This window comes from Chenopodium album, chromosome 24 (genome assembly GCF_948465745.1).
Source record: "Chenopodium album chromosome 24, dcCheAlbu1.1, whole genome shotgun sequence".
Classification (NCBI taxonomy): Eukaryota; Viridiplantae; Streptophyta; class Magnoliopsida; order Caryophyllales; family Amaranthaceae; genus Chenopodium; species Chenopodium album.
Window position 1 is genome coordinate 7,605,885 of NC_137857.1, and position 126,104 is coordinate 7,731,988.

A 126,104-nucleotide genomic window follows, 5' to 3' on the forward strand; every position below is an offset into this window, starting at 1 on the left:
GATGCTTCACCCCTACACTATGACATGGTATTTTGGACATTTGGTGATGTTACTTATATTAATGTGGATTTGTATCATTTCATTAGGGCGTAATTACTAAAAGCAAGGATGAGGATTTTGACATCAAAGGTTTTGTGCAATAGGTGGTAGCCCAATACTTTGTGGAGGCTGGAACCAGGTACTTAGAAGGACCCGTGAGAAGCCAGTATAATAAATAGGTTTGTAACCCTGATACTTTACTTGCTTATCAAGAATAATTGGTTGCGAATGGGAAAAAGGAAGGGGGGGGGGGGGGGGGGGAGAAAGAGGATGCCCTGCCCTTTATACTCTTTTTTTTTTTTTTTTTTTTTTTTTTTTTCCAATGGACTTCATACAGATTAAGATCCAGTTCCAAAATGAAAACAATTGCATTATAATTGCAGCAATGTATGAGCTCTGAGGGAGTTTTATTCTCGTGATTGTATAGCAACTTAGAGTTCATAATTTGTAAATGTGCTGCATTATATTTTAATAATTTAGCAAGCCAAATTATAAAATTATAGGTGGTGGTAAGTAACTCAAGCCACTGAGAAGATTTTGTCAGTTGCTATCTTTGTTATTATAGGTGGTGGTAAGTAATTTGGCTTTTCACACTTTGTGTAAGAGGGCGGGGTTGGTTGACCTCTGCTCCTCTTTTTTTCTTATGAACATTTTTCTGTTAGAATTCGACTCTTTGTAAACTATGTTAAAAATTCTATGATTTTCAACTAAAATGAAGTGTCCATGTGTCATACCCATGTCCGAGGGTCGAGGGTCCGACACGGGTACTTGAGGTAAAATGAAGAGTCCGAGTAACATAGTTTGTAAATACATCCAACAGCTAATAATAACGAGTAAAAATGAAGATGTGCCTTTTCCTATCTTAAATTATGACTTTAGATGGTCAAAACTGTAGGAGTTTTCCAGGTTGAACTTAACCTTTAGAACCTCAAATATAACCACAATGGTGGTAAAATACTTAAAGTTAAAGCGGGGGAGGCGGTGTGGCAGCAGGAGGGGATGGGGGTGGTAGCGGTAGCACTGCGGAAAGGGGTAGTGGTGCCGTGGTGGGCCTGGTGGCGGCAACGCCATGGGATTGAGTGTAAATGTGATGTAGCACGGGTGAGTGAAGGAATAGATGTTTAAAAACTATCAAAAGGAGTTGCTTTTCATTCTCCTTTGAGTCCTTTCCTTGTCTTAAAACAATTTTCTTATCCCGTTGAGATGTTTCTTTCTTTTCTCCTTGTATGATTGTATCCCTTTCTCTCTCTCTTGAAAACCAAACAGCCTCTAATTGTACTTTTTACGTTGCTTTAATAAAAAGTACAAAATCCAACGTCCAAGAATAACAATACTATATTAGAATAACCCTGCACTTCAATAGGATGAGAAATACATTGCAATCTAAATTAACATAAAATATTTACATAGAAAATGAAAATCCTAGACCAAGAAAGCAGGATCAGGAACTTCTTCTTCATCTTGTGGCTCCGGCGGGGATGGGATGATAGGCAAACCAATAGCTAGAAACACGGAGAGAGCAGTGTAAAGGCGGAGGTAAAGATGGATGAGAAAGCTGAGAGAGAAGGAGGGCCAAAGAGAAAGGAGGAGGATCCATGGGTAGAGGTACAAGAAAACAGGGGTTGGACAGAGGAGAGAAAAAGCAAATGCAATAGTAATGAGCAAGGACCATCCATCTAGGAATCGAATTTGTAAGAGGGTGAGGAGGTGCCTGTTATCATCTTCGGTAAAACAAATCTTCAAGGAAGTGGAGAGGCAGGCAAGCGATGCTCCAGAAATCAGCAGGAAAGCTTTGAGCAGTTTTTGTGGGCAAGCATCGATGTGATCAAAGAAAAAGTATGCTAGATAAGGTCTCAGAAACCAGTTAATAAGAAGTAAAAGAACCCATCGTAGATCATAGTAGTATAAGGATTCCAAAGTAAGTTCAAGCTGGGGTGTTTGGTGTTGCCTGTTGTTGTTTTGGTGGCAGCAAAAAACCCGACATATCAAGGTTTTCAATGAGGGCCACATACAGAGGAGTGGGATGAAAGGACGGAAGTAGTAAAATAAAGGAGCTGGACAGACGAGGGAGAAAACAAGAGCTGTAATGAGGGGGATAGAACACCTTTGCCCATGCTGCACTACCAATTCGATCCATAGGATAACGAGATAGCAACTATCAAGCTTATATAAGTATGTCCTGAAGGATACTGCAAGGAAAAGGATCAACACCGCGATAAGCAAGGTAACTTTGAAGAAGCTTTGTATTGATGGATGATAGGAAAAGAAGAGGAAAACTTCTGGCCTCAACATATTGATGACAAACAAGAGGATCCATTTGACTTCGAAGTAGTAAACTTCTTGATTCTGATCATTTTCAGCCATATGTTCAAGAGGTACTCGTTTTTGTTTCCTTAATATAGAAGAATTTCAGGAATTATTTTTTTATAGATGAGGTTCTTTGAACTGATTGATATGTTTTTATCATCCATATATATACTAGTGCTGTTGCTGTTGGTCGGCTAACTCAGCATGGATTTAACAATTGTATGTCATATTTGTAAAAGTGAATATATATGTTTTTTTTTTTAAAACATGTGATGTCACTTATGCGGTCTACTCTAAAGCTTTTCGGTTTTCCCCTTAGAATAAAGTACAAGTATATTGTAGTATATACACTGTATATGCATGATATGGTTTCTTTGAAAAGCCACATTACCGTATACATGCCTAGTTAAAGTTTTTTTAGTGCTACACTTTCATGTGATTCTAAATGGTTCTAAATGTTTTTTTAGTGCTACACTTTCTAAATGGTTCTAACTGTTTTTTTAGTGCTACACTTTCATGTGGGTTCTAAATGCTACACTCCACTATTTTGTATATTTTATAATTTCAATAAATTAAATTGATGTAGTTGTTTAGGAATGGATGGAGTTGTTTTTCATTTTTAGTAATTAATCCAAAAATAAAACCCACCTTTCGCTTCTAAGCTGCTGAAGAAGCAATTTGCGAGTGACTACGTAGAATCTATATTCATTCTTAAATAAAGAGTGTCAAAGTAGAACGCGTAAATAATGCAAAAATCAAACCGTTGCATCCAAATAAAAACGAATGAAGTAGTTCGTATAATTTTGAAAAGACCGACACATAGATTCAGAACCCTTGTACAAAGAGCTGAAACTCCCCATCAGAAAACATTAGTGGTCTATAGGCGGCTGCATTGCTAATCTGGCAAAACCTACTAATTCTAGCGAGAAAGTAATCCTTATCCACATTTTTGAGCGTAATTAAAATTTAAAAGTTATAATTAAAACACTAATTATACATCAAATAAAGTCAGAATGAGGATCTTATGTCGATTTCCCACTTTGTAATATGTATCTTTACGTCCAACTATTAGGTTATTGGTGTTGAATATTTGGTCACTTAGGCCGCCATTTCTGTCTACGGTCTACCATCCATCCTAGCATGAAGAAAACTTTTTTTATAAATATTTTTATTCTTGTTATGCAGGCCTTACTAGATTTATTAATGTATATCCTGAAAAGAAACTGGTTTTATCATACGAATTCTATTTTTAAAAGTTGATTATTCATATACAAATTACAGAAAGTGTTGATATATATGATAGAAGATTAAGGAAAAACGTGAATAAAGAGGAAGGGTGAGTGAGTAAAAAGTAAAGGATGTTACCGTGTGAATGTGCGATGAACCCTAACGAATTTTTTTATCCAAATTTTGCAAGCTAGATACTTGGGAGTAAGGGGTAAGGTGAGAGAATCCTTACCTCCAAGGCTCAAAATACGCTGACTTGATAAAATTTGAATCTTAGACCTCTAAGATGTAAGGTATATATCTTACCAACCGATCTAACACTTTATTGGTATAAGAGTCGTGTGGATCATGTAGAAATAGATATACGGAGTAATTAAGGACAGTTTAAATATGGATTATATGGAGCTTAATAAATAAAAACTCAAAATAGGAGAGAAGAAAAGGTAAAAGTTCTTAAAGTTGTCCCTGTAAATAAATTCTTCCTTGGTTTTTTAAATATTGCATCACTTCATCACTTGTCTTTTAAATAAGTTTAACAAATATTGCACCAAAATCAATTAGGGAAAAAAATTATGTTCACCCTGCAAATAACTAATACTCCATTTGTTTATTTGAGTGGCACATTGGAGTTTGTTACACATGCTGATGTAGAACTTTAATCAATAATATCTTTAATCATAAATAAGTAAAAATTACGATAATTGAATGTTAATAATTTATTCACTGAGATGATTCAATAAGTATCCATAAGATTATATCTTTACTAAAGGTCTAAAGTTAAAGTGAGTCAAGTAAATAGTGCAAAATGTCCCAATATGACACTAAATGGAGGGGATACACCCTTACCTTTCAATACTTGTTTTTTTTTTTTAGTTTATATATACAATTACATGAGAAATTTTGTATTCTTATCATTCTCTCTTGTTTTTTTCCCACTATAAAAAATCTTGTGCTCAATTCTTATGGTGTAACAATAAAATATAGGAGGAAGTAATTAAAAATTGTTAAATTGTGACTCGAAATCTAGTAGGGCTGACTTTGAACGCTTATATCTCTCAAACTACAACTGATTTTGAGGTGATTCAAGTTGGAGGTGATAGCTTGGTTCAAGAGCTTTCTAACTATATGTCATATGCCCAATTCCGATAAAAAACGAGAAAGTTATGACCGTTTTACGAAAACCTGACGAAGCTGGAAATTTGCAACGAGGCTGCGAGCTATAGCTCTATGCGAGTGAGCTATAGCTCAGCCCTATGACGACTTGCTGCAGGCGTGAGCTAGCTGCCGAACTATAGCTCGGTAGTTAGGTTATTCTAGGATAATTGATGGAATATTTCCTAAAATTATATCTTTTCTATGACGGCTATTTGAGTATACTTGGGGAACAATCTTAGGGTTTTATTAGGGTTTCCTTGTGTTATAAAAGGACCATTTAGTTGATCAATTAGATTATACCTTTTGAGCCATTAGATTTAGGACTCCTTGTGTTATTCTCTTGTTTCTTTCTCCATTATAGTGAAGAAGCTCTCGAATCCCCCACCCGTGGATGTAGGTCTATTTTGACCGAACCACGTAAATCCTTGTGTTCTTTGTTTGTCTTCTTTATTGTTTTTCCTCTTCCTTAATTTCATTGACTTGTTCCGCATTGATCAAACACAATTACACCTATATTTCCTAACAAAAATAAATAAAGTGGGGATGTAATTTATGTCTGCGTTAACAGCCACAAAGTTTTTCCTTTGGTTGTGGCCCTTTGTGGGCTGGCAACAAGAAGGGACTAAAATCTTTACGACATTGAGTCATTGTCTCATTGATGCTTTATTGTCAATATGTCATCTTTCTTTGCATCATGTCGTTAGTAAATTACTACTTGTACAATAGATTACTAGGCAACGACATGTTGACATGTGGACTGTAGAGTTATATACTACCTCCGTTTCTTTTTAGTTGACATGTATTCCTTTTTAGGAAGTTTCTTTTTAGTTGACACGTTTCCTTTTTGGGTAAATTTTTTACCTTGCATTTAAAAGCTACCCCACTTGCTTTTTCATTCTCTATCACTCTTTCTCCTCTCCTTAATATATGTGCCTAAATCAAACGCGTCAATTAAATAGAAACGGAGGAAGTAATATACTTTGGGAAATGATTTTGGCACACCCCTAATTGATTTTGGCACACCCCTATGTGAGAGCACGGTTTTCTATGCTCTTCTCACATAGGGGTATGCCAAAATCAATTAAGGGTGTGCCAAAATCAATTTCCTATACTTTCTCTGTCCCTATTTTATTTGTTTCATCATTTGACTTTTCACGCTTTTTAAGACGTGATGTTCCAAGCAAAATTTTTGATTCTAATTAAGCCTATAGGAATATGTAACACCATTTATATATAAACTCATAACTAAGCTAAAATCGGATAAGTTTAAACCCTTTTTGATTAAGCTCATTAACTGTAACACCCCTGATTTACTAATCAATAATAAACAACTTTAAATAAAATTGCGGAAGCATACACCTAAATCGGAGGTAATACTGTCCATTCGACAACCTGTCAAGTGTTAAAGCTTACGAAATTTCAGCTATACAACTCAATAAACTAAGTGAGCTATTTATACAACTTTACAAACTCGTTATAACACTTGAGCTCCTTTAGCTACGATCACTTGATCAACCTGCTAAAACAATCTTGTCTGCTCACCATTAAGGACAAATTCTAAAGTAGATCGTTGCAGGGCCACCATAAGGAAAAGATATGGTCACAAACATAAGTAGCACAACAAAACAACACACGTCAGCAAAAAGCTGAGTTTTCACCACATATCAGAATATAGAGTATAACAGAATTATTGAAGAAAGAAAACGCAGGTGAAAGTTGGGATCGTTGCTAAATAATCAAAAGTTGAGATTATTAAAGTAAATTGGGCAAAGTTGGGATTAATAAAGTGTATTTTTCCTATTTTAAAAGGAAGAAATCTTTTGCCTGGCTGATTGAAGATAGCCTAGATAGATATAGGTACATTTATGAGAGTTGTTATTTAGTTTCTCAAATGATCTATGTGTGAGACTTTTTTGCTTTCATAATAATCTCGAATTGTGTGGGACTACAAATGATGTTTGATTGTTTGGATCCATATTGTTCTGGGCGAGCTCCGGTACAGATAATCTTCGTGGGTTGGTAAAGGTTTACCGTCCAATTACGCACCTGCACAGTCAACACAGATAAGCTAACCCGGGGGTTATCCGGGAATAACTTCTCTGATGCTAAAGTTAGCAATCCGATAAGAAGAAAGAGTGAAGAGAAAAAAAAGTGTTTTAGATATGTAGAGAGAGAGAGAGAGAGAGAAGATTGTACCTTTAGGTGAACATTTGCTTTGGTATATATAGGGAAATAACCAAGCTGGTGCCACCTATAACGATAGGTGGCAAACCGACCTCGTAGGCAGCAGGTGCCTACGTGGCTTCAAGCAGCTCTCCACGTGGCCGTTAGGAAGGCCGTTATGGATATTTGAGCTTTCTTACTAATCAACAGTTGTTTAGCGATATTAGAAGATATTACCGGCTATTTAGCTTTTACTACCGGTATCATCCCGTACACATATGATGAAGTTATCAAAAACATTTAATCCTTCTTAAAATTATGAAGTGACGATCAATTAGTCATATACGAGGTTATGATTTGGACATCGCTTGAACCAATAACTAGCCTTGTATATAACATTATAACAAGGCTGGTGAGGGTCTAGCCCAAATATTTGTCTCGGGTCATTCAAGTTCTAGTCTAAGTTGAGGTTCAAGTTTGACGTATTCTTACCGGCAAAACCCCGCCATTGTTGATTTCTCTAGTTACCGTCGTTTCTCTCTCACATTGTTGGAATCTCTCCTGCAATTTTAGGTTTGCAACTTTCCCTTTTTCTCTCTCCTCCATGATCGAAATTTGTTGTTTTCGAACGACGAAGAGCTCATTTTATAGCTCAAATTATCGTTCAATTAATTCTAAAACTGTTGATTGTTATCTAAAATCTATCTTTGATTCCCTAATTCAAGTTTTTGTTTCAATGCATTTTGAATTTTGATGGTTAATTCTTTGTATCTTAGTTATTGCTGGATTAATTGTTTGTATAATCTGCTTTTATTGCTTTAATTTTGGTAATTAGCGTTGTAATGTTTGATTTTTTGGTTATTGATAAATGCGTTTAGGTCACTTTTAATCTGCAACCCTTTTAGCAGTTTGTATCGAAATTTTGTATGGTGTAATGGTCTTGTTGATTCTGTTTGATGTGGATTCTAACCCCTTGACTTGATAAAGACCTAGAAATCTCAGAAGTAGAATAAACAACTCGTATTTGATAAGAAACTCGAACCAAAAATGTAAAGTAACCGGATATGACTTTGAATGCGACCACCTCCTAATGGAACGAATTCAACTACGTAGACTACCTCCTAGAACGAAGTATTTAGAAGATCAAATCTTAGACTATCTCCTAGAACTAAGAATTGAACGTTCTAATTAGAATTGAACTAAGAATTGAACGTTCTAATTAGAACCAATTATTTTGAAGATCAAATCACTGTTGTATATTTTGATAGTTACAATTACCTCAAAAAACTGTGGAGCTCTCAATTACCTCAAAATAGTTACAATTTTCTGGTTGAACTGATTTTTTTACTACCCTACAACCTTCTCTATGCATATCTTTTTACCCTGAAAAAATGTAGACAATCAAATCATTATCACTTATATTGCTAATTTGTTATCTATGATGTTCATCAAATTATTGCAGTATTAAAATATAAAGGTGACATCTAATTCATGGTATTATGGGTGTCAGAGAAGCATTCTAGTAACGAAATCATGGTGGATTGATGGATTCAGATTCGAATACTTATCTAAAGTATTTGCCCTTGTAAATTAAACATAGCTGCAGAATTAGACTAATTGAAGAATGAGATTTTATTTTTCTCGTGTTAAGGTTTCCTTCTAGTCTATTCTTTATTTATAATGTTTCTCTTTCTTCTTTCGAATGCAGGGTTCAGACTGATGTCATTCAATCATTGTGCTTGCACAATCCTTCAGCCTGAATTCATCCTTCAATCGCCCTGATATGCATTATGAAGGTGAATTCCCTATTTTTTTTTTTATTATTTAGTTTCTCATTCATTTGCTTGTTTTATCATTTGTCTATCAGCAAAAGGAACAAATATGAATTAATATTATTTCATTCATAGAATAGACAGTGGAAAGATGATAAAACAGGGAAATAAATTTGTGATAAGACCTCACCTTGAGGGGAGAATATAAGAAGTTACTTTGTATGTCATATGTTAGAAAATTTAAAATGCAACCGGTGGTGGGGTTACAATGGTTGTATGTATTTAGATGTCAGGAGAGACCATAACCTCTTTGTTGGTCCTTAGATGAAATACTTTCAACGCTTTCTTCAGTCATACTTTTTGTAATTATGATTTTTAAAGCATGTAGATTGATTCAGCCTTAATTTTGAAGTTATATGCGCAGTATCATGCATTCAAATTCTTACTGGATTATGTCCAAAATTGTCACTTGTTGTGGTACTACTTCTTGCTTTGGGATCGTGTATATCATTATCATGTTTCTTTGTCTATTGATATGAAACTTCTTCGAGTATTTAGGAGATTTTTGTTCATTTGAATTTATGCACCATGTCAACATTACAGTGCTATCATTAATTGCTTGTTAAGCTTCTGGTGGATATAGTACTTGGAGAAATGTTGTACTCCGTAATTACCGAGAAGAGAGTAATAAATCATTGTTCTCTTCTAGTTGATGACTATGCTTACTGAAAAATATGTTTATGCGATGGTTCAAGAATCAAGAGTCCAAGTTAATGCAGTAATGTATACGAAGTATGTGCTTATAACAGAAATCTTCTTACTTTTTTTTTTTTTTTTTTTTTTTTGTCCTTGTTCCTCCTACATTCTGTGTTTTCTCCCTTGTATTTTTTCATTTAGTATTATCCGGATATTCTGGTTGCAGCATCTGCCTATTATTTTTATGAGATACTCCCTCCATCCCTTTTTGCTCGTCCCATATTCCAGATTTGGGATGCCCCTTAATATTTTGATTGATATCCTCATATGGCCGATTTTCTCTCTCTACATATTTATTTTCAAATGTTCAAGTCCACACACAGTCACTATCCTTTTCTCTACCTTACACTTCGTTCTTTTCACCTTATTTTTGCTAAAGTGAAATATTTATTTTAATGAATTTGAATTATTTTTGTTGTATATAAATTAATTTTACTGATATGAAAATTATTTTTACTAATTAAACTTAATGTACTTGGAACATATCATAAATTAAGAAGGGTTTTGGTATGGTATCATGAGTTGTGATCTGCCAGTATTATGGATAACTCACATGTGAAATGGAGTGTTGAGCCCATGAACAAGCTCACATGTGATGAAAGTGTTGTCCCTACTCCCATATTAACTAGAAGTGTTGTCCAACATTAATCGAGTGTAAAAATAAGAGTAGGTATTGGGAAAAATATCCCACATTGAAGAAAAGAGAAAATTTTATCTACTTTAAAAGGTCTAAGGGGCTACTCCCCTCAATGTCATACTTCATATGATTTTGAGGTGCAACCTCCTTAGACTTATAAGTGGACATTTGTGGAAGGTGTGGCCTAGACCCGTTAATCATAGGTGGTGATAGTTTGGTTCCCATTCCTCTTCCTATGTCTATACAAAAGAATTATTTTCTCCTTGTATCCTTTTCTTTTTTTTTTTTTTTTGTTTTTTTTGTAATTCCTTTTGAAAACCAAACTACGTCTAAATACTTTTCTTTGGTGCTCCAATACTTTAATACTAAATTTGGCCTCCAAAGATATAGGGAACTTTCTAAATCAGAACTACCCTGAGATAAAGGATACTGTCTTAATCAGAACTAGTGAACTACCCTGCACTTTTAATAGGCTGAGAAAGGCATATACTAGATAGCCTTGTACAATACGAGTAATATACAAGCGAAATGAAAATTAAAAATAACAAAAATATATATCCATATTTTTTTTTTTCTATCCTAGACTAATAAAGCAGGGTCTTCTTCATCTTGATGTAGTTCCAGTGGGAATGGGATGATAGGCAGACCAAAGGAGAGAAAGGCGGAGAGAGCAGCATAAAGGCGGAAGAAAAGATGACTGAGAAAGCTGAGTGAAAAAGAGGGCCAAAGAGAGAGTAATAGGATCCATGGGTGGAAATACAGGAAGATAGGGGTTGGACATAAGACAGAGAAGACAAATGCAATAGTAACAAGTAAGGACCATCCATCTCGAAAACCAATTCGTAAGAGGGTGAGGAAGTGCCCATTGTCATCTTCAGTAAAACAAATCTTCAAGGAAGTGCAGAGATAGGCAAGTGACGTTCCAAAAATCAGAAAGGAAGCTTTGACGAGAATTTGTGGGCAAAGATTGATGTGATCAAAGAAAAGGTATGCTAAATGAGGTCTCAAAAATTGGTTGACAATAAGTAAAAGAACCCATCTTAATTCATAGTAGATAGGGATTCCAAAGGAAGCTCAAGTTGTGGAGCTTGGTTTTGCCGGTTGGTTCCCTGGCAGTGAAAAACCCGGAATATGAAGGTTTTGAACGAGGGCCAAATACAGAGGAGTAGGATGGAAGGACTGAAGTAGTGAAAAATAGGAGCTGGACATATGAAAGAGAAGACAGTGGCTATAATGCGGGGGAAGGACCACTTCCTTTCCTCATGCTGTATCAATTCAATACATAAGATAAAAAGGTAGGAATCATCAAGCTTATATAGGTACGTTCCGAAGGATACTACAAGGAAAAGGATCAACACCGCGACAAGCAAGGTAAGTTTGAAGATGCTTAGTAATGATGGCTGATACGAAAAGAAGAGGAAAACTTCTGGCCTCAACATATTGATGATAATTAAGAGGATCCATTTAAGTTGAAAGTAATAATAATTAACTTCTTGATTTCGAATATCAGGCATATTTTAGTAGAGTTTTTTTTTTTAAATCTTAAAAGAGAGTAAAAATGTTGGAATGATTTTTAAGCTATGTTTCCAAAATTGTTTGATGCGGGTTTCTTGTTCCTCATCTGCTTTTATATATGAAGAGAAAGTCGAATGTGGGGTCCTCTATTTGGGAAAATTTTCTCACTTAATTTTGCATGAAAGCAACATCCATTATACTACGTAATTCATAAAGGACGTGCGCTTACAATTTATGATCGTATACTTCGTACACCCTTCCTTGTTTTTTTTATTGTGTTTTTTAACGAGCTAAGAGCAAAACGACAAGTTATAAAATTAAAAACTTAAAATTTGGCGAGGAACCTTTCTAACCCTACAAACTGTAAGTCTTAAAAGAGGAAGACCAAGCTCCATTAAATATTAACCTTTCTAACCCAACAAGCACCAGCACCAGTGAATAGACAATCTTACGAAACACCCATCTCGCACCAGCACAGTTATCCGAAGAAGACCAAGCTCCATTAAATATTAACCAAATGTCCACCGAATCAGAAGAATTCCCCCACAACAGCTGACAGGGTTAAGAGAAGAAGAATTATTAAAAGAAACCAGAGAACAAGTTTGTGGTCTTAATTCAAAGGCCAGAGTGACATTCATTCTCCGGCAATCTTTTTATTGTTATTCATCTAATCCGTAATAAGAAACGGAAAAAGTATTACGGAATTTCTAAGTTTCAAATCGGTGTGGTTGGGGGTGGGGTCGTGGACTCGTACCATTAGAATCTTTTTTTTCTTTTTTCCTCTACTCCCAAATCCCAAGTGTTTAGACTTTAGAGTTGAAGGATTTAAAGTTGAAATATTTCTACATCAACCTCTTGGGTGTCATCCTCTCTTGCGTGTCATCCTTTTTAAAAGTTGATTAAAAATGAATCAACAAAAAATCAAGGCCATTTTTTTACATGCTTCGTTCAATTTTAGTATTCCAACTTGGAGCTGTTTGAAACTCCTGTTTGTTGGCTACAAATTTGTTAACACGTGCTCTACATACATCATCGCCTCGGTTGGCCTTTAGTTGTTTACGGGTAGTTCCTACTGAAGTGAGCTCTCTAACTTTCATTCTAGCACCAAGCAACATCCATTTTTCAAAGAATTTTACAAAATTTCCCTTTTACAAATATTAATCGTTTAATTTTTTTTTTTCTTTTTTGTTTTTCATAGCTATCTATTATTCATTCTAGCGCAAAGCAACATCATCCATTCTTTTTATTAGACATGTTTCTTTTATCACGCTTATCGATACACAATTTTAATTCTCTATAAGTAAAAATTATAAAGTATTTTAATATGTATATTATGTATATATGTAATATATATTTTCCCTTTAATTAGTAAGGAGCACTTTTTTGTTTATTTTGTCTATTTCATCTAGAATCTTCATATTAAGGGTCTGTTCACTTCATCTTAATTTCAGTTCATTTCAGTTCAATTCAGCTTCAATCAGTTCAGTTTAGCTCAGTTCAGCTCCTAATTTCCTTCCCTCATAAAATATTCATTTCAGCTCTATTCAGTTAAGTTAAGTTCAGTTCAATTCAGCTCCAATCAGTTCAGTTCAGCTCATTTCAGTAAATGTGCAGAGGTATGGAGATTTTTCGATAACTATATCAAAAAATTTATTTTTTTCTTACATTTACTTAAATTTACAAACATTATTGTAACATTTACCTTTGTTTAAATCGATGGAACCTTCAATTTACAGGTAAAAAGATTGTTTAATATTATTCCCTGGTTCACAAAGGTGAAACCCAAAGAGTAAATAAATAAAGGTTTTTTTTTTAAAAAAAAAAAAAAGAAAAAAGTCAAGCTGCAAAAAGTCGTTTGTATTTATTTTAATACTCCCTCCATCTCTTAATACAATGTCTCTTTCTCTTTATTATGTGAGGAATAAATACTCAAAACAGACATTATATTAAGGGACGGAGGGAGTACAGAGGAAAGGATAAAAGGGTTGATTACGTAATAATCGTGCGAAGTATTGCCAAAAAGTCTACTTTGGGCATCATGAGTCACGACCTGTAAGTGTTATATGTAGTCTTTTTGACCCCGTCATTTTACTTCTTTCCAGCTTTCTTTGGCTCAATTCCCAACCTCACCAAGACACCAACAAAATAATATACAGGACGTATGTATAACTTAGGATTTTATTAATATATTTTCGTCCACGAAGGTCTATGTGGATTATTTAATCACCAATGGTATGCTAATATTGACCGCCTACGCCCTTTAAAATAGAATAATGTCCATCTTTTTTAAGAAAACAAAGCAAAGAATAATAGAGGAAGTTGTAGAGGTAATATTATTTTCAATTAGGTAATGCCAACTACATATAAGTGGATGGTAATTGCTTAAGGTTATTGAAAAGTCACAAAAAAGCTCCATAATGAGGATAACACAGATGATTACAAATTAAAAGAAATAAAAAGACACCATTGTAGTGCCAAGAGAACATAGATAAATAATTAAATACTAAGCTACCTCCGATTTTTATTATTTGCAACTTTGGAGGTAGTATATACTTTGTATTATACTTTGGAAAATTTGATTCTAATAATCCAACCTTTGAGCGATTTATTTTTATTAATCCAACATTTGAGTTATTCCTGAATAATCCAAGCTTTAGGGATATTCTTTTTTATTAAGCCAAACAGGTCACTCAACCTAAAATAGCAATTCATCTATCACGTGTCGCGTGTTCATTTGTCAATAATTTTTTTTTAAAAAAAAATAGTCAAATTTATTTTAAAAAAAAAAATCTTTTTTTCCCCTTTCTTCTTCCTCCTTCCCCTCTCCATGAATTCAGCCCCCTATTTTCGGCCAGTGTAACAGTGCACTAATATGCACTGGAATCTTAAGCTAACTTCACTAAGAATCAAGTGAAATCAATGGAGAAACGCCATTGATGAGCTAAGAAGAATACAGAGGTTTTATCAGGAAGAAGAGAGAGAAAGCTCTGGTATTTTATTTCAGCCAAAAAACAATGAATGAGTTTATTACAATTGTTACAGGCATTTTATGCTCTGTAATTAGCCTAGAAGAATCTAAAAATATCTTCTAACTAACTATCCCACTAATTACAAGTACTAACCAACTTGCTGAGTCAGCAAAGCACTAACTAACCACACTAGCTAAGTCCTCCTATTACAATGCTCCCCCGTTGAAAACAAACTTGTCCTCAAGTTTGGATTACAAAACCAGGAAACTTCTCTTCAAAAACTTCAGTAAACTCCCATGTAGCTTCAATAGCAGGACAATGTTTCCATTGAACCAAGTATTGGACAGCAGCTCTATTTTGGTGTCTAACAATTCTTCTCTCCAAAATAGACTCAGGTTCCCATTCTTCCTCCTCATCTCTTCCATGTAACCAAGAAGGAATATGAGTAACTGCTGGAAGTACTCCTTTGAACTTCTTCAGCTGTGAGACATGAAAGACAAGGTGTATTTGAGCATCTTGAGGTAGTTTCAGCTTGTAGGCCACCTTTCCAATAACCTCAGCTGTAATCCCCCGTATTTTTAAATATATTAGTAATGAAATTATATTTTATTCATAATATTTATTTGTATTTTTTTTCGGATTTAATTTCAAAAGTTTCAAATTATTTTTGGGTTTGATGAACGATTTTATTACAAAGAACTTTTTATGAACCTTTCTTCACTAATTTATATCCAGCAAACAAACCAAACCCACTTTCTTTTCTTAATTGGCCCATTAATTTTATGAGGCCCAATCTTAAAACTAACCCTACACCACTCTCTCTCCTATAAATACCCCATACATCCCCAAAATTTCCCACACAAAAAGGTTAGTCTTATTTTCATCCTCCTTTGTTTCATTATTTTGCTTAATGTTATTTTAATTGTTTTGGGTTTTGATTTTAGTATAAAGATTATATTTTTAGTATTAAATTATATTTTAATGGTATAAAGATTATAAATTTCAGATTATATTTATGTTATAAATTTCATATTTTATGAATTATAAACCTAGGGTTTCAATTTATTGAAAATCATGATTTTAGGGTTTTTATGAACAATTGATTTAGGGCTTTTATAGTAATGATGTTTTGAAATTTTGGTGATTATATTACTAATTAGTTTTCAGATTATTTTGAACACGTAGATTCGTGTTTTAATTTTTAGATTTTCGTTCGTTAATATTAATCCCGTTTTAATCCCGACCAGGTTCTAAACTCATCCGATTTTGACAAAAAAGTAGTGTTTTCCATGTGGAAACCACGTTTTAAGAAAGACTCACTACCTTTGGTAGTGAGCGCCACCCTCTCGAGGCCAAATTCAGCCTCTAAATATGATATTCGGGCAGTTTTTCATTTTTAACGAAGTTTTTTATGCTTAAAATTTTATCCTTGATTTTGATTAATAAAATTAATTATGTTTAAAGTTAATTAAGCATATAAATATGTTTTATTTATTTTAATAAGTTTTTCATCATATTATATTGTTGGAAATTACTTGGGATAGTAATATTAATTGTTGGTTGTTTTCTAGGAAGTGATTATTCCCTAGGAGAATTTTAAGTGATTAAAAGTGGCTCAAAAGGATTGTTTGTATGAGGTACGTACATGTCTACTTCGTTATAAGTAGTATCATGTTTAGGTACCAAAAGGAAAGAACTTAGTTTCATGATTAGGGAACACTTGGATGGAAATTGTTTGGTTACACATTGATTTAATTCATGTGCTTATGCTTATGAAACATGTTTTGGTGAATTGATTATGTTTGTATGGAATTATGGATGCAAACATGTTGAATTATATTGGATAAAATGTTTGTATGGAATGTTGATACAAGCATAATTTTATTGGATTGGTTTGTTAACCACATTTGGTTTATTAAAGGATTGGAATTGAATGGTTTAAGTGGAATGAATTTATTAATTATTCCACAAGGTTATTATTATTTATTTATTACTCAATCATAACTTGTTAGTATGTTGAGTAAAGGTGGATTAAGCCGAAATGGCTAGGTGAGTTGACTATGTTCAACAATTTTGAATAATTTGGAAGTTTAATTGGAATTAAAGGCCAACTTGTGATGTAATCACATGAACCTATTTGGGAGATGTTTGTATTATAGCATATGTAATCACACGTATCTATTTTAGAGTCGTTTATATTATTATTGAATGATTAATTGTTCATATGCTTTAATTTATATGTATGATTAATGTATATAATTTCATGATTTGATCAAATTTAATGTCTTGTTATTATTGTTGTACGTATATGATGAATCGTATAAATATGTTAGGGTTTTTAATGTTGTTGTTATATGGAGTATTGTTTTATCGAGGTTTAGGTTTATAAATGCAGAGTGTTATTTTGGGTTGAGAATTAATTAATTTTGGGTACTAGTATTAGCCCTGTAAGAGTTGAGATATTTATGAATCGAATTGTCATGTAATTTGGGAATCTGTGCCATTGTTGAGATATACATTATTAGTTGTGAATGATTATTTGATCAAGTATGAGATCAAAAGGTTGAGAAATTATTATTTTGTTATTGGTTTGAGGCTCGGCGTTATAGACCTTAGTCCTTGGCATGTTTGGTAATGAGATAATGATCATAAGTTAAGAATGAGGTACAATCTTTATTAATTATTTTTCTATGGTCCCCTACAGTGGGAATTGACCCGTATGTGGTCTGGTTCAAGGTGTTTTCTAGTTATTGGGAGTATTCAAGTTTTTATACTTGTTGGTTTTATTCGAATTACCCATGTCCAAGGCTAGGTATAGAACAATGAGCATGGCACACTTACGGGATAAAGAGTTGAGTAAAGGTTTGTATTATTATTCGAGGTTGAGTTGATAAAGGTTATTTTCAGAGTACAATGTGTTATGTAGTTTTGAACTACATTATTTAATTGAGCTAGTAATGTTGATTATCCTAGACTAACTTTGTGAGAATGGAGTCGCGCCCATTCTTGCATCGCGCTAAACTTTTATTTCAAATGGTCATTTGAGACCTGGATTGGACAACCTGGTCTATTGCTTACTCCAAACTAAATTAAATTTATTAAATTGAATATGATGAGTCAAGTGTTTGGAATTGGTTAGTAAGTATGTTGAGTCAATTGAATTGTCTAAGTGTGGAGACTTGATTAATGAATTCGTGTTGTATATTTAATTACTTTAATTAATTGAGCATGCTAGGTTTGGTACGTTGTAGCTTGTATGTACTCAGCTTTGCTGATTGCGTGCTTTTGTGTGTGTTTTCTTTTGGTCATGGCCTTCGCCTTTCAATGACCCTGTGATGATCCAATTATTACACTTGTATTATTGGGGAGCAGTATGCACAGGTTAGCTTGATGATGTGAAGTTAAGGGATTTGACAAACGCATTGTCAAGGGATTGGTGTGATTGAGAGTATTCGATTCTTGTGTTGAACTTATTTATGCTTTGCTATTTCGTTTATGTTTTGGATTTTTAATATTGGTTTGGTTTTAAATAAGGGCCTTATATGGTTCCAATTTGTAAGCTTTGACTTATTCGTTTTCTAAATTGTGTTATTTTAAATACTTAAGTTTGATTTTTCCGCTGCGATACTTTGATAAAGCCTTAACGTTTTAACACGTGGCGGTAACATGTCAATGGTTCTCCACTATTTTATTTAAAGTAAGTGGTTTGAAAAAGGGAGAATTATTGGGGTGTTACATCAGCAACCTGAAAGGGACCATAGAATTTTGATGACAATTTATCATGTGACCCTTGCCTTATAGTTTTCTGTTTGTAAGCCTGCAACTTCAACCAAACCCAGCTTCCTACAACAAACTCTTTGTCACCTCTCTTTCTATCAGCTTGCATTTTCATTCTGTCTTGAGCTCTTCTCAAGTGGAATTTCACCTTCTGCAACATTTCTTCCCTTTTTTGTAAAGATCTGTCAACTGCAGCAACCTTAGACTCTCCAGGCAGGTAACACTAGTAGAATAAACTTAATGGCAAGCGGTTCAAACCCCCTAATGGCAAGCGGTTTTGAACCGTTCGCTGTTGGGGGGCTTGCCATTGTCCATTTAAATGGCAAGCGGTTCAGAACCGCTTGCCATTTGAAGAGAATGGGCAGCGGTTTTGGCGCCAAATCGCTGCCCATTAGGGCTATAAAAAATAATTTTTTTTTTTTATAACTGAAATTGATATACAAACAAAAAATATATTAAAACAATAATATTTTTATTAATTAATTGATGTAAGTATTACATTTTCATCAAAAAAAAAAATTACAAAAATTTAAAATTTATACAAGTAATAAAATTAATACAAGTTATCTAAAAAAAAATAAAAATACGAAGAGCTCTTGTTCCACCACCGTCCACGTGCACCATCACCGTCCACGCACCACCACCGTCCACGCGCACCACCACCACCACCACCACCACCAACACCAGACCGCGCACCAGTACCAGACCGCGCACCTCACCCTTGCAGTAGACCACGCACCGCAGCACCACCACCATCCACCAGATCCCAGCCCACTTCGTCCACCACGACCCCCACCAAAACCAAATCGGCCTGTAACAAACCAATTCATCCACACATCACCATAAAATAAAAAAAAACTTTAAAAAACATATAAAAAAAATAAATAAAATGGAACATACTGTAAATTCCACCAAAACCTCGAAATTGGCTTGAAATTTGAGTTTTATGGGTCAAATTCGACCATGAAAACTCTAGATCTAGAGTTTTTATGGTCGAATTTGACCTAAAAAACTCAAAAACCCACACGCACCACCACCGTCGCTCGTCTCGATGCTTCAAGGGTACTCGTCGCCGTCGTGCTTCAAGGGTACGCATGCACCACCACCGCACCTTGATCGAGTTCGTGAAGGAGGACGAAAGAGAAGGAGATCAGAGATGAAAGAGAAGGAGATGAGAGAAGAAAGAGAATGAGATGAAGAAAGGAAAGAGGACGAGAAAAATGAGGGGAAAAGGGAGGAGAGAGAACGTGAGATAGAGGGGAGGAGAGAGAACGTGAGTATTGAGGGGTAAGGGGAGGAGAGAGAATAGATGGGACTTTTAATTATCTTTTAGGGTTTTAAACAAATGGCAAGCGGTTCACGGTTCAAACCGCTTGCCATTTACAATTTGGCAAGCGGTTTACCCAAAACCGCTTGCCATTTACAATTTGGCAAGCGGTTCACCCCAAACCGCTTGCCATTTACAATTTGGCAAGCGGAATTCCAAAACCGCTTGCCATTTGGGGCTTCCCATTTACTATTTTCTACTAGCGGAATTCCAAATGCAGAGGAGGGGGTTGACTGTACACTATATCATATGGAGTCATTTGAGAAGAAGTGTGAAAATTGGTATTATACCACCATTCAGCTAGTGTCAACCACTTACTCCAACTCTTAGGACATTCACTAGTCATGCATCTCAAATAGGTTTCTAAACACCTATTCACCCTTTCAGTTTGACCATCTATCTGTGGACGATAAGCTGAAGATAACAATAAGTCTGTGCCCTGTAATTCAAACAAAGCTCTCTAGAAATTGCTCAGGAAAACAACATCCCTGTCACTGACAATTGACCTAGGCCATCCATGGAGCTTGAAAACACAATCCAAGTAAGATTGAGCCACTTCTAAGGCTGTGTAAGGATGAGATAAGGCCATGAAATGTGCATACTTGCTGAATCTGTCTACCACAACAAAAATGACAGTTTTCCCAAAAGAAACAGGCAATCCACCAATAAAATCCATTGAAATATCCACCCAAACTTCTTGAGGAATTGGAAGAGGTTGTAAAAGACCAGGGCTAGCAGCATTCTCAGGTTTATTTGCTTGACAAGCCAAACAATTCCTCACAAAATGAGTAACAAAAGTAGTCATCCCTTTCCAATAAAACAGTCCTTTAACTTTCATCAAGGTAGCATCCCTACCAGAGTGACCACCTTGCCCAGAGCTGTGTAACCATTGAAGAATAGCTTCTTTCAATTCATCATCTGGCCCCACAACCAACTTGCCTTTCCTTCTCAACAACCCATCTTGGATAGCATAATTGTGAACAGCAGTACCTTGAGAAAGAGTATGAAAGAGAGCAGTAGTATTCAAGTCCAGAGCATAACTATCTTTTAATTTTTGTGCTAAATTAGAATCAAGGACAGTCAAAGCCATGCACAAAATTTCAGCACCAGAGACCCTTGATAAGGCATCTGCTACCAAATTATCACACCCTTTCTTATAAACAATCTCATAACTGAATCCCATAAGCTTAGATAACCAAAGCTGTTGGAAAGGAGTAGAGATTTTCTGCTGCAAAAGCCATTTAAGGCTCTTCTGATCAGTTCTGATGACAAAATGCTGTCCCATCAAATACTGCTCCTATTTTTGCACAGTTGTAACTACAGCAAGGAGTTCTTTCTCATAGACAGAAAATTTTTGCCATCTAGGGCCCAATGCCTTGCTCAAAAATGCCAATGGATGCCCAGCTTGCATCAAAACTGCACCAATGACTTTATTAGAAGCATCTGTTTCAACTTCAAAAGGCTTAGAAAAATTAGGTAGAGCCAATACAGGAGCTGAACTCAGAGCTGATTTTAACTCTTCAAAAGCTTGTTGCTGCACATCAGTCCATTTAAACTCCCCTTTCTTTAGCAATTGAGTTAAAGGTTTACAGATATAACCATAACCCTTAACAAATTTTCTGTAATAGCCAGCCAACCCTAAAAAACTCCTTAACTCCTTAACATTCCTTGGAATAGGCCAATTTTTAACAGCTTCAATCTTCCTGTGGTCAGTTTCCACTGCCATTCCAGAAATGAAATGACCTAAGTACTCCACCTTATCAATAGCAAAACTGCATTTACTCATCTTAGCATACAAAGTATGAGCCCTCATCAACTCAAAAACAGCTTTAAGATGAATCAAATGTTCTTCCAATGAACCACTATATATCAATATATCATCAAAGAAAACTAAAACACACTTCCTGAGCAAAGGTCTAAAGATATGATTCATCCAACTCTGAAAAGATGGAGGAGCATTTGTAAGCCCAAAAGGCATTACCAAAAACTCATAGTGACCATTATGAGTTTTAAATGCTGTTTTGAACACATCACTATCATGAACCCTCAACTGATGATAACCAGCCCTTAGATCAATCTTACTAAACACCCATGACCCAGCCAATTCATCAATGAGTTCATCAACCACAGGAATAGGAAATTTGTCTTTCACTGTCTTTTTGTTAAGCTCCCTGTAATCTACACATAATCTCCATGTCCCATCTTTTTTCCCTACCAAAACCACAGGAGATGCAAAAGGACTGCAGCTATCCTGTATAATGCCCTAATCCAGCATCTCTTGAACCAGTTTTTCAATGATATCCCTTTGAGCTAAAGGATATCTGTAAGGCCTGATGCTCACTGGATTTGACCCAAATTCCAAAGGAATTCTATGATCAAAAACAGCTCTGCTAGGTGGCAAACACTTTGGTTCAGCAAAAATATCAGAATACTCCTGTAAAAGTTCAGTCACAGCTGTAGGAATGGTAGAAACTTCAGTCTGGCAACAATGCACCCCAGAACAGTCTTGAGTTGAGCTTGACTGTAAAAAGTATAACTGAGCAGGCTGACTAAATAACTTTTCAGCATTCTGACTTACTGAAACAAGGTAATCAAACTCCATAATCAACTTCTTAAAATTCCAAGTTACAGTCCCTAAGGTACTTAACCATTGAACTCCAAGCACCATATCACAACTTCCTAATGGTATAAGTAGCATATCAGATTTAAATTCTGTATGCTGAAGGGACCACTTAAAATCCTTACAGACATGCTAACATGCCAAATGGTTACCATCTGTAACAGTGACAGCTTGAGGTGAGATACTCTCAGTCTGAAATCCCAACCTTTTTGCTACATCCAAATCAAGGAAATTGTGTGTACTTCCTGAATCTACCAGAATGTGTATAGGCTTCTTGCCCACAAACCCAGTAACTCTCATAGTCTGGAAATTCTGGCTGCCACTCAAAGCATGCATAGAAATATGAGGATCCATATTATTCAATTCCTCTTCTAAGGAAAGATCCACCTCTGCAGATTCTTCTCCATCACTGTCATCCTCCCTTGGTATCTCAACTAAGAACAACTGATTTTGTTTAAGACGACACTTGTGATTCCTCTCATATGGCTGATCACATAAATAACATAACCCCTTAAGCTGCTTTTCTCTTCTCTCAGCTGCAGTCAAGGTAGTATGGGTTCTTTGAGGAGTTTTGCTGGGTTGAAAAGGGACTATAGCACCAGAATTAACAGTACTAGGCTTTGCAGTAGAAGTAGAAGGGAAAGAAGGTTTAGAATTATAAGAGCTGTAAGAATTAGGAACAATCTTAGAAGCTTCTAAACTCTCCTCCTGCAGTCTAGCAAACTCAACTGCTGCTGCTAGAGTTTGTGGCTTGAAAGCCTTTACAAAGGGCTTAACAACAGGTTTAAGACCCCCAATAAAACTAGCAAGGAAATAAGAATCAGGCAACCCATGATTCTGCTGCAACATCAAAGATTTTAACTCCTCAAAATCATCAACATAAGATTCTATCGAACCCAATTGTTGCAACTTATTGAAATTTTCTACCGCATTGTCAGATTTAGAATCTTTAAATCTAGCAGTTAAATCAACAACAAATTCAGTCCAATCAACACTACTTTTTCCAGCCAAATAACTAGCTACCCACACTTCAGCCTTATCAATCATATTCAAGCTAGCAAGGTCTACTTTCTGTTCATCACAAATCTTACACAACTTAAAGTATTTGTTGCACTTCTTTATCCACATTCTACAATTCGTATCATCAAACCTAGGAAATTCGAGTTTAGGAACATACCCAAGAGTCCTGGTTGGATTGGACCCTCCATCACAAGATTTCGGAGTAGAAATCGGAGTAGATACTGGAGATTTGGTCCCAACTTCATCCAATTTCGCGCTCAAATCCTCCATCATCTTCAGCACACGTTCTTGAAAAATTGAACTGATCTTCTGCTGCTCACCCAATCGCAATTCAAGATCCTTAACTTGCTGCTCAACAGACACCATCCTCTTTACTGAAATTGGTGCCAGGATTACACCAAAGAATATCCAAGAAACAGGAATTGCAGCGAAAAATTGAAGAAAATCGAAAGAAATCAATCTGGGTATTTTCGATTGAACTGGGTATTTTCAAGAATTCGAAATTCTTGAAATGGGTTTGCTCTGATACCAATGTAATAGTGCACTAATATGCACTGGAATCTTAAGCTAACTTCACTAAGAATCAAGTGAAATCAATGGAGAAACGCCATTGATGAGCTAAGAAGAATACAGAGGTTTTATCATGAAGAAGAGAGAGAAAGCTCTAGTATTTTATTTCAGCCAAAAAACAATGAATGAGTTTATTACAATTGTTACAGGCATTTTATGCTCTGTAATTAGCCTAGAAGAATCTAAAAATATCTTCTAACTAACTATCCCACTAATTACAAGTACTAACTAACCAACTTGCTGAGTCAGCAAAGCACTAACTAACCGCACTAGCTAAGTCCTCCTATTACAGCCAGCTCACCTCCCCGCTCATACTTCCCTTTCCGGCCGCTCTTCCCTTATTCCTTTCTAATTTTCGGCCACCCCCAAAAACCATTTCGATTTCCCGACAACCCACCCAAAAATATTAGCATTTTCCAGGCTGCACATCCACGCAAATCACACCCTTGAAATTAATCTCGAAAACCAGAACCCCAACCACGCAAAACTGGGTTTGGATTTTGGGTGTTTGGGTTCTGGGTTTCATGGATAGATGCATGGCCTAGGTTTTGGGGTAGATGCAGGGGAGGGGGTTGAGACGGTTGGGAGAGTGAAGGGCGGCAGAGGAGTGGGCCAGTGGGGTGGTCGGAATCGGAAAAAGGAGGGGGACGTTTCACGGGGTGGGGGAAGGGAGGGGAGAGTATTCGACAGTGGGGATGGGTTTTCCGGTGAACTCCGGTAGCGAGGGAAGGTAGGGTAGGTGTTCCGGGGGCAGGTGGTTATTTCTCGGCGGGTTGGGGAGGGGATGGGGGTGTTTTCCGGGGAAGGGGACTAGTGATTACTTTGTTTATTGTTTAAAAAAGATTTTTCTTTTTCTTTTTTTTTCGTTGTTAAAGAATTGTAAAAGAAATTTTTTTAAAAAAAGTTACCTGAAGAGAAGGTAACCGGTCATCTTGGCCTGATAAAAAAGAACACCCCCTAAAGCTTGGATAATCCAAAGGTTGGATTAATAGATTTGAACGAGCAAAAGGTTGGATTATTTAAATCAAATTTTCCTAATTATTTTGTTTTTTTTAGAGTGATTTCTATAATATTGTTAAAAAAGTTATAATTTCTAACAATATGCTAGTTTTTGTTAATATTCCTTACATACCATATTGTCCATGTCATTATAAAAAATCGAATTTTATTAATTAGCGGTATAACTAAAAGTAAAACCGCTTTTATTACTTAAAATTCATATACACATATAAAATTATAGAAAGCACTAAGTTTGGCAGCATTTTTTGTTTTCAATTTGTCCAAAACAAGAAATAAGAAAAAGGTGTTTCCACTTTTCTGTTGTCAGTTTTCAAAATTGTTATGAATTTAATAAGTTTTACCAATTTTTAATTCATTATATGACATGTGTTATATAATTTTAAAAGACAAAAAACAGAAAACCGCATTAACACAAATGGACATTAATATTGTGAACTAGTTAAAAAAAATACTAAAAAATTAATATTCACTACATATAGTCCAAATCCTTAAGGGGACATTAAGAATACAAAAATGATCATATCTTTAAGGGACTTCCTTCCACCATTGATGGAGATATGGTGAGCCTACCTCTTTTATTTTATTTATTTTATTTTTTTTATTTTTTTTCCCTAGCTAGTGGGTGTTCTAAACAATACCTCGGGGTCATAAATTCTTATCTATCATGGAAAACTTTTGATGCAAGAACATGATGATTGCTTGATATATAAAATAAAAAAATCTGATGTACAAAATATTGTATATTCAATTTGCTTTAAAATTACCTTAGAATAATTAACAGTTACCCTATAATGAATGAAAGTTACTTAGTATATATAAGTTATCCTGATATAAATAAAAGTTATTTAAGCTCTATGGATAGAAAGTTACTCTAAATTCAACAAAAGTCCAACATTCATGATAAGGAATCGTGCAGAAGAAAAAAGAGGTAAAACTAGAATGATCATTAATTATAAACAGCTAAATGACAATACTGCCTTTGATGGCTATTCCATTCTTAATAAAACTGTGTTATTTAATAGAATACAAGGAGCCACATAGTTTTCTAAGATGGAATGTAAGAGTGGCTACCGGCAAATTAAAATGGAAGTAGAAAGCATTCATTAACAGCATTTAGTGCCCCTCAAGGGCATTATGAATGGTTAGTAATGCCTTTTGAATTAAAATAAATGCTCCACAGATATTTCAAAGAAAAATGGATAATATTTTTAGAGAACTTAATCATTATAGTTTAGTTTACATAGATGATATTTTAATATTCTCAAAAGATTTTGAACAACGTGTGAATGATCTTAAGGCGGTAACCCAAAAATGTGCTGAGCATGATATAATCCTTGGAAAGGATAAATGCTTGAGTACGTTTCTAGGATTAGAGATTAAAGCTGGACAAATAGTATTGCAAAAACATATTCTGGAAAAGATTGAAAAATTCCCAGATAAAATTGAAGATAGAAAACAACTAGAAAGATTTCTAGAATGTTTAACTTATACTTCTGATTTCATAGAAAATCTTGCTCTGCTAAGAAAACCATTACAACGAAAACTTAAGAAAGAAATAACTTGGAACTGGAAGGAAAGTGACTCCAAAATTGTTCAAGATTTAAAAAGCTATGTGTAAAAACCATCCTGTACTAACACTACCTACCATTGAAGATAATTTAATCCTTGAAACAAATGCTAGTAATGAGCACTGGAGTGCTGTGTTAAAAATCAAAGAAGGAGAAAGACTATGTAGATATTGCAGTTGAAGTTTTAGTAAAGCTGAGTTAAATTATCCTACCATGCAAAAGGAAATCCTCACAGTTATTTGAGGGATCAAGAAGTTCTTAATCTTCTTAGCCCCTAAAGAGTTCTTAATAAGAATAGGTTGCAAAGGCATACTTAGCTTGGTTTTGTTAAAAAGAATTTGTCTAATATGCAAGCGCAAGGGAAACTCCTGCGTTGGCAATTATGGCTTAACCAATTCTCTTTTACTATTGAACATATACAGGGATCGAAGAATTCTTTGGCATATAGTCTGACTAGAGAATTAGCCAATGGAGAAGAAGCACAAGACCTCAGAAAAACCTCCTGCCCATCAACTAGAAAAGATGGAAGCAGAGAGAAAAACTCTTATTGAAGAAACAGATAAAGCAATGGAGCAGGTTTCACCCTCCACTTGGGCCTTGACGGAGGCCATGATTGTTTCATCAAAAAAGAGATCTCGAGATGGTTTGATTAAGAGTTATCATGTAGCAGTGCGAAGGTTCCTAATGTACGAAGTAATGGTCATCATCCAACGACTCATTCCAGATATACATAATACAATACTAAATAAAATAAAAGATAACGATTTTAGATTCTGGTACGATTTAGTTGTATCAAGGTCATACAAGTTGTATGATGTCTATGATATATGGGGAAGTAGAATAATGTTCAACACCAAATCCAGAGTGGGTACTGTATCAATTCATCCACATTTTCTGGAATAGAGGGCACCATATGTGGTGGAGCACTACAAAGCTTGGGATTATGGAATGGTTCATAGCATTATACCATTTCCTGATCATAATACTACTTTCATTGAGAAGCTCACAAAATTTCAAGAGTTATATATTTAGGAGAATTTATGATGCAACAAGATACAAAGGAAGAGTTGAACAAGTCCAAGTGCAAAGTGCAATTGAAGGAAAAGTACAAATGTTATCTTGTTCATACCCATGGAACTAACTGAATAGAGCTAAAATAAATATTTTATGAGAAATGGAAATTAGGAGCTAAACTGAACTGAACTGATTGGAGCTGAAATGAAATTAAAGTGAAGTGAAGAGGCCCTGAGTGGAATAAGAAGGTGAAATCAATAGATGGGATAAGGATAAAAATAGTGTATTCCATTGTTTAGTATGAGTTGGGATAAAATTGGAAAAACTAATAAAAATACAAAAATACCCTTACTTTCCTTTCTTCACTCTCTTATTTTTTGTCTTTCATTAAGGATAGTAATGTTTTTTACCCATTAAATTTAATCTTCATCCCTTATACCACCTAGAGCTATCAAAAGCTGACCTGACTCGAAATACCAACCCGAACCTGATTATTAACCGACCCATTTGAACCCGAAAAAATGGTGACCCGAACCCGACCTTAGACCCGAGTATTTGAGACTCGAACCCAAACATGAACCGACCTGGAGATTACCCGACCCGAATGCAACCCGTAAATTCTTAACCTGAACTGAACCCGACCTGAACCGAAATTGGCCCAAACCCGTTTTAACCCGTCAAAACCCGACTTTAACCTGACTGAATTTTATCCAACTTGCTCCTAACCCAACTCGAATTAAACCCAACCTATTACTAACCCAACTCAAAATTTAACCCGACCTGTTACAAACCCTACTCGAAATCAACACGACTTGGTATTACCACCCTTAGTTATTAATTTGGAGGGATAACTTCCTTTTTTATCTCCCTCCTAATCCCCCCATCCCTTTAAAGAAACAAAAGACTTCTTAAATTCCCCCATCTTTTATCCCTCTAAACATTCTTCCCGGCAAAACTCCGCCATTGTTGATCTCTCTCCTTCACATTCTTCGTCACTCTTCTGCAATTTCAGGTTTGTAAATCTTTCTCTCTCCTCCATGATCTAAATTTGTTGTAATTGTCTCTTTTGCAACGACGAAGACCTCATTTTATTGCTTAATTACTTCTAAAATTGCCGATTTTATTCGAGAATCGGTTTTTCAATTCCCTTATTCTAGTTTCTTTAGGGTTTTGATTTCATTTTATGAATTTTTGATGGTTAAATTTTGTGCTTAGTTATTTCTGGATTAATTTTCCGTATAATATGCTTGTATTGTTTTAAATTGGAGTTATAATGTTTGTTTTGTATCCATTGATACCTCTAACTGCGTCTAGGTAACTTTTAATCTACTGGCATTTTAGCAGTTTGTGTCGAAATTTCGGAACTTATTGCATTTTCTGTGTCAGTTTACATTGTAATGGCCTTGTTAATTCTCTTATATTATATGTATCTATTTTAATGTTCACATAATCTGTGGCAAAAATGTTGTTGCTAATATGACATTGTTGCTTTCTTGATACAATTTCTTCTGGTTTTTACGTCTAGTTAGTGACACAAATGCTGTTTTATCTCCATGCTGTTCCTTTCTTGTCGGATTCATGCTATTCGTGTCTTCTAAAGTTGAATTGTCATCTGTAGTGCATAATTTCTTATAGGAATTGGTATCAAGTGATTTACTTTGTAGTATTTTTTATTGCCGGATTGTAATTCTAGATTTCTAGGACTTGAATTGACCGTTTCCATTATCGTTGCCAGCCTTGATGGTAAGGTCCGTAAGGGCATTGAATTCCTTTCTTTTTAGTTGCAACAAAGGGCATTATTTGTGAGACATAAATAACTCCTTTTGTTGCAACTAAAAAGTAACGGAGGCATTTTGTCTCTTTTGTTTTGATTGTTTTTTAACACATTTACCGGGCTCTAGTGTAACATACACATGAAAATTATCTTATTATAGGAAAATCAAGTAAAGGCCTTGAAGGAGAAGATCATTGGAGCTGAGTTTCTCTCCTCAACTCAGATATCTGTGGTCAAAGAGAGGGTTTGTTTGTGTTTGAGTATCTGTTATTTCATGTTAGACTCTTCTTGCTAGATATTTTCAGTTTCATTGTTTATGGGGCGGTGGCTGCCCAAATGGTAATAAGGTGTGCAATGGTTTATAGGGGAAGACTCATTTGTCGATGAGGGTTGAAAGTCAGTCGTATACCATGTGACTGTCCACTTTGCAAAAATCCTAGCCACTTCAGAGGCTTATTTTCATATGGATCACTAAATTCAATGTATAGTGAACACAAAATAAGTTTTAGATGATGGTGGTAGTGGCTTGTATATGCTATGAAATGGTGTCTCTTTGTCAGATATAAATATCATTGTGTCAATTTGACAACTAGATCAAAATATCATTTTCCGTCAAGATATTATCATCAGTTGACTTGTGGGATCATTCAATCTCCATTATGCACTATTTGGGTTCCAAACTGAAGTACTATTCATATGTTTGTGCTTTATTTTGTCTGCCTTTGCTTTGTTGAGCCAGTATATGATGAATTTTACCATTTCTGTCTATCTGCTATGTTGTTATCTAGATCTATATGAAAAATGTCAGTCTATCATTGATATGTCTCTTTTTCCCTGCTTCCCATTTGCATTGACCTTGCTGTCTTTCCTCTAGATTTATGATGACCTGAGTTCTGAAAAACCTTCCCTGAAGTTTCTGTATGTGACTCCTGAGCTGATAGCAACATCAGGTTTCAGCGCAAAGTTGAGAAAAAATCACGGCAGGGAGCTGTTGCATACTACTTGCATTTGATTGCCATAGATGAGGTGTGCTGTAAATCTGTAATATCTGTGTTAATGTATGGCATTCAAGACTGATTACCTTGAAGAATTAATTGTGTATTTTTGCCATAATATGGGTTCACCTCAAGCAAATGACTATCATTATTTATCACATTATTGCATGCTGTAATATCTGTGTTAATGACTGGAATTAATTGCATGAAATGACTATCATGTATTGCATGAAATTCCAGTCATTTGCATATCGACATTATTGCATGCTTTTTTGTGGGAGCTATAGTTTATCTGTTTAATTTCTTCATGATTGTGAGTATCAAGTATGTGATAGAGCACTTTGCTAGATAATCAATCAAGTCAGCCCTGACTATATAAGAAAATAAAAGTTACCTGTTTTGTTGAAACTTGCTGATTGCTAATGACATGGGGTTGAAGGGAGTATACTGTTTTAACATCATTTAACATGATAACAATTATGCGTAAACTAATATGGTCAAAGTTGATATTGAATAGTGCAGAAAGAGATGGTGTATAATTGTATATTGATTATTGACATTCTCTTAGTGGAAGAATTATTAAGGATTTTGTCAAGACAGCCTGATCAGATATGTATGTTGGTGTCTGATCTGTGGAAATGTTGTTAATGAGAAGTAGTATCATGCTACTTTGACACTACAACTATTTTGCCATATTCTTGTTTGAGACACATTCAAATCCCCAAAATATTGGTGCTTGGAGTGGTCATTGAAAATAGGTAAACACAAAAAAGCCTTTTGCATCCATGTCACTATGTCATTTTTCTCAAGAATCCTATACTTTGGAAGACTTTGAGGCATGAGATACCTAAAAAAGAAAATTATCAATGTTGCAGATATCCAAAGCTAAACTTCCAATACCATAGAGAGGAAAACATATGCTACCTATGCTGATTGTTATCTGCAACTTTGGGGTATTATTTGTGAGATATAAACAATTTCAAAGTTGCAGATAACAAGATAGCAATTGACGGAGGTAGTAGAATATTTTTTGACTGAAATGCATGGTTTATTAATGATTACTCCATAATATTTTGGGTCAGGTTTTGTATATTCTTCTTATCCCATGAGCCTATTTCTATGTTCCTCGCGCTTGCATTCTGTGGTCTCTCACTGGAACTACAAGATGCTGCTGCAAAGTACATTTTTCATTCCTATCTGTTTTATGTTTCTTCTTTTTTCTACTGGAAAGTAGGCTCATATAAGTATTAGTGGTGGGTGTATGATATGTAGACATGATATGTGATTTTATTTGTTGGATTAATGATCAGTGGCATATATTCTAGGCATTATTAGGAAGATTGGTTACACAAACTGTGCGAGACTTGCACACTCACTCTCAGTATGTCACTTAATCTTTTATGTTCCACTTGTTAAGCGTTCTTTTGCTTTTATTGGGTTCAGGGTCAGTTTTTGAGACTTTTAAGCTACATCAGTCATGCACCTGCATATATTGAAAAGCTCCATTGATATTAGCAGAGTGTACAAGGTTATGTGGAATTTCTGCTACCACACGATTAATATAGGTTTGATTAACTGTTACTTTTTATCTGAAATGAAAATTAACCTCTGTTTAATATTATTTAAAACGGTTTGACACTATTCACTCACAATTTGTGTCAAATCGTTGCATATAATATGAAACGGAGGTAGTATATTTATTTTCTATCCTAGACTAATAAAGCAGGATCATCTTCTTCTTCTTCTTCTTCATCTTGATGTTGCTCCGGTGGGGATGGGATGATAGGCAAATCAAAGGAGAGAAAGGCGGAGAGTGCGGCGTAAAGGCGGAAGAAAAGATGACCGAGAAAGCTGAGTGAAAAGGAGGGCCAAAGAGAGAGTAGTAGGATCCATGGGTGGAGATACAGGAAAACTGAGGTTGGACATAAGACAGAGAACACGAATGCAATTGTAATGAGTAAGGACCATCCATCCCGAAAACCAATTCGTAAGAGAGTGAGAAGGTGACCATTGTCATCTTCAGTAAAACAAATTTTCAAGGAAGTGCAGAGGTATGCAAGCGACGTTCCAAAAATCAGAAAGAAAGCTTTGAGGAGAATTCGTGGGCAAATAGTGATGTGATCAAAGAAAAGGTAAGCTAAATAAGGTCTCAAAAACTGGTTGACAAGAAGTAAAAGAACCCATCTCAAATCATAGTAGTATAAGGATTCCAAAGTAAGTTCAAGCTGTGGAGCTTGGTTTTGCCAGTTGGTTCCTTGGCAGCAAAAAACACGAGAGATCAAGGTTTTGAACGAGGGCCATATACAGAGTAGTAGGATGGAAGGACTGAAGTAGTAAAAAATAGGAGCTGGACAGATGAAAGAGAAGACGACGGCTGTAATGAGGGGGAAGGACCACCTCCTTTGCTCATGATGTACCATTTCAATCCATAGGATAACAAGGTAGGAACTATCAAGCTTATATAAGTACGCTCCGAAGGATACTACAAGGAAAAGGATCAACACCGCGACAAGCAAGGTAAGTTTGAAGATGCTTAGTAATGATGGTTGATAGGTAAAGAAGAGAAAAACTTCTGGTCTCAACATATTGATGATGATTAAGAGTATCCATTTAAGTTGAAAGTAATAGTAATAAACTTCTTGATTAAGACTATCAGGCATATTTTAGTACGCCGTAGGGTTTTTTTTTCAATCTTTGTAGGGTTTTTTTTTCAATCTTAAAAGAGAATAAAAATGTTGGAATTGTTTTTAGGTCAGGTTTCCAAATTTGTTTGAAATGAGTTTCTTGTTCGCTTTTTTTATACTACGTACAAGAGTGTCATCGTTTTTAAAAGTTAAAACAGTATTATTACATGAGAAAAACTCGAATGTGGGGTCCTTAATTTGGTAAAATTTTCTATGTTCCATCCACATAATTTTCATCCTTGCATGAAAGCAACATCCAATATAAAGGAACTTTTAGGGGGCGTTTGGTTCACAAACTGGTATGGGGTTGGAATCAGGAATGGGGTTAAGGTGGTATCGGGTTAGAACTTGATACTTAATACCATGTGTTTGGTTTAATTTTGAAATGGAATATCTCACTATTCTCTCCTTTTATTTGATACCTAAGGGAATGGAATGAGCCAAATCCACCTCCCCCCCAAGGTTTCTAAACCCCATACCTCATGGGTTTGAGGTATGGGTTTGAAATTCATATGTTTGACAACCTAACATATGGTATGGGTTTTAGTCATTCTAAACCCATACCTCATACCTATATTTCGTGAACCAAACGCCCCCTTACAATTTATTATGATCACATTTACTGAGTTGAATTAACCTGAACTGAACTAAATAGAGTTGAAATGAATATTTTATGAGAGAAGGAAATTAGGAGCTGAACTGAATTGAAATTAAGCTGAAGTAAACAGACTCTTAATATTATTCATCATCTAGAAAAGTGGCATCATGAATTTCATGACTTATGAGTTCCTACACCTCTTGGATCCATTTTTTGTTTTTTTTTTAATAGTTAAATTTTTCACTAATAAAATGTCTTTTACAAAAGAAATTCAATTTTAACAAAATAACAAATACTTATATAAGATGTGAAGCAAATAAAAAATTTTCTTTACAAAAACTATGATCGTCGAGTAAATATTGCATTATAAAGCATCTTCTGCTTATATTGGTGGAAGATACAGTCTTGTTGGAGAGACAATCTAACGATTCTTTGTAGCGATAATGATGTTTTCCTTTGGAATCATTTGATTGTATTCGAAAATTTGCTAATTGGTGTGTTCTCATATAATTTTTCACCAAAAAAAATTTCACGGCAATCCATTACATCTAGTATTACCTCTGTTTCATATAATGTGCAACATTTATCAATATTAGTATGTGCAATAAATGTTTTCTTTCTTTTTTTAGTCGACATGTCTCTCTTTATTTCTCTTGTTATTTTACATGTATCATTATTTTTCTCTTTCCATTAAACACACAAATAAGTAAATAACTAAATAAGTTTCAAAGGAAAAGGAGAGAGGAGAGACCGAAAGAGTTTTATTTCCTCTTTGTTGGATCCATCTTTTTAAGTGCAACTCTTTTGAATATACTTGTTCCCATTTTATTAGAATGAAATATTTTATTATATTCATGTTTTTCAATATATTGTAAATTTTTTTAATTATCATTTATCAACAAGTATGAAACTTTGATATTTAAGAAGTATAAATTAAATTAAGACCCTTTTTCTTATGAAAAATATAATCAAAACTAAAGATTGAATGGTGGATGACTTAAAAAAATGATAATAATAACCAAGCAAGGCGGTTCTTGTCTCTTACATAGTATCTCATATTTTCATCATTTCTTTTCAGTTAATACATTTTGACTTTAGACCCTTTTAGGCATTTCACATAAATTATCTCAACTTTTAAAAAAAATCTATTATTCTTGTACCAAAAAAAAAGGTAGCTTTGTGATCGATTTGTTTAAATAACTTTTGCTTATAGATAATTAATGATATTTTATTTATAATTATATGTTGAGCATGATCGAAAGAAATATGTCACTTAATATGAAACGGATGAGGTATCAAAATAAATTTCAAATCTTCCAAATTAGTGTGGTTGGTGGTGGGAATCTCTTTTCTTTTTCTCCTCTACTTCCAAAGTTCAGTGCGGATGGGTTCAAAATAATATTTTTGCAATTGATGTCATCCTTATTTTTTTTTTTTTTTGGTGTTTTGATGTCATCCTTATTAAAAGTTACTCTGTAAAACAGTATTAATGCATCTTGAAAAAGTCCAATTTGGATCCTATACGGCCACTTTTTACATGCTTCTTTCAAAATTAGTATTTCAACTTGGAGTTGTTTTGTTAGATTACAAATTGGATAAATGATTTTGGATAAAGAATAATCGCTCACTTTTTTTTTTTTTTTGAAAGAGCGCTGACTTCGGCCGGCCTTTCGTCGATTCGTTGAGCTCTCTATCCTTCATTCTAGCACAGAGCAACGTCCAATATTCCAAGGAATTTTACTAATTTTCCTTTTTCAAAAATTTATTAATATAATATATGTATTAGGGCATGTTCATATTTACTGAATTGAGCTGAACTGAACTGATTGGAACTGAACTGAACTGAACTGAATTGAGCTGAAATGAATATTTTATGTGAGAGGGAAATTAAGAGCTGAACTGAACTGAACTGAACTGAAATTAAGTAAATGTGAACAGGCCCTTAATCTATACTAATATATTAAAAAACGTCCCTAAGAACGTTCACGTGTCACGTAAGTCCTCCTCACTATGCCACGTCACCTCCTTAATTATTCATTATGCCACGTGGCTCTCCTTCCATGTCACGTCACCTCCTAAACTATTCATTGAACCCACAACCTCTAATTTTAGAACTAAGTATCTTACCACCAAGCTATGTAATTTTTTATGCAATCTTTTGAATACAAAATATTAATAAGTAGCAAACAACAATAATGAACAACAATAAATCATAAATCTATTAAAAGACGTTTCTTTTAAAGCCTTTTAAAGGAACGGTGCCACGTGGCACTCTTCAAAGTATGTGTGCCTATGTCACAATGCCATGTCATCATCCGACGTATATGCGCAACGTAAGCTAGCCAATTCATTTAACAAAATAAAATATGCTTTCAACAAGATTTGAACTTATAACCTCCAATATATGTAGGTAATACTTCTACCATCTCAACCAACTATTATTAATGTTTCAAATTTAACATAATATTATAATATTCCTTTCATATATTTAGTAAATTAGAAGTAATATAATTCATTTATATTTCACAAGATTAAAATATAAACACATATGATGTAAAAAAAAAAGGTGACATCCGAGGCAATGTCCGAACCACTACACACACTAACTACACAAATAGTCCAACATAATTATTAAATTAAAGCAAGAAGTACACAAATTAGCAACCCGGAGCATCGGCCGGGATACACACTAGTTTTTTTGTAAAAATTGCATGCAACACCCTGAAGTATGGCTTAGATGCATTGAGCACCCTGAGGTATGGCCGGGATTTTTCATTTAAGACACACGTCACATCTAACACCATAGTTAGTGGTGTTTTGGTTACTACGCAAAGTTCAAGGTGTTTAGTGCACCTAAGCCATACTTTAGGGTGTTGTAGCCAATTTTGCCTAATTTTTTTGTTTATCATGTATTTTTTTTTTTTTAAATGTAATGTTATATATTATCCTTAGGATTAAGGATAACCATTTATATATATATATATAAAATGTGTTACTAAAAAAACCCTAGCCTCCTCTCTCTCTCTTCTCTCTCCTAAAGTTTAGCCTCCATTGTCAATTTTGAAGGGGCTTCCATCGGATTTCACCGGTGGAAAAGCCCTAATCTTTATTTTCTTTTAAGTTTTTAATTTTGTTTCTTAGGTTACTATAATGTCTCCCTCGAAAGAAAGGGTTTATCTCCTTCGAAAGACAAGGTTTTTTCGATCTCCTTCGAAAGACAAAGTTTTTTCGATCTCCTTCGAAAGACAAGGTTTTTCGGACTCCTTCGAAAGACAAGGTTTTATTTGTGCTTAATTTGGTCTCTGGTTGTGCGGGGCTACTATTGATTATGGCTCGGATTTGGGTTACGGAATCAACACAAGAATTTTCTTTCTCCCAAAATTACGAAGCAGCGACGGATCCACTCGAAAAGTTGTATGAGACAACGAACCGAGAATGTGCCGAATTGTTTTTTTTATGTATTTGGATTCTTAGCCCTTCCTCGATTTATTCTTGTTTGATTTTGTTAAATTCGTTTTCATTATCGTTAATTGTCAATTGTAGATGCCGTATGACTATCATTAATGAAATTTAATGTCCTTTAGGACTTCTTTCAAAAAAAAAAGAATAACCATTTAATATCTTTTCTAATAATATCAAATCAGGATAAATGATAAAATCACGTCCATATTAGTGTAATTAATGTTATGCTTTTATTTTCATTTTAATCATTTTAAACTCCTTATATGTAGCCCTAAGTATATATATACTCCCTATTACCTAACACAGTCAAACTTTACAAACATGAGGACGCACTAGTTTGACTTAGCGCCTGTTCACTTTAGCTTAATTTCAGTTTAGTTTAGTTCAGTTCAACTAATCAGTTTAGTTCAGTTCAGCTCCTAATTTCCTTCTCTTATAAATTTTCATTTCACCCAGCTGAGTTCAGTTCCAATCTATTCAGTTCAGTTTAGTTTAGTTTCACTTCAGCTCATTTCAGTTAATGTGAACAGGCCCTTACTTTTCCATGATTATATATGAATGAATTTTTTGTAAAAATATTACATTATAAAACTTTAAATTAATACCTATCTAACATATAACTATGATAAAACACATTTTTATTATGTTAGTAAACGTTATAGTCAAAGCTTATATACGAATGGTGAAAAAATTCCAACAGCCAAGTTATTATGGGACGAAAGGAGTATAACAATTTCTTTAAAAAAAAAAATGATGTTTGAATACACTAGGGTGGCTAACGTACGCAATGCGTGCGCCATCATGATCAAAGAGTGTTTTCACGTTTTTGTTACATTAATAAGGAAAAATATATAAACAAATATTTTAGGGGTATAAATGTCCGCACACTATTTTAAATACTTCCTCCGTTAACTATTATTTGCAACAAAAAGGGTGTTTGCGGACTCCAATGCGAAATTTGTTTGTGAGTGTAAAATGGAGAGAGAAAAAGTTGGGTGCATGTGATGAGGAGAGAGATAGAGAGAAATGATAACCTAAAAAGGAAACAAAACATTTGTTGCACATAATAGTTAGCACCCATTTATAGTATATGTTGCAAATAATAGTTAACGGAGGAAGTATTCAACAAAAAAAAGGAAATCAGTATCTGTGAAAGCAAAAAAATATTCAATTAAAATTAATGAAGGCAAATTTAAAACTTTTACATATTAATGAGGGTAAATATGTAAATGCACATTTTAAAGGGAACAATTGACATCATATTATTCATGGAGCTGATCACACTTTCCCGATTATGGGTGGGTTTTGGGCAGAATTTTCCGATCTGAAATCAGGTCAAGCCCGACCCGACCCAATAGATTTTTAAAAAAGTTTGGGAAAGGGATTTTATGCATTTTTAGTTGATTTTTTTTACCCAACCTAAAATTGGCCCAAAAATCCCGCACGCCCCGACTAGTTTGGGCACATATTTTCGGCCCGAAGCTCGGCCCGGCCTGAGAAATGGACAAATTTTTTAGCCTTGGCCCGGTCCGACCCCCTCAATGGTCACCTCTAATTATTCATAAGAGTAATTTTATAAATTAGGAAAGTATTGAAAATTGTGTTAAAAAAACAAATGAGACAAATAGAAAACAATCGTGGGAGTAAGTATTTTGGCAGCTAACAATAATCCTTGAATATTTAAAGTCTACTCTACTTTTCAAGATTGATTAGGCTTTGTTACAGTTTGACTTAGTTTGTATGACTTTATTACATTTTCACTGAGTTTGTATGAACTTATTAGAACTTCTCGAACGTATACTGTCTAAACTAATTTTTTATTGTACTAGTAGTAAACTTGTTTTCACTTATGAGAATTATTTGTGATGGTATCATAATTAATTTTCAATCAATGTGATATTACTTACTCCATATCTTATTGAACTTATTTTCTTCCCGTCCATCTTTTTTTAGGTGTCCTAATGTAGTAATGTGACTTTATTTTAATATTCATGTACACATTTTGATTTTTGACTAATGTTTTTGCTTATTATAGTACATAATGTTAAATATAGTTATATGAGTATTTGCTAGATCGAATTGTTTCAATTTATAGTCTTCGAAAATCAATTAAAATATTATCACTCAGTGTTAGGCCCCGTTCTCTTCACCTTAATTTTGCTAAAATGAAATTAGTTTTACTGAACTGAAATTATTTTTGCTAAACTTAAATTATTTTTACTGAACTTAAATTTATTTTACTGAACTGAAATTATTTTTGCCGAACTGAAATTATTTTTATTCATTTTCTATTATAATTATTATTTAAGAAAATTGAATTTTACTGAACTGAACTTATTTTTACTGAGCTGAAATTATTTTTACTTAACTGAAATTAATTTTACTGAACGGAACTTATTTTTATAGAACTAAAATTATTTTTACTTAATATTATTTTTTTAAGGTGAAGAGCACAGGGTCTTACAAGTTATCTTTTGTGTTGGTCAAAATGAATCAGTGCACTTAAAAAAATAAAGGTAGCATAAAATAGCTAGCAATAATATTATAAGCTAACACAAACTATTGGGTTAGTCAAGCCTGACCAAATTATTCGTGCGGTGGAGGAGATGACGATGGCCTTAAAGATGACGATGACGATAAAGACAACGATGACGATGATGATAGCAATGGTGGATCTCTTTTTCTTCCTGTAGACGACGATGACGATGTCGACATCAACGGTGAAGGAGAGAAGCAGGGTCATTCATGGCGGAAGAGAGAGAAAGTTTAATTCTTGGATTTTTTCGAAAAATGACAAAAAAATCGAATTGGGGCTTTCTTATGTGATATATAATTGTGAAATTATTTGTCCCATATGATTGTTTGTTGAATTGTGAGTATTTTGATGACAAATGCATATATTTTGGTTGAAATGTGAGCAAGTTATATTATACCCATGACCTTTAGTACAAGCTCTTCAATGGGGGTTCCGCCATTGTTATACAAATCATCAAACATATTATACATATCCTCAAACAAGTTATTCATATCCTCCATCAAATAGTTTATATCCTCCAATCAATAATACATATCATCTACTGGCTAGATGACATCCTCTATTGGCTGGATGATATTCTCTATTGGCTATATGATATTATGGATGGATGATATCCTTTATTGACTATATGATATCATTTATGATTGTGTCTATAATATCCTTTATTGGCTAGATGATATCTTCTACTGCCTTGATGATATCCTCTATGGGCTTAATATCATATAGCCAATAGAGGATATTATCCAACCAGTAGAGACTATCATCTGCCCAGTATAGGATATCAAAAACCCATTATTTCGTTAGTCCGGACTGACGCAATACCTTCTCATCTTAAGCTAAACAAATTGCGGCCTTAGATTACATAATATATGTATCAAGTATGAAAGAGAATCATCTTCAATCGCACCCATCGTCCATCGATGTTTTTTTTTGTTGTTGTAATTATTTCTTAATTTTTTTTTTATTTTTTTTTTGTTTTTCCATGCAAGGTGTGACTTAACTAATAAAACTCTTGTCTTTGATCTCATATGGGTTTTTATCTTTTCAAATTAGTGTAGTTGTGTCGATGAGGATGAGGATTTCTTTACCCTACTCCTCCACTCTTTAATGCCTGATCTGTGAATATTAGATTAAAAAAAAAACAAATATTTACAAAGTAAAGTTTTGAGTTAGTGAAAATGTTTACATATCAAAATTATGAGATATCAAACTTTATTATGAATTTATGAGACTCTTAAGAGTAGATTCTCTTAACCTTCCCCCACTGCTTAAGGACCATGGATCTTGATGGGTTCTCAAATTGATAAAACCTTGGACTTACCGGTAAATGATTAAGTATAACTTATTCCCTTGTTCACTAAGGAGTGTTAGTGAAACCCTAAGACTTTGGTAAATATGTACACATTGTGTGATAGTGACTCTTTTACTGAGTCGAGTTGAAATTCATTTTTAAGGGCTGACTAATGACTACGTAATTTTTGCAAAAAGTCGTTATAATCATTTTAAATAAAGGATAAAGGGTTGATTACGACTTAAGTACATGGTAATACTACTTCGTACGTAGTTTTGGAAAAAAAAAGTCTTTCTTATGGGCCTCATGAGTCATGACCGTAAGTGTTATATGCTCTTTTTGACCTCATGATGCTTTATTTCTTTGTTTCTTTCCGGCTTTCCCTTATTTATTTATTTTTATTATTTTTATGTTTTAATAATTTGGAGAAAACACAGTAAGCTAATTATACTAATTAAGGGACAACGTGTCTAAGAATAAATGAGAGTGAGGGATAACTTAAGTGGTTAGAGTTTTTCTCCCAGTTTCAGTGTTGTACTCCTTAAGTGTTATAGTTTGACCTAAACATAATTTTAGACAATTTAATTGACTTAAATAAAATAAAAGGTAAGTGGGGTAGATAGTGGAGTAAATAGTTTTTTGAAAAGTAAGGAATGTGAAAAAAAAATATAATAAAAAAAAAAGTTGTGGGTTTGGGTGGGGACCATGAAAGGAGAGAAATATAATATTTAATGTAGTTTTTTTGCCAAAATAGGAAGTGTAACACTTATTAAAACACGGTCGGATTTGGTAAGTGTAACACTTAAAAAAACACGGAGGGAGTATGTAGTCTTCAATTGTGAGTTTTATGTGTGAGTATTGTCCCACATGAAAAGAATATGAAAGGTTGGTCTTGTTTATTAACTAGTGTGTGTTATGAGTTGTAAGCATTTTAGTGTGGGCTTGATTATGAGCTGGCTAGTGGATGATTAGTAGTTTTGTATTTTCATTGTAACTAGTTTCATTTTTTTAGGTTTGGATATTATCAAAATTAAATTCGAATCGGGTTTTTCTTGATCCGAAAATTTCAAAACGGGTATCCGATTTAGCCACCCCGTTTATTAGGCTATGATTTGGCCCATTTGGGCATGACTTAAGGGCTAAGGCTGGTGACTTGTTGAGGGTCGTTGCCCAAATACTCCGTATTTGTTTGGACCATTCAAGTTCAAGTTCACGTACTCTTCCCGGCAAAACTCCGCCATTGTTGATTTCGCTAGTACCAACGTTTCTTTCTCTCATATTGTTGGAATTTCTCCTGCAATTTTAGGTTTGCAACTCTTTCATCATCGTTCAATTAATTCTAAAATTGTTGATTATAATCTATCTTTGATTCCCTAATTCAAGTTTTTGTTTCAATGCATTTTGAAATTTGATGGTTAATTCTTTGTATCTTAGTTATTGCTGGATTAATTGTTTGTATAATCTGCTTTTATTGCTTTAATTTAGGTAACTGGCGTCATAATGTTTGATTTTTTTTTTTTTTGGATATTGATACTCTAAATGCGTCTAGGTCACTTTTACTCTACATGCCTTTTAGCTGTTTGTATCGAAATTTCGGAACTTCTTGCAGTTTCAATGCCATTGTATGGTGTAATGGCTTTGTTGATTATGTTGTATATTTATGTTTTAGGGGGTGTTTGGTATGAAAATTTGTAATGTACTAAACGTAAACAAATAAGTGTTTCCATTTCTATTACTTTGGTATGAGCTACAAGTAACAAATACCGTTCCAAAGGGTGACAAAATTCCCCAAATTGTTACCTTTATCCAACTAGTGGAAACAAAATGTGTTTCCCTCCTCAATCATAAACTCCTCAATTTGTTTTCATTCCATAAAGATACCAAACATATATCGAAGGTATAATGTATATCATTACCCTTTCCCTTACTTATATAATTCCTTTCCATTCCATTTACGGAATTTATACCAAACGCCCCCTTAATGTTTATTTACGTAATCTGTGGCAAAAATGCTGTTGTTATGTGCTTATATTGGCGTCGTCCCTTTCCTTATTTCTTGTTACGATTTCTTGTGATTTTAATGTCTGATTTGTGGCACAAATGCTGAATCTATTTGGTTTGTAAATTTAAAATTGAAGTTGGTAGTTAATTACTGGATTTATGACATTCGTATAATCTTATGCCTTAAAGCGTTGGATTGTCATCCATAGTGCATAATAACTGTTGGACTTGTTATCAATCAATCTAGTTTAAAAGCTGGGAAATAAGAAGTTTGATGAGTAAACATGTGGTAGAATTGGACGAGTTGGTTTGTACTTTGTAGTTTCTGTTTGGGGGAGTTGTTTTTGCTGGTGTTGCATTCCTTTCAATTCAATTTGCTCCTTGATTGTTTTCTATGCTTCTTCTGAAAACCTTTTTCTGATCAGTGCAAAACGTGTAACTTTTTTATACACTTACTGGCCTACTGGGTCTTGTAGGTAGTTTTTGTTAATAGCTAATAGTGCTCAATGCTGTGAAATCTTTGAACCTCTGAATACCTAAGTAAACTCCTGGAGTAGGCTATTCTGGTAAAATTATAGTACCATAATAAGTTTCCCTATCTAAAAATAGTTTTCCATGATGTTTTGTATTGAAGGGTTCGAATGCCAGTATTAAAATGAAGAAATCACCATTACCTGTGCAAAATATATGTGGGACACCGAAGAATAAATGTGGGAAGGAAGCTTTGGTCAAAATATTGAGATGGCATTTTGGGCATTCTGAATTTCGAGGCAAGCAGCTAGAGGCCATCGAAGCTGTTTTATCAGGTTTCAATCTTCCAGTTTAGTGTTGCTAAGTGTGTTATGCTACTGAAGTACTGTATGCAATTTGACTTTATATGATGCTGTAAGCATCAATTTGATGTACTGGTTACGACTTTTGATCCTTTTGTACAGGAAGGGATTGTTTTTGTCTTATGCCCACTGGAGGGGGAAAGTCAATGTGTTATCAGATTCCTGCCCTTGCAAATAATGGCATTGTCCTTGTTGTTTGCCCTTTAATAGGTGAACGTCATTTGTCTTGTTTAAACATTTTATCTTGAGGAGGATTGTATACCGTCTTTGATTTATGGTGAATTGCAATTCTAGGACTAAAATTGATCACTTCCATTTTCATGGTCAGCTTTGATGGTAAGGGCATTGTATTCGTTATGAATGATCTATTTCTCTTTTGTTTTGATTGTTTTTGTTCCCATTTACCAGGCTCTGGTGTAATAATTAATATCACATGAAAATGATCTTATTTAGGAAAACCAAGTGAAGGCCTTGAAGGAGAAGGGCATTGGAGCTGAGTTTCTCTCCTCAACTCAGACATCTGCTGTCAGAGAGAGGGTATGTTTTTGAGTTCTGTCATTCCATGTTGCCATTTGCGAAAGGTTGATTACAACAGAAACCAAACATTTCATCAGTGTAGGCACAATTAAATTTTGGCATGTCAATATTTTTTTTACTAGACATTTGACTGTATATCTGACACATATTTTATGGATGCTTAAGAGTCAACTTCATAAGGGACTTTGTTGTTGTTTCTAGTATAAGTTCTAATCTAAATGTGCTTAAACTGTGATGGTGCTGTTCACTCTCGTACAGATTCTGTTGGACTAAGCTTAATGTATTATTTGGTACAAATAGATAGAGGTAACTCTAGGCATCCATTGGCGATTTATTTGAATACTGATATGAATTTAAAAAAAAAACTTTTGGCAAGATATTACTTTTAGACATTGCATTTGATCCAGTTTCTGATCTCAAAGTTCTTAGTGTTGTTTTAAGAAGTAAATTTTGTGGATTTCTATGCGGTTCCTTTCAACATGTGAAAGTTGTATTTGGTAGGCCATTTCTATTTTTAGAAATTTACATGGTACCCTTGTAGTTTTTACCATATGTTATGTCACAACCATTTATCATGCACACCTCCCCTTTCCATTATAAAAATGCTAGTTAGATTTCGTTTACAAATTGTCATTTGAAACAACCTGGATGTAGCCTTCTTCATGAATGAGATGTTATGTTTGATTATAAATACTTGGATTATTTTTCTTTTATATCCAATTTACCTTTAATTTCAACCATTAGAATTTTACATCTTCATTGTGGTCCTTGTGGGTTGGTTGTTCGTAGGCGTTGTTTTATCTTATATTGTGCTCGGAATGCCTTGCCTTAAGTGTTTAGCATTTAGTCGTGCTTGAGAAGGAATTTCATTAATAAATGGTCAAATTTGTCTTTAGACTCGGAACAACTTAGTAAATTTTTAGGAGATACATTAGAGAGAAATGACTGTATATTAAACTTATCCAACTCTTATAGTGCAAGCCGTGGGGTGGATCTAATATATGAAAGGGTTATCTACCATGCAATTTGTCGATTAACATGAAGAGTATATATCTTTTTCATGTATTACTTTAAGGATTTAAGGATGCATTTAATTGATACAAATTGATTCTGATCTCAAGTGTCATTTTTTGATAAATAAGATGCATTCCCTTTGCCCTACATTATTTTTCACACATTGTTTTTCACTTTATTATCATTTTGGGACTAAGGCTTTGTCTTTGTTGTTGTATTGACTTTCACATTATTAAAATTTTTAGTCGTATATAAATAATGCTTGAAAATACACAATGAAACAAATCTTATAAGATTTCATAGGAAATTTTGTCAACTACAACCATTTAAACGACAACTTTTAAGAACAATTACCATATAAAATTTTCTTATAAAAAACTACTACAAAGTCACAAAAACTTTGAGTAGCACTACCAAGTTTAATTTTCCGGTAAGAATTTCGGATTGAGATAGCCAAGTTTATAAAATTTCAATCAATTATGGCATAGAAAACAAGAGATTTTGATACAATTATAGGTCAATTATCTTTAATTTCGCATTATATTTGATTTAATTTCTCAATTAAATCTTAAAATTAGGGTTTATGGTCAAAAAAAATTGAATTAAGGGTTTTATGAATTTGGGGGATTTGGGACAATTGAAGTGTATTATCCAATTTAGGGTTAATGTATAGCAATATTGTCATTGAATTTTGTTTTTTTAGGGTAATTTTATAAAATATGCCCCCACAACCAAGATTCTTGCCGGAAGCAATAAATGTGGTAGTGCTACTCAAACATTTTGTGCTTTTGTGGTAGTTTTTTCAAAAAAAAATTTAAAATGGTAGTTGTTCTCAAAAGTGGTCATTTAAATGGTATTTGTTGGCAAAATTTCCTATTTTATATTATATATGTGCAATAAAAGCCTTGACATGGACTTAGAGAAAGAGATGCATGTGACAAGAAGAGAGATTGAGAGAAATGACAACTTAAAAAGGAAGACATTTGTTGCATATAATGTGTAGAAACCGTTTTTAGTGAATGTTAGTATGTTACACATAATATGTGGGGGCCACACCCGTCACAAGTGTCCACTTTATACAACCAAGGAGGTTCCACTTCAAAACCATATGGCAACGAGGGGAGTAGCCTTTTAACCTTATAAGGTGGACACAACTTTCACTTTTCTTCAATGTGGGATACACATCCCAGCACTCTTCACTTTTGGACTCTTTTAATGGGGGACAACACTTTCACTCACATGGGTTTGTTCACGGGCTCAACAATATGAGATGGAGGTAGTAATAAATTGAAATTATCAACATGTATTAAGTTCCCAAAAAAATCATTAGGAAAAGTAATATTGGATGAAACGGTTACAAAAGTAGTATTTCCCGTGTGTGAAGGCTCTTATTGCCGGATAGTATCAGTTTGACAGTTTTTGGGGTGGCTGTCTTCCAAATGGTAACTCAGGAGGGTTTTTTGGGGAAGCATGGGTATTGGCCAAAGTTTTGACTGCAAAACTCATCAGTTGACCTGGGTTGAAAGTCAGGTGTATAACACGGATTACCCAGAATACAAAAAGCCTAGCCACTTCAGAGGCTTTCTTTATGTGGATCACCAAATTAAGGGCCTGTTCACATTTACTGAATTGAGCTGATCTAAACTGAACTGAACTGAACTGATTGGAGCCGAACTGAACTGAACTGAATTGAGCTGAAATGAATATTTTATGAGAGAGGGAAATTAGGAGCTGAACGGAACTGAACTGATTGGAGCTGAACTGAACTAATTGGAGCTGAACTGAACTGAAATGAAATTAAGTAAATGTGAACAGGCCCCAAATGTATACTTTATAGTGAAGATAGAATAAATTTTTTGATGGTGATGGGCTGATGGTTGGCTTATATATGCTCGGTGTCACTTACTGGATATAATTATTATTCTGCCAATTTGATGATTTGAACAAAGCAACCTTTTCCGTCAGGATACAATCAGGAGCTTACATGTGGCCGTGTAGGATCATTCAATCACCATTATGCACTTTGTGGATTCCAAACTGAACTACTCTTCTTAAGTTATTGCCTTACTATGTTTTCCTTAGCTTTGCTGTGCCAATTTATGATCAATTCTACCAGTTTTGTCTCTTTTGTTGGGGTTCTTTAGATCTATGTCGACTAAATTGATCTTTACCCTTTTCCCTATAGCTTCCCATTTGCATTGACCTTGTTGTCTTTTCTCTAGATTTACGAGGACCTGAACTCTGGAAAACCTTCCCTGAAGCTGCTGTATGTGACTCCGGAGTTGATAGCTACACCAGGTTTCAGCATTAAGTTGTCAAAAATTCATGGCAGGGGGCTATTGCATTTGATTGCCATAGATGAGGTGTGCTGTAATCTCTGTGCTAGTTATTGGAATTCAAGAATTGGTTATTTTGAAGTATTAACTGTTGTGTTTTCTTTTTTTGTTTTCTGTTCAAATGTTTCAGGCGCATTGTATATCATCATGGGGTCATGACTTCAGGTTTGTGCTATAATATGGGTTCACCTCAAGCAAATGACAATATGCTAGTTATCTAGTTTTTTTTTGGGTTTGCTCTCTGGATCTTTTCCATGAGTTACTTGCACTGAGCTATATGCATTGGTGTTCTTATGGTGCAATTTATCCTCAATTTTTCGCATATATTAAATGAAACCAGGACAAAAGCTTCACAGGTCTATTTCACTGAGATTAAAATCAAAGATTCTTCTTGTTTTTTTTTTTTTTTTTTTTTTTTGGGGGGGGGGGGGGTATAGAAAAGCATTATTCTGCTTAGTCATTTGCTTAGATGGAGAAACCCATTATTAAATAGCTTTTATGATAATCCATCCCCATTGTTGCATGCTTTTTATCAGGAGCAATAGCTTCCCTAATTAATTTCTTCGTAATTGTGAGCAACAAGTAGTTTGATAGAGTACTTTGCTAGATTAATAAATTTAAGCAAGTCAGCACTGGCTAAATAAGAAGAAGAAAAAAAAAACTCCGTGTGTTTTTTCTTTTATATGACCCACTTTCCCTCTTTGAAACAATCTATTATTTTTATTATATCTCTCTCTTTTGGTTCCCACACTACCACCTTTTAAACTAATTCTCTCTCTTTACGGTCCCCACTCCAACATTCTTTATTATTTTTCTCATCTCACATCCTACGTAGTAATATGTAATTCTCAGTGCATAAAAAAGCGCAAGGCACACTAAGGCGATAGGGGTTCTAGAGCCTAGGCGCAAGCGCAAGGCGCGCGCCTTATCGAAGTAAGGCGCAATTTCCTACATTTAAAGGTTTTTTTCACTTATACATATATATATATGTGATTGAAACATAATATTAAAACACATAAATATATAAGTAAAAACTGATTTCCCATTCCACATGCTTCTCCAAAAACATAGCATACAAAATAATGTATATCAGCAATAGGCTACTAGCCAATAGGAAACCAAATATAGTAGTTTCAAAAGGATATGTAAATCTGTCCTCCTATGCTCCAAGTGTTCTGTTTAATCATCTTCCTTAGAAAAAGCATCGACATCTCCCATATCATCTTCAAGTGACAAGTAGCCTTCATCATCATCTTCTTCTTCTTCATCATTTGCTTGTCCTAATGGCTGACTTTGTGTGGTTCCTTTGCTTGAACTACCAATATTTTCTCCAAGTCTACCTCCTCTTGATCTCAAGTTGGATCTTTCTTCATAAACTCCGGCCGCACTAGCAACTTGGCCCCATGTAAGATCATCATCATCATCAATTACATGATCATTTTCAGCTTCTTCTTCTATCCTTCCTGTTAACCACTCATTACTATCATCAGTATCTTTCAAAGCTATGGGATCAATCTTATCACGCAACTTGTAATTTTGAATCAATGCCCGATTGTACTTAACATACACCAAGTCATTTAAACGAGGTTGTGTGAGTCGATTCCTCTTCTTAGAATGAATCTATCAAAACAGAAAATATTTAGTTATAATCACCAAGAAATTGACATTAGTTTAATAAAGAATCAGTAGGAAACACCACTTACATGTTCAAAGGTAATCCAATTTCTCTCACAGCCTGATGCACTACATGTAAGACTTAAAATCTTTATGGAAAATTGTTGTAAAGTAGGTGTAGAAGAACCATAACAAGACCACCACTCAGCTACAAAATTAAAATTTACAGTGTAGAGATTAGTGTGTAATTAGGTGAATAGTTACAATTAATTGAATTGATATAAGTTGATTACCTGGAGCTTTAGTTTTCCTATGCCTTATAGCCATTTGATTTCCAAAGAGACCATTTGCTTGCTTGTAAGAAGTGAGCTCAGTCATAATCTTGTCTTGCTTGTCAAGTTGTGGGACCAACCTTTGTATGCACTCATATAATCCATTTACTACCTCTTCACATTGCTCAATTTGGGGATTGCCATAATAGTATTCAGGGTTTGGAAAGTGTCCAGCAGCGTGTAAAGGACGGTGTAGTTGACATTGCCATCTCCTATCAATCATCTCGAAAACTTCTTTGTATTTGGACTCATTTTGATTGAATGATGCTGAAATTGCTTCTTTGGCACGATCCATTGCCTCATATATGTAGCCCATGGGAGGTTTTTTTTCACCATCCACCAATTTTAGTGCACGAACTAATGGACCTGTTAACTTCAATGCATACACTGTACCATTCCAAAAGGAGGGCATCATAATAGTTTTAGCTGCTTTTTTGCCTCCTGATTCCTTGGCCCATTTGCTACTTCTCCACTCTTGAGAAGTAAACATTTTTCTTAGATTATGCTGCTGCTTGTGAATTGATGATAGTGTAATAAATGCAGTAGAAAATCTTGTCTTTGCTGGCCTCAACAAGTTCTTCTGGTTAGTGATTTGTCTCATCAAATTTAGAAGACCAGGGCGTTGATAAATTATATCTATCTCTCTTTTGGCTCCCACACTACCACCTTTTAAACTATTTCTCTCTCTTTACGGTCCCCACTCCAACATTCTTTATTATTTTTCTCATCTCACATCCTACGTAGTAATATGTAATTCACTAATTCTCCAACAAACCATCCTTCCTATGAACCGTGATTTAATTTAGATAAGGTTCTATTATGTAATACAAATTACTTCTATTATTTTGTATTAACCACATCCAGCAGTAATGTTCTAGGCATTGTTAGGAAAATTGATGGCACATACTATGTGTGACATGCACATTCACTCTCAATTTGTCACTTATTAATTGATGTTCCACCCGTTATACGTTCTTTTGCTTTCATTAGGTTCAAGGTCAGTTTTTAAGACTTTTAAGCTAATTCAGTCACAACTACATTTATGTAAATTTTCTGCTACTGCACTTTACAAATGGGTTGGTTTATTTGTTTTTCCATTGACAGTTAATTTATTTTATAGGCCAAGCTACCGGAAACTGTCTTCTTTGAGAGACATCCTTCCAGATGTCCCGATTTTGGCATTGACAGCAACGGCTGCACCAAAGTAAGATGCACATATTACTCTTATTCGTCACTTTTTTCAGATCCTCCAGTGGTGGCTAGACTTGCTAGAATAAATAACTCATAGTATTACTATATAGTAATGCTCACACATGATGCCATTTATTTCAGTCTCTGCAATTTGACTTTAAATTGTTATTAATTCTTATGGTTTTGTTTCCCTGAAGGAATTGCTATCTTAAGTTACCCTTGCTGCTAACTTGGCTATTTTATGTTATAGGAGCTTCCAGCATTGCAGTAGTTGTACTCCTTCCACCCCCAAAAATTGGATAAACTTGAACAGCATGTTTGGATAAAGAAAGGGGAAGGAAAAGAAGGGTAGGGAGGGGAGGAGGAGGGAAGGGAAAGGGAGGGGAGGGAAAAATGATGAGTTTTCTTTGCAAATCTCTCCATTGTTGGAGAGATCAATCTCTTACAATTTAATCCCTCCATTTCTCTCCCCTCCAATTCCCTTCCTTCCTCATCTGTTATCCAAATCAAAGATACTCCTACCCTCATTGCCCTTCCCTCTATTTCCTTCAATCCAAACACACTGTAAAGTTTTGTACAAAATGTCATCCATTGTACTCTTTTATTAAGTCCTATCATTTACCACATACGTGTATCTTGTTTATGAATAATGTCAAATAGTTTCAATATGCAAGTTATGGAAAAGAACATTTGAGTTGTTGGGACTTGGGAAACTAAAGAAATTTCAGCTTCATATGATGGAGGGGGTATACTCCATTTTAGCCCATTGAACTCTCTATACTGTTAACCACCTTTTTCTTCAGCCTTTTGACTTCTTCTAATTTTCCTCTCCTTGTTTTCATACTGTCTCACACTCTCATTCCTTCTGCTGCTATTCTGAATGATTCTGATTTTCTGCTTGAAATGAATGCTTGATTACCCTACAGCCTTCTCTATGCTTATCTTTTTATCCTAATAAAAGTGTAGAGAGTCAAATTATTATCACACTAGTAATTCCCAAACATGGCTCGGTTTTTAAAATCAATAGCAGAGAAATATAGAAGTCTCTAGAGTTATGTTACTCAATAGTCAATAATAAATGGATAAATAAATAGGAAATAAATAATGCAGTTCCTAGGCCAACTTATGATTCGGCCAAAAAAAAATCCCTCTAAAAAACTCCACTACCGTATAGGTATATAGATACCTGAGTACTACAACTGTTTGCTAAATTGTAATCTATGAGTTTTATCAAATTTATGCTGTATCAATTAATATATATGGCGGCTTCAAAAAAAAAAAAAAAAAAAATGGCCATCAGATCATGTTATTATGGGTTTTAGAGAAGCATTTTAGAAACTAAATCAGAATAATTACTTATTCACTGATAAAGTAAGGCATTTGTACCTGTAAATCAAACATAGCTGCAAAATTAGCCTGCTTGTAGAATTAATGGGATTGAATTTTCCTCATGTTAAGAATTGTGTTGAACTTCTATCTATTTCTTACTGCTACCTTTGTTTTATCCTTTATTTATATCGTTTCTCTTTCTTCTTTCGAGTGCAGGGTTCAGACTGATGTCATTCAATCACTGTGCTTGCAAAATCCTTTAATCCTAAAATCATCCTTTAATCGCCCTAATATACATTATGAAGGTGAATTTCTTATAATTTTGTTATTTAGTTTCTCATTTATTTGCTGGTTTTATCATCTGTCTATCAGCTAAAGGGAGTAATATGAAATAATATGATTTCATTCAGAGAATAAGATTGTGAAAAGAAGATAGTAAATGGGAAATAACTCTTGTGACAAGACCTTGTCTTGAGAGGAGAATATAAGAATATGTTCCATGTGTGCTATTGGCCTTTTAGAAAATTTAAAAAGCATACGGTGGTGAGGGGTATTATGGTTTTATGTATTTGGATTCCAGGAGAGACCATAGACTCTTGGTCCATGGATGAAATACTTTCAAAGTTCTTATTAGTCTTAGTTTTTGTGTGTTATTTGTAAAGCATGTAGTTTAGTTCAGTCTTAACTCTGAAGTGATGCTCATGATCATATATTTAAATACTTATTGGATTGTTGCTGATGGTTGTCAATATTTTTTTCCAAAACTTGTCATTTGTTGTGGTACTACTTCTTGCTTTAGGCTCGTGTATATCATTATTATGTTTCTTCGTTTGTCGATATAAAACTTCTTCGAGTGTTAGAAGTTTTCCGTACATTTTGAAATTTTTGAATATAAACACTAAGTCACCATCACAGTTCTATTTAAGTGCTTGTTAACCTTCTGGTGGATTTTATATCAGAGAAAAGGTTTTAAATTCTCATGTAACGATCTGAGAAGATAGTAATAAGTTGATGTTCTCTTGAGTTGATGGCTATGCTTATTGAAATAAAAAGTGTTTATGAGATGCTTCACAAGTTCAAAGTTTACGTGGTAGTGTATCTGTACTTGTAGCAGAAAATTTCTTTCTTTTCTTATTTTTTTTCTTCCCTCCCTACATTCTTTTGTTTTTCCCTTATTTTCTTTATTTTAATTTTATCCAGATATTTTGATTGCAGAATCTGTCAGTTATTTTTTATGAGACACTCCCTCCATCTCTTTTTGCTCGTCCCATATTCCTTGTTTGGGATGTCCCAATGTTGGCTTTATTTCCCAATATACTTTTTCTCTAATGTTGGAGCCTGCAAAACCACTATCCTTTTCGCTCTACCTTGTACTTCCATTAAAAAGCGTGTCAAACCCCAAAGGGGCAAACAAACAGAGATAGAGGGATTAGGTTATTGTCACCCTGTATTTGGTATGTCATTGATTTGGTCATATTCTTGAGTAAGCTTTTATTGATGCAGTTCGATATAAAGATCTTCTAGATGATAGCTATGCTGATTTATGTGGGGTAATGAAATCCTGTGGAGATGTCTGTGGAATTATTTACTGCCTTGAGAGATCAGCTTGTGATGCTCTGGCTGTTCACCTGTCAAGCAATGGCATATCATGCGCTGGTAACTAATATGGCCTTTCTTGTAATGTTTTTCAATATATATCTTATGATGTTTTCTATTCGCTTAAATTGTGATGTTTCTTTTGCCCTTTCCTTAGCTTACCATGCTGGTTTGAACAATAAATTACGAAGCTCTGTCTTAGATGATTGGATTTCTTCGAAGATCCAAGTTGTTGTGGCCACAGTTGCCTTTGGGTATGCTTTTCTTATGATACAAGTATAGCATTGCACTTCTGTGATTTCTTGATTGGTGCCAATAAAAAAATCAAATACGAATGTCTGCTGATATCGAGTGGGATTGTACCAATATAATGTAACTATAAACAGCGAAGAATGTACGCCACTTTCTTCTTTATAGTAGTATTTCAAATGGTGTCTGACTACTTCTACATCTATATTATTCTATCTTTCATGTATATTTATCTTTTGGCCTTATGAAGTGCTTATTAGGCATTGTATGAACTGCTGTGAGGATTAGCACAACCTAGCTATCTTGGCTCTTTTATTCTTATCATCTCTATTACTCTATATGTAAGTATTTTGGCAAACTGATTTGATCTATGTTGGTGATTGGTGAACTTCATATAATTAAGAAGTGATGACTTTAGCCAAAATCATTTTACTCTTGCATTATTGGACTATTCTGATTATGTTATGTGAATGTCCTTGTATGACAATGAATAGAAGTGCTGTGTTTTCTTTTCTCATTTTGGCAAAGCGTAGCTGTTAATAATTTAATACATTAACACTGAAACTTATAGATAGTTTTTTATGCATTCACTGTATTACTTGCTGCAATTTGGGATGGAGCTCTGTAAGGGACTTTAAAGTGATAGAAGATGACATGTTTCATGCAGAATGGTATGCTTATCTGTAAATATTAAGCTGGGGAATCCCAACTATTGTTTATTTACTATATTGTTAATATGCAATAAAGTAGTAAGTAATCTGTGACTGTTTTGGGCTTTGGCTGAACTTTAGGGAATAGATAGAAAGGATGTTCGGATTGTATGTCACTTCAATATCCCAAAGTCAATGGAATCATTTTATCAAGAATCTGGCAGAGCTGGACGTGATCAGTTGCCATGTCGAAGTGTTTTATATTATAGCATTGACGATCGCAAGAGAATGGTTGGATTTTTATGTCCTGATATTTTTAAACGCTACTATAAGGCTACATAATTTCTGAAATCTTAAGTGCAATAATTTCACTATTGCAGGAATTTATTCTGAAGAATCCTCAAAACAAGAAATCAAAGTCCTCAAGTTTGGAAGATGCATCGTCAAAGAAGTCTCTCGATGATTTTAGACAGGTGGTCTTTTCACAAAAGCAAGACAAGGTGAGGGGAAATAATGGAATTGTGAACTGACTTTGCCTGGTCGTGATTGCAGATGGTTGAGTACTGTGAAGGTGCTGATTGCCGTAGGAAGAAAATTCTTCAGAGCTTTGGGGAACAGGTGGGCTGTGCTTTTTATTTTTATTTAAGATTTTTTTTATGCAGATAATATTTTATGTTGATCATCCTTTTCACAACTAAGAAAAAAATAATTAAATTTTATATAGACTTCAAGTTCATGGTTTTTTTTGCTCTGTTTAAACTGAACTCCTATTTCCTTTTGTTTTTCTTTTCTACTCAAACTGTAGGCCCCTGCATCTCTTTGTAGAAAAACATGTGATGCCTGCAAACAGCCAAATTTAGTGGCCAAGCACCTGGAGCAGTTAAGTTCCTCAGCAGCTCGACAGAAAAACGTGCTGGCCAGAGTTGTTATAAACAGGTAGTCTGGTTTGTATTATTTGATAAATTTATTTAACCTGGGTTAGCTTATTTATATTTTATCCAATAACAATTCTTTAAACTCCTAACTATCTTGCTCTCATCTCTTTGCCGGTGTTTTGTGGGGCTGATGAGTTATGACAATGTGCTAACTGTGTCAGTAGGAATTAGAGGAAAAACAAGTTTATCTCCGTGATAAACAAAATTTGTTTACCATGGGGACAAAAGTGTAATTTTTGAAGTGAATATAGGTAAAACCGCTACCTGAAGTAGCGGTTTATCCCAAAACTGCTACTTGATAAACGAAATTTGTTTATCACGGATATTAACAGGGGCAGCCTCGTAGGAATCAGTCATGTTGGAATATTTTTTATTTGTCTTTCTTTTGCTGATACACTTCATAATGTTCATTATGTGCTGTCTTCTTTTTGCAGTGTTCTTATTTGCTTCCTTTTGTGCCAATATTAATATGTTTCTATTTTTCTGTGAAGTTCCTCAAACAATGTTGATGGAGAAAGGTATAGTGAATTTTGGAATCGCGGTGATGATAAATCTTGTGATTCTGAAGAAGAAATATCAGATTCTGATGGTAATAACCTATCTGGCTTATTGGTTGAAGTTTACTAGAGAGCCTTATGAGCTGGCAGTTATTTGTGATTGAATTTTGATTGAGTGTGGTACAATGTACAATAGCTTTATCTTACTATCATCACTGAATACTTTCTTAATTCAGCGGAAGGGGAAGCATTAAAAAGCCTGAGCTACTCAAGCTTGCCATCAAGATCTCGGTTAAGTGAAAAATTTGATATATTGCAGCGAGCAGAAGAAAAGTATTATCAGAACCAAGGCTCTCAGAAAGAGGTCTGTTTCTCTTTTATATATTCTATTGTTATGCCTTTGCCAACACATGTAGTATTGTAGTCATATGCATTTAGTCGGCCTTCTGTCTTCCTTCCTTTTCTTTATTGTACATTCTTATATCCTATGTAATCATATCACGCTAATTGCAGACTAGTAGAAAAGACAAAAATTTGATATCCAACACATTAAGAGAATCATGCAAGCAACAGCTGGCAAATGCTTTGAAGGAAAATCAACGACGACTTGGCAGGTTTAATCTGTAGCTTTAACCTCAAATTCAAATCATATGCTTTTTTCTTAGTCTCTTTCGTTTAATCTTTTTTCGCCTGTTTCTTTCTCCTATAATTATTTTTAACTTCCTATTTTTGTCTCAAAATAATTGTCATGTAAACATTCCTGCTATTCACATTATACTTATGAGGTGGCAGGGTTTTGTTTGGTTCTTTGTCTTTATAATTGAAGGATTAAGTCAGGAATGTGTGATACTCATGTGGCATATTGTGGGACTCTAGTCAACTGAAGCCTTTATACTAAGATAGTTCTTTCATGTCCCTTCAGAAAAAGATGTCTTTCAACCAATACAGATGTTTTTCAATATCTCTGCCCCAAATCCTCTGCTCTTTCACTTAAGGGCAGTGGCCACATTACTGTATTTATTTTCCTCCCTCGAGAGAAGCTACCTATAGCTTGTTTATTTCCATACCTTTGAAAGATTGAACAGGAGGGGACAAAATTAGCTACTTCTGTATGGTTTTGTTTTTTTAGTACTTGGGTGTTATATTTTACTGATGAGGCCAATTTCTTCTTTTTCTTTATACAATGAAGTAGTTATTTTCTAGTGAAATCTTGGCTTGACTCTTTTCCTTGATTACCACTTTACAGTGTTGACATCGAATCAGCCGTCACAATCCTTGAAAATGAATGCTACAAGAAATGTGAAAAAGGCGGGAAAACATTTTATCTATCACAGATGGCTAGTACAGCAAGGTGGCTATCAACTGCAACTGTAAATGATCTAACTAACAAGCTGCAGTCCAACACCCCAAAGATGGACAACTTGAAGAAAAACGAGGTTTCCCTTCTAGAGCCAACTTCCTCAAATAATTCCATTAAACCTATGAAAGAAATTATCTATGAAAATACTAGAATTGATCCATCTGCAACTGCTCAAACATCAGAAAGCATAGCACAAAAAATAGTGCTACCGCCTGTTCCTTCCTTCTCTGACTTTGTAAAAAGCAATAAAGCGAAAGATGGTCCAGCCACTCAACATTCTAACTCAAAAAGGAATTCAGCAGATGTTTCTGGTACTGCTGACTAGAGGATGAGGTCGCAGTAGTCTTACATCATTTTTCTCTTCATTTGCCTTCTTACATCCTGTACTTCATTTCTTCAATACCTCTGGCTATTGACATACAGCATGTATCTCATCTCCAGGCTGCCCTTCTAGATAGCAGTGGCTACAGCATGTAGGCCGGTTTGAACCCATAACATGAATGTTTTTCAATTTTGAAGAATAACCACACTTAGTAATCTATAATGTTGTGAAAAGTTGAAAACAAAACGCCTTTTATTTTATTTATTTATTTTTTTCACTTGATTGTAAATTTATTTTGAGGGCTAAATAAGCATCGTCCTCTTTCCTGTTAATTTTTAGGATTGATTTTCAATTGGAAAATGGAAGAAAAAGTGCTGTATCTTTTCTAACCTTAACATTGTAGAATGCAAACCTGTATCTTTTCTAACCTTAACATTGTAGAATGCAAACCTCTAACAACCATAATAGCTAAGTAGTTAACAAATTAGTATGAAGTAATATCCCAGCTTGAATTACTCATACTGTTTCTATGAGCACTAATTTTGCCTAGACCTAACAAAGCTATCCCAACTCGAATGACTCAAACGTGTAGAAGTAGAGAACAAGGTAACTTTAATTGTATTTGATTTAGTTTTAATTTTGGCAAGATCATATTGCGAAAAATGAAGAACAACAAAACACACAAGACAACTAATGTGAGCAAGATTCACAAGAACAAGGTGAGTTAGAAATTATTGCCTTAAATCAAAATTGATCATATTTGTTCCGATCCTAATACTTGTATTAACACAACTAAAGTATACAAAAACAAAATACCGGTTGTACCTAATTAAACACAACTCAATCAAGTCCAACGTAAAGGAGTAAAATGACTTATTAATATTCAATGGTTACTAAAGCACACTCAACTAAACAACTCATTTGCCACCTCTATTTTCACCTAACACTCCAAAATTACAAGGGCGATATCGGTAATTACCAACGACACAAAAGCAAATTCGAGGCTGGCTTGCGCAAAAAGGCACCAAAAGCGCTACTACTTCCCCCACTTTAAACCCCCAAAATTCTTTTCCTCATTTCCCAAACTCACTCTACTCTCCTTGTTTTCTCTCTCCAAAATTCACACTTGATTCAGCAGAACAACAACAAACAAGCATGAGTAGAGGCAGCGGAGCAGGCTACGATCGACACATTACGATCTTCTCTCCTGAAGGTCGTCTCTTCCAAGTTGGTATGCTCAATTTCATCCTCAAGATCTAACATTTTGATCCAATTTTTTCATATTTCGATCATTTTCTAGGGTTTTTCGCTATTTTTGTTTTCCCCCTTTTCACATTTTTCTGGGGTTCAATTTTTGTATCAGAATATGCGTTTAAGGCAGTGAAATCTGGTGGAATTACATCGATTGCTGTTCGTGGGAAAGATTCAGTTTGTGTCGTCACCCAGAAGAAAGTTCCTGTTAGTAATTTTCCTTTTTTATTTTATTTTTTCCATTAATTTTTGATGTTTTGGGGGTGTTTTTGATTGTTTTTGGTTGATGTTTGGATTACAGGACAAGCTTTTGGATCAAACTAGTGTTTCACACCTTTTCAAAATTACCAAGTTTATAGGGTTGCTTGCCACTGGAATGACAGGTGGGTGATTTGATGTTTTTAATGATTTTGGGTTTTCAATGATTATAACAATGAAGAAATGATTGAAAAAAGTTTGGATTTTGATTATGAGAATTTGTTCCAAAGGAAGTTGTAAATTAGTATTAATCATGAAAGTAAGTCGATGAAATCATGATGACAATTGATGAGTAGAATTTGAAGGCTTGAGTCATGTTATCTTGAACTCGTAGTTTAATGGATTGAAGATAGTTTTGATTGAAATATTTTAAAAGTCTGGAATTGTTCTCGGTCCGAGCTCTTGGATGCTGTTGTTGTGATGGGTTAGTCATGGTCATTGCTATATGAGCTTTGTTTTCGATGAGTGAATAGAGCAGCTATTGTGGATCATGTGTGTAATATTGTTTGTACTATAGAGTATTTATAATTAAAGTTGATTGTTCAATGGAATTGGTTGAGAGGAATTATTGACTTGACAATTTTAAATTTTCATGAATTGATGGTTTGAAAAAATTCATACCATTAATGTGGTGGCTTTTTTGACAGCTGATTCTAGGAATTTGGTTCAACAAGCAAGGAATGAAGCAGCTGAGTTCCGCCATAAATATGGATACGAAATGCCAGTGGACTCATTGGCTAGATGGTATGCATTTTTTATTTACTAATTTCAACTGATAATGAACCTATCTTGTTGACTGATAAGAGAAGCTAGTATTTTTTGTCTTTAATATGGATGATCAATTTTTTAGTAGGTGAGAAATTCTTGTTTAAATTTAGGCTGGCTTTGTTTTGTGTTTGCTGTTAAGTGTATACAAACTGGCTTGTAATTATTATCAAAGTGGTCTACAAATTCTGAAAAGTGAACTTACTTATAAAAGAGGCCTTGAATAGAAAATTGGAGGTTTCTGATTTCATTAGTTACATGGTTAAACTTTATTTTCAGGATTATAACACTGTACTTTATTAGCAGAGGTGCAACATCTTTTTTTAGACCCTGGTGCTGTTCACTTTTTCCCCATTTGTGCCACATGTAGCATTGAATCACTGAAATGAGAAATCATTCAACCTTATATTGAACATAATTAAAAATGTGGTTACATGTTGCATTTGTTCTGCTTCATGTCCAATGACTAATATTGTGTGCCGGATATGTTTTCCTTGTCTATTAGCATCATTTTTGAAATTTGTGTAATGTAATCAAAATATTGTTGCACCATTCTCAACGATTATTGAATATTCAATTTTTTTAATTTTATTGAAATACTTTGTTTTCAATCATCAATGTATATCATGCTCTCTTTCTATCCTTCAATGAAAGAGGTTTTCCTTTTTTCTTTTTTTTTGGTTTTGTGTTGTTGGGGGGGGGGGGGGGGGGTCACTGCTTTTGGTTAATGATTTTCTGACTTTGTTAATTCTTTTTGAAAAGCCCAATGATGGAAAATTTATAATTGATTTCATATAAGCCTCCTTTTCATGAGCTGCAGCTTTGGTTCTTGGCAATGTAAACTACCACCACTTCCACCACAATTACCACCTCCTTCTTCATCGTCGTCTTCTTCTCATTACTATTATTATTACGGAGTATTATTATTATTGTTGTTGTTGTTGTTATTGTTATTATTGGCATTGTCATCTTGTCAGTATTGCTGCTGCTCTGGAAGGGATTGGCTTTAGTGAAATGTGTGAACATAAGACCAGTTTGAACAAGTTCAATAAGAGCTGAGGGCTTGATTTTTGATAAACCTTACACATTTTATCGTTTAGGATTTTGATTGTTGATATTTTTTCCTTTTTTTTTTTTTTGATCTTTTAACTTTGCTAGAAATGTCATTTTTTTTTTTACAATAAAAGTATTATTTATTAATTTTTCAAAGAAATAGGAAAAAATTCATTTACCCCCTTGCGCTCGCGCGCTTGTGTTTAAGCAAGATTTGACATTTATTAAAGCAAGAAAGTCCTCAGCTAATGGCCTAATGAAAGAAGGCTAGCTGTGCTCTACTTTCCTTGACTTACTGAGCTATGCAACTTAATACTGTAATGACTTAATGTGTATACAGTATAATAATGACAGTCACAGCTTCTTAATTGTATGACTTATATAATATCAACAATCTGCTCTTCTGGGATTTATAGTGTACGGCTGATTCTCTCCTTTTTTTTTTTTTTTTTTTTTAAATTAATTTTGTTACACGGGTTCTGTTGATGTTAAATCCCCTCACCCCTTCCTGTTTTGGTTAATTGTTATTTTCAGGTGACTCAATATAATTTTTGTTGGGATATTGATTCAAACGTTAGTTTGTTAGTCAATGTATGGCACACATAGTGGCTAAGTATTAGGATTAGTTGATTTTAATATTTATCTTTTTATTAGAATTATTAATGGGTCAAAGTATGTGATTTCAGTTAGTCGAGTTTGTTAGCGGGATTGTATTAGTGGCCCTTGATTTATTGATCATGAAATATCATGGGTTTAATGGGTCCTATTTTTAAGGTATTAGTAGTACATAGCAACATATATATAGTGTAAAATAGCTAAGTATTAGTAAGGAACAATGATCCCATGATCATTGATCATGCTAACATTAACCCACTAAACTAACCCACTACTATTATGACTCCACCAACACAAATTAATACTGAAATAATTAGCAGAGCATACTCCTATACATTAGGAGTTAACTAACCACTAACAAGTTGAAGCAAATATTCCAACACACCCCCTTGCTTCAAATTGGATTACAATAATTATTTGATTTTCACGCTTGACCTCGACAAAATTTACTTTTGCTTTTATAGCACTTTGTGATGCACTCCCAATGCCTTACTTTCGGAGAACCTCTCTCCGTACAATTTTTTGACTATTAAACTTTTGGCATGTGATTTTGATGTTATAACTCATTTGTTGTTTGTGTATAGGATTGCAGATAAGTCTCAAGTATATACCCAGCATGCTTACATGAGACCTCTTGGAGTAGGTGTGTGCCAAGTCTGCTTCTGCTTCTCATAACAAATCTTTTTCTCTAAGCTTTATTTTGTGATTTTACATTTGGCCTTTCCTAAATGCCTTTTTTTTTTCTTGCCTATACATGTAGTTGCTATTGTTATTGGAATTGATGAAGAGAATGGACCTCAGCTATTTAAATGTGATCCCGCTGGCCACTTTTATGGTCACAAGGTACTCTTTTTGGATAAACTAATCTATGATATGCTCCTCTCATATAGAGATCTTAAATATCTACGGTTGAACAATGACAACTTATAATAGTGCTCAAATAGTGTCGCATTGCTTGGTGTTAACTCAAGCTGCTTAGTTTAAGTTAAAATTAACTTATAAGTAAGGTTGGAATTAGGCTGGAATCCATATTTTGCACTGAATTGAAGGCCCCTTTAACCTGTTGTGATTTTCATCCATGAAAACGTCTATTTTCTACTTGACGCAGGATTCTTAACCAATAACTACCTTTTATTGAGGGGATAATTCTCATAACCACCCTGAAGTCTTCATTTGAATTTTCAAAGTCACCTTTCACCATCAATCACCCAATCTGTAATTAAACATCCCTTCTTCAACCCGAAATCCCTTTATTGAAGTCTGGTACTCATATGATTTTGCAGTTTTGACTTAATTTAGAATAGATACAAAGCCCATGATTTCAAGAACAAAGAATTATGAACATCATTTAGTAACAATAAGTTCTTCTACCCTCCCCTTTCTCTTAAACTCTTACATTCAATTCATCAACATTTTGTGAATTACTCTTAAACAGTTGTGCTCTATTTTTAATTTACCTCTCTTTAAGCCTACTTCCTCCGTTTCAAATTAATTGTGACAATTTCCTTTTTCATCCGCTTCTAATTAATTGCAACATTACCTTATTCAATAATGACCCACTATTATTTTATTTTTTTTCTCTTCCACCAACCCCACTTACAAATTTTTTATTTTATTTTCTTTTAATATTTCTCTCTCACTAGTAATTAAATATACCCCAACTATGGCACTAACTATACTTATATTTCCTTTAAAAAAAAAATCGTATACTTTATGTCATAAAATTCACACTTTGGTTAAACCCTTTGATTTTCCTAAAACTTTGTGCAATGCCTACCATTACTATTAATATGAAACTGAAGGTGTAAATACTAATTGTTCTCATCGAAAGGAAAGTAGTGACTGGTTTGAGTGATCAATAGCTGTCCCTTTTGGTGGTCATCGGTGCACACCACCATTTCTATCTGTCAGATGATAGATGATAGAGAGAGACTGAGATCAGGCTGTGTTTTGTATTGTCCTTCAGATTGTGTGTTCACTTGGGTGGTCATTGTGTTTGTTTTGGTAGTTGAAGATGGTGGTGATTGTAGCCTAAATTAAAGAGTAATATTAATTAACATGCTTACTTGAGAGATAAAATCGGGTTCTTAAGGATTTTAATCAAGGTTAATTAGATTAAATTCTAATATAGGAGTTTGTAACCAATTTGTGGTTATTTAGTTGCTAATTGTTTGATTAGTGCTAATTGAAGGTTATGTGAATACAATTAAAGACTTGAGGGTAGCAAATCTAGGTTGCTTGGTTTTTTATTCCAAGTTAGGGATGATTTTGTGAATTGTGTTTTAACTTGCTTGTTTTTTTTTTTGTTGAAATTAACCAGGTATAATTTATGTCAGTTTTATTGTAGCAAAGGTTTGGAAACAATTTTGACTATTTGCTTGTTTATTATAGGCCACAAGTGCTGGAGCTAAAGATCAAGAAGCCATTAATTTTCTGGAGAAAAAAATGAAAAATGATCCTGCTTTCTCCTATGAGGAAACTGTGCAGGTATGCAATCTAGCCTGCTTTTCTTTCGTATCCTCAATTGCTGCAACGATATGCGTCTTCTCTTTCTTACATTCTAGTGTGAAGGGAAATATGGAAAGGGGGAAGTGGTTGTCAAATGTGAAATCAGCAGTGCTATACTGATTAATTATTTATTTGGAGGATCCACTTCTTTTACTTATTCTTGCAGATTTTTGTGTAAAATATGTCTTGCATTAGGGCTAAGAAAATATTTAGTTCAACTAACGGTTGTTAGTTATTATTTTGTTAGATGTTAAGTTTGATATTGAAATTTGCCTTCTGGTATGTCTATGGACTGAAGCAGTTGATATAATCTGACGTAGAGAGTAGAGACTGGTGTGCTAATACGTGCTAGACTGCTAGCTATTATGCAATTGCTTTATTTTGTTAATTCTTATTTGTAAGAGGGTGTTGTGCCATTGCGTCCTTACTGCTTCATGCCATGAGCTGGGAAATTCCTGAGTTAAATTGTGAAGTTCGTGAAAAGCTTTAAGCTTTAATCAATCAATCAAAGCCTTAATTCCATAAGTTGGGTAGACATTTGTTATGATACTTGTAAAAGTGGTAATTTATGTTTTTGAAAATTTACCTGCAAAAAGTATGTCCCATTCGGTGCTGTTGATGTACATCTATTAACATTTACGGTGTTTACTAGCTCACGTCTGTGATCTGCCATTACTCTTTGCTAAATTTTTATTTATAGATATGTTAGTGGATACATCTCGTGTTAACAATAGATCTTTTTTTGACGAAAACAATAGATCTTAACGTGACTGAAAATTTTGTGTTTTTTTTACTTGCAGACTGCAATCTCTGCTCTTCAGTCTGTTCTGCAAGAGGATTTTAAGGCCACTGAGATTGAGGTATTTCTCATGAAGTTGCTTTGTATTTAATTTGTTATGTCTGTTTATATTTTTGTTCCTAATGCAATACGTATCTTGGAAACAATATTGGACTTGGTTAACTGATTAGACTTTTAAACTGTCTTCATGGGTGCCCTTCGGGAAACAAAAATTCGAAATTTTGTTGCAGAAACTTATTGCATAGGGAACTTCTGATGCAAAATTAGCTAATGAAATATGCTAATCTGTTTAATTCGGAAAAAAATTATCATTTTATCAGGGTTATAATCATAACAGCATGAGTTGCCAATTGTTTCCAGGTGGGAGTTGTTCAAGTGGGGAATCCAGTTTTTAGGTCGCTTGCAACCGAGGAGATTGATGAGCACTTGACAGCCATTAGTGAGCGTGATTGATTTGGATGTGTTTAACTAGGTGGGCTGGCATAGTTTGCCAAGTGTGCTAGTACTGCTGATGCAAAAGACGTCCTCAACCTCCTAACCTGAAATTGCAGTAGCCCTTGGTAGAACTCTTTGCCTTTTATTTTAACTGTAGCATCAGATAATTGTTGATGTTTCAAACTTAAAGGGGGTTATTATTGCAAAGAGCATCTGTGCAAGTTGATGAATATGTTTTAGATGCTTGGTAGCTTTGCACTAGATTGCTGCCTTCTCGGTTGTCTCTATTTGGCAGCCAAGGCAGGTGCAGGTCATGCAATAGGTCATTCCCTTTGGTTTTCTTCGACAATCTTTGTGCAATCTTTTGTATGAAACTTGAAGCTGTATCTTAGAGGTGGATTTTTCCATGTGAGAATCATATTCCTTACTGTCCAAAGTGAATTGATGCATAATAAGATGAATTGAACTTAATTAAAATTGAATTGAATGGAGTCAATTGAATTAATTATGAAAAATAAGCCTGAAAGAAGTAAAGAACAGGGTATTTGTACATATACAAAAGCTTATAAGATGGGTGTACTTTGGAAGTCATATAAGTATTTCTCAAAGAGAGGCATGTGAATCTTGTAAAGATTAATGCTTAATGTAAAACTACCATCTCCATGCGTGGTTGAAATCAAGAATGCCAGCCCCTCGTATTGAACACCACCATTTCTGGAAAATTTTGGACAACCCCAACCAAAATCTGCTTCATAGAAAGGTATCATACCCCAAGAATTTATCAAAAGATTTGGACTAGTAACACTGTCTGCCGCACGAAGAACAGCCATTGGATTCGATTGCAATTCTAAGTAATCAACAGCTGATTTCAAGTATTCTACATCTTGCATTCTCTCTAATGTCTCATGTATCTTACTTGCAGTGTACCATAGCGGCTTGCTCACAATGTCTCCTACTTTGGCAATACAAGCTGCAAAGAAGACTAACTTACCGTAATACCCTTTTAGTAGGGTTCGCCTTACTTACTCTCTCCTCTCTACTCCGAAATCCTCGGCAGAATTCCGATTTAAAGCCTCGTCGTATAATACCTAAAAAATCAAAACAAAAATCCACAAAAATCATTAATCAATCAAAAATCATATAATTAGGGAAGAAATAAAAATCAATTTTTCAACTAATACAAACCCATTAGAGAGAAGATCATCGAAGAGATTCATATGAGCATTAGCAGGAATACGTTTAGATTGAAGATCACATTCAGTGCTTTCGACGGAATTTAGCGTCGGGAATTTGAGGAGAGAGAGTGAGAGGAAATACTAGAGGTGTACGGCGGTTGTTGGGGATGGGTGGGGGAGGGATGCCGGCACCGAGGAATGGGAGGGAGAAGGTCGCCAGCCCCTGGCAGGGACTGGGCTAGTGGGCTGTAACAGTGGGTAGGGGATGAGAGTATGCATTATAAACCGGACTCACGTGAAACAGAGTCACACAAAACCTCATGCTAAGCAAGTTGAATCCACAGAAAATCATCATGTCATATTGCGGTTTAATCCCGTTTAAATGCCTTTGAAAATAAATTAATATCAATCCAACGAGACCATATAAAAGATACCGAGTACAAATATATGAAGTATAATTTATTAAATATTGTCATATCAACATTTTATAATTTTAACTACATAAATAGTGAATATAAATGAAGAAATTCATGGAACGAATGAAGTATATAATATCAATGGTGACTCGGATTTAGAAAATTAGCCAGATCTACCATACACAATGCATGTAGAACTTGAATGATTGATCATGACAGTTTTGAGAATATTTCAAATACTAAAAAATATATTGTATATATATAACATGATACATTTCGAAAGTAACAACAAACATAGAATCGGCTAATTTGATTAACAAGAATGTGTGAATTCTTATATAAAATTCCTTTTTTCATTGGAATTTAAGAGCTAAAAGTTAACGATACAAAAGCTGAACCAACCTTAATACACTTAGAAAGATGAACATTATGATCTTAATACTTACAAGAAAGACTTCAATTCAGATGCCAAACATAACCTCAAGAGTTGTCAAAACTTGAACCAACCCAACAAATCCAAAGTGACTCATACCGATATCCAAGCCACATTAATATACTACCTCCGTTACATGTTATTTGCAACGATTTGACATAAAGTAGAGAGGAAAAATGTCTAATCGTTGCAAATAATATGTAATGGAGGTAGAAAAAATTAGGATGAATCAAATTCGAGATGACCAAAATTGATCACACCCAATTCAATCCACCTCTACACACCCAATTTAACAACATCCCAACATCGCCTCGGCATAAAAAATAATCAACACAATAATCATAACCTGGCCATACTCCCATATATGATGTTCATATTTTGGGAATAATTTTGTGCTCATTCAAACATTTCTCAAAGTGAAGCTTGTGAACTTTAAATATATTAATGCTCAATAAAAAGCTACCATCCCTATTTGGGTTTGGACCCAAGAACCCTAGACCTTCATATTTGATCCCACCATTTCCCAAAAATTTGGGCTGACCCCAACCAAAATCTGCTTTAGAAAAAGGAATATGAACCCAAGAGTTTATTAAAAGATTTGGACTTGTAACACTCTCGGGCCCACGAAGGACTACCACAGGTTCTGGTTGCGATTGAAGGTAGTCAACAGCTGATTTCAAGTATTCAATGTCTTTTGTTTTTTCTAATGCCTCGTGAATCTTACTCGCAATATACCATAACGGCTTGTATATGACATCTTCTGCTTTCGCAATACAAGCCGTAAAAAAAACTAAGTTCCCAAAATACCATTTAGGCATGGTTGGATCGTCCTTTAATTTCGACCTTGCATCAGTTGGTATGTAGAGCTTCACCGGCTGATCATTTGCTAGTCCGCGCACCTTGCATGAACTTCGCCACACATGCGCAGCTACCACCTCGAACGTACTTAGCATGTAGCCTTTTGATTCTGCTACCGGCATTGTCGCTTCGAGTTTTAAGGCTTCGACTAGAGATTTTGTAAGATTGAAGTGACCCTCGATAGTTGCTGCCATATCACCTGGTTCATAGTAATGATTTAATAATGCATCTTATGTTACACTATTGTCATTTGTCAATAAACATATTTAACTGCATTGCTACATATTCTATGTAGGTTCGTTTCACTAAATCGGTTGCATGACACATTTGGCTATTAAAATCTTTGGTCATATATTTGACAAAGAAATTGTATTAAAATATTTATTGAGACAATCAAACAAAATCATAAATTGCTACATGGTGATAATAGTATAATACAATACTTCTTCTTCTTCTTCTTTTTCTTTTTCTTTTTCTTTTTCTTTTAATTTTAATTTTATTTTTTCTTTTTAATTTTAAAATGTTCACGTTTGACCGAGGGCCCGAGGCACATGTTGCTTTGGTAGTTTAACTATTTGCAATACTTCCTATATTATTTAAGTGTTAAACTTTGACTAAAAACATAAATGCTGAGAAAATACTAGGGGTCTCTATAATTCGTATGAAAATCGAAATTCAATCTAGTCTAAACTAATTCGGATCAGATCCGAACTTTAAATCGGATTGGATTGGATTGAAATTTTTTGAAAATTCGAATTTTTGGAATGGATTGATTCTAATTGGATCCGAAATAAATTAAATATTGAATTGTAAAATTAAGCTTGTATGGATATGGACTTATTTTATAAAATAAATTAATGACTTGATGTACAGTTAACTATTTTGAAGACTTGTTGAACTACTTAATCATGATTTGAAGACTTGTATTAATGTTAAGTCTTGGACAAATCCTATTTTTTAAAATTGAATAGTTATTTTTATAATCGTAATAGGCGCTAAAAATACTGTATTTTAATTAGGATTTTCGGATCGGATTCAAATGTTTGGTTTTTTTTTATTCGGATTGGATCTGATAGGATTGGGAGTGAAATTCATATCAGATCGGATAAGAAAATTGAAAATTGAATCATATCGGATCGGATTGGATTAAATTTGGCCTAAATTTAAACCAAATACTGAATATAATAGATATGTTTAGACACAAATTTGACCATTATGATCTCTAATTATTTATTACGACTATTAATAATATAGTCATTTGATATTATGAAAGTATTTATCGTGGTCTGTGGCACACTCCATCAAGGGGTTTTTTTAATGCAACAATTTGACTTTTATACTATTCTTATATATACTTCTTTTGTTTTAATACTTGCAACACTTTATTAAAATGGAAATATTGTAATACTTACAACACACTATATTTGGAATTTGTTTCATTTGGTAGAAGTTGATTATCCTTATTTAAAGCTCATGACTCACTTAATTATACTCTAATGCCCTGTTCACTTCACCTTTAAAATATAATATTAAGGAAAAAAAAAATCATTTCAGTAAAAATAATTATTTTAGTTCAGCAAAAATAATTTTATCAGTTTAGTTTAGCAAAAATAATTTCAGTTCAATATAATTAATTTAACTTTAGCAAAAATAAGGTGAAGTGAACAGGACATAATATAGTCATTTGATATTATGAAAGTATTTATCGTGGTCTGTGGCACACTCCATCAAGGGTTTTTTTTAATGCAACAATTTGACTTTTATACTATTCTTATATATACTTCTTTTGTTTTAATACTTGCAACACTTTATTAAAATGGAAATATTGTAATACTTACAACACACTATATTTGGAATTTGTTTCATTTGGTAGAAGTTGATTATCCTTATTTAAAGCTCATGACTCACTTAATTATACTCTAATACCCTGTTCACTTCACCTTTAAAATATAATATTAAGGAAAAAAAAATCATTTCAGTAAAAATAATTATTTTAGTTCAGCAAAAATAATTTTATCAGTTTAGTTTAGCAAAAATAATTTCAGTTCAATATAATTAATTTAACTTTAGCAAAAATAAGGTGAAGTGAACGGGACATAATAAAAAACAGGCAACTATGTATGAATTAACACTAACGTATTAAAAATTAAAATACTTATAAACTTATAATGAACTAACCTTTGAAGCCGTTTGGTGGCAAGGGTGGTAAACTTGGCTCATACTCCAAGTGTTGGAACTTGACCTGTGGTGGGTTACGCGGAGCAAGCTGACGGATAGCCGTCCGGTCGAAGACGGGTGCAACGGGGATGTCAAGTCCCCGTACAAACCTTGAAAAATAGTTGATAATGTAGGCATGTGCAATACCATCAGCAACGTGATGATGTGAAGCAACACCCATGGCTACACCCCCACACTCGAAGCGAGTGATTTGCACCATAAACAAAGGAAATGAGGACAAACCCTTAGAGTAATCACACGTAGGAATCACCATCTTCCGTAGCTCGCAGTAGTTAGGCTTACCGTCATCAAGATCAGTAATCTCATGGGCTGTTTCGGCATCAATGAACAAGGCCCCCTTCGCATTGCAATTGATTTCAATCTCATCGACACCATTCATCTTTAACCTACCCGCTAACGGGTAGAATGGGACTAAAACTTTACTTAGACACCATATTAAAAATTGTGTATCAAGAAATTGTGAGGTATGATTCTTTTTTATGTCTTGTGCATGGTAAACGTACAAAACAGAAGTATGTGAATAAGGCATACGTACAACCGTATCTAGGCGTGAGAGCCTAATACTTTCATTAGGCGTCTCGCTTTCGGGACATACCATGGTGCGCTCATTCACCTTCAAGCTCATCTTTCTTCTATTCTATTTTAAGTTTTTTGGTTTGTGAGTGTTAGGGTGTATGTTGCTAAGAAAGAAGTTTGGGGTGTACCTGTGAAAAGGTTGGCTATTTGCCTTTTATAATAATCCCTTTTGTATCCAAACAACTTTAACTTTACTAGTGAGCTCTCATTTATCTATACATATACATGCAGTTGGCTGAAAGAAAGTATTAATCTATAAGGGAGTGCTCTGTTCACCTTACTAGATCTGCACTTATTAGATTTTATTGTTTAGACCTAATCAAATTTAATAGAGCTTGTTAAATCTTATTGAAATTTATTGGACTTGATTGGACCTTATTATTATTATTATTATTATTATTATTATTATCTGCGAATTTGATAAGATAATTATTTTTGTGTCACTTTGATTTGACCGTTAATTATTGCACAAGTTGAAAAAATGAAATGATATTATTAAATATCAAAAAAAAAAAACCTACAGAGTCAATTAATTTACAAGAAATTGGTGGGGAGTCGAGATACAATCTGCCCCCCTCTAGCTATAGCGAACCCGATCCTGCTGAAGATGTGAGCAGCTGCACGAGCACCAATATCCCGAGTCTTAGCGAACGCTTGAACCCGCTTCAGCAACACAATAGCATCCTTCTCTAATTCCCCCAACGAAGAAAAGGAGAAAGGAAGGAAACCATAGCCAATAGCCCTGCAACGCGCCCCATACTTGTCCCGCTTCCGCTGAGCCGCTGCCGACACAACACGACCAGGAAAATATTATTATTATTATTATTATTATTATTATTATTATTATTATATATACAAAGTACATAGAAAATAATATTGTAATACTAATAAAATAACTACGAAAGTAAATGGTATTATTAATATATATGATAAAGCAAGTTGGGTAGCTAATAAATGCAAAGTATAAAATTTACTCAAAAAGAAAACGTGCAATTAAAATATTTTCTCAAAAGAAATACTTGTCAACTAAAAAACCGGAGGTAAGTATAATATATATGATACATAGTATATAATTAATATTGTTTATTTTTTTTAAAAAAAGTACTTATTTAATATAACCTCATTATAATTTTTTGGAACTTATTAGCCGGATTTATTTAACATATTAGAACTTATTGAACCTTATTGTAATTTATTTGAACTTATCTGAACTTATTAGGCTTAAATTTTATTTTTATAAGGTAAAGAGGACATGCCTTTAATACTACTACCTCCGTTACATATAATTTGCAATGATTAGACATTTTTCCTCTCTACTTTATGTCAAATCGTTGCAAATAATATGTAACGGAGGTAGTACATATAGTATTTAAGTGTAACCCTAATTTTTCCATCATTACTATTGTGAATGCTTTTTTTGTTTGTTTGTTTTGGAGACCATCATTAATGCCTGTTATTATGAGAGCTATGATTTGGCTTAATTATATTAGGCTCACATATAATTATTTTATGAAATTAAAAACATTGACATGTGATTTGATAAGATAGGCGGATATTTTATTATATATATATAAAAAAAAAAAAAAAAGATAAGAAGATCGATATGTGATCGACATCAATCAATAAGAGTACTCATTTACAAAATTATCACTTTCCCTCCCTCTAAATAATGAGGTTTTGTATGCTTATTATATTAGTTAATGAAAGTCTAATATGATGATGTGAGCATAGGAAGTGGAATTTCAGTATAGATTTATAGCAAGATATAATTCTCCCAAAATGAGTTGCTTGCCAAGTTTAAGTCCCCTTATGTTGAGGAAATTTACATGAGTTCTAATAAATTCTTGTGCTCAATTAAATCAACTATGTTACTAAATTTGTGCTCAATCAAATCATGTTACAATACTTCGATCCTATTTGAATATCTAGTGGTTAATTAGCATTTTGTATTTAGCCTTTGTACTTTGTTTTTGTACAAATTGTTTGGTATATACGAAGTAGTTATTTGATTATAGCTTTAATTTTTCATTGAACAAAATGACCATAAGAATATGGGTGTCGGGAATAATTAATTAAATTCAATGGTATGAATGCGATCTGTTTGGCACATTTAGGTTGTTGGGAATTAAATAGATTCAATTATATGATTTATATTAAACTTGCGACTTATGATTTACAAATAAATGAAGCAACCAAAAAATCCTAATATGCTATACAAAAATATGGATTACAGTGGTGAGAGGTCCACATGTTCACTATTTTCCAAAAAAACAACTAATTGTTGGATGGTTGGCTCACTTGGTCAAACTCTTATTTGATCAGAGAGGTTTAGGGTTCGAATTCTATTTAGACTATAAAAATTGTGAGGATTGATGCCTGATCAGGGTCTACCTTATCATTAAAAAATACTAATTCCAAAAAAGAATTGTTTTACTTTCTTTAGAGTAAAAAGTACTCCGTACGAGTATATTACAACGCATATGCATGCTAGCAATAACTACATTACGTATACTTCTTTTTTTTTTTTACTTTTTTTTTTTTTTTTTTTTTTTTTTTTTTTTTTTGTAATTGCACTATTTGGATTTTAACATTATTTACAAATGCAACCTGCTTTGGCCATATTTTGTAATTAATCCGTAAGGAAAAACATAGTCATATGTGTTTTGGGGTATTTTTTGGAATCCCTTAGGATACTGGTTGCGTTCGCCTGACAAGTAGATTCGGACACCTGCAAAACAACTAATATTCTGTTCGCCTCCGAATCTCCGATGATCAAGTTAGTGACCGAAAACAGAAAAGCTAGAGAGAGAAAGTAGAGAGAATTTGGAGCTATTTAGTTCAATGTTATATCCCAATTCACCCCTCCTACCATAAATGATTGGGGTATTTATAGGGGTGAAAAATTGTGCCCCTTTTTGTACCCTAAATTTCCGCGCTCTAATTGGTTGCACAATCAGGTGATGACACATGTCAGATGGGGGCGCCGTTTTGATTTGCGACATTCTCGGGATTTGGGCTTCTGATGTAAGGAGGCCCTTAACTCTCTTTTCAGGTGCTCTTTTTAGGCTTACACGTGTCATCTTCCCATAGTGACACACCACGTGTCGCTATGGGATTAAGATACCCTAAACAATATGGATTCTACTTAAATTCGTCTCAATATCTACTATTTAAATATTGAATTTTTTTTTTTTATAATTTTTAATAAAATACGAAGTATAAATAAAGATATCAATGAATTAATAATTGCATTGATAAGCATAAAATGACAAACAGTGTAATTAAAAAACATTAAGAAAGTGTTTTTATCGAAGGTCGTGGATTTGACTCTCCTAGCTTTCATTTTTCAGTTCTTTATTTTGATCGCACTACCCAAATGGTATCAAATCCTAATAACCACAAAAATTTGATCACATTGAGCAAGATTTTTTTGGTAATTCTTGTTAAGGTGAGACTGATGATGTAATAGATTTCTTCTAAACTTAAAGACTTGTCAAATTAAATTTTATTTTTTGTTTTTGGCAATTCTTTTGACATGTGCACACTTGTAGACACCAAAAAAAAAAACCCTCTTCAAATAAATTCCAATATAGAAACAACCATCATTGCCTAATTTGGTTCAGTTCGCATAATGTATTAAAGAATTACTCGAATGAATTTTTTTTTTAATTTCCCCTAGCCAATTATCATTTCCAAAGCAATTTTATTCATTTCAATAGCCCAAACACTTTTTCTATAGCCTAAAATATACAAAATTTAGCTCGATTTTCTTTTTTCATAATTGCTGCTCAAAACCAAGCAAATCTGATTTCCAAGTCTCATAAATATTATTCAAATATTATTATCGCAATATAGATGAACATTAAACTCTTTTTACATGACCCTAATTGGAATCTCATTGATCTAGGTTACATTCATGTAGTTGTGTTTATTAGAAGCCCACCTAACAACAAATTGCTATATTTGGTAAATCCTATCACACACTAGCACAACCAAGCAAAACACAATCAAATTGAATGATCTCACCATTAAGGCCTTGGCGGCCGCATGGCATCCATCAACAACAAATATATTGAGTCCACTTGACAAGTTTATGATATAAAAGTTCGTTCTATTCCAAATCATATACTCCCTCTGTTTTTAAATACTTGCTCCACTTCCTTTTCCGGCCATTTTTAAATATTTGCTCCATTTTCTTTTATGGAAAGCTTTTACAATATTTAATTCATTTCTCACAGTTAGTGGACCCAACATAATACACTCTCTCCTCCTATTCTTCCACTACTTTTGTTTTTTTACAATTTTTTATTTTCTCAACTACCCCACTACCTCCATATTTTATTACTTTTTCCAATTTCTCCTAAACTCCGCGTATGGAGAAATGGAGCAAGTATTTAAAAACGGAGGGAGTAATACAATAAAAGAGTAATTCTTATCCTTATAAAGTGGTCAACTTGATCTCTTTTCTTTTTATCCCACATACTACCTCCGTTAACAATTATCTACAACTTTTACCAAAAATGGACGCTAAAGATTATGTGCAACATTTTCAAACCTTTCTATATTTAGTAAAAAAAATTTAACAAATTACAAAAATGCCCTGACTTAAAACTTTATAACATCAATTACATTCTTAAAAACATGATTAATTAATTACTAATCTAACTGCTTCTATCAAATTTAATTCATCTCCCCCAATAACTCATTGAAATCAACCAAACTAGTTCAAAATCATCCAATTTCTCCACATTCAACCCTATTTTTTCACCTTCTTCATCTTCCCCATTACCTTTCTCCCTCCTCCTTCAAACTCATTCTAGATCTGGTACTACGAACAAGAAGACAACGTAGGTTGTTGTCAATGGGTTGGATGGGTAATCAGTGGGTGTGGCGGTTTCTTTGGTGGTTTTGGGTTTGAATTGGGGTGGGTCGTGATTCTGGGTTCGAGTTAAGGGTTTAGTTTCTGGTGGGTTGGTTATTTTCGGTGGGTGGATTTCGGTGGGTGGTTTTCGTAGGTGGTCGTTTTCGGTGGGTGGTCGTTTTTGGTGTGTGGGTTTTGGTGGGTGATCGTGGATTTAGGTTCTGGGTTCTGGTGGTTGGGTTTTGGTGGTTCCGTTGGTGGGTTTTGGAGGGTGGTCATCGATCTGGTTTTTGGTGTGTGTTCGTGGAGGTGGTGGTTTTGTCGGTGGGTTTCGGTGGCTGGGACGCTGGATGGTTCTTTCATTTTAAAAATTTTTTTTTTTTAAGATTTGGATTGATTAACTATTAATGACATACCCTTACTTTTTGTTAAGCACCATTAAGAAGTTTTGCATTGGAGTCCGTTCCTCTCCCCCAAAGTTGCACATAATCGTTAACTAACGGAGGTAGTATACTCAATTGTGTGGTTTGAAACTATGTAAACTGATAGAATATACGATAGATATTATTCTGTTATAGTAGGAGATATATTTTGTGAATATTTGTAAATATCTTTTGAGTTTCCTAACGTGATTAGGACTCACGATTGTAACCCTATACTAGGTTAGGTCCCGTGCCATGCACGGTTATTGACAAAAAAAATTATGTACGTATATACTTATCAGTGATCATATATTGTAATATCTCATTTGTAGTCATTAATTTTTGTCTATCTCAATTGTATCCTTAAAACGGATATTGTGTTTGCCACATAAAAACTTATAGTGGAAGATTGTATTTTTTAAAAATATTTACAAAGATTATATTTTGCTATTCTATTTTCCATATTAATTAGTTAATTGAATGTGAATATTTAAAAAAGATAAATATCATTTTTTTTTATTTATATAGTAATTAAATTACAAAATTTTCCTTAAATAAATATTCTATTAATTTTTTTTTTTAAAAAAATACTAAGGACACACCAGAAACTGACATGTGCCATTGCTGGTGTGTCTTTTAATATATATTATTGATTGATTATTGATTATTGATGATATTGATTGATATATTCTATCATAAACTACTCCCTCCGTCCCTAAATTATATTCCTACTTCTCTCTATTATGTAAGGAATAAATGCTAGAAATAGGAATGCAATTTAGAGACGGAGGGAGTACTTTCTTTGTTTTACAAATATTACAACAAATACTATTTTAATAAGTTTCATACTATAACATTTCTCTATTTATACATGTTTTCTCTCTTTCTTGCTACTCACCATGAGTCCATATCGATCTTTATTCCTCTCTAATCTCTCTATATTCTTAAAATTCGTGTTCTATCCCCATGTTGCAATATTTAGAGAACAAAGGAAGTATAAATTCAATAGTAAAATATGAGACCGCCATCTCAAATTAGCTCTGTTAGTTTTCACTACACATTACTCTCTCAAATTCTCAACTACTTGAAAGCTCACATGATGATTTATGAGAGCTGCGGCTTGGATAATATATTATATGAATACCTTTGAATCGGATGGGCTGTTTAATGCCAGATAGTTTTGAGGTATATGGCTGACTTTTGTCCCTACTTGACAAGTGAGCCTTGCAATCAAGGCTACTTGCCTTCCTTCCCATTTTTTTATTTTAAAATACCTTTAATTTGCACTCTACAATAACGAAACCCCCAACTAGAAGAGCCTCCACACGTTTATAATGACGAACTAGTTATTGGCCCGGGTGATGCCCCGCTTCATTATAATTTTATAAGTTTGATACAAACTAAATTTATAAGGTTAATATTCAACAATCTTTATAATTAAGGGCCTGTTCACTTCAGCTTATTTTCAGTTCAGTACAGCTCATAATTTCCTTCACTCAGCTCATAAAATATTCAGTTTAGTTTAGTTTAGTTCAGTTCAGTTTAGCTCCAAGTTCAGTTCAGTTCAATTCAGTTTGATCAGTTCAGTTCAGTAAATGTGAACAGACCTCTAAGTAAATGAATATAAAATAATAACTATTTAATTGCATTGATATACATAGGATATATCAAATTTTTATGTTGTATACAAATAAAATATCAAAATACTCACCTACAAAACTTGTTCCAAGAGGCCAGGGTAAGTGAATCGTTTCCAACGATTATAATTTGTGGCTAATTACTCATTAATTACTCACCATTCATTATTCAATTGTAGAATTCCAATTGATTCACAATTGATCATCGAGTACAATCTTTACAAATTGCTCCAATTCAAGCAATTCAATAATGATATAATATGATTATTCATTAAGACAAATAATTAAGACCATTATAAATAATGTCGGTTACAAACTTTGAATTGGAAGAAAAAACTTTTTTTTTTTTTTTTTTTTTTTACTAATAATTGAAACATCATTGACATGAATTGCTTATGTGGCAAGTTTATATGTTTCAAAAAATAATGTGGCGTAATAAAACAAAAAAATTGACACATGGCGGAATGACACTCCTTACCTTGGAGTTTTAATAATAATATAGATACTTCTTTATTTTTTTAGTTGCATCAGCCCATCTATACTTATTATCTATAAATATAACTAAAGTAACAATCACTGACATCATCCCCTATTTAAATTGTACAGATGTCAAGTTATGGTAAAACAATTTCCCGCCTATTATTATTATTATTATTATTATTATTATTATTATTATTATGTTTTTGAAACCTTCTTATTTTTTACCTTAAATTATTAAATTATATATACGGAGTATTTTTTTTAAGACGATTGTTATATTATGTTACTTTCTACTTATTTTTCTTACATTATTATGGATTTATAAAAACTATCTGGCTTCCAAATATAATTACTCCCGATTAAAGAGTACTTCGTATTGTTAAATTAGTTAGATTTTAATTATCTTCAAAATTATTTAGATCTAAGGGCATGTTCACATTTACTGAACTAAGTTGAACTGAAATGAATTGAACTGAACTGATTGGAGCTGAGCTAAACTGAACTGAATTAAATAGAGTTGAAATGAATATCATGAGAGAAGGAAATTAAGAGCTGAATTGAACTGAAATTAAGCTAAAGTGAACAAACCCTAAATACCATTGCAATTAATGGTTTTGTTTCTATATTTCTTTCTCATATGAGGTACATATATAAAATATATTTGTTTCAAAGGAATTTTTTATGTCGTGCATCGCACGGGGCTAATTTAGTTTATAACTATAGATCACCGTGCATGGCACTGGATCTAATTAACCTAGTTATTATTATTATTTATTATATTTATTATATATTCAAAAGCGTTTCTAAAAACGTTTATGTCTCACGTGCGCCACATCACCACTCAATAATCAATGGCATCGTGCCACATCACAATTCAATATTTCATGACAATGTTACTAAAAAACGCATAGAAAGAGGTTTGAACCCCTAACTTCATGGAATGAATATCACACATCTTGCCCTCCTAATTACTAACAATAATTTATGCTCCATTCATCTACATAAATGTAGAATAAAAAAAACAACCAAACTAAAAATAAATGAAACTCATATTACTCTTTCAATTCTTTTTAATATTTTAACATTATATTCTAAATTATTAATACTAAAAAAATTCAAACACTTCACTAAAAAACAAAAAAAAAAAAAAAAAAAAAAAAACTCTAAGCAACATCCTAGGTAACGCCTGGGTCACCACACTAGTTCTATATTAAAACTAGCAAATTCCTAATTTAATGTACTCCCTTCTTGTGTCAAAAAAAAAATGTACTCCCTTCTTTCAGAAATGTTTGACTCACTTTGCATTTCTACGGTCTCCAATAAACATCTTTGACGATGAATGTCTTTGGCTATATATATGTGAAAATCATAAAAAGTTTATATTTAAAAAGTTTAGCAGAGAATCTAATAATAAGAATTCACATGCTAATGTATTATCATTGTATAAATCCACTCCGGAACTAACTGAGTTCCCGAACAAGAACATGAAGACAACAAGTTGAGAAGACTAACTTGGTCTGCGTTGAAGACATCAAGTTCCATAAGAACTTGGCCTGCGAAGTTCCAGTAGAAATACTGGAGAAGTAAAGACAGCAGGAACTCAGTCTTGGACTGCGTGAAGCCCAAGTATCCTGACTTACAATATTTGACGAAGCAATTTAGTTTTGTTTAAGTTTATATTTTCTAAGATTGCTGTAAATATATTAGATTAGTTTTATGCATGAAATTTATTAGAAACGTGACAAGCTTGGCAAGCTTAAAATAGGAAAGTTTAATTTAATTTATGAAAATATTAAATTCTCTTAAAGATTTTATTTTGTAAAAATCGGTTCTCTTAAAAAGATATTATTCTTTCATGAATTTGAAATTAGTATAGTGCACCCGGGTACACCATGCGCATGGTGCACCCGAAAAGAACATTACGCTTATTTTAAAGAACATTAGAAAAAAAAAAAGAACATACGAGTGTTTGAAAAAGAACATGCTAGTGTTTGAAAAAGAACATGCATACTAGTGTGTAGGAGTTTATAGGTACTACGCAGCGGAAATAACATATATGAATCATATTCAATAAAGTACCTAATCCCAAGAATCACATGCATAACACACAAGACACATAATCATACCTTTGAAGCGTGAATTCCACGAAGCTATTCGACAGGCAAATCAGGGAGAGAATAGAGCCCCAAGTGTTGCTCCTCTACTTAGTCCACGAGATTCGAACGAGCCGTCTACCAATACTAGATTGGTCGAGTGATTGAGGAAAACCGCGATCACCACCTTTTCGGACAACCGACCACCGCACGAACCACCACCACCACGAGACACCACCGCGCCTAGGAGGAGGAGAGAGCCGTGAGAGAGGGAGTATGAGAGGGGGTTGGTTTCGTGTTTGCTAATTAGGGTTTGATCTAAATGATCAGTTAATTCCTTGCCTGCAAACCTAGACACCTAGTCTATTTATAATCTCATTATAATTAGACTAGGGCACGAAGCCCAATAGCCTCCCAAAGCCCTATATGGCCGGCCACCTAGAGTGATGAGGCCCATGATGGGCCTCGTCCTCTAATGCTCGATCTAGCCCCTTTGTGTGACCTTATAGGATCCGTCCAATTGGGCTTTGGCCTATTTTACTAGTCCAAAGATCGTAAGTACCTCTAGCTATGGCAAAACGACGACCCAAATGTCCGGACTTAATTATCTCCATAATTTGATCCAATTATATATCTAGTAATTGCACACGACGAAGACATAACTCCTTCAATCTCCCACTTGTCTGAGACAAGGGTGCAATATTCAAATTCCTTAAGTCAATGTATATGTCGATTTGATAATATGATTGCATCACATGTCGAGATCATATTAATTTACAAATCGTTTCTTGAAATCTGAGTTAGAATTACAAAACCAAATGATTACTGAGTAATGCATTTGAACGCGGCCACGTATTTTCTGAATTCTCCCTCTTCAAGCGGCCATGACACATTTCCTAATTTAATAGGTAGACTCTATCCAATCTTGTGGCAACAAGCCTCCCACTCAACTTCTGAAATAACCGGGAAACATCCTTTATAATCTCCAGTTACGGGTAGACGTTTGAATGTACCACAGTTATAACATCCATTGAATGAAATCAATGTTCCACTCATGTCAAAGGAATCCACTAATATATACGGAAGCTCTATACTTGAACTTCAAAGTAGGTCAATAGTTCAATCATGCATCATTCATGCATATCCAAGTGATTGATCGAGCATCACTATGCCCCTATAGCCCATGAAACCGAGCTATCCAATCAATCTTACATGCTAGTCCATTTATTGAAATCATTTATGTCCACTTTAATGATTTCGAACTAGGAACTTAAATAATATACGGATTTTGTTCACCTGTGGGGTTTCATACACCAGGTCTCTAAAATAGATAACCTGATGAGCCCATCAATCCATAATTATTTTGGACATTTTATTTAATTTCAAAACCATAATTAAATAAGAGAAATAATAATTTCTGTTTTAAACATAATTCTGCAAATTGATGTATTTTCTTATGTAATATGTTTCCACAAACATACACAACTTAAATTTACATAATTTGCTTCAATCCAAGACTTTAATATGACTTTCATACCTTTGTCTATGGAAGGGGTTTAGTGATTTCTCACTCATAATAAAACTTTGCAGAACGTGACCTTCCGCTGGTCAATGATCTCATAACTGAGGCGATATCTCATATCCATTTGTTTTGATTTGTGATGTGACCCTGGCTCCTTTGTCCTTGTGCAAAGGTGACCCTTTAGTCATATTACATTTTAATCCGAACTTCCTCTAAAACTATCCGACTATAGCTTAATACACGTATTCTGACATTGAGCATGCAATAGTGCTCTGCTTTGAACTCTTCAAGCTCACTGTACTTCTCCATACTAACAAAATTGTGCGTCTAGATCAAAATCTAGAGTCATCTTGCCTGTTTGGAGAGAACTTGCATTCGTAAAACTCTTGACAACTTGTTTATCTTTAACACCATAAACTAGAAAAATTCCTTTAGTGCTTCTCAAGTACTCAAGGATTTGTTCTTGGTAACTTTCCGTATGCTTATTCTGTATTTGCTTGAAACTTGCTACACATGCACAAGTCATATGTAACAATTTTCTTTGTACATTTCATGGTACATGTAATGGTCCCTTTTGCAAAAGTATTAGGTCCACTGCCTTTACAACTCAACTCAACTAGCTTTTAGGGCACTGAGTTTTACTGAGTGTAAAACCATGAAACATGGGAAAAGATCCTCTCTTAGAATTTTGCATCTTGAACTCGTCAAGAACCTTATCAACATAAGTCTCTTGATTAGGTCCAGTCATCCTTCAAGATTCACTTTGTGGATTTTGATTCCCAATATGTACTCAACATCTCCTAAGTCTCCCATATAGAAACAATCTTTCTAACCATTGCTTGACTTATTCAAGTATTGATATATCATTTCATATGAAATGTATGTCAACTACATACTAGACTAAGAAGACCAATTGCTCCCACTAAACTTCTTGTTTCTACAAGATTTCTTTTCATTCTTCCAAGGTAATCAAACTGTTTGATTTCCTAATGAATATTCCAACTCCCTGATGCTTACTTCAATCCATAAATGAATTTCTGAAGTTTACAAAACTTTCTAGGAATTTCTGAAATTCAAAACTCTTAGGTTGTATCATATACATGCCATCCATCAAGAACATTTCATGAAGGTGATTTTAATTTCCATAACTAGAAATAATCCGAATAGGCTTACATGACTAATAGGTTTAACCCTATTTGTAAGACTATCATGGACTAGCACATCTTTACAGACATGGAGTCCATTCTGGATTTCTTGGCTTTAAGCCACTTCCTGAGTTGGCACTTGTCCAAAGCTTGCTTGTAGGTATGGATTCCAACCATTCCAATAGGAAAATTTTAGAATCCACCTTTTACTAGAATTCCAACAAACTGTTTGTTTTAATCCTAAGTAACCTACGATAGGTGTGAGCGACAATAGAATTAATCTCTTCAACTTTTGAAGTATTTCATTCTAGTAGGACGATAGAAGTCTCGCTAGTTGAATTAGCTTGCTTCGACACACGTTTCATCAAATTAGCTGATTTCATGCGCATTCGTCTCTGATGTAGTGTTATCTACATCTCTTTGTTGCTCGTCTCATCGAGATCTAACTTTACTCCCACTTGGCTTTGTAGGAAGACATTTCTTTCTATAAAGACACTATCGCGAGCAACAAACATTTTGTTTCTACGCGATTGTAGGAATAATACCTCTGATTTAGGGTTTATTATGTCATCTTTGTAAACATTTTACATAGATTTCATATTCCCTCAATCCTGTTTAGAAAAGATTACTTTGGAACATTTCCAGTCTTTCTATTGCTTTGGTGAAGTTTCTGTTTAGTATATTCACAATTGTTGTTGTTCTAATGCATATCCTCAAAACGATATTTGTAAATCATTAAATCTTGGATCGAACCATGGCAAGCAAAGTTTGATTCCTGCTTTATACATACATTTTAATTGTAATGTTCCTGGATTATGAACTAATTCAACAATTCTTTTAGATGATCATTTGTTTTGAGTTAAACATTTATCACAACAATCATATTGTGGTGCTAAATTGTTTATCCCAAATTTGATTTTACATTTCATTTTGGAATTTTGAACATTTCAATGATTCCAACTTTTATTTCATTAAGTAATCATCGACATATTTACTTAAATCGTTAATAAAAGCAATGAAATAGTTAAATCTCTTGCTAATTTTTGAATTTATGGTACACTCACATCATGTGTTTGTGTTTCAAAAGGTCATTTTAGCTCTTTTACCCTTTCAGTTAAAAGGTAACTTGGTCATTTTATCAAGCATGACTTCTAATTCTCAAGTGATTCATAATCATATAAGAGTAAGAGTCCATCCATGACCTTGGATGTGCAAATGGTTTATGTGACCTAACCTTACTTTATTATAAGTAAGTTTACGTTGAATCATCTAATTTTACTTTTGTGATTTACTTATATCAATGTCATAAAACCAGAATTAACTCATATCTAGCAAAATGAAAACAATTTATTACCTTGGTCATGAATCAACGTTTGTCCAAGCCAAGTAAAACCAAATCAGTATTCAAAACAAGAAAACCGAAATATTGTCTCATCAAAAACTGGAAATAGTTCTAAATGTCATGATAAACTAATCAGAAATTAAAAACTATGAAGCTATCTCTGGCCACTCAAATACTTCTAGTGCACCTTCAAGCTCCATCTCCATGCTAGTTTCACTTGTTTGCAGTTCCTGCGCAACATCATAATGTTAAGCACTGCAACTTGGTATCACATACCTTAGTGAAAGTTAAAATGATTATAACTTAATACCTGAGGTTGATGCTCCATTCTTCTTCTTGAGGAAATCAAGGTATTTCTGGCAATTGCGTTTCCAATGCCCCTTCTTCTTGCAGTAAAAGCATTCACTCTCACTTGCAACTTTGGGTTTTGGATTCGCCTTAGGCTTTTCAGGAGCCTTGGCAACTTGCTTGCCCTTGCTCTTGGCATTAGCCTTTTGCCCCTTCTTCTTGAACCCCTTTCCCTTCTGAATCATAAGAACTTCCTTCTTAGGTTCCTTAGGGATTTGTTTCTCAGCACTAACCAGCATTGCATGCAATTGACTCATAGTCTTTGCATTCGCAGTCATGTTAAAGTTCATGATAAACTGGTTGAAACTTTCTGGAAGTGAATGGAGAATGATGTCTGTTGCCAAATCATCACTAATTGGGTACCCCAGTTTCTCCATACTTTGAATTAGGCCGATCATTTTGAAAACATGATCATGAACTGTGGCACCCTTCTCCATTCTACAATCCATAATCTCACGATGAAGCTCATACCTTTCAACTCTAGCTTGTTTCTTAAACAAAACTTTGAGCTCTTCCATGATTGAATAGGCATCCAGGTCCTCAAAACGCTTTTGAAGACTAGGTTCCATAGTAGCAATCATTAAGCAAGTGATAGGCATAGCTCTATCATGAGCTTCCTTGTGCTTCTTGATATCTGCCGCAGTTGGATTTTCTGGCAGAGGTCCTGGTAATGGGGTATCAATGATATCCTCCTTGCCTTCAGATTTCAGAACAAGCCTTAGCATTCTTTCCCAGTTGGAAAAGTTTTCCCCTGTCAACCTATCCTTTTCAAGGAATGGTCGCAAATTGTAAACGTTGCTGTCATTGTTACTACGGCTACCCATCTATGTCAAAATAAGGCAAAGTTTAATAATTATGTTTAATAAATTAAATTACCACAAAACATATTCATTTGGTAACTTTAAAACACTTTATTCAATAATTAAATGATCCCAATTGAATTTTTAAGTGATTCCAAGATCCTTTATTTGTGCAATAATTGACCGGACTGAGGCCCTGCCATCAACCATTACATTTTCAAGGTGAGTAAACTCTTTACTGATTACAACTCTTGTAATTCTTGGTTGAATAATTAACCATCACATGTTTAATTATTACCCTTAGCTTCAAGGTTCTAAACTGATCTTTAGGTAACCTTGTTGAATTTAACCAATTAAAAGTGTAGAACGTGATCTACCCCCACTTCCCCAAGATATATTATGACGCTCTGCTGAGGCCGACCCATCACAAACGATCAAGGTTTTCATCGGGTTTTTAATTGGAAAAGCTGCATCAATATTACTGGGATCTAGATTCATTATGTTGTGATTATTTAGTGAACTCTAGCGCATCATCAAACAACATAAATAAACCTAAACATGCATAATCTACTAATGCAATAAAATATGACATAGTATGGCCCCTTAGTCCTAAGAAAACTAGAAATGAAAATGCTCCCACTGGAATCATCATGGATCTTCATCCACCTTGCTCCTTTGGGCCTTCACTTCATGGGCTTCTTTTGGGCTAACACCATTTGAATAACTATTCTATTTACATTAAATAAAGGTTATGAAAATACTCAACGGTACGCAGACCGTATTTAGATTACAAAAATACATCACGATACGCAGATCGTATTTAAGAATCTATGGGCCATACTAGTCTATATATAGCAACATAATATCATATATTAGAAAAGTGCCATATAATAAATCACTCAACATGCTTGTCTAAACTATAACATCTAATGATCATAATAAAGACAACGCATTTCCTAAAATATCTTATATTTTAATCATAATTAGATAATATCATATATTATTCATGACGGTTTATAAAATATCATATATTTAATTTAGTCATGAGATAGAATCAAATCATATTTTAATCTAGAAAGATAAAATCATATTTAATCTTTCATGATTATCCTAACTAATTTAGGAGATTCTATCCTAATTACTAGCCAATCAAATAATTTTATAATCAATTACATCCTAATCTAATTATGGGATAATCACATTATTTAAATCAATTATTATCCTTTTGGAATATGCTCAGAATATCCTCATCAATCTTATCCTTAATTAACCACTTTAATTTAGGATAATTATCAAAATAACAAACTAAATATGGATAATATCAAATATAACAACTTTTGAATATTTGATTTTATCCTTAAACAAAAAGATTTTATCCAAATAAAACCAACTTTATCTTTTAAAATAAAAGATCATATTTTGAAAATATTTGAACTTATCCAAAATAAAACCAATTTTATCCCAAAATAATTCGTAATTATCCTGAAATAAATTTTTTTAAAACAGAATTTTTTTTTTTGAAAAACCGCAACCACCAACGCCGCCCACCGTGGTTGGCTAGCCGAAGCTAGCCACGGTGGCTGGCTGCCGTGACAGCAGCCACTGCCGCAAGGGCAGCAGCGTGGCAGCTGCTACTGCTGGGCTGCAGGCCACCGTGCGTGGCCAGCCGAGGCTAGCCACGGTGGCTGGCTGCCTTGCAGCAGCCACTGCCGCGCAAGGCAGCAGCAGCACCAAGCTGCAGCCGTGGCAGCAGCCGTGCAACGGTTGCACGCTGCTGCCCACAGCCACCCTAGACCGCCGCCCTCCCTTCCCTCCCTCTTGGACGCCACCTGGTCGGCAGCCGCCGTGGCTGCGCCACCCAGCCGCGGTTGCCGGCCAAAATAAATTAAATTTTTTTTTTTTGTGTTTTAATTTAATTAAAATAACATTTATCCTAATTAAATTAAATTAGTCCATAAGATTAAAATTAAATCATATTCAATTTTAAAATAGGGTTCATCATAAAATTAATCCCAATTTAATTTTAACATTTAAAATTAAATCTATGATCATACATAAAACATTTTTATGCATGAATCAACCTAATTAAAATTATGAAACATAAAACAAATCGAATAAAACCAAAGTCAAGCACAAAAATCATATTTTAGGGCTTGGAATTTTCGAAATTTAGGGTTAGGGTTTTCGAAATTTTCGAAATACTAGGGCATAATTCGGTCTCTTTATGGCTATTTGAGCATAATTAAATCGCATTTAATCGATTCCAAAAGTTTAATCACATTAAAATAATAATCGAACCATAATTAAATTAATTTCTCCCTCTTAATTGATTATAAAATTAACGTGGACATCAAATAATCGTATTATTATGATCTAGCGCGTTAATGCAAGAGGCTAACTGATACCACTGAAGGAGTTTATAGGTACTACGCAGCGGAAATAACATATATGAATCATATTCAATAAAGTACCTAATCCCAAGAATCACATGCATAACACACAAGACGCATAATCATACCTTTGAAGCGTGAATTCCACGAAGCTATTCGACAGGCAAATCAGGGAGAGAATAGAGCCCCAAGTGTTGCTCCTCTACTTAGTCCACGAGATTCGAACGAGCCGTCCACCAATACTAGATTGGTCGAGTGATTGAGGAAAACCGCGATCACCACCTTTTCGGACAACCGACCACCGCACGAACCACCACCACCACGAGACACCACCGCGCCTAGGAGGAGGAGAGAGCCGTGAGAGAGGGAGTATGAGAGGGGGTTGGTTTCGTGTTTGCTAATTAGGGTTTGATCTAAATGATCAGTTAATTCCTTGCCTGCAAACCTAGACACCTAGTCTATTTATAATCTCATTATAATTAGACTAGGGCACGAAGCCCAATAGCCTCCCAAAGCCCTATATGGCCGGCCACCTAGAGTGATGAGGCCCATGATGGGCCTCGTCCTCTAATGCTCGATCTAGCCCCTTTGTGTGACCTTATAGGATCCGTCCAATTGGGCTTTGGCCTATTTTACTAGTCCAAAGATCGTAAGTACCTCTAGCTATGGCAAAACGACGACCCAAATGTCCGGACTTAATTATCTCCATAATTTGATCCAATTATATATCTAGTAATTGCACACGACGAAGACATAACTCCTTCATAGTGTTCAACAAAAGAACATGTTTGTAATTGACAAAAAACATGACACCCGAAAAGAACATTAGGCATATTTTAAAGAATATGGAATAAAAAGAACATGCTAGTGTTTGAAAAAGAACAAGCTAGTGTTTGAAAAATTGACCTTGCTTGGTTATCTTCCAGTTGGCTTCGTTACTATTTTTTTTTTCCTCCAATTGTTCTTTTTGAATAACTTTTACTTCATTGCTTTAAATATTTTTTTTAAAAAAAAAACCCCAAATTCACAAAATCAATTGACTTCAAAATTATTGACGAGAAACAATTTGCATGTACAAAATTTATACTTACATTTTACTACAAGCCATTTGTTCAAGTTTGAAGGTTGAATTGTTGAAATAAGTTCAATTTTTTTCTTGGGTTTCACTTTGAAGATGAACGTGTTTGCTGTTTTGAATTTTTTTTAAAAATAGAAAAAAAATTGAAGATAGAGAGAAAAGTTCTAGAGAGAGAAAATGATTACTTTTTTTTTGGCATAAAACCGAACTAGATTAGATAAGCATCATAAAAGGTGGGACATGGGTAAGTTATTTTCTGAAAATAAATGAAACCTCCATCCCATTTCTCGCGTTCTTTTATCAAAGCCTTTATGTTCATTTATAAACCCATGCTCTTTACAATCCTTCTTAATGTTCTTTCCGCCTTTTTTAGGGGTCTGCGTTGTACGTCTTCGGGGATGTCGTTTTGTACCGGGTGCATCATGCGCATGGTGAACCCGGGAGCACCAACCACGAATTATCATAAATTTATCTTTGTTAAGTTTTTCTGAAAAGATTTTCTTTACAAAAATGATTTACTTAAAAACGTGTTTTTGTTAAATCGACTGATTTAGTAAAATCTATCTTTTGGAAAACCCTACTTGCTATACGAGTTCATCTTGTATATAAAGTAGTAGTCACACCATTTTATAGGACTTGTGAGTTTATGCATGAAGAATCTGAATAGTGTTTAATTGTGTAAGTTTGCCAAGTCTATACTTTGTCATATTAGTTTTGGATTCCCTGTGTACCTTTCCTTTCATATACTAGAAGTCAAGTGTTTGTACTGCCTAAGTTTGATTGAGTGAATTGTTATTGCATATTGTATTGTAGGTCGCTTAAGTGAGGCTGAGTGACTCAGGGAGTACTGAGAGAATCTAAGTCCGCAGACTTAGATTGGGTACAATAGGGTTCTATGTGTAGCAAGTTCAGTCTAAAACTTGTGAGTTTATAATAAATTGTAACTTGTGTGTTTGCCCTATTATAGTGAAGTGTTTTAGTGTTGAAAATCCCTTAGAGGGTCAAAGTTTTAATTCCAGTTAGACCCTGGAAGGTTTCCTCGTAAAATACTGTGTGTTGTGCAAGTTCCTTTTATATTCTGTTTTATATTCCGCAAAAGAAGTTACTGGAACTCACCTACAATTCACCCCCCTTCTTGTAGTCCTCGTCTCAACTAACATCTGTTTATACTTTTGTTTCTAATAATGCAATACGTGTCTTGGAAACAATGTTGGACTTGGTTAACAAATAGGCTTGTGAACTGTCTTCAAGGGTGCCCTTCATATGAAACTTGAAGCTGTATCTTAGAGGTGGATTTTTCTTGTGTGAGAATCATTTGCCTTACTGTCCAAAGTGCCTATTTTTCTAGTACTGTATTCATTTCTTCACAATTTTTCTGATTTTTTTTTTTTACCATTGTCCAGGGGCAGTGATTAAGTTAACCCATGTTATTTTAAAGGAATTAATATAGTCAAAGATTAAAAAAAAAAAAAAAACATGTCAAAAGTCACAAATTAAATAACTTCCCTAATTCAATCTTTCCAAAAAAATGATAATAATAATAATAATAATAATAATAATAACTTCCCTAATTAATTAATTATTAATAACATAATAAGGGGAACCTTTCTCCGTAGTTAGAAAGTTCTTCTGTTGTTTATCATTACCTGTTGATAGGTCATTAGGTCTTGTGCTTTTTGACTGAATAGAGAAATAATATGATAATATTAAATATAGTAAGATGAATTGAACTTAATCAAAATTTATTTAAGTTGAATTATATAGAGTTGAATTGAACTGATTATGAAAAGTAAGCCTAAAAGAACAGGGTATTTAATTTGTACATATACAAAACCTTATACCTTTGGTGCACTTTGGAAGTCATACAAGTATTTCTCGAAGAGAGCCATATGAATCTTGTAAAGATTAATGTTCAATGTAAAACTACCATCTCCATGCGTGGTTGGAATCAAGAATGCTAGCCCCTCGTATTGAACACCACCATTTCCGAAAAACGTTGGACAACCCCAACCAAAATCTGCTTCATAAAAAGGTATCCTACCCCAAGAATTTATCAAAAGGTTTGGACTAGTAACACTGTCTGCCCCACGAAGAACAACCAATGGATCCGATTGCAATTCTAAGTAATCAACGGCTGATTTCAAGTATTCTACATCTTGCATTCTTTCTAGTGTCTCATGTATCTTACTTGCAGTGTACCATATCGGCTTGCTCACAATGTCTCCTACTTTGGCAATACAAGCCGCGAAGAAGACCAAGTTTCCATAATACCCTTTTAGTAGGGTTGGATCCTTCAATCTTGATCTTGCATCAATTGGTATGTAGAGTTTTACATGTTGCTCATTTGCTAATCCGCGCGCCATACATGCACTTCGCCACACATGCCCTGCTACCACCTCGAATGTACTTAGTGTGTAACCTTGATCTACTACTTTGTGTGATGCTGCTTTTAGTTTCAATGCATTTATTTGAGGTTTAGAAAGACTGAAGAGTCCTTCCATAGTCATTGCCACATCACCTGATACATGTAGTAATGTTGGTTATTTTTCATCAAATGAAATTATGAGTACGTGTAGTATTTTATGTACACTTTTTATAGTGTAGGAATAGGTACAACAGATTAATGACGTAAATAAAATTTGATTTCGATTTTAAGTTTAATTGTACCATATAGGAGGTGAGCCATATTTTAAGTGGTTTTTTGCTACTTCTATTCGGGGGGAGATAATTATAATTAACAAATATGTTCATAATGTTGTTCTTTATTCTCAATCTTGTATTGTACCTCTATTTTTTATTATTATAATTAATCTTCACTCCAATCCCCATCTCACACTCTAACCCAGAAACTTCAAACTTTCTTTCTCACATACTTCGTATTAAACACCTAAATGCTTATTAATACAAAGTTACTTGTAAGCGAAGCATAAAGAAGCATCAGAGAAACTTATTTAAGTTTTATATGGAGTATTACCACTGTTGTTATTTAAGTGCCCTACTTTGTTTTTCGCACTATTCACGTGCATTGCTTTGATCAATGTTTGTTCATTATATACATAAGATAAAACATAATCAATGAGTTCTTGTTAATCGTCTCAAAAGTTTCTAACTATCAACTTTTGATAAATTATACTTGATCATAAATCATAATCCAAAATACTGTTAATCAAAGTTCAACTGTGCATTGACAAATATACAAGTCAAAATGCATGGAGCACTAAAATAAAACTAGAGGGAATATGATTGAAATGAATAGACAAAAGGTTATAATATGTGTTGATATAATAAAAATATAAAAAAATTCTCCAAGCTAAGTATGAACTCGTAGCTAGTTCTTTCACATGAATTAATTTGGAATACATAACTTAGACTACTAAGTTACTAGCAATCATACAATCCACGCATATTGAATATGCAAATGTGTGGTATGGTGTAATTTTACAAGAAGACGAGTACTCCCTCTATTTTTATTTAAGTGCCCCAGTTTGCAAATATCAACTTTTTATAATTTATAATTATGAAAAATTAAAGATATAATTAGTTAAAGTTGCGCATTGACAAATGTGCCGGTCAAACCAGAACACTTAGATAAAAAAAGCCGAAGTAGATAACTACATTGTCTACTCGTACTTACCTGACAAAAAGCCGTGTGGTGGTAATGGTGGTAAACGTGGCTCAAACTCCAAGTGCCTAAACTTGACCTGTGGTGGGTTGCGAGGAGCAAGCTGGTGGATCAACAACCTCTCATGAACAGGAAAGACGACGAGGTCAAGACCACGAGAAAGCCTTGCCCAAGAGCTAATGAAGTACGCATAAGCAATTCCATCACCAATATGATGACGCATGGCTACACCCACGCATACACTACCACATTTGAAGCGGGTAAATTGCACCATTATTAAGGGGATTGAAGAGAGCCCCTTTGTGTAATCCCACGTAGGATTCACCATTTTACGGAACTTATCATTAGGCTTAAAGACTCCGTCTTTATCTCTATCTCCATCTACGAAATCATTAAGGGCATAGGGTGTTTCGACCTCTATGAATAGCACCCCTTCCGCGTTGCAATCTACCTCAATTTCATCATTTATCTCATTCTTCCTTAATCTACCCGCTATGGGATAGAATGACACTAAGGCTCTACTTAGAGCCTCTTTCAACACGACCATGTTGAAAAATTTTGAGGAATTATTGTTTAAGGTGTCTGGTGGCCAGTAAATGTATATAAAAGAAGTATGTGAAAAAGGCATACGTACCAGCATATCTAGTCGGGAGAGTCTAAGACTTTGATTTGGGGTCTCCCTTGCCGGACAAACCATGCTGCATTCTTGCATTTTTAAAGCTCATATTTTTATCTCCTCTCTTCATTTTTTATGGCTAGGAACGACTTTAGGGAGTCATGATGATTCAGATCTAGTTTGGAAAATAACGCTATTATAGTATTATCTTTACTTCGTACGTCATCAAAACTTGGGCTACTCATTTTAACGTAATACAAAATGTTTGATGCATCATTAAATTATACATATGTATAGCCTCTTATTTTGAACTCACTCACTAAACTTATTGAGCCCGAATGAAGAAATATGATTTTGTAAAAAAAAAAAAATTAGTCGATCAATTCATTTTTTTAAGTGTTACGCTTGCCTTAATCATAGTCCATATTGTTAAAAAGTGTTACATACATTTACATTAATTTCAAAGATTAGCTAACCATAGTTTCACTAATTAAAGGGTTACAATTTTGAATGCCCTTTAACCCATCTTCCTTGACTAGACCACCAAACTCCACCACCAACACTTCATACTACGGATTCCACCACCTCAACCACTAGCACAAAGCACCTATTGTAACCTTTTTTATTTTTTATTTTTTTTTTCGATAAGAAGAAATAATATCATTAATGAACTATAACATCATCTACAATAATAATAATAAAGATTTGTAAACCACAGATTTAGAGAAATTACCTTAATTTTTAGAATTAAAATCAAAGTACCTATTGTAAATTTGTGTTATTATACATAAAAGATGAACAATACTTATTAACATTATGAATACATGAAAGAAAGACATCATATATGAATATATCAATCCAGATGAAAATTATGAACATTATGAATACTTAAAAGAAAGCCATCAATTCAGCTGCATATGCCAAATTTAACCTCAAGAGTTGAAAAAATTTAAACCAATTCAACTGATCCACATTGACTCGTACCATTATTCAATCCACATGAATATTCAGTCCACCTCCACACACCCAATTTAACAACATCCCAACATCGCCTAGACATTAAAAATAATTAACACAATCATAACCTGGCCATACTCCCATAGTCCCATATATGATGTTCATATTTTGGGAATAATTTTGAGTTCATTCAAACATTTCTCAAAGTGAGGCTTATGAACTTTAAAAAGATTAATGCTCAATAAAAAGCTACCATCCATATTTGGGTTTGGACCCAAGAAGCCTAGACCCTCATATTTGATCCCACCATTTCCCAAAAATTTGGGCTGACCCCAACCAAAATCAGCTTTAGAAAAAGGGATATGAACCCAAGAGTTTATCAAAAGATTTGGACTTGTAATACTCTCAGGCCCACGAAGGATTACCACAGGTTCTGGTTGCGATTCCAAGTAATCAACAGCTGATTTTAAGTATTCTATGTCTTTTGCTTTTTCTAAAGCTTCGTGAATCTTAGTCGCAACATACCATAATGGCTTGTATATGATATCTCCTGCTTTTGCAATACAAGCCGTAAAAAAAACTAAGTTCCCAAAATACCATTTTGGCATGGTTGGATCGTCCTTTAATCTCGACCTTGCATCAATTGGTATGTAGAGCTTTACTGGTTGATCATTTGCTAATCCGCGCACCTTGCATGAACTTCGCCACACATGTGCAGCTACCACCTCGAACGTACTTAGCATGTAGCCATTCGCTTTTGCTACCGGCATTGTCGCTTCGAGTTTTAAGGCTTCGATTAGAGATTTTGTGAGACTGAAGTGACCCTCGATAGTAGTTACCATATCACCTGGTTCAAAGTAATGAATTAATTTTATGTGTTATGTCACAGCAATATACTAATGCTTAACTCCCTCCAAGAAGAAAAATATATATATATATATATATATATATATATATATATATATATATATATATATATATATATATATATATATATATATATATATATATATATACAAATGTTTAACTACGTATTCGTAGTTAAGCACCACCCTTGTTTGATTGTTTTAATAAAACAATTGCATAACACATTAACACACATTGATGTCTATTAAGATCTTTATTTATAAATTTATAAAAAATATTGTTTTTGAAGGCCCTGTTCATTTCATTTTTTTTTAAAAAAAATAATATTAAGTAAAAATAATTTCAGTTCAGTAAAATTCAGTATCTTTAAAGAAGATATAAAATTGAAAATCAGCAAAAATAATTTAAGTTCAGCAAAAAATATATTTTTTAATATATTTCTTCTTTAATGATACTGAATTTTATTGAACTGAACTTATTTTTACTGAAATAAAATAATTTTTACTGAACTAAACTTATTTTTAATGAACTAAAATAATTTTTACTAAAATGAAATTATTTTTACTTAATATTATTTTTTCAAGGTGAAGTGAACAGGGCTTTACGACAATGATTATAAGATTTATTGAGACAAATCAAACAAAACTCTTGCCCCATTTACTGCGACGGTTTCATACTCCTTTCGTTATTTTAAATATTATGATTTGACCAGACACGTATGCCAACACATAATTTTGATCATTAATATAATATATCTAATAATCAATTAATAAGACTATAGAAATTTGATACTTGTATATATTATGAAAGTATACATTGTGAGTTTGTGACATACTCCCTCCTTTTTTCTTAAATGCAACAATGTAACTTTTGTACTATTCAACTAACAATCCAAGTGATGCATTATTTAATAAAAACGAAAAGAGTAAATAACACATGCTATCATGTAATATATTATTGGGTTCCTTCAAAAAAAAAATGTAATATATTATTAGGTAAGTCACGATGTTTATTTTCATAAAAGTTGTTACTATTACACAATTACAGATATTAATATCCAAATTTATGTCATCTTATCAATGTGTCAATTACCGTAGTGGCGTAGTGTCATGTGAGACCATTAGATTTATAATTAAAGTTCAACCATTTAGTGAAGTGGATGACGACAAATTTCCATGTACCACAAAATCCAAAATAAATTTTAGTTAGTACATACAAGTACAATATAATTTAACACATACTGTTGGTGTGTATTGATTCAAATTATTAGGGATGTTATGGTTTCTTATCTTTTTAGTTAGTTACCACTAGTTGCTTAATGTTAGGAGTCAATAATAGTAGTTACTCCCTCCGTCCCCTTTTGATAGTCTCTTATGGGTAAATTTTAGTCCCAAAATGTTCACCTCATTTATTTTTTCTAACCATTAATATTAATTTTTTACCAAAATTCCCTTCAATTTGCAATACTTGTGCAAATTTAAATTTCTCATGTAAATTTTGTTTTCCCATGCACTTTTATTACTTTCTCTCTCTACTTTTTTGCATACCCAATGTCAATTTACTTTTTCAATGAACTTTTACTATTGTTATTTGTGTTTATTAATCCCCGTGAAAAAAACTCATAAGGGACTATCAAAAGGGGACGGAGGGAATATTATTTTAGTCAATGCTAATGGTCATAGTGTAGTGGTACGTGGAGTTTGTTTCTCCGCTTTGAGAATCATATAGTTAGTGGGGCTTAATAGTAGGGATTAGTTGTGCTTAAGGTTAACTTATTTAAGTCGTAGAATGCTTTGTACTTTGTCAAGTTAATTATGGAGTATTATTATTATGAGTTGTTTCATATGTTTTCATTATTGTTTTCTCCTTTTCTAATTTACACAAATAGCACTAAGTTTTCTCCTTTTCTAATTTACACAAATAGCACTAATACATACGGAGTACTACGGTAATAATAATAAAGTAAAAATAAAATTATGGTTAATAAACCTGTCAAACCCTTTGGTGGCAAGGGTGGTAAACTTGGCTCATACTCCAAGTGTCGGAACTTGACCTGAGGCGGGTTACGCGGTGCAAGCTGACGGACAGCCGACCTATCGAAAACGGGTGCTACCGGGATGTCACGTCCCTGTATAAACCTAAGACAATAGTTGATAATATAGGTATGTGCAATACCATCAGCAACATGGTGATGTGAAGCAACACCCATGGCTACACCCCCACATTCGAAGCGAGTGAATTGCACCATAAACAAAGGGAATGAGGATAACCCTTTGGTGTAATCACACGTAGGAATCACCATCTTCCGTAGCTCACCGTAGTTAGGCTTACCTTCCTCAAGGTCAGTAAGCTTACGGGTTGTTTCGGCGTAGATGAATAAGGCCCCCTTTGCATTGCAATCGATTTCAATCTCGACACCATTCATCTTTAACCTACCAGCCAACGGGTAGAATGGGACTAAAATTTGACTTAGACCCCATTTTAAAAAATCCGTATCTAGAAATAAGGCGAAATTGTTTTTAATATTTTGTGCAGGGTAAACGTACAAAACAGAAGTGTGTGAATAAGGCATACGTACCACCATATCTAGACGTGAGAGCCTAATACTTTGACTAGGCGTCTCACTTTCGGGACACACCATGGTGCGTTCATTCACCTTCAAGCTCATCTTTCTTCTATTGTATTTTAAGTTTTCTAGTTGATGGGTGTTATAGTGTATGCTGTTGATAAGCAAGAAATTTAGGGTGTATGTTTAAAAGGTTGGGTATTTACATCGCCTTTTATAATATTTCATTCGTCTTTAAAAGATTTTACGCTTTACGAGCTCTCATTAATCTATACATGCAGTTGCTTGACAGAAAATATGTAGATTGAGTTGTCATTTTATTTTGTGGCATGACCCTAGTGAAAAAGACATTTAATAAATTATTTGAGTGTAAACCCTAATTTTTCCATAATTAATAACATTGTCTATTTGTCATCAATGTTTTTTCTTTTTTTTTTTCCCCCTTTTTGGAGACCAACATTGATGTCTTTTTAATGAGAGGATCGGATTTGACTTATATTAGGCTTTCATAATTTTTTATGAAAAAGATTATGTGATTTGATAAGAAAGGAGGACATGTGATTGACAGTAATTAAGAATACGGTGTGGTTTGGTTAATTAATATTTTGATTCACAGAAGTCTAATACTACGAAGTATTTTTAAAAGTAAAAACTAGACAGATATGTGTTAAACGCGGTTCTGGGCCGCACCCGCAAATCAAGAGAAAGAGTCCACTTAACAAGTCCAAGGAGGTTCCATCCCAAAACCTTATGGCAATAGGAGGAGTAGCCCCTTAGCCTTATAAAGTGTTTAACTCTCTCTTCTTCAACCAATGTGGGATACTTACATGTGGTGATACTTGGACGGTTTATCTTCAACAATATGTATGGTTGACATACGACTATACGAGCATTGGAAGTGGAACCTCACCGTAAGTTATTAACTTCGTTCTTGTGCTCAATCTAACCATATTACTATTACTAGATTAGAACCCGTGCGATGCACGGTTATATAAAACCTATTTTTAATCTGTACATTTTTAAAATAATTCGCTATTATACATGAATATATATAAGAATTGCGTATATTTTGTAATTTAAATTTTTTTTATTTTCTCAAAATTATGATATATTATTTGTTCGACGTTGTGCAATTCATTGTTAAATGTAGGAGGTCGTGTATTAGTGTGCTATTTAAAATTGTTTAATTTTCTTAAGATAAACTGGTAAGTTTTAGTTATAATGTAGAAGCTTCCAATATTTAAATTACTAAAATGTTAAATATGATAACTCTACCAAAAAAAAAAGATGACATCATCATTTCATTTAGGCGGGAAATTTTTTATTGAGAAAGCAACACGTGGACAATGATGACGTCAACAACTTCTGTTTTAGTAATAGTTAATAGATTACTCAATTCTTCGGAGGTATTGTGAATTGTGATCATACATTTAGCAATTAGTGTACATTTTGTGTTAGTTTATTGTAATTTGTTTGTGTACAAATTGTATGGTACGTAAATAAACAAATGTTAAATTATACGGAGTAGCTTTAATTATATAGTAGTATATCTTTTACTCTATTCTTCAATACTCAACATAATTACAATAGTTTGACTTCAACACTATTCATATATTAACTTTGACAATTTGACTACATTTTTTTACTAATATATATTAACTTTTTTTACTACATTTTTTTTTTTTACTAATTTATTATTTATACTCCGTTATTACTATCACACAATTACAGATATTAATAGCCAAATTTATAGTTATTACTGTTATTAGGCCTAGTTTCTCTCAAGTAGTATAGCCAAGTGCTAAGTCTTGGATTAAGTATATACTTCGTATATAATTACTAAACCCACTTACACAGAATCACACTTAGGCTCATCCTTCTTTTTTTTTGACAAGTAGGCTCATCCTTCTTATTCTTTCTATGTGGGACAAATCACATAAATAACATTAATGTTGAAAATACTTCCAACAGCATATATCATCTGTCTCGGTCATATAGATTGTTGGAAATTAATTAAATTCTATGATAAGAATTATTTTGTACCCGAGGTCTATACTTTATCAACAAACGAATTTACCTAAGTCCTAAAATGCCCTGAATATATAATGTTATACTGGTAAAATATACGGAGTACGGGGTTCTCATGTTTTGGAACATATGCTTCAAATTTATAGTGATTAATTCATTCTTAATAAATAAGAATTTGCTCTCCTAAGTGATTAATTTGTGTTAGTAGAGTATAATAGTAGTGGGTTTAATGGGTTACCTAAGACAAATGATCTTCAGATCATGAAATCACTTTTTGCATTGTTTTGTAGTATATATGTTGTTACATATTGTTCTTTCAATGGATTGAATACAAGTTTGGTTTTTTTTTTCCTCTCCCCCAACTCTCTATGTACAATTTCAATTATGCTAGTTAATTAATTTAAAATCAAAAATTGCAAAGAAAAGGGCGAGAGTACGATATAAAAATAAAATATGAGGCATAAAAAAGAGAAATGGATCGAAAGTTACGTCTTTTTGGTTGAAAACATTTTCATGGAAAATGATTTTCAATTGTTTCATTTCTCCATTTTTTTTTGTTTGTTTTGTTAAAGGATGGATCGGAAAACAATTTTCATAGGTGGAAATATACTTTTAAGAGGAATAAAAAAAAAAATACATTTTTCTTCTATAAGAAAGGTATGCCACATGTTCTTCCTTACTCCTTAGTCCTCACTTCTCTATTTTCTTTTCACAAATTCTTATATGTGACTGGGCACCGGGCACCGGTGTAGCTAGTCATTATAAGGAGTTACTTGGTTAGCGTTAAAAGGGTTACTTGGTCAGTGTTATAGGACTACTCGGTAATAAGTGTTATAGAGTTAATCGCTCAGTATTTCTGGAGTTATTCAGTTAGTGTAATAGGGATTACTAATTCTTTTATAAGTGGCCACACACAAAACAGACTGTTTTCTTTTACCTTCTCAATCCTTCCCCTCTCTTTACGTCTCCTATTTTCCTTTTTATTCATAAGTTCCTATAACCAAACAAAAAAAAAACACTTTCCATAAAAAACAAACGGGGTCAAAGTAAGTAGTATAATGAATATGTTCCCACTGCTTAAATAAATTATATGTTGGTAGAAAGTTCAAATTAAATGGAGCACCAACTAGCTAGTTAATTAGGGCCTTCTTATTTAAGATTTGTAGAGGGACGAATTCACAAAATTTTAGCAAGACCCAAATAAATCTACCTAGATATACATATGTGGTCTAACGAAACCGTATTTACAACATGCGTTGTCACTAGCTCACTATCACTAAAACCATACCCAACCATAATATATTGTAAATTTGTAACTACTAATTTATTCTTGTCAGAAGCTCCTCAATTGGATAACTGTCATTATCAAATGAATAAGAATTCAATGGATTATAAATGAAGTGATAATCAGAGTCACGTCTACCATCCAGAAATAGAAAGGTTTACCACAGTTCACAAATTCTGATATGCACAACATGTGGCCAGTTGTTGTTATGTATTGAGATAGGCATGTATTGTGATATAATATCATATAAGATATGATTTAGGGCCTTCTCATATTTACTAAATTGAGCTGAACTGAACTGAACTGATTGAAGCTGAACTGAACTGAACTAAACTGATTGGAACTGAACTGAACTGAATTAAGGGTCTGTTCATATTTACTAAACTGAGCTGAACTGAACTGATTGGAGCTGAACTGAACTGAACTGATTGGAACTGAACTGAACTGAATTGAGCTGAAATGAATATTTTATGTGAGAGGGAAATTAAGAGCTGAACTGAACTGAACTGAACTGATTGGAACTGAACTGAACTAAACTGATTGGAGCTGAACTGAACTGAAATTAAGTAAATATGAACAGACCCTAAGCTGAAATGAATATTTTATGTGAGAGGGAAATTAAGAGCTGAACTGAACTAAACTGATTGGAACTGAACTGAACTGAACTGAACTGATTGGAACTGAACTGAACTGAAATTAAGTAAATGTGAACAGGCCCTTAGGAAGTTAAGATAATCAGGAATATTAGGGGAAAATACAATGAAAACAATATAGAGAGAACTATTTTCCCCAATTTTTAACATGGTATCAAGAGCCTAGGGAGATCCTGGGATAAACACGAGAGTTCGTGTGGGAAAATGAGAGAACCTTAAACACGAGAGTTCGTGTGAGAGGAGAGAATGAAAAAACCCTTAATCACGAGAGTTTGTGTGAGAGGAGAAGAAAAAAAAATATTACGGGTTCGAAAAGAAAGACGTTACCGTTGTATTGATTGATGGGTTCGAAAAGAATGATGTTCTCATTAAATGAGAGAAAATATCATAACAACGAGAATTATTGTAAATGGAGTGATCAATTCACCCATTATTCATTATCAATTTTTTTTTAATAAGTATACGTTATTTTACGTTATTTTCATAATTAACGTATATAAAAGTATGAGAATTATTGTGAGAGTTCACAATATAATTTTTTTTTTTTTAATTTTTTTATGAGATATCGATTTTGTGATTATGTTGATCATGGTGAAATTTGATGATTTTAATGAAGCGGAAGAACGTGGCATGATCAAGTATTGTCCAAGATGCAGATGTTATTTTATTGTCCAAGATGCAGATGATTATGAGATAGGAATGTATCGTAGAAAAATATCATATAAGATAGGAAATTTTGTGTAGAACTACCCTAAAGATAGGGTCATTTGTGAACAACTACCCATTTTTTTTAATTTGTTTAGAACTACCCACAAGTTTGAAAACATTTGGGTAGCACTACCCATAAACAATTTCCGTCCAATTAAGTCGCTATCGGAGCCCAATTTTTCACTTTTGCCACCCAATTAACTCTCCAAGTTTGTTTAAAGGTTTTAATTCACCTTAATTAACCTAATAAGGGTTTTAATTAGAATTCATTTTAGGGTTCATGAATGTAAAATTATCTGGGGATTTTGATTTCTAAGGTTTGGGGGTTTAATTGAATTGGGGTTTTTGTTTATTTTAGCATTAATTGGCCATTGCCCTCCTTCCACCCCTGTGAGAGGGGTTCGATTCTCACCCCAAGCAAATTGGATCCCTTATTTCCCCCCAACTTGCAAGAGAATTCTTCTTACCTCAAAAGCATTAATTGGCCATTGTAATTGATAAAAGTGAAAAATTGGGCCAACATAACATTTTAATTGGACGGAGAACGTTAGTGGGTAATGCTACCTAAATGTTTCCAAACTTACGTGTAGTTCTAAACAAATAAAAAAAAAATGGATAGTTGTTCACAAATGACCCCTATCTTTAGGGTAGTTTTACACAAATTTTCCTATAAGATATTATTGTGAAAAGATATACATGAAATATATTGTGAATAGATTTAGGAAGTTAAGATAATCAGGAATATTAGGGTTAGGTATTCTTACTGTCTATATATATTGTAATGCGGCCAATTATTATGAATGGGAAAATACAATAAGAAAAATAGAGAGAATTGTTACATTGGGATCAATTAAGTTGATTAGGTGAAGGTGAGAAAAATCGTAAGCAATGTAAGGATGTCTGAAATTGAGTTATTCCTTATTTTTATGAAGATTTTAAAATTCTTTATATTTGATTTACTTATCAACGCGTATTCTGTGTGGTTGGCCACACCGGGATTATTTATTCAGGGGTTACTCGGTTGGTCAGGGGTTACTCGGTTGGTCAAGGGTTACCTCTGAATAAGTAACCCCGATCACGTACATGGTGTGGTCAGCCACATATGAAACTTTGTGTTTATACAAAAACATATTATTATTATATTTGAAATAAAGTTTATCTTATGCATGCATAGTATATATGAACATTAAGTTAAACTCTTTTACATGAACGTAAATTCTAACATGAACGTAAATTCTAAAGCCTACCCAAACAAAGCAAATTGATGAATTTGGTAAAACTCATCATATAGACATATACACCGTACTAGCACAACGAAGCAAAGCCTACCAAATTGAATTGAATGATCTACGACCCATTAAATCCTAGGCCGCATCCATCAATAAGAGAGATTTCAATTTACAAGTCTATGGATCAAATCATGTATACTGCAATAGGAAGATTAGCCCATTGGTATTATAAAGTGATTAACTCCCTCTCCTTCATAGCTACACCGACAGTACACTCAATTGCGATAGTTTGGAAAGTTTATCATTCAACACTAACAAATGACACCGCCCATCTCAGACTTGTTTAGTGTTCACTACACATTTATGAAGAATGCCTCAACTACCTGAAAGCTCACATGATGAAAGCTGCAACTTGGATATATCTTGTTCCCTAATATGAATAATGCCTTTGAATTTGCTAGGTTGTTTATAATGTAGAAGATAGTCTTTAGGTATTTCGGCCCTACTCAATAGGTCCAATCTCTATGTTCATTAACCCGGGTAACCTTTAATTTGCACGCCAAGATAATCATACTACCAACAAAAAGATCGAGCCTTCACACGTACATGACAAATACTTCCTCTGTTTTTTTTAGTTGCATCGGCCCTTTATTTCTATCATTAAACTAATTAACTATAATTTAACGTATATAACTAGTTAATTTGTTGATATAACTGACCATGAGAAATGACAAATTAATTCTTGTAATCCCAACATTAAGCTGATGAATTATTGCGGTCTTGTTACACTCTTACACGAAAACATCACTAGCAATGTTTTGTTAAGAGCTAAAAGCGTGCCTAATCTTCATACAATTTTATCAAGCTGAATTATATTATACAGTTTCTACAACTTGTTTAATGATAATTTACCAACAAAATTGGAATTTAAGCTCCCAAGGTAGAGGTTTCCCTCATACTCCACAGCTGAAGTTACGAAAGAAATGACCGTGCCCTCAGGGTCGTCGAACCTCTTCAGTATCTTACCGTCTTCTGATACCTTCATCACAGTAGCTTTATTGTGAGAAGCTTGGACAAACTTTATCAATCTGGGAAATGTTGCTAGCAAATGTTTCGCAATCTTGGAGGTGTGCACAAACTTCATTTCTTTGTTCGACAACTGCGTTAATTTAAGCATTAGTTGCTACTTGACATATTTTGGTACAATTGTGCTATCAAATATCTGAGAAAATACAAGTTCATCTTAATGATAAACAAAATTTGTTTATCTAATGGCATTTTCGTAAATAAGTTAACATTTGTGGGACCCGCATATTAATAAAAGTTGTTAACTTATTTACAAAAATGTCATGCTGACTGGAGTGAATTGTTGATATATTTACAAAAATGTCATTAGATAAACAAATTTTGTTTATCATGAAGATGAATGGGGGCTCCCTGCAAATATCTATACTAATTTATTAAATATGTCACGTTTCACAAAAGCAACACAATGTTTGTGCCTTTTATTGTTTTCCTACACGAGTAAAAACTTGTACGTACTTGGCATAAGACAACAATATTAAGTTTATGCTTTAAACTTGTTTTTGTTGGCCTTAGGGCCTGTTCTCTTCAGCTTAATTTCAGTTTAGTTCAGATCCAATCAATTCAGTTCAGTTTATTTCAGTTCAGTTCCTAATTTCCTTATCGTATAATAACAATTGATTTCAGCTCTATTCAGTTCAGTTCAGCTCTAATCAGTTCAGTTCAGTTCAGTTCAGTTCAGCCCAATTCAGTAAATCAGAATATGCCTTTAATACTAACTCACTCTTGTAAAAAAATTATAATATAACAATAATAATATTAACTCACAAAAAAAAAAAAGTTCATGATTGGTAAGCATCATCATATATGAGTACGTACCTCTATCAATGCAATCCAAAACGACCCGTCTGGAGCAAGATTGATATTATCTGGTGCACCAGGAAGATTATCTATAAATATCTCAGTCGTCCCCTGAAGATCGCCTTGTAACCAATATTTTAAGCATCTTGACCTAGAAAATTTAAGTAACATAGACCACCATAGTTGTCATTAGTCCAAGTTCACACAATAAAACTACATGTATTTCACGTCGTACAGAGTATTGTTGAGATGTCTGAAAAAAGAAGTCACTATGATTAATTATAAATTCCCGTAACATGTCAATACTTTAATGACTTAATCCAATGAAGGAGATAAAACGTAACAAATATAATTAAGAAATGACACACACAAACTATAAGGCAGGTTAGGACAACGTGAGTACGTGACAGCTAACCAGAAGTAACTTATTCCGGACAAAGAGAGTAATATATATACAATATCGATAAACATTGATCTATCATACTCACTTCCACGTTTCGCATACCAAAAGGTAGCGTTGGTCACTTGAGAGGGCTACTCCATTAGCAAAGTAAAGATTATCTAGCAATAATGATGTCTCTTTGGTTTGAGGATTAAACTTGAGAAGCTGGCCATTTGGTCTGGCTTCCAATAAATCAAAGAACCAATTGTGGAGACCAAATTTGGTGCTTGCTATGCTAAAGTACAAGCTTCCATCTTCTCCTTCTATCACATCATCTGCAAACCTGTTTTCATTTGATAATTATTTGGTTACATAAAAACAAATTAAATTAAGGATCTTCTTAATTAAAGAGGGGTAATGATGGTAAATTATATAACAGATAAACATTTTTCGTAAAAGCTTAATTTTAATTATAATTACAATATACCAAGTAAACACAATATTTTGGTGAATGATCTTGAATTGTCATAAATGGAGTTAGTTTTTAGCTAATTTATTACTCCACTTTTTTATATTTGCATCCCTTGAGTACCTCATCTTAATGTTAATAGGGTGTCCAAATTGGAAATTTATGGTGGGAGAAAAAGTGTTTATTAGTCGGTAAAGTCAGTATATACAACGGTTGTATAGGAAATCTTTTGAAACATACAATAAAGAATATAAAACTTGATTATAAATAGGTCTGATGTACAAATACATTGATTTATTAGGATAATTTCCTCGTGTAGAAAGAATTATCTTATAGAGTCGATCAATGATAATGTCACTTTTTTGTTACTTCTTAAAATATAGAGACGTCATGACGTGGTGTATAGGTTCTTAGATTATGAGAAAAAAAAGTACAACTTTTAAAGGTAATTATTGGTTGATCTCTAATTGGTTTTGCAATTGTATACTCCCTCCGTTTTTAAATATTTACTCCACTTTTTATTTTCTTATTTGAAAAACTTTTATAATTATTTATTAATTTTTTCTTTCAACTAGTGGACATAACATAAAATCATACTTCTACTTTGGCTTTTTACAATATTTTTATTCTTAGCTTCTATCATCCCCAGTACCTCTATATTTTATTACTTTATTCAATTTCTCCTAAATTGTCGCGCATGGAGAATTGGAGTAAGTATTTATAAATGGAAGAAGTATAAGAAACGTTTTAATTGGATGTTTATTTGACTCGAATTATAAACCTTTTAGGTATGCATGGGCCATGGGCCTTACATAAGTCGTTTCTGATTTTCTCCCAAATCATGGCCCATGGGCTTTGCGTATGAATATTTGTATTGGTTGTGCATCCTTTTCTTAAACTTAATAAATCTACTCAAAATAAATGAGTGCAAATCTACTTGCATTATGGATGTTGAATTGTTTTGGTGGTATATGCATGATGTAACTTATGAGAAAGTTTTGTCATGAATTTACTTTTCCTTTTTCAACATAATTATATTTAAACTAACAAATTTATTAATTAGATATCATCATCTTTTTTCATTGTGCTTTAGCCAACAACTTACTTTGTTTCTTTCTTGAGGAGGGATAGTGATCTAGTAGATGGGTAGTTCTTGTATACAACTTGTATACAGTATGCAAGTTAGGGTTAATCCTTTCAAATCAGATAAAAGTCAACTTTAATGTATAAAATGTTGGAGTAATTGCGATTCTAGTAATGCAAATCGGAGATTTACCAAGTGAGTGTACGAGGAGTTAACGAGGGAGTGATATGTGCAAGCTAAAGATCTAGCGAAGGAGCTATAGCTCTAGCAAGGATAGATAGCTTTGGCAAGGCCGAGCTATAGCTCGGGTAATAGAGAGCTATAGCTCGCTGCTGCTCGTGGTCGCTGCAAGGCCGAGCTATAGCTCGGATACGAGAGAGCTATAGCTCGCTGGCCATGTGCTTGCGACAGGGGCGAGCGAGAGCTCGAGCGATAGCTCGCACGCTAGCTCGCTGCCGTAGTTGCTCTCTGCTAGGCCGAGCGATAGCTCGCTCGACTGCGAGCGATAGCTCGGTCGATCAGTTTGCTTTTGGGCGGTGGGCTTGCGTGGGCTAAAAGACCTAATTTCTTGGCTTGTTCTTTACTCCATTATATTCATATAAATACCCTCATACCCCAAAATCAATATACGTTAATTTCATTATTGAAAATACCCTAAACACAAAAACACAAACCTACCCTTTGAGATCTGAACAGTTCTTGAGCAATTCCAACCTTTGATTCGGGTACACGAATTGCAAAGGTCGTTGTGTAAAACTTGGGGGGCGTGCGTCATCGGAAAACCTGTACCGGTGGTGGCGTATTTCGCTTCTAAGTCAGTGGGTTCCAAACCACGGCACAACAGAAGGAGGACAGGTCTATGTCTCCAGTATGGCGATCGAATTTGTTCTAAGGGAAGTTCTTGATTTGTCTATTATTATTCATGGAATCAACAGGTATTTTTCCAACAATTTAGAAGCGAAATAGTATTTAATTATACTGTTGATTTCTTGAATTTGAAGATTGTCTATATTTGATGATATTCAAGAACCCTAATTCATGAAGACTATAAAATTTGGTCAACGGAATATTATTTGTGTATCTCCGGTATCGTGATGGAATTTATAATGGAAGTCCGATTCTATTTGTATAAAATTAGTTTTAATTAGAGACTCTTGCGATTAAGATCAAGACGGGTCATGCGTTTCTCAAAGATTTGATCTTGTGTTTGTTCGACGTAAATTTAAGGAAGTTTAATTCTTTATCATCTGAGACTACCAATCTAGTGGACTTTATGTCAGCATGAATTAAAAGGGAAAAACCGGAAATTTCCATTGAAGGGTCGGTGGAAGCGGTGCAATTCAAGGAGCTTATTATTTATTTGGTATTACCTAAAGTACGGTTGGAGTATCAAATCAAATGGCATTACATATGGCTTCGCTATTTAATTATAGCAAGGAATAAAATGGACTAGTGTCAGACATGTTATGATTGAAGAAATTTGTGAGTTCATGTGCTAATCAACAGATGCAATGGGTAATCTTGAGGAAGTCTGCGGGTAGCTCGTGCCAAGTTTGGTAGAGTGTGTAACAAGAAGTTTGAGATGTGTGGCCATGCGAGTAGCGGACACCAGTCAAGAGTGATCAATGTCACATAGATGTCGTAGGCCGTAAGGGTTGAACAAGCTAAGTTCCTTCTCAACTTATTTGATTACCTCATGTCTAGAAGTGGCCGGGTTTTCTCCATGCTTGATAGCAGAAGTGAAAGGTATGATTTGACAAGGACTAGTAAAGTTATGCTAGTCTAAATGTTATGAACTCCACATAAGGTAAGAATAGAAAGTAAGTTTCTTTGTCTTAATTATAGCTTATATATACTGTGTTTTTGCTATGTGGGGTTAGCCTTATAGTTGTGTTGTTCACCCAAGTTGTAGTTGTCTTCCCTGAAACGTTGACAGGGTCAAGTTTTATTTTCACAAGGTGTATGATGTGAGGGTTTTCTAGCTATGAAGTTTATTCAGTAAAGTACATTTCATATGGCATGTGTGACCAGTATGTATATGTGTGGGTGACGTATAAGTTGAACTATGAGCTATGTATGTAAGTCTCTATGACTTTAATTTAACGGTTGATGTATGTGAAGTTTCTCAAGTACAATGTATATCATGTATTAACTTATTAACCTTGGTTGATCATGTCGATGCTTTTGTCTCTAAGCTTTAGTCTGGCCAAGTAGTTGAAGTGTGGATCAACTCAGGTTAGCATAATGGTTAAGACTTGAACTAGTTGAGTTCCGTCTTATGTTTACTTTCTTCTTGAAAGGTTTAGATGGATTGAATTCTTGGTATTCTAGTAATGGTGGATAGGAATCCGGAATCATATAAATAGACCATGTTAAATGTTACTTGAACTAGTTTTGAAGAGAAGAAGCATGTTAGTTTGAAAGTAAGCTCTTGTTGAGTTTTATGTGCTTGAGGTTTAGGTCTTGCCTTGCCATGATATGTCTTTCAGTTGTAAGTTTCTTTCAAAGAAATTGAAGGGTGTTTGTTTACATTGAAAGGAGGTTGAAGGTAAGATATTGTATTTTTCACAATATACATGTAAGTTTGGTATTGACCCAATTTTGTTACTCACCTGTGTTATGAGTTTGTCTGTTTTGCAGTAAGGTTGTGTAAGCTTCCTAGCATGATTGACTAATGATCATAGGGTTTGTTGTTGATACAATCATATGAGACAACTCAAGGTATGAGGAATAACCTTCATATATTAAATTAACTTTTGTGGTTAATGTGGTGAGTGGACTAGACAAGTCATGTGGGGGTCAAGTGTCTTAATTTAATCTATGCCAAGATGAAAGTACGAAATGATGAGATGAGTGGTGAGATTCTGGATGGTAAGATCATTGAATCGACCAAGGTATGTATCGAACTCATTCTCACTATGTAGAGAATTTAATATGATGAATATGTTGATCATGTTAAAAACCAGATTTATTGGGTGTGAATTAGCTTTGATGTTTGATTCAATATGCTAATGATTTGCAAATATTTTGGTTTAAGATTTTATTCTTGACATGATGTAGCTTTGCAGAAAGGAATTTGTTCGTTCACTTAATTTGTCTAGATAGCATTGTCCAATCGTTGTTGGAGTTGGAGTGATGCAGTGGACAAAGGTTAAGTAAATAACAAAGCTTATGATTACCCTGCCAGTGTATGTTTTACAGGTTGATGGGTTGTACTTTGTTTGAGTTAATTGCAAAGCAAGTGTGACGCACTATCCGGTAGGAAGCAAAGATCATTGCTATTTAGGGATGATAAGTGTCAAGAATATAAGTTATTGCAAAGTGAACTATGGAAGTTTGTCCGTTGTGGGGGCAAGTTGATCCTCAAGTTCTCTACATTATTTTCTCAAGTGTCTTTGTGTGTGTTGATAGGAACTACGAAGGTAGTTACCTAGTAAGACAGAGCTTGTGGAAATGGTATTCTGGTGAGAGTATGTAAAAGCAGGAAGAGTCAAGCAATTCCTTAAAAAAAAAGGATGGAGCACAAGTAAGTGCTTGGTCGTCTAAGGAAATGGTGTTTTAAAACTCCCATGTGGTTTTTCATTCCAGTGACGAAGTGTCAGATAATGAGTCTACGCAATTGAGGTATCTGGTTCGGTAACCCTCTAATTTTTATGGTTATGAGATGCCTTGCTAGACCTATTGCTTGATATTAACAGGTTGAGTTTTAGTGTCCATGACCCAGGTTGGGTGGTCAGATAAGACAGTTTACATGGATGCACCGATGTGCTTTTAACTTGAACTTTTGTTCTAATTGAGTCTGGAGCCTAGTTTGGTTGACTCATTGTTGTTTTACACTGTTGGTGTATGTTGAATCTAACTCTTTTGAGTGGTTTTTTGACCAGGTGATTCAGAGACAGGCTGAGTGTGGCTCTTAATGTCATTTGTCCAGATATTCTTTGAATAGGACTGATAATGACGCCGACGTAGAGGTTGAGCATACTCTTAATACCTTTATCCCGGTAATCAAGAGTGAGGAGTGATGGTGGTCTTAAGTGACCTGGGCTGTCAGCTCTAAAACTGCTTGAGTAGGGAATGTGCAGTGAAAGGTACCGAAGAGATAGGTTGAGCGTAGCTCTTAATGGCTCTAGCCCAGTCGCTCAAGAGTAGGGAGTTATAGTGATCTTAAGTGATCAGGAACTATTAGCCCAGATACTACTTGAGCAGGGACCGATAGAGACACCGAAGATGAGTGCATCTTGCCCGAAAGCTCGTTAAGCTGCGGCTAGATGGTGCACTGTTGAGTGCATCTTGCTTGAAAGCTCGTTGAGCTGCGGTTAGATGGTGCACTGTTGACTGATGGAGGTTGAACTTAAATGTTCTTAATGTTTAGTTCCATTGCATAAATAGTCCTTGGATTTGCAAGGTGCATGTGAAGGTTCACATGTCTGCATGAATAGTCCTTGGATTTGCTGGGAATGCTGAGAACACCTACGTGGGTACGAAGAGTGGCGCTCTTCAAGGGAGGATTGGGCGTGATCCTTCTGAAGTACTCATGAGATCCCAAGTGTAGCCAAGATTTGCGGAATTGCTTAAGCTCTAAAGTCAAGGTATGTGTTTACAAGGTCCCTTCTTCGCTCCTAGGAATTCAAATCTTAGGATATTCACTACGGAAGTGTTGAAAACCTTGTGCACTAATGTGTTAGTTCAAATCTTCGGATACTAGCATTTAAGTACTAAGACTTTCATTTACTGTTCAGATTTCATGATCTCCTGTCCGTTTTGCATTAGTGGGGGATTGTTGGAGTAATTGCGATTCTAGTAATGCAAATCGGAGATTTACCAAGTGAGTGTACGAGGAGTTAACGAGGGAGTGATATGTGCAAGCTAAAGATCTAGCGAAGGAGCTATAGCTCTAGCAAGGATAGATAGCTTTGGCAAGGCCGAGCTATAGCTCGGGTAATAGAGAGCTATAGCTCGCTGCTGCTCGTGGTCGCTGCAAGGCCGAGCTATAGCTCGGATACGAGAGAGCTATAGCTCGCTGGCCATGTGCTTGCGACAGGGGCGAGCGAGAGCTCGAGCGATAGCTCGCACGCTAGCTCGCTGCCGTAGTTGCTCTCTGCTAGGCCGAGCGATAGCTCGCTCGACTGCGAGCGATAGCTCGGTCGATCAGTTTGCTTTTGGGCGGTGGGCTTGCGTGGGCTAAAAGACCTAATTTCTTGGCTTGTTCTTTACTCCATTATATTCATATAAATACCCTCATACCCCAAAATCAATATACGTTAATTTCATTATTGAAAATACCCTAAACACAAAAACACAAACCTACCCTTTGAGATCTGAACAGTTCTTGAGCAATTCCAACCTTTGATTCGGGTACACGAATTGCAAAGGTCGTTGTGTAAAACTTGGGGGGCGTGCGTCATCGGAAAACCTGTACCGGTGGTGGCGTATTTCGCTTCTAAGTCAGTGGGTTCCAAACCACGGCACAACAGAAGGAGGACAGGTCTATGTCTCCAGTATGGCGATCGAATTTGTTCTAAGGGAAGTTCTTGATTTGTCTATTATTATTCATGGAATCAACAGGTATTTTTCCAACATAAAAGAGTCATTTTTATATGATTTGAAGTGATCATACTGAATACAGTTAGCAGACATACAGTAGCTTGGAGCCGTTTAAGTGCGAAACTAGAGTTGTTACTCCATCTTCATCAACCTTTAGCAAACCCTACAATTAACACATACATAGTATAAAGTAAGTTTAATATTGACAATTAAGTTCATACTAAGATAGAAGACCCTATATTTAGTAAATCAACCTCTTCTGTGTCACAAATAACAATGCCACCCTTAGCCAAGGTAGTCAGTCCAAGTAATGTGGTACTATTAACCCACTTCCACTTTTGCAATGAACCATTATTTTTTAGCATTCTTTGGATCCAACCATCTCTACCAGCTGTGTAAAATGTCCCATCCTTATCCACGCACACATCTTCTGCATCCTTCAATTGCCCTTCTCCTATCTTTGTCACATCCTACATTATTGGTCCATTCATATATGTCAAACACACATATAAATTATCTTTACAATTTTTGAAGCTTGCATTTTTATTTTTTTTTATTTTTTTTTTGTTAGGAAATTTACTTTATGTTTCTATATACAAAAAGTAAAATTTCAGGTACACATTCTACACAATTATAATATATATATAAAAAATATATAATCCTAGAACTTATGAGATGTGCGAGTTTTAAATATATAAAGTATGTAAAAAAAAAATTTAAAAAAAAAAAAAAAAAAAAAAAAAACCAACAACAACGGTGCAGGTGTGATTGTTGGTTCAATGTTTTATACTTATTTCAGATATCACCTTCCAAAAGTTATTTTTATTAAGCAAGCTAAGGGCATACAATTCAACTTTAAAAAGCAATTACTTTAATTAAGAAATAAATTATAGTTTAATTAATAAAAAGCAATTTTCATTAGTTTTATTCAATAAAAATGACAAACTCACATAGTCATATAGCAAAACAAAACTACTCATTGACTGAACTCAGCTGCACTGAACTAAACTGAACTGAACTCAACTGAACTGAACTCAGCTGAACTAAACTGAACTGAACTGAATATTTTATAAGAGAAGGAAATTAGGAGCTGAACTGAACTAAACTGAATTGAGCTGAATTGAACTGAACTCAGCTGAACTGAACTGAATTTCAACGTAAGAGAACAGGCCCTAAGTACTGTATAGTTTAGTTTAATTGCTAACAATATGTATCAATCATTCAAAATCAATGCTAAAACATAATTTAATTTGGTAAATTAATCTTAACTTACTAGTAAAAGTCAAATGATTTGAAGTGTACACTGTTCAAGACAGACCTAGCTTATATATGTAGTCAAATACTTGATAATTTTATTTTAACTATTACCCTCTTTGTGTTTTGTCTTTATATATTCGGAACTTGAAACAAAGCATGTATGCTAATAAAACTAACAAAGAGAAACGGATGAAATACTATCAAAACTTTAGGCATGATTTGAGTAAAATACTAAAATTCTTTTTTTTTTTTTTTTTTTTTTTTTTTTTTTTTTTTTGATGCGAAAAATATTAAAATTTATAATATCCTAGATAGCTACTTTTTGTCAATTCTCGAGGTTGGACAATAAAAAGTATATACTCCATTAATTCAGTTAATTATGAACTTACCTGTAAATGGTTGTTGGGAGGAAAGAGGGAATTAACTAAAGATGGTGAAGGCACATCAAGTATTTGAGGTGATATGGGTGAGAATAAGTAGATTTGAAGAGCCAATGCTACCACAATTCCCACGAAGAAATAGGCTAGAAAGGTGAAAGTGTTTTTGAAATCCATGGTATGGTTAAAGAGTAGAAAAATATGGTGAAGAGATAGAAATCAATACAATGTACTCATTGAATGATCTTGCATGATCTTTAATGTGTGGTGCACAATGAGATAAAGATAGTCGTACAAATGTAACATAAGAGGTTACATTCTAGTCATGAGCTAATTCGAAAAGTATAACTCTATGGGACCCGTCTAACTGAGTGTCATTTTAATCATTTTATAAGTCATTTTAATTTGTCCATAGTTATAATTATAACGTTACGTCTCGGTCCTTCATTTTAAATTTATATGAACTCGTTGTAACTGCATATATACCATACTCTTTTGTAGTGATTTTCTTCCTCTATCTGTCTTATGAATCGGAGGACCGGTGACTTCAATTACTCATTGTATTTCATCGATCATAACACAACTATGGTAAGTTTCAAGTTATGAGAAATATCTGCATGCATTATTGCAGTTCTATATATTCATAAAAGTGGTGCAGTGCTAAAACACCAAACCATAATAAGGTGCTTGATCCAAGGATCAATTCTCACCCCCACTCTTGTGGCTCTCTAAACACTAAAAAAATAAACTTGTTGGCGTGTTCATCGCAAGTCCCACATTGAAAAGATTAAAGAAGTGAAGAGCTCCTTATAAATGGAACCACGACGCTCATTAAAATGAGATTTTTTGAAAGGTGTCCAAAAACAAATCTGTGTAGACTAGTCCTAAAGCGCACGGACATAAAAGCTTTATGTGTGTGAGACACTATTATTAATTTATTGTACTTTATTAACGGTCAATTATCATGCATAGTCGATACATAATTAAGTCACATTTATAATGTTGTACCAATTACACAAAATGTCAATAACAGAAAGACAAGAATAGGGGCACACATGTTTGTGATGATCTTCCTTAAATTCAAGTAACGAAGCTTCATTCAAGAGTTCACGAGACAATGATGAGGCCGGCAAAACTAACGTACTATTGTTAGTTTGTTACTATGGATAATCCAAACTTTGTGTCTCATTTTTGGTAACAATATTCCTTAGAATTTAGCTACATAACCATCTAATTAATCAGACGTTTATTGTTACAAAATACGTCACCCTCATCAACCAGGAGAAGACGAGCAGTAAATAGTAAAGAGGGAATTTCCAGGATATTGCTCCAAAGATGGTGGTACAGAACTATGTTGCATGGCCTTAATTATATACATGCATGCATGCATGCATGCATGACCAATGTTCCATTTATAAAAAGAGACTATAGCAAATTGGAAAATTTTATTTAACTAGAGCGTATCCGGTGCTAATGTATGAAAATATGGGATATGTTATTCGCCAAATAAGACAACACAAAGTGAAATGTTGGTACGTAGTTATTGGAGTCCCTTGAAAAAATAAAAAATTAATTAGGAAATTAGTAGGATACAAAGTTATAAGTATTTTTTTTTTAAAAAAAAAAAAGTGAAATACTACATAGGATTTGAGTATTGACATTTTTTTTTTGAGGATAGATTGTGGTAAATTGTTATAAAAATGACCTTGGACATATATCTTAAAATCTATTGTTCCAATTTTGTAAAAAAAAGTTCAAATCAATGAAGAGTTTCATGTCTTATTAGCTAGACACTTTCATTACCATGGTTATTAGGTCACAAACTTTAATTATTGTAAAATTATTTGGCTTTACACTTTTTCAAATTAATTATGGCCTGTTCACATTTACTTAATCTCACTTCAGTTCAGTTCCAATCAGTTCAATTCAGCTCCTAATTTTCTTTTCTCATAAAATATTCGTTTTAGCTCAATTCGGTTCAGTTCAGCCCAGTTCAATAAATGTGAAGGCCTTAAAGTTTTTCGTTTACTATTTCATAATACAATTCTATTAAGATTGCAATAATGTAAATATCAATCGTTAATTGATAAAACTCGTGCATCCCACAAGCTTAAATCTATTTTATACTCCGTACAAATTATATAGTATGCACCTAAATTAAGGATATAAATTAATTTGGACACACCTCCGTGTGAGAAGAACATAGAAAATTATGCTCTCAAAATGGGGGTGTGCCAAAGTCATTTCACGTACTATTTTAACCCTACACTATTGTCATGCACGAACTTGAAGCATTCTCAGAATATTTTGAGTAGTATCATTGAAGATAAGAAATTACCCAGAAGCTCACTCTTCTGTACTTATTCCAATCATCATGATTCAGTGATTCACTCACCCTTTACTTAAATTTTGTCAATTTTCTACTACAGAGTACTTCATATTTTTTTTTTCCGGGGTTTTTTTTGTTTTGGTTTTTAAAAATTTTGAAATTGGGTTCTAATTTTGAGGATGAACAACACTCGATTTCGAGTTCTTTTTAATGGAATTTCAACTGTTGTGTTTCTAATTTTCATATATAATTCCAACATTGCCAAAAAATGGAATTTGGGAAGTGGGGTTTATGATGGTGCAATTATAGAAAAAATTCATGGGGTTTCATCAAATGTTAGTAAAATTACTTTATCTGATTACGAAACTTGTTCCAAGATTTTTAATCATAAGGGTTATGAAAACAGCTGTGATTATGTTTTTGATCACCCAGAATGTAATTCAGGTGGTTATTTCAATTACATCAAGTTTATTTACTGTGATTGCAATAATTACACCATTTTTGGGTACTTAATTCTTGCTTCTTGGCTTGCTGTACTTTTCTATATGTTAGGAAATACTGCTGCAAATTATTTTTGTTGTTCAGTAGAAAAACTTTCAGAACTTCTGAAAATGTCTCCTACTGTTGCTGGTGTTACCTTGCTTCCTTTTGGTAATGGGGCAAATGATGTTTTTGCTAGCATTGCTGCTTTCACGGGCCAGGGTTCCGGTGACGATGTCGGAATTAATGGTGTATTGGGTGGTGCTATGTTTATTACTTGTGTTGTTGCAGGGGTTGTTTCAATTTGTGTTGCAGATAAAAGGGTGCAAATTGATAAGACATGTTTTATAAGAGACTTGTGTTTTTTTCTTTTTAGTGTAAGTTGTCTTACATTGATTTTGATTATTGGTGAGCTTCGTATTTGGGGTGCTTTGGCTTATGTGTCAATATATGTGGTTTATGGCATGTATGTTGCTGTAACTGAGATTAGAAAAAAGAAGAGTAGGGGTTCGAAATGGGGTGAATTGACTCCGTTGCTTCCTGTGGTGGGGAGATTCTTTTCGTTGTGTAATGGTGAAGGGGAGGGTGATCAATCGTCGTATGGTACATTGGTTAGTTCTGATAGCCATAATAACCCGTCTGAAGCGCCCTCGAAATTGCCACATTGGTTATGGAATAATATTAATGTTGCAATTTATTCAGATTGTAAAAAGTCTTCTTTAGAAGATAGATCTAGGCCTTTGTGGGGTTGGAATGATGATGGGGAGACAAATGTGGAATCACCATATTCGATATCTAAATTATGTTCAATTTTGGAGATACCCTTAAGTATTCCTAGACGTTTAACAATTCCTATAGTTGAGGAGGAAAGATGGTCTAAGGTGTATGCTATTGCTAGCGCGTTTTTAGCCCCAATTCTTCTAGCTGTCCTGTGGAATACACAGGAAGAGCATGCTCCTTTGAGTGGGAAAATTGCTTATATAATCGGGTTTTCTGCTGGTTTCATTTTCGGTTTACTAGCCTTTTTATACACAATCCCTGATCACCCACCTCGTAGCTTCTTGTTCCCTTGGGTTTTAGGTGGATTCTTGATGAGTATCACATGGTTTTACATCATAGCAAACGAGCTTGTTGCTCTGCTTGTTTCGTTGGGTGCTATATTCGGTGTTAATCCATCAATACTTGCCTTGACCATATTGGCTTGGGGGAATTCAATGGGCGATCTAATGTCAAACACTGCTTTCGCAATGAATGACAGAAATGGTGTGCAAATCGCGATGTCAGGAAGCTATGCAGGTCCTATGTTTAATACATTAATTGGTTTAGGTGTTTCTTTGGTGCTTGCAACATGGTGCAAGGGTTCAGAACCTTATGTAATTGAACAAGAGAGTAGTTTGTTCATCACAGTTGGATTCCTCGCAGCAGGTCTTATATGGTCACTAATCGTTTTGCCTCAAAATGATATGCGCCCTAATAAGATATTAGGTGTTGGCCTCATAACCATTTACGGTATCTTTCTGTCTCTTCAGATCAGCATTGCCTTGGTTTCACGCTGACATTCAGCGTAGGTACTATAGAGCTAAAAGGGCGGGTGATGAGAATCGATCTCAAGATCTCCTAGAACCGAGAAGGATTCTCTAACCACTTGAGCTATCCCTTACTCTTAGGTTCTGTACTTTTGTGTTGCAGTTACATATATTTAGATAGTATTAGCTATAATGTATATCGCCACTTGTACAGTTACTAATACAAACTATGTATTTTTTTTGGACTTGTCTCTTTAGTATATGATACCAAGCCATATAAATAAAAGGGATTATCAGCTGATTGGTTGTGAATTTGGGTGCATGATTTTACTATTTGAGTATCGTATTGTATAAGCACTAATAATGCCTCTATATTCAATAAGTGAGTGCCCTTTTCTTTTCAATGAGAAGTTTCTTGTGTATCAAAATTAAGAACTGTTTGGAGTTTCTCGTACACTAATTTTTTTTACACAATATGTCCAAAAACTTTCGTTATCAACAATTTGGCCTTTGGTGGAAATTAAGCTGGCATTATAAAATCTAATGTAGGCCTATGGGGCCGTTTATCAAAATAAAGATATATAATCCAACATATTTAATTGGTCCATCATCAATACAAAAAATGATTTTAAGATTTTTAACTTATAATAAAAGCAATGTTTTGTATACTCTTCTTACATACAATGATACAGGTAGAGGTGATCACGAATCAGATTTTGCCCAAACAATTTTCCTCATTTTGGGCTGGACTAGGCCCAACTTCATGCCCTAATATATGTGGCCAAACTCACTTTTTAGATCAAAATAGCGCACTTTTTGGGTCAAGGTGTAAAGCTACCTAAAACTCAAGCGAAAAATAGATTCGGCCTGGGCCCAAAAATTCTTCCCAAATCCAACATTTTTCAAGCCGGACTTATTTTTATCAGGTATAAATGATGGTGTGTCAATATCAATCAAGAGTGTGTCAAAATCAATTCAATTTTCCGTCAACATGATCATCAAATTGTGTTCTCATCATTACATCTATTTTCTTTTAAAAATTTTAACAAGCACATTATGCGATATTGGTGAGTGCTACTTTAGGGATGTGTTGGAAAACGAGGTTACGAGGGTATATAACTACATACCGGTGAGTATTGATGACTTAACGAGTTTCCATCATTTTTTATTTGTATGAGCCAGATAATTCACTATATCTTATGAGCACTGAGGGTCATTCTTTTGGAGATGGAGGGAGTACTAAAGTACTTTGTATTGTCAGAATATTAATTCAACCAAAAGGTTAAGCTTTGTTAAGGTTTGTGATTTGTTTATATACTCTATCATGTACCTATACCCTCACATATGAGCCCTTTGGGCTTGAAATTTGAAATGTGGATGAAACATGGGTCTTTTCATATCGGACGCAAAATATTCCACTTGATTATGTATGGAGAGGTGGATGAGATTTGAACTCGTAACATTTTTGTCACGTCAGCTCTTGATATCATGTTAGATGGACAATTTTCAACCAAAAGTTAAAGGTGATTTTTTGAAACTCGTGATTGGTTTACATACTCTATCACATGTTATGTAAGATGATGACAAAAATATTGAATTATTCATGCATATTTCCTTTTAAATATATATCACCAATTCACCATTAATATTAATATTTTTGTTAGTTTAATACAGAGTAAAATCACCTATTTTGGAATTCAAACCTCAATCTAGACGATAGGGCTATTTCATAGGTTATACTAAGCGAGCAAAGAAACTATGAGCAAGGCTCTGTTCACTTCACCTTTAAAATAATTAGTAAAGATAATTTCAGTAGTAAAAATAAGTACAGTTCGGTAAAAATAAGTTCAATTTAGTAAAAATCAATAACTTCAAAAAAACATAATAGAGAATCGGTGTAAATAATTTCAGCTTAGTAAAAATAATTTAATTTTATCAAAAATAATTTTAGTTCAGTACAAATAATTTCAATTCAGTTCAGCAAAATTAAGGTGAAGTAAACAGGGTCTAAGTAAAAACAAAGCAAAAATCTAGATATTTATTATAATTAAGATTTACCTTTAGAATAAGGCATTCAATAAACCTTCTAGTAAACACTAACTACTTTGCCTAAAAATGTAGGTTTGAAATCAAATGGTGTTATAGTCGTCATTATTCATTAAGGGTTTTTATTACATAATTATTATTTTTCAAGGGTACATTGTGCATTCAAAACTTTATATATAGGGGCGGGTACACAATGCACTTTTTAAATTCTTAGGAGTACATGGACAATTTCCCAAAAAATAATTGTTTGTATTATTAATTTATTACTCCAGGCAGTATTATTCTAATTTAATTCTACTTTGCAAATTTTCACTACATTCACATCAGATTATGTTTTCTAATATTAACCCATAGTATTGAATAAGCATATCTAATGTTCATCGTTCAACATTTACAACAACAAATTACTTCCTAAATTTCTCGTAATCTTATCATGCTAGTCATTGCATACAAGAATGTATGCAAGCTTGCAAAGACTTGGTTGCATGATACAACTTCAAATTTATATTATACTACAATAAATTAAAGAGTTAGTATAAAATATAATTCAAAATGACATGGGTCCGATAACTTGAATGTTGATGTATAAAGGTTTTGATGATGAGGAACTTAAATTGAAGCAAACTCATCTAATAAAGGTTTCTCAAGTGTTTGTTTAGCTTAGGTGAAATTGATCTTGGAGATGAAAGAAGTAGCTGATGCTAAGAAGCCTCGAAGAAGCTCTTTATTCAGAAAGTTATTCAAAAAGAAGAAGAGTTCCCTCACAGGAACTAAGTTCCCTAACAGGAACGTTTCTTAACAGGAGCCTGAAGATGAAGGACTAAGTTCTTTGGAGGAACTTGGTAATACGTGAAGCCCAAGTAATTCTTCCAGATCAAAAGCACAGTGCAGCAATAGTTTAGTTAAGATTTTATCTTCTAGATTTATTGTTAAATATGTTAAGTAGGATATGCATGGAATTTATTAGAAGCGTGACAAGATGGCTTGGCAAATTAATTATTTCCGGAAAATATAAAAGATAGAGTTCGAAAAAGATTTTTAACTTAAAAGCTTATTTTCTAAAAATCTGTTGATAAAAAGATATTATGCTTTTTAACTAAATATTTCTATCTTATTTTCTGAAAAGATTTTCTTCACAAAGATTTGCTTAAAACCGTATTTTATGATAAGTTAAGTTTAACTTATTTATCTTTTTGAAAACCTACTTTCTATACGAGTCTTACTTGTATAAATAGTAGAGGTTGAATTGAGTTTAGGTTTTCAGTGAGTTTTATGCGTGAAGAATTACAGAGCTTAAATTGTGTAAGTTTGCCAAGCTTATAAACTTGTCATATTAGTTTCGGGTTTCATGCATAGCTTGCCTATCATATACTAGGTGTTTATTATTTGTATCTGGTTTGGGTTATTCGGGTAGAAAGTATTTTATTAATTTTGTTTATTGTGTTAGCTTCTGGTGAGAAAGGGAAGATTTGTACTTGGGGAGTACGTGTGAGTCTAAGTGTGGTACTTAGACTAGGTAGAACAGAGTGCTGTTCTGTAGTGAGTTCCTTTAGGAACTTGAGAGTAGAGTCTTTATTATAGTAGGTTGTAACTTGGTGTTTGCCCTATTATAGTGAAGTATTTTGTGCTTGAAATCCCTAAGGTAGGGTCGAGGTTTTACTTCTAGTTGGGCACTAGAAGGTTTCCTCGTAAAATACTGTGTGCTTTACAAGTTCCTATTTTATTCTGTTTTGTTATGTTTTATATTTCGAAAAATAGTCACTAGGAACTACTCTACAATTCACCCCCCCTCTTGTAGAGTTCGTCTCAACTAACATTGAACAACAATAACATACTTCAAGTCCGACCCACAAACATGAGCAAGAAATGTATAGTATGGACAAACATGACCTAATAGCCTATGAATAATACTTGGCCACTTGCATGTTTGTTTTATTGGGAGATATTGGCAAATAGCATGCAATATCTTCTTGATTATGTGGTATTTAATATCTTTCCTACATAAGGACATTATTTGAACCAAATTTCTTATTTGGAGCAATTGGTATGGTAAGATATACGAAGTATATGAATAAAAGTATCAAATAGATAAAGAACAAAACAACTAAAATACGAGCAACAATAAATGATGAAACATTTTGGACATTTATATGGTAAAAATTGAAGAAAGTGATCAACTTATAATTACAATAAACTAATTTAGCTTACATGTATTGTAGTATTGGTACAATTATAATTTAATTTTCTATTCTAGGTATCAACTAATCAACTTTGATAGAAATAGCTAGTACAGATTTAAGTACCTTGTGCAATTGTGCATAACACTCCAAGAGTAAGATAGAAATTGCGGATTTAAGTAGCTTATTAATTATTATATACACTCTAATGCCTCTAAATTCAAGAAGTGAGTTTCCTTTTCATTTCAATGAGAAATTCCCGAGTATATATCAAAATAAAGAAGATGTTTGGAGTTTCTCATTAAAAAATATCATAATATTTAAATAAGTAAATATTATTGCCAGCAATAATTTGGCCTTTTGTAGAACTAGCATTATAAAATCTAATAATGGGGCCCATCAAAATAAAGATAATCCAAAATTATTAATTGGTCCACCGTCGACATAAAACGTCAAATTGTGTTCTCGTTAGTCGTTACACCTATTTTTTATGTGCATTAAAATGCATATTATTAGACCTTTAATCGATTATTTATAATGGTTTATTAGTGATTTTCGAGTACGGGTCCCGGCTAATATTTGTTTTTAAAATGATCAATTCTTTATCGAATTATCAAATTTTAGTATAAAAAAAAGTGATCATGTAGTTTAGCATATTTCCCTCTAAAAAAAATAAAAATAAAAAATAAAAAATAAAAAAAGTAGTTTAGCATATTACAAAACTTTATTTAACGATGGCTAAATTCTATTGATTTTTTAGTGTTATTGAATGTAACTACTATTAATAATAATTTTTTTATTGTTTAGTTGATAAATAATCATAATTTGAGCAAGTAGTGTATGATTTAGATTATCTTAATTTAAATCTATATCACAATATATTTATTTTGAAAAAATCATGTTGTTTAGTTGATGAATCATAGTTTGTGTAAGTAGCATACTATTTAAGTTACAATAAATCAATTTTGTAACGTATTTATTTAAAAAATATTTAAATCAGAGAATATTTTCATGTGTCATTTTCACTAATAGACAATATCATTAGTTCATTACTACCAGTTGCGAATCTTGCGATCAATTTAGGTCAGATAATTTAAAGCACAACGCTCAAATTAAAGTTTAATTACTATATGTAATTTAATTTAAAATAAACTTTTGTTGTAAGAAAAACAATACTTTGTGTAATTTGTATGTAATACTTCCTCCATAACAAATTAATCGATGAGTTTCTTTAATCAAGCTAAGTTTGCTGATGATCGTATATGTCTTTAATTTTATAATTGTAAAAAATACTAATTAAAAATTTATATTTTAATTAAATATACATTGAAACGAATCTAACACAATCTCACGTAATTATATTTTTTACATCTAAATTCACAAATGCTGATAAAAATAAAATTTATTAATAGTATCAATTATTATTATCGTTATTATCATGCAAAGAAACGCGTAATTGAGATACCCAAGTTAAGAATAGATACATATTTTTTAGTGATCAAGTCAAATTGTAATCAAAGCTTAAAGCATACGTTAATACAGTAATTTCTAATTAGAATTAATTATCATGTGACGTGTTAAGAGGATGTTTTTCTTTCATATTTTATGTAAACATCTCATATAGTCATTTAATTTTTTTTTTTTTTCAGGAATATCTCATTTGATAGTCCACGACTCCACGTGTATGGAATTATCAATTAATCATGACTCATGCTGTCGAAGATATACTAAATGTACTTTTCAATTATTCTTCATTAAGTCCATTAATCTAAGATAGCGTGGATTAGGTTTTCAATTTTGACTCTTTCTCTTTGTACGATGTATAAATTATAAATTATCTAACTATGCGATGAAATTGTTGCAATTGGCCAATAAAAATGTTTTATATTGGAAATGGAGAGCTGTAAAAAATAGAAACAAAAAAAAAATTTAAAAAAATAAAAAGAAGAAAAAGAATCTAAAAAAATTGATCCGATTATTAATAATTCTATACAAGGGTAAATCATGCATTACTGTTTACTGAGGTTTAAAAAGAGACAACTAAAGTCTTTTTTAACTTGTACGTAGTATCGATCCCTGTATTTTTACAAGTGTAAATCATGCATAAATTACGGAGTATTTCTGTATTTTTGTCAAGTACGTACATCAACTTGTACGTACTTGACAAAAATACAGAGATACTCCGTAATTCATTTTCATGTACTCCGTATTCTTTAAGCTTTGTTTATTATTACTTTGTCAACGCAATAATCAAACTAAAATGGGGTGAAGTGGTAGAGTAGTAACATTTTTCACACTTCATTTTCTTAAGGTCTAGCGATCAATCTCATAAGACTCATTTAAAAGATTTTCTTTATATCATCCTTTCAAGTTTCAAGTGAGCATTCGACTAAAATAATATAGAGTAGTATATAAATTCAAAATATAAAAAGCTAATATATAAAACATTTGAAAAGTTTAATAATAATAATAATTTGACCACTAAAGCATTGAATTCAACTAGAATATGTTAAGATATTATTGTACCAAAACTTAAGTTGAGGTGTCAACGTGCAATATCACCATATTGGGCAATGGTCAGTTGGGAGATTGCAAGGTGTAAAGTTAAGAAAGAGGTTACGCTATGCTTAGCCATGTGTGAACCGATAACGTATAAATGGATACTTTTTTTTTTTTTTAAAGACATCTTTCAAGTTTCAACATGTTCATACTTAGCTTTGGTCATCTCATTTTATAATTTTAATGTAAAGGACATTGAGAGTCTTACTTAATAGTTAAGACTAGCAAGTAGCAATTACTATACATAAATATTTAAGAATCCACTCAATAGTCCAATATTCGAGTTATCATTTCATAAATGTCGGTAGTATTTAAAAATGTTATACTAGTTAAATTCATGAGTTTTATTGTTTATATGCACTTCACGTC

General features: G+C 33.8%; 8 protein-coding genes, 2 long non-coding RNA genes and 2 pseudogenes across 10 annotated transcripts in view; 6 read left to right on the plus strand and 6 right to left on the minus strand.

Annotated features, from left to right (window-relative positions):
• The window catches only part of LOC145610127 (methylthioribose-1-phosphate isomerase-like), a 750-nt gene extending 483 nt beyond the window's left edge, over positions 1-267 (plus strand). Inside the window, exon 3 of the mRNA XM_081665395.1 lies at positions 87-267. Coding sequence (XP_081521521.1) covers positions 87-143 — 57 coding nt within the window. The 3' untranslated portion in view covers positions 144-267. The remainder of the gene's footprint in view (positions 1-86) is intronic.
• A 7,061-nt stretch (positions 268-7,328) lies between these two features.
• LOC145612284 (uncharacterized) lies at positions 7,329-11,706 on the plus strand. Its single transcript, XR_014106566.1, has 3 exons — positions 7,329-7,464; positions 8,600-8,687; positions 10,675-11,706. It is a non-coding gene; the product is annotated as an uncharacterized LOC145612284 (long non-coding RNA).
• A 9,235-nt stretch (positions 11,707-20,941) lies between these two features.
• LOC145610483 (uncharacterized) lies at positions 20,942-23,650 on the minus strand. The gene is made up of 3 exons (XM_081665812.1): positions 22,417-23,650; positions 21,986-22,323; positions 20,942-21,895 (listed from the first exon to the last, which is right to left on the minus strand). Exons 1-3 carry the CDS (start codon positions 23,648-23,650, stop codon positions 20,942-20,944), a joined length of 2,526 nt encoding a protein of 841 aa, XP_081521938.1.
• A 4,684-nt stretch (positions 23,651-28,334) lies between these two features.
• LOC145612066 (uncharacterized) lies at positions 28,335-32,976 on the plus strand. Its single transcript, XR_014106522.1, has 4 exons — positions 28,335-28,468; positions 29,391-30,256; positions 31,669-31,790; positions 32,012-32,976. It is a non-coding gene; the product is annotated as an uncharacterized LOC145612066 (long non-coding RNA).
• Positions 32,977-41,967: 8,991 nt separating this feature from the next.
• On the plus strand, positions 41,968-57,918 carry LOC145611413 (ATP-dependent DNA helicase Q-like 3). The gene is made up of 19 exons (XM_081666744.1): positions 41,968-42,102; positions 43,432-43,603; positions 43,733-43,840; positions 43,959-43,966; positions 44,084-44,167; positions 47,404-47,544; positions 47,648-47,682; positions 50,584-50,667; positions 52,200-52,288; positions 53,487-53,639; positions 53,737-53,837; positions 54,620-54,769; positions 54,859-54,951; positions 55,031-55,096; positions 55,284-55,414; positions 55,905-56,002; positions 56,147-56,274; positions 56,424-56,524; positions 57,157-57,918. The coding sequence occupies exons 2-19, from the start codon at positions 43,453-43,455 to the stop codon at positions 57,593-57,595; spliced, it is 2,160 nt and encodes a 719-aa protein (XP_081522870.1). The 5' UTR covers positions 41,968-42,102; positions 43,432-43,452; the 3' UTR covers positions 57,596-57,918.
• Positions 48,697-50,064, minus strand: LOC145612654 (uncharacterized). The gene is made up of 3 exons (XM_081667980.1): positions 49,425-50,064; positions 49,221-49,339; positions 48,697-49,137 (listed from the first exon to the last, which is right to left on the minus strand). Exons 1-3 carry the CDS (start codon positions 50,062-50,064, stop codon positions 48,697-48,699), a joined length of 1,200 nt encoding a protein of 399 aa, XP_081524106.1.
• Positions 57,919-58,664: 746 nt separating the features above from the next.
• LOC145610167 (proteasome subunit alpha type-6) lies at positions 58,665-65,704 on the plus strand. The gene is made up of 9 exons (XM_081665438.1): positions 58,665-58,823; positions 58,956-59,050; positions 59,145-59,226; positions 59,749-59,845; positions 62,119-62,177; positions 62,295-62,377; positions 63,926-64,021; positions 64,843-64,902; positions 65,202-65,704. The coding sequence occupies exons 1-9, from the start codon at positions 58,748-58,750 to the stop codon at positions 65,292-65,294; spliced, it is 741 nt and encodes a 246-aa protein (XP_081521564.1). The 5' UTR covers positions 58,665-58,747; the 3' UTR covers positions 65,295-65,704.
• Positions 65,306-71,021, minus strand: LOC145610484 (anthranilate N-benzoyltransferase protein 1-like). Its single transcript, XM_081665813.1, has 4 exons — positions 70,346-71,021; positions 67,707-68,357; positions 65,857-66,246; positions 65,306-65,427 (listed from the first exon to the last, which is right to left on the minus strand). The coding sequence occupies exons 1-4, from the start codon at positions 71,019-71,021 to the stop codon at positions 65,306-65,308; spliced, it is 1,839 nt and encodes a 612-aa protein (XP_081521939.1).
• An 8,645-nt stretch (positions 71,022-79,666) lies between these two features.
• Positions 79,667-93,424, minus strand: LOC145610485 (anthranilate N-benzoyltransferase protein 2-like). The gene is made up of 4 exons (XM_081665814.1): positions 92,737-93,424; positions 90,932-91,608; positions 79,838-79,947; positions 79,667-79,721 (listed from the first exon to the last, which is right to left on the minus strand). Exons 1-4 carry the CDS (start codon positions 93,422-93,424, stop codon positions 79,667-79,669), a joined length of 1,530 nt encoding a protein of 509 aa, XP_081521940.1.
• An 894-nt stretch (positions 93,425-94,318) lies between these two features.
• LOC145610486 (anthranilate N-benzoyltransferase protein 1 pseudogene) lies at positions 94,319-97,820 on the minus strand (annotated as a pseudogene).
• Positions 97,821-104,349: 6,529 nt separating this feature from the next.
• Positions 104,350-114,888, minus strand: LOC145611985 (protein STRICTOSIDINE SYNTHASE-LIKE 4-like). Its single transcript, XM_081667363.1, has 6 exons — positions 114,631-114,888; positions 113,239-113,454; positions 113,080-113,147; positions 105,994-106,230; positions 105,524-105,656; positions 104,350-104,780 (listed from the first exon to the last, which is right to left on the minus strand). The coding sequence occupies exons 1-6, from the start codon at positions 114,793-114,795 to the stop codon at positions 104,508-104,510; spliced, it is 1,092 nt and encodes a 363-aa protein (XP_081523489.1). The 5' UTR covers positions 114,796-114,888; the 3' UTR covers positions 104,350-104,507.
• Positions 114,889-117,101: 2,213 nt separating this feature from the next.
• On the plus strand, positions 117,102-119,245 carry LOC145612275 (cation/calcium exchanger 4 pseudogene; annotated as a pseudogene).
• Positions 119,246-126,104: the final 6,859 nt, after the last annotated feature.

What these genes read in the sequence shown, in the direction of transcription:
- LOC145610167 (XM_081665438.1), top strand. Translation starts at nt 58,748, where the DNA reads ATGAGTAGAGGCAGCGGAGCAGGCTACGATCGACACATTACGATCTTC. An exon ending in TCACCCAGAAGAAAGTTCCT is followed by an intron (nt 59,051 to 59,144) that starts GTTAGTAATTTT and finishes TTTGGATTACAG; the next exon opens with GACAAGCTTTTGGATCAAAC. An exon ending in CATGAGACCTCTTGGAGTAG is followed by an intron (nt 62,178 to 62,294) that starts GTGTGTGCCAAG and finishes CTATACATGTAG; the next exon opens with TTGCTATTGTTATTGGAATT.
- LOC145610485 (XM_081665814.1), bottom strand. Translation starts at nt 93,424, where the DNA reads ATGCAAGAATGCAGCATGGTTTGTCCGGCAAGGGAGACCCCAAATCAA. An exon ending in ACTTCCAAAGTGCACCAAAG is followed by an intron (nt 79,948 to 90,931) that starts GTATAAGGTTTT and finishes TTACTTCTCCAG; the next exon opens with TATTTCTACTGGAACTTCGC. An exon ending in TGTTCTTGTTCGGGAACTCA is followed by an intron (nt 79,722 to 79,837) that starts GTTAGTTCCGGA and finishes ACATATATATAG; the next exon opens with CCAAAGACATTCATCGTCAA.
- LOC145611413 (XM_081666744.1), top strand. Translation starts at nt 43,453, where the DNA reads ATGAAGAAATCACCATTACCTGTGCAAAATATATGTGGGACACCGAAG. An exon ending in CCCTAATATACATTATGAAG is followed by an intron (nt 52,289 to 53,486) that starts GTGAATTTCTTA and finishes TTATTGATGCAG; the next exon opens with TTCGATATAAAGATCTTCTA. An exon ending in TTGACGATCGCAAGAGAATG is followed by an intron (nt 54,770 to 54,858) that starts GTTGGATTTTTA and finishes TCACTATTGCAG; the next exon opens with GAATTTATTCTGAAGAATCC.
- LOC145611985 (XM_081667363.1), bottom strand. Translation starts at nt 114,795, where the DNA reads ATGGATTTCAAAAACACTTTCACCTTTCTAGCCTATTTCTTCGTGGGA. An exon ending in CTCCCAACAACCATTTACAG is followed by an intron (nt 113,455 to 114,630) that starts GTAAGTTCATAA and finishes CCAATAATGTAG; the next exon opens with GATGTGACAAAGATAGGAGA. An exon ending in TTAAACGGCTCCAAGCTACT is followed by an intron (nt 106,231 to 113,079) that starts GTATGTCTGCTA and finishes AAATGAAAACAG; the next exon opens with GTTTGCAGATGATGTGATAG.
- LOC145612654 (XM_081667980.1), bottom strand. Translation starts at nt 50,064, where the DNA reads ATGAGACAAATCACTAACCAGAAGAACTTGTTGAGGCCAGCAAAGACA. An exon ending in TAGGAAAACTAAAGCTCCAG is followed by an intron (nt 49,340 to 49,424) that starts GTAATCAACTTA and finishes TTAATTTTGTAG; the next exon opens with CTGAGTGGTGGTCTTGTTAT. An exon ending in ATTGGATTACCTTTGAACAT is followed by an intron (nt 49,138 to 49,220) that starts GTAAGTGGTGTT and finishes CTGTTTTGATAG; the next exon opens with ATTCATTCTAAGAAGAGGAA.
- LOC145610484 (XM_081665813.1), bottom strand. Translation starts at nt 71,021, where the DNA reads ATGAGCTTGAAGGTGAATGAGCGCACCATGGTATGTCCCGAAAGCGAG. An exon ending in ACCACCCTTGCCACCAAACG is followed by an intron (nt 68,358 to 70,345) that starts GCTTCAAAGGTT and finishes ACTATGAACCAG; the next exon opens with GTGATATGGCAGCAACTATC. An exon ending in ATACTTATATGACTTCCAAA is followed by an intron (nt 65,428 to 65,856) that starts GTACACCCATCT and finishes CTGATGCTACAG; the next exon opens with TTAAAATAAAAGGCAAAGAG.
- LOC145610483 (XM_081665812.1), bottom strand. Translation starts at nt 23,650, where the DNA reads ATGGTGTCTGTTGAGCAGCAAGTTAAGGATCTTGAATTGCGATTGGGT. An exon ending in AGCTGTCACTGTTACAGATG is followed by an intron (nt 22,324 to 22,416) that starts GTAACCATTTGG and finishes TTATACCATTAG; the next exon opens with GAAGTTGTGATATGGTGCTT. An exon ending in TGGAATTTGGGTCAAATCCA is followed by an intron (nt 21,896 to 21,985) that starts GTGAGCATCAGG and finishes GGCATTATACAG; the next exon opens with GATAGCTGCAGTCCTTTTGC.